Raw genomic sequence first — 128393 nt, 5'->3', positions numbered from 1 at the left:
GCCTAGAATAAGGCACTCATTAGTTGCTCTAGGTGTTAGGATGGGTGTGAACAGGGTGGGATGCAGTTACTTTCCCAACAAAACTAAGCTTCTTTCAGACATTCTATAAAAGTAAATGGGCTGTAGCTTGTGAACAAAACCCAGACTTACCAGCCCTTTTTGCAACTTCTTCCATTTAAAATGCTTCCAAAGAGGAAATTTCTCTTCTTTGCATAGATCCTGTCACATAAGGAGTCACATTCTGCTACCCTTGTCACGTGCAACAATCCTGTCTTGTATATTCAACCTCATTGAGTTCAATGAGTTTTATTCATCTGAGTGAAGATGGCAGATTTTATGAACCTTGTAGCAGAGATGTCTCCAATAACCTTTCCTCAGGCACATGAGCCAACATCACATCCTCTCACAGAAATGAGAACTAGTCTGGCTGTTCAGTTTACATTACACAGAGGGACAGTGGCATTTGCATTCAGTTCTTGGCATGGAAGAGAAGCCGTGGTGCTGTGCTGAGAGGAAAGGGCATCCAGTCTTGCTGGGGAAAGAGGAGAGGAGGGAGGAGGCATGATGTAAGGTCCTAGGAAGAGGCTCAGGTTCGATGTTTAAGACTTAATAAGTACTGTGATTCCCTTATGCTGTACAGATGACCACAGTGATTCCATATTGTTTGCTAATACATGTTTGACAAAGCTATAATGTCATCACAATCCTTCAGGGACCTGGTTATCGTGCCCAGACATTAATGCTCAAGAAGACTACATTCAAGAGGGGAAAGCCATTTTCAGCTGAACACAGACCACAATTGCTATGCCTGAAGAGAATACAAGTGTATTTAAATAATAAGATATTTGCTTTGCAAAAGATTGGCATAAGCTTTTGTACAGACTTGTTAGCTTAAAGGCTTATCTCTTTTAATGCTAAGAAGTATTTTCAGTGTGTTCTCACTGAAGATCTGCTCAGGAGCAGCTGCTTCTGCAGCATTCCATGTATGCATAAGCCCTTATGAGATGGCATTTTCTGTTTGGATGATGAACATGCACATTTTTTATATATCCAGCCTTTGTGCCTGGGAAGATAAGAAGTATCTTCTCCCTGCACTCTTCTTTAAACGCCAAAAGCTTTTCTGTTTAAATACAACATGTCAAACAAATGCTTATGTACCACTCTCTTCCCAATAAAAATCGTAGAATCATAGAATGGTTTGGGTTGGAAGGTACCTTAAAGATCATCTAGTTCCAACCCCCCTGCCATGGGAAGGGACACCTTCTTCCACTAGACCAGGCTGCTCAAAGCCTCATCCAACCTGACCTTGAACACTTCCAGGGAGGGGGCAGCCACAACTTCTCTGGGCAACCTGTTCCAGTGTCTCACCACCCTCACAGCAAAGAATTTCTTCCTTATATCTAATCTAAATCTATCCTCTTTCAGTTTAAAACCTCATCCTAGTACTACACTGCCTGATAAAGAGTCCCTCCCCATCTTTCCTGTAAGCCCCCTTGAAGTACTGGAAGGTCACTATAAGGTCTTCCTGGAGCCTTCTCCAGGCTGAAAACCCCGACTCTTTCAGCCTGTCCTCATAAAGGAGGTGCTCCAGCCCCCTGATCATCTTTGTGGCCTCCTCTGGACCCAGTTGAGCAAGTCCTTGTCCTTCTTATGTTGGGGGCCTCAGAGCTGGACACAGGACTCCAGGTGTGGTCTCACAAGAGCAGACTAGAGGGGGAGAATCACCTCGCTCAACCTGCTGGCCACACCTCTCCTGATGCAACCCAGGATACGGTTGGCTTTCTGGGCTGTGAGCACACATTGCTGGCTCATACTGAGTTTTCCATCCACTAATACCCCCAAGTCCTTCTCCCCAGGGCTGCTCTCAATCCACTCATCTCCCAGCCTATATTTGTACTTGTATTTACTGACCCTTGTGCAGCACCTTGCACTTAGCCTTGTAGAACTTCATGAGGTTTGCATGGACCCACCTCTGAAGCCTGTCAAGGTCCTTCTGGATGGCATCCCTTCCTTCCAGTGTGTCGACCACATCACACAGCTTGGTGTTTATTCTTGCTACCTCTTCAGTTAATGCATATGATACTTTTCCTACCTCTCCTAAGACTGCCCAAGTGTTTTCCTAACAGTTTTTTCACTTTGATGTGCCTGTACCATATTAACTTTCAACTCCTTGACACCATATTAAAACTGATAGTCTGCAAAGAGTAAGGTTTTTCTTCTTTCTACTTCCTGTGTTCGTGGCAGGTTGTTGCTGGTTTTTTTTTAATTTTTTCTTCCCTCCTTTTGTGCTGAGAGTGTTCTTGTGCTTTGCAACAATACATCTCTTTGATGAGCTTCCTCTGTCTCTTTTCTTGAGTTTTTGTGTTTTCTAGGATAGCCTTTTATGACTCTTTCTCTGGGACAGATAAACTGTGTGGGTCTGGTATAAGTGCAGCCTGCCAGAGGCTGGCAGGCTGGGCAGGAGGAAGGATTACCCTGCCTTTGCCTTGCTGCTGCTGCTCTTGCCCCAGTCCACTCTGCCAGACACTGCCAGAGAGGGAGTACTGGGGTGGAGAACTCAGTCCAGCCTTTTTTATGTTCTCCTGTAACTTGAAATTCCTCATGTGTGTTATGATTTGGGAGTATGTGGAAACAGCTACATGATGTCTTGAGGGCCTGATCCTGCCAGGATTTTTAGAGATGCCTGTATGTACAAGTGCCTAGTCCCCATGCTCTGAGTGATATTGTCCCTGAGGCTCTGGGTGCTGCATTGGCAGCACCTGGCAGCTCAGGCCAGCCTTGGAAAGCAGTAGCTCTTCCTAGGGCAGCCTCAGAAGTTATGATCCTTCTTTCTTGCAAATACACTGGCTCCTCCGTAATCCCCCTGGTCCTCACAGCGCAGAGGAAGGGTCTGAGTGGGGCTCAGGGGGTTGCCCCATGGGGTAATGTAGACACGTTGTCAGCAAAAAGAATTCTTCTTTTTCCACCTTATTCCAGCCGCCTGTTCTGCTTAAGTTCAGTGATTACATCTCTTAACATTTTGGAGCTTAACATCAGACAAAAGGAGAGGTAGAAACAGCCTTTCTTTCTAAAATGTTGCTTTTCTCCAGTCCACAAGGCTGGTTTATACTGCCTCTATCTGTCCCACCATACCTGCCACAGTCCTTTCCTGCAAACATACGCACAAACAGTTCATGCACTCTTTCCCACAGTTACAAATGGTTTGCAGAAGGAAGTGGGAGACTTTAAGGATTTTATTCCATTGCATTTTCTGTCCTGGAGAGTTTGGTTATCCATGAATCAATTAAAAACATTTAAAAAATTATGTTTTTTCTAGATAACTGTCTGTGCTTCCCAGCAAGAGCAGCCCTTTCCAGCTGGTGCAGTCTGGCAGGTCTGCAGCCCCTGGGCTCTCCTAGGGATCCTTACCAGACCCTGCCTGGGGCAGTCCTTCACTTCATGCCATGCAAGTTATTCTTAAGATGCCTCATGGCCCATTTTGTCTCATTTGTAGTACAGAAGATTAGATCCAAAAATGAGTTTAGGTTCAGATCTCCGAGCATATTTAAATTCTTAAAGCTTATCGAAAACATCCTATTGGGTGTTAGGAGCCTGAATGCCTCTACGGATATGTGCTGTAAGCACTTCAAACTTAAATAGAACAGAGCCCAGCAAGTGCTCTGATGCCCAGCATCACTGCAAAAATGAAATGGCAGTGAAACAGGTGGTATCAAGCCGCGATTTTTCTTTGAAAATTAAACTGAAATAAATTTCAGACCTTTTTCAGGTGTTAGTTCTTTGCACTATGTATATGAAGGCTCAACATACAATCAGAAAAAGAACGTGCTCCTCCTGGTGCCACCAAGGTTAGGGTGAGGGAAATACTGTAAAAAGAGTGTATCATTTTGAATCTCACCGCCTTCAGTAGTAGGAACTGGAGGTCCATGGCTCACAACGCCCTGCCGAGGAGAGCAGGCAACATGCCCTGCTCTGAAAACATAGCTGACCAGTTTGCTTTTGGGAAGTGTGGGTATTTTTTAATGTTATGCACCAACAGTTAAAGTACTTACGCTAGGTTCATTTTTGTTTTCTGCCTGGGAGGGTCCGAATCTACATCTTCTGTTTCCCAGCAGAACCTCCTAGCTGCCAGGTTAAAGGCTGCCCAGAGCAAGAACATCTTTGTTCTCCCTCCATACCTGTTAGGTGTCAAGGAGAGTCCTTTTTCCCACCAGCAAAAAGCACTTTATTATGCATTAGAGAGCATAGGCTGGAAATGAAGAGAGCCCAAAAAATTCTGCACAGATTAGGGATCACAGAGAAGGGGAAACCCAAGAATCCAATTCCTGCTTGAAAAAGAAATGCATTTTTGCATTTTGGCTAACATCTTTTTGCATGTAGGCCCTGTAAACTCTATGTGTTGATACCTAAGAAAGCTAAAGAAGTGACAGCTGATACCTGTTTATAGCTCTGTGAAGACAGAGGTACTTTTCCTAGAGAAGAGGAAGGATGCCATTCCCCTTATGGAACAAAAAAGGGAGATTGCTGAAGAGGTCAGACTGTACATATGTGACAGTTAGGAGAATATACTGGGTAAAACACAGGCTGTTACAGAGGCTCCCAAATGAGCAACCAACCACCAAAAATAAAAAATTAATTATTAACACAGTTAACTAGCTGTCCGTAAATTACAGGTTCGAATGTCTGCGAGAGGAGAACAGAACAACTTTCTAGGGTTTAACAGCAACCCAAAACGCAGAACAAAGCCCCACTCCCTAGGGTTTAACGGCAACCCAAAACACTCTTATCACTCACCTAACAAGTGAGGGCTCTCAACCTCGAGGACCTGCTCAGGGCAGTGTCCCGACCCAAGGCACCTTGAGGAGTTTCCTTGGGCAGCGTCCTGACCCAAGGGGAGAGTCCTCGACCCCAGTGTGCTGCTCCAGGGGACGAGCTCAAAATGGCTCCCCCAGGGGACTCCATTTATACCCAGGCTGAATCTGACCTGTAGCCAATAGCGGCTCCCATTGGCCAAAGGCCCCAACTACCGCGAAACCCTGAGAACAAACACAGCCAGGAGCTGCTGCACTTCAGCAGCCAAGAAACTCTGCTTTCATTGGGCGGATGCACCTGCCACACAGGCCCATTTTGTAGTGGCTGTGCTTACAGCTGCAAACACGTAGACAAGGACAAGAACCTCACTTCTGACCATTCCTCAGAAATCCTACTCCTGTAGGAAAGGCACAGAAAACTGCACATCTCTCAGAAATAAGGAGCTGACCTGACTAAAATGAGCCTGGATAACCACGGGTGTGAGTAGAGTAGACTCAGGAGAAGAAGGCGGTGGTTCCCCATCAGCCCTGCAGTGCTGTGGAACAGGGTTCAGCAGTATTGCCCAAGCTCTGAAGAAGGTCAGATTCTTTCCTGGTGGATTTTTATTCTCCTGAGTTCTTTTTTTATTATGTATCCATTTCTAACCTTCCCTCCTTCCCTCCTAAATGTTGTTTGTTTCAATCCCCTTAGACTTGCTATTAGCAAGTCTATGCAAACATGTAGAGAAGTTTAACTTCCTGGCTTTCCACAGCTGCAGACAGTTCTGTTTATGCTTTCTTCTAACAGCACCTCTGTCAGCTAGAAACTGGCCCTTCTTAGTACCAAGCAGTGCTCGGCAAAGAGATTACACATGTAAAAGGCATGAGAACAGGGCTGAAAACCCCAGGCTAATGCTGAGTAAGAAAATCCCTTCTGCTTTGTGAGTCCTCCTTTCTGGGCAAAGCCCTGCTTCGGTAGTTGTCAGCTTTTGCTAGCTCTAATCAGCAAGCAGATTCCTCTGGTGCTTGCCCATCCTTCTCCAGAGACATCCCACCATACCTATACTGCCTTCTCTTGATACTTTTCTCTCTGCTTACTTTTTGATACCTGTATATTTTCTTACTAGGATGCATCTTCTCTGTTTCAAGATATCTGGATCTGCCCTACTTCTAAGAATCCTCCATCCCATGTTTTCTCTAAACTTTAATACGTGCATTGATCTCCAAAATGCAATTGCTAACCAGTTTCTAAAGCCTTTGCCTGACTAGTTGGCATAGTGGATTAAGACAAAGTGTCAGAAATGCATAAATGCTTGATGCTCTATTGAAAAAGATGGTTCTTTTTCAAAATACTGAAGCATTTGCTAATGTTATCATAAATAAGGAGAGATTTGCTTTTTAAAAATATGTTACAAATATCCCCTCAAGTGCAGCAGTTTGCTATTTGTAAGTTTGTTTTCCCTATTAGTATTAATGGGTCTTTTTGTTTTCTCAAGTGCACCTTAGGTTAAATCTAAGTTAACCACAGAAAGGTCAAATTTTTTTTCCAAACTTTTCTGGAGCACAATTAACTTAATATTTTAGCAGCTGGCATCTGCGGTAATTACTATTAGATTATATGTAAAGCCTGTTGGAATCTAATTGCTCTAATCTATGAACCAGGTAATGAAGGTAAAAACTCCCACATTTTCCTAGACCTCATTAATGTATTTCCTTTGAAAACTATTAACTAATGATGGTACATTAAGGGTTTATCCATAAAATGACAATGAATAATTAAAACCTTTGTCCAGGGACATTAAAGGACAGACTAGTGTTTAACTGCTCGATGTATTGATAATTGTTTCTTACTTTGCAGTGCAAGGATCATGCAAGTTTGGGGAGAAAGAGCCACTCAAGCAGGGAAAGTGGCATGGGAAGACACAAATGACTTTCTTTTCCTTCATTTACTTGGTATCCAGCTAATAATTGAGGAGGTGTGGAGGCCCCCAAGGAGCTAATGTTTCTCCCGCTGCCTGGAGCATGACTAGCACCACAAAGAGCCACGGAGGCTGTAGCCGCAGGGATACCCATCAGCCACAGCTGCAGCCACAGACTGCCTCCACTCCCTGGCACCATGATCCCGCCTTGGAAAGTGCTGGCTGGAGGGTCCCTGCTGGAAGGGTCCTGGCTCAGTGGCCACCAAGGCTGAGAGAGCTTCTTTCAGCCACTCTGGTGCTGGGGAAAAAGTCCAAAACTCACCCCTAACACCTGTGGAAAACCTTTGACTGTTATACATGTGTCAGAAAAGCTATCACTGCAATAGCTACATACAAAAAGTAGTATGTGAGCTCAACAGAGTGAAGCTGTGCTCCAGCGGAAGAGTGAGTGGCACATGTCTTTCTCCTGAGCAAGGAATATGGGACAGAGTTACCAACTGAGATGCTAGGTCTGTGAGGCAGACCTAAAATGGTGGCAAAGCGAAGCTGCTTGCTCTCATTTTGAATTATGAGTTTAAGGCTTGTGTTATTTTTAACTACGCTGTAGTGAAAGCTATAATCTGATAGGCAGTGGCCATCCCCTGCTCTCCACCACGGAAAGGGAGATCTAGCCATGCTTGTTTTCCAGGGGAAGTTTTCATAAGGATTGAGGATCCAAGTCAGCAGATTTCCTAAGAAACTTCAACCCCTGTCTGCCTGCAGGACACCTGTCCCACTTCTCCACAACCTCTGATCCCGAGACTTGGATCAGCACTTGGGTCTGAACACACCAGGCGTGGGAGTGCGAACAGTGTGAGTTCATCTCTTCCTCAGTAATCAAATCTGACATATGACACACTGCAACAAGAAGCATTAGACATGAGGGAATGGAAAAGCAACCTGTGGCTATGCAGACTATGTAATCACATAAATCGGTAGATAGATCAATGTTTTCTTGAAGTAAGTGAAATGAATCAAATAACAGAAATCTCTGTTGGTCATGTAAGAGCTGCTATGGAATAAACTCATTTGCTTCAGGACTTTTCTCAGGACTGACTCCACGGTACCACATAAGGTCCTTACTCATTGCAAAGCAGCATTCTGAGGGAATCCATCTGTACTCAAGCTTTTAATCTGATAAGCCTGAAAGCTTCAAATTTGATTGCAGCTGGTCTGCAAAATAACAGCTTCGGTGGGAAGGAGTTGGGGTATTGGTTTTGGATCAGAACTTCAAAGAAAAGTTTTGGATGATCATCTGCTAGACCATCAAGGACCCGAGTAATTAAATATCTGGTGGGATCCCTGTACATAGGGAAAAAACAGTCTGAAATAGAATATAATTTGCCTTTATTTAATTTTGTCTCCAGTAATGATACATTATTTATAAAATTAAAAAAAAAAATACTTTCTGTGAGGCATTTTATTTATACGGAAATGAGTTAGACAAATGAAATAATTAGGAATATTAAGGATAAAAATATTGATTCAATATGAGAGAGATGCACACATGGCTACTCAGGAAATCCTGCTGTAAGAAATTACCAAAGCCAGATTACCAGACCCATATCTGCTAAAACATTAAATCAATCAATGTTGGAACTGCTTTTTCTCAAGAAACGGGGCACTGTCAAATCCGCTCCTTTCAAATCATTATATATTTCCACTGGGTCAAACTTCTTGCTGGAAGCCAAGTATTCAATCAGTTTTCGGCCCATTTTTCTTCCTGCTTCAGTAGACATTACCTTTTGCCAGAGTTTCAGCAGCAGTCCTCCTTGGAAAGAAACACAACATGACATAGTCAAATTAACATGGAGTCCATGTAGCTCATGGCACACAAGAGATGAAGCACACATCTGGCAACAAACACCCATCACTCTCCTGTGGACAGTGAAATGTAGACAAAGCTGGAGTGTGCCAATGGGGTAATAATTGCCTACAGCTGTGTAGGGAGATGCAGGCTATTCATTCAGCTCAGAATCCTTCGTACTGATAGACAACTGGGCTTGTTCCCTTGTCACCAGGGTTGCAAGTCAAAATGATTTAAGACACATGTTAAGGTCTTGTTCTGCAATTGCATATAGCTTCATGGCTTATGAAGCAGTGGCCTGGTAGTTATAATTATACACATCTTTGTTTTTACTCTAAAGCAACCAAGAATTTGCACTTCTGCCAGCTGAGGCCTCAAGCTAAAGAAGAAAATGATCCTGATATTTTAATCCAGGCAATAAGCAGTGGCTCTCTAGGAAGTGTGCCTGACCAGTCCAGCATTAGCACCAGTTTGCAGGATAGTCATTGCCTGCTCCCCACTCCTCTCACTGATGATCTTTATGGTGGACAAAGGGTCCACAGAGGAAATTTTAGGGTAAAAAAAATCTACTAGAAAACCAAGAGGAGTTTATTCTCCTGCAAAACATCCGTTTGTATTAAATTGTCAACAGTTTACAATTGACTTTGCACAGTATTGTACAAGGAAGGTGAGGAGTTTAGAGGAGAAGGCAGCAAATGGTCCTCTTGCCTAGGTGGACCACAGGAGGACCACACAAAACGTGAGGACAGCAGGAAAGATCTCGAATAACAAGGCATCTGCTGTTCTGCCTTTGGATATTGGTGAGGGGAGGAGCATAAAAATAAAGCTTCTGACTGTTCATGAGTTGAGAATTTTTAGAGGTAGCACAGCACTCTCTCAATACAGGTCCCTGCTGGACTGGCAGAGGCAGCTAGAGGTAAATAAAGAGTAATCAACCTCTGAATCAAGAAATCAAATCTCATGCTGAGTTGGACAGGATCCTGTCCTAAGAGGTACTGAGACCCTCTATCTGCTATTGAAGTTTGCAGCACCGGAAGAGGAATCTACATCTCACAGGATGTATTTAAAAGTTTGAGGGATTCGACTCTACAAAAACAGTATGTCACATTTTGTTATCTGAGTTTTGCAGCAATAAGATCTAGTGTTTCAGGTCCCCACTGAGGCTGTGGATCCAGACCCAAGTCAAACTTAGTTTAAAGCTCCTTTTCTGATCAACAAGTCAGTCACCAGTTTGAGTTAGCTGGCATTTAACTCTCAGCTGAATGCAAAACCCATCCCTTCAAAGCAGAGTCAGGGAAATCTCCCACATGCAAAGCAAGGGATTTCAGCTATGGACTTCATTATGGCTGCAACTGCATGAAGCTTCTTCATCCCTCTTTCCTTCCCTCTACCATGTTCAGCATCCATACCTCTTTTCCTTTCTCCCTCCAGGGCTGCCCTCATCTGCTCTGTTGCCCTGGTGCTCTACTCCCTCCTTGCTGCCCTGCTGGTTGTGCTTTTCCTTGCTGTGTCCCCTCCCATCCTGGAGGTAGGTCAAGAAACCCTGACCTATGGCATAGACTACCAGGCGTGGGATAGAGCTGTTAAGATTCTTATTCAGACTTCGAGGAATAATGCTATGTCGAAGGTGTGAGGGAAGCACTCTGTGATGTGAGGATGCTCTTCTGTAACACAGAATATCTTCATCACACATCTTTTTCAGCTACAAATACAACTAGTGAGAGAATTTTCACTGAAATCTATGGACAGGAGAAGAGGATCGCAAAACAAATGCCATAGCTCTGGATACTAGTTTTTCAGTGTATTTTTAATACTGTATTTTCATTTAAAAATTCTAAGTAACGTTCCTTCACAAAGGACAAATAAAAACATCCAACACAGCAATATCTACGAATGAACCTCAGAAGAGTGTAATTCTGACTGTCACCGCTGGATGGTGATGCACAACTTATTTTAGTGAACGTGATGAAGCCAGCATTGTCTGAGAATACAGTTTTGCTGGGACAGATGATATTCTCTGTTAAAACAAGGATTGAGACAAAACGAAAAAACAAAACTAGAATACTTGTGGACACACAGACTGTTGTTCATGATCATTTGCCCATTTTTTTGTAATGACCTCAACTGATCTAACAACTTCGCAGAATCATGGAACTTCATTTACAGCTTTAATGGTTCCAGATTTAACTGGTGAAACACAGACTATTGTCTGTGTTTTTAAAGTTCCTGCGAAAACTGGAGGGAAAAAAGTAAGATCATCTGGTCCAACAAACAATGCATTCATCTCATGTGAAATCCTCACTGCATATCATCAGTGTTATCCCATCGCTGCATTTGATCTCTGGTGTGTTGTTTACTTATGGTTGTATTTTTAGCTGTACTGTTTTACCATTAGTCTCTAGGAAGTGTTTATACTATTTTATACCAAAAATCACTGTGCTCATATGGAGAAAGGTATAGAAAAAGAGAATAAGACATTGTAGGTCAGGCTCCTACCTGTTAATTGATTAGCTTTGTGAAGCGCTCTCATTGAAAGCAGGACTCTGTTTTGCTGTGGACTGAAGTCACTAATGGATGGGAGGACATCTCCTTCAACGAGCATCCTCTGGGGCAGGAAAGCTTGGAAGTTATTTGTGGTCAGTAAATCTGTAGAGAAGTGTGTGGCTGCAATGAAATCTACAGCATCAGCCCAGGCTTCACCAAAATTTGCTTCTGGATCAGAGAGATATTTTAAACTGAAAGAGATTAAAATAAAAGTGTAACTGATAATTGAAATCCGCTGTAGAACATGTTAGTCAATCATTTATCCCAAATGTGTTTTGTTCAGTATAAAAACCTGAGTGGTCTCTGCCAGTGACTTAAAACCTCCTTCAGCACTTCACACCTAATTTCTCCTGTCATCACTGCCTCTGCCCAGACTAAACACAGCTCCTGACTCAGGCGCTGGCTCCCAGAAAGGAATCAGCATCTCATTTTAAGCCCACAGCTTGCCCACCCATTGCAGCCTGGGCAGTGATCTCTTTCTGGTCATCCCATGTTCCAAGAGAGCAGAAGGAAGAGCAGAGACTAAAAAGTAGAGGCCTAAAGTAAGAAAGCTCATGCAGGCTTTGTTGGGATACTATCCTTCCAAAAAGGCATGCAGGTGGGAAGATCCTCCTTGGCCACCTCTCTCATCCCCATACCTGTCCTGGAACTTGGGCAGCGCGTAAGCAATGGAGGCGACGTGTGCCCTCCACATGAGGTGAAGGGCATGATCCAGTTTGAAGGAGGAGGTTGCAGGGTTCATAGCTTTGTGTTCTGTAGATAACAGATACTGCAGCAACAGGGAGGAAAAAAAGACAGAGAAACAGGGGGGAGGTTTAAACCCAATGGATTTTTTAGACTTATGCACATACCTCACAAAATAGTAAGCTTGTAAGCTAAGGGAAATAGCTTTTGAGTAATTAGAATGTGCTGCTTTGCAAGTAACTATAATGTCTGATATAGGGACAAAAAGATGATTAATATAGATGTATAAAGTGAATACATATCCCCACTGAAATTAACAGGAGTTGCAGTTCTTTGACTTCAACAGAACGAGAGTTTTATCCACATAATTTAGGTATTCTGCTACAATAATTCAGTGGACTTTAGTATCTGAGTGCCATGGAAACTTCTGTGCTGAAATATTGGATTCCCTGAAAACCTGTTTATACTCTTTCAGCTACAACATTCTGAAGATTTTCAGAAAGTAAGAAAATTATCCTTAATGGTTATTATCATGGCTATCTGAGGAGTAGCTCTTTTATAATAACTTCTGAAACATACTGCTTAGGAAAAATAATCTTAAGAAAACAAATGCAGTCTTGCTCCTAAAACCTCTACCCTCACCCACAGTTGCCAAGAGGGACTTATGGTTTATATTTTCTGATCATTATCAATTATTTGATTGTCTCACTGTAGGAGAAGATCAGGTTCAAGATCATCTAAGGAACTTAAAGGTGCAGAAGTCCATGGGACCTGATGAGATGCAGCCAAGGGTCCTGAAGGAACTGGTGGATGAAGTGGCTCAGCCACTATCCATCATATTTGAGAAACTGTGGCAGTCTGATGAAGTTCCCGCTGACTGGAAAAGGGGAAACATAACCCCCATTTTTAAAAAGGGAAATAGAGAACACCCAGGGAACTACAGGCCAGTCAGTCTCATCTCTGTGCCCAACAAGATCATGGAGCGAACCCTCCTGGAAAGTATGCTAGGGGACATGGAAAATAAGGAGGTGATCGGTGACAGCCAGCATGGCTTCACTAAGGGCAAATAGTGCCTGACAAATTTGGCGGTCTTCTAAGACAGGGTTACAGTACTGGTGGACAAGGGAAGAGCAACTGATGTCATCTCCCTGAACTTGTGCAAAGCATTTGACACTGTCCCACGTGACAACCTTATCTCTAAATTGGAGAGACATGGATTTGATGGATGGACCACTCAGTGCATAAGGAATTGGCTGGATGGTCGCACTCAAAACATTGTGGTCAACGGCCTGATGTCCAAGTGGAGAGCACTGACAAGTGGTATTCCTCAGGGGTCAGTGCTGAGACCGGCGCTGTTTAACATGTTGGAGACATGGACAGTGGGATTGAGTGCACCCTCAGCAACGACACCAAACTGTGTGGTGCAGTCAACATGTTGGAGGGAAGGGAGGGACCTTAACAGGCTTGAGAGGTGGGCCCATTCAAACCTCATGAAGTTCAACAAGGCCAAGTGCAAGGTCCTGCACATGGGTCAGAGCAATCCCAAGCACAAATACAGGCTGGGAGATGAGTGGATTGAGAGCAGCCCTGCGGAGAAGGACTTGGGGGTATTAGTGGATGGAAAACTCAGTATAAGCCTGCAATGTGTGCTCGCAGCCCAGAAATCCAACCATATCCTGGGCTGCATCAAGAGAAGTGTGGCCAGCAGGTCAAGAGAGGTGATTCTCCCCCTCTAGTCTGCTCTCATGGGACACCACCTGGTGTAATGTGTCCAGTTCTGAGGCCCCCAACATAAGAAAAACATGGACCTGCTCGAGCAGATCCAGAGGAAGGCCATGAAAATGATCAGGAGGCTGGAGCACCTCCCTGATGAGGACAGGCTGAGAGAGTTGGGGTTGTTCAGCCTGGAGAAGAGAAGGCACCGGAGAGACCTTAGAGTGGCCTTCCAGTACTTCAAGGGGGCTTACAGGAAAGATGGGGAGGGACTCTTTATCAGGGAATGTAGTACTAGGATGAGGTTTTAAACTGAAAGAGGGTAGATTTAGATTAGATATAAGGAAGAAATTCTTTGCTGTGAGGGTGGTGAGACACTGGAACAGGTTGCCCAGAGAAGCTGTGGCTGCCCCCTCCCTGGAAGTGTTCAAGGTCAGGTTGGATGAGGCTTTGAGCAGCCTGGTCTAGTGGAAGAAGGTGTCCCTTCCCATGGCAGGGAGGTTGGAACTAGATGATCTTTAAGGTACCTTCCAACCCAAACCATTCTATGCTTCTATGATTTGACTGCCAACAAAAATGTTGATTATAGAAGTTTATCTATAAAAATAATCTAAGAAGTAAGTAATATTGTCATCTTTGGGATTAGGGAACAGCTGAATGAGGAGGAAAGAGACTATCTACTTGCATAAAAAAGTGTCCTTCTGAATGAAGTTTCAGCATTTTCAGTTTTTTAGATGTTTAAATGAATAAATGAACCTTATAAAACCAATGCAAGGCCATTTCTCAAGGGTAATGTTCTATTTCACATGTTTATTTTGCATTGCTAACATAAGCCGTATGGGAAGAATACAAATATAACTTAACAAAAGAGTCTCTTGGGACAGGCTAGAAAATAGAGAATTATCTTAAAGGAAGGAAAAAATCCATAACCTGTAAAAATCCTGGCCTTCTTATCTCTGACTCACTATGTTGTGCTTTTCATTTTTCCTGCTTGTTACTTTCACATCAAGCTGTTATTGAAAGCAAGCCAAGATCTCTGAATCTTACAAATAACAGTAATAATAGTTTTTAAAGGTAATATTCTGGTATTATTTCCTACAAACTATGAAAAAAAAAAGTAAAATTATTTACTTCAAAATAGGCCTTCCAGTCATCCATTAGCTTGGGAATGCGAGACCAGCAGTCGGCAACACTATAGCAGAAATCAGCTCTTCTCTCCTCTGGGGGCAATATTTCTATCTCGTACTGCAGCTGCCCAAAGAGGCCAGCCTCCACTGCCCCCAGAAAGGGTATGACAGCCAGGTAGTAATTCATACCTGTAACAGTAATTAAAAAGGAGGACCACAAGCAAGTGAAAAATTCCCACATAGAGAAATGAACACTCTCTCATACTAAATGCAATCATTTCAAATTGTCACTGATACAGCTGTGTTCAGCAGTGGGATACATGTACTGAAATGCACTGATGATGATATCTGCATTGATTTAGGTATGATTTGTAATATTTGTAATATTCATTTTTATATTGTCCTTTAATACCCTTGCATGAGCTGGCATAGTGCTATACTTTGCAGAAAAGTACAAAGAGCTGAAAAAATTTAGATCTTTATAGGTTGTCATGGACAGGACATCAAAAGTCTCTCAAATATTACTTGTGAGCTAAGTACAGAAAGACTAAGGGGTACTCCATGAATATTGTTTTAATTTTAAAAAACCCTGTTCTATGCATCCTAGGCATATAAGAAAGGAAAAGGCAAACACTGCTGATATTTTACTGGAAAATAATAATTTTGCTTTTTAAAAAGATTTCACTTACTGAAGATTTTTTGGAAATTACCTCTGTTTGTTTGTTTTGGTTTATTTTATGTTGACAGCTTCCTTTGGTCTGATTCATAAATTGAAGCAGTCAGACCCAGCATGTAGGAAACCCAGGTTCAGTTCTCACTTGTGCTGAACCTCAGCTCCAGTGAGAGTGAGTGCCCATAGGGCTATTTGATATTCCTCATTTGAAAGGAGGATTTTAAATTCTCCTTTTAATTGTGTTCTCTTTGTAGAAATAAAATTTAATAGCTTCCAGTCAAGAAGAGCCTGGAGACCAGCTGTTCTCCCTCTTGGGTGAGTAGTCCTGACACGTTGTGCTGAGAAGTCATTTGCTCGTGCTTGGTCTCAGGGCCAAGCACTGCCTAGGTATTTTGTACGCAGTCTCAGCAGCAAGGACTAAAATCATCAAAACCTGACCACCTACCACACACACCTGTCCTACTCATGGGAAACCATTGTTCCACCTCCTGTATGTGGGCCTGACTGGGAATTCAGGAGGAAATGTATGGGCAGTCAGAAAAGCAAAGGAAAAGTCTCCCCTGATGAGAAGACAGTGTCGCACTGGGAGTCATTGCTAAGCTGGACCTTGTTCCTTGTTCACTATTTTCATGAGAAGTGTTGAAAATTGGATTTCACATTAGAAAGTACGTACATTCTTTTAAGTGGGCTTGTATATATTACATATTTGTACCTGCTTTGGTAGCTTGTAGGGCAGAAAACAGTACAGGAAAGGACTATACTGAATATTATTCTAGGCAAAAAGGGCTGAAGTTCTTAAGCAGGGAGTGTCTCATACACCTTGGGGTGCATTAAATGTGAGTGTCTGGTTTAAGCTCATTCCTGGCTTCGTATGACTACTCATGCCAGAGAGAGCTGCCCTGAAGGCCACCGAAACCACTTACATCCTCAGAACAGTAAAAGATATTTCTGTGCAGTCTGAAAGACTTTTTTCTTGTTCCTGCTACAATAGGGTAAATCAAAGCTGAGTTTATACATATTTGGAGGCAACAAAATTGTTATCAAGCAAATGTGCAGTGTTTAGAAGTAAGCGAAGAGTAGGAATGCAAACACTGAGAAAGTAAAGGTGGTGGTTTCTATTCCAGGAAGGTCCCCTGCTTGCACAGGGCTATGCGTTGACCCTTGATGCTTGCCACTGCATGGGACACCTTCCCACTGAGCATTTAGTGCTAGCCACCCACAGAGATGGGAAACTGAAGTTGGAGTGAGTATCACAGTGAGCTTTGATTTTACTTTAAATTTACATTTTAAATTTACTCTGTGCTTATGCTTTTGTTCACTTGAAGATATATACATTTAATTGCTTGCTCACAGGCAGAAGCTTCATTCAAAGGGCCTCTAGTACTCATGTGGCAAGGAAGGGACAGAGCTGTGTGCTAAAAACCTGCCAGCAGGTCTGATGGGAAGGGGTACTTGTGACAGGACATCAGGAAAGATGAGGGAGCAAGGGACAGAACTGATGAAGGGAAAAAGTGCTACAGGAAAAAGAACATGAGACTTTCCCATCCCTAAGAAGGGAAAGAATGTTTAAACTGGAGGACTTACAAGGCCTTTTACCTCCTTAAAAAGAAAATATTTCCATCATTTTATTGCCTTCAGATATAAGTAGTGATTGTAATCTATAGGTTGGTCTTGTCTTTCTTCCTTCCACCCTATCTGTCAATTCCATTTCTTTAAAAATAGAATATAAACTTTCTAAAAGAGTCAGAGTTCCAGTTTCAGAAAAAACTATCTAAAAATATTGACTTTGACTCAGAATAGAGATAAAGGGAATCTTTTCTTTTTAAATAACATGTTCATTCAGGTTTTGAAAAATGGAAGCAAAATCACCATTTTGGGGATTCTATTTGGATATATTCAATTTGTGTAGGCAAATTAATTAAATATTTTTTGATTAATCAAATTAGAAAGTTTAATGGTTATTTAATTTTTTTCATGGGCTTAGAAAAAATCAGCCTTGTAAAATGAACACTGCAGAAATCCAGGTATGCATTGTTGTTTGAGGAAACTGTTTCTATATAGACACTGGATGTAAAAATACCAGAGGGGAATAGGCAACACATGTTCTTGAACTTGAGATAGGGAGAATTGTAGTATGGGTGCTTTTTCTATTGATGATACAAATCTTATTCACTGGGCTGTCCTGTGCAACAATAAATGTATACCCTTGAGTTGCATGTGGCATTCCAGATTCCCTCCTTTCCTCTTCTGCAAAGCTCTTAGACAGAAGTGGAAATAATGTTTTATCCTTTCTATGTAAAAACATGGTTATAGGATCTTGTCTCACACACAATTATTTCTTTCAGATCCTGACAGTGGACCTACCCTTATGTCCCACAGGAGGATAAGGTGCTCTGCCACATGTATCAGGAGTGATGCCAACAGCACATATGGCTAAGTTAGCTCACAGCTGATCCTGCAGTAGAGTTTGTCACTTTGCCTTTTCTCTGCACTGCATAGTGCAAAGGAGATTCCAAATCTGATACCACCATCACTGAGAAGACACTGCTTCCTGCAATACATATGTACTTAGGTGTAATGGATAGACCCATTCTCCTGTTACACCTATGATATACATTTTTACAAATTAAATTCTTGTGTCTCTCAGGCTAAGAGAAACCATGTATTAACTTGATCCTTCCTGTTCAACGGGGCAACACATGAATGGCCTGAATTATCAAATGCATCCAAGAATTTTGGATGTTTCCATTTTTGGAAAGACTGAATTATCTGGATGTGTATTTTTAGAGATATTGAGGAAAGCACTGAAAATGTCAGGGGCATTGACAGTGGAAATTCAGATCTTTACACTTCTCTCTTTGTCAGTATCTTCAATTTGTTGCTACTTACTAGAATAATGAAAAAAATTTAATGGAATTTCAACCTGCTATAACTCCAAAGCCAATATTAAAGTGAACAAAAATTGTCTTGTGGCTCATGTACACCAGGTCAAAGTATTAACCAAGTTTTAGCTGAATACTTGAAACCCAGCTGGATAAATGTCAGCGTAGTGAAGATAATGAAGTTATTTGGATATTATGGGCACAAATTCTCCCTTTATTTTATTCTCTGTAGCCTACTGGACACAGTGAAGTTGTGGAGGTGCAACTGAAGGCAGAAACATCCTGTCAGATTTGTATTACCAAGGTGACACAAGGCATTCTCACACTGTTTTAGTTTGAAGTACTAGCATCTAAACTGAACAACTCTGCTCTGGAGTAATTGAAAACTGTAATTTCTACAAATGTCTATAAATACAGATACCCATCAAACATTTTTAAGGCTGAAAATTTGCATTTTTTTTCCCCCCTCAAATAAGTTATCAAAGTCAATTAACTTTCATTTACTCACACTTAGATGTCTTGCTGCAACTTTTTGATGGAAAATTATGTAACACTGAAATTACTTTGTAATATAGAAGTCTAAGGGGAAAAAGGATTCTAAATTGCCTTCTAGGACACTAATCACATTTTGGAGAAGAACAGTGTAATACCATATACTTACAGGACCACCAGCTTCTTACAGATATGCACAGGAGGTCTTCACCTTCATAACCACAGGAAGTCACATGGGAAGGATCTGCTAATCTGCCTGAATCAAATGAAAGAATACACCAAATACTTCTCAATCTTTTTTCCACAAGAAATCCCACTGAGATGAAAAAAAATATAGGAGTAAAGCATGCAGAATTTTGCTCAGAGAAGCAGAACAATTACTGTTGTTTTTCTTCATAAACTACTGTTCCTAGAGTAGTTGAATTTCTCAGCCAATACTTCATGCAGTGCATAGTAATTTGATTGTGTTTTACAATTCAATTTATTCCTCACTGTAAATGTATTCTGAGAATTTATGGAACTGTCTGAAAGTAGGACATTGCAGTGATATTTTTATGAAGATATAAATATACATGCACATACGGACATAAACACATGCATAGCTGTTGCATCATTTCCAATAGATGCAGGGCTGCTAGTTTAGGAGAGCTGCTTAACGAGCAAAATAGCACAAATAAATGTGCTAGTAATTGTCTCACCTAATTGGGTTGTGTGATACAGAATTCCTTCCAGTTTAATGATACATACAAACACGGCCTTACTGTGAAGCTAAGCATGTAAATGTTGTTGTATCTGATTAGCAGGGTTTTCAAGCATCTGTGCTGTAGCAAACATGCAAGACATTTCACAATTATTCATGACAGCATGTAAGGCATATTTTACTTTAACCACGTGACATGGAGAAACAGCCTAATTTCTGAAAGCATAATGCACATGTACATCATGCAGTAATTAGTCATGTAGTGAGCCAGGAAGTCTGCTTTGAGCATGTGACATGAAATTACCATGGTCAGGTCCAATGATATGAGCTATTCCAGAAGCTCCCAAACTCTGACCTGCAGAGGACTTACTTTCTGACAAGTCAGGTGAATAATGACAGTGTAATTTCTGTCAGATTAGAACTAAACCTCATTACATTCTTTAAAAACCAAACCAAGTTTTCTGATACTTTTTACTCGAGAAGAAGAGATGATCATGAACCATGTGCATACAGATTATCCTAATTATTCTCTCTAGCTGACTGGACAGAGCTTATGCTTTGGGGCATGCTAGCTGCTCAAGCCAGTATCTTTCAGTAGCAGAGCATGAGAGCATGAACTTGCAGTGGTGAGGAATGTAGTTCAACGGGATTTTTTTTTGATGAAAAATGATATTTTTTAATATTTACAGAAAGATTTTTTTTTTCCAAGATTCTACACAGGGTGTCAGAAATAGGCAGCAGTAGTTCCCTGGTGTGCAAAGGGGATGAATGGGAAGGATAAAGGAGAAGAAAAATAAGACAAAATGTTGCTGAAGAATTGTATGTGAGATTTACCAAAGATTGCTAGCCTAGGTGTTTGGGGAAAATGAAGAGTCCTGGGCAGTATTGATGATAATTATAAGATACGTACAAATTACTTGGAGCTGGAAGCACTAACCCCACTTCCAGGTCTACACTCCAGTTTTGTTGTCTCTGCTCCCTCCTTTTCCCCGTGCTTCACATGATTGCTGTTTCAGTCTTAGGTCTACTGAAGCTGTCTGTGCCTTTCTCTGTACTGATAGTGCCTCCCAGCTGTATGTCATTAGCAACTATGTGCAACCTCACCAGCAAGATTTCTCTGCTATTTTTCGCGGCAAGGTTGATAATGAAAAAGCTAAATGCAGTTGTTCTCAAGAGTGATAATTGAAGAACTCTAAGCATATCCTCCATTTAGCTGTAGACTTCCCTTAGCAACATTGGTCACTAAATTCTCCTTCAGTTGTTCCTTTACCAGATTAGCAATTTCCTGTTTCATCCTTATTTTGTAAATTGTCATTAAAAACTTTCATTCTATGCTTTGATTTTACAAAGGGAGGAAATGCATTTCTGGACTTTGGTAAAACATCACTTATATCATAAAAGAAGATACCGAGTTAGTCTGACACAATCTACCTTCGATTCACGTAAGCCGTGCTTTATCTCTTTTCCTATTTAGATCCGTGTCTTTAAATATTTTTTCCTCTATACTTATTCTAACATCTCATCTACTGCTAATGTAAGAAAAATAAATATTTTTTTGTCCTTATCCCATTTTTCCTTCTTCTTAAGTGTAGGTACAACCTTTTCCACTCTTTGGATGTACAATACCACATGAATCTTTCTGAATTTGTACTTCTATATGTCAGTTCTTCCAAGTGGGGGTAGAAACTATCTAGTTTCCTCAGTCTGTAGGTAGGATTCTCAGTTTAGCTCCATCTCCCAAGTGACAATTTCTATTTCCACAATCTCATTCCTATCAGCCATGCTGTTTCAACATCATTGTCTCTACTGTAAGTAAATTTAGGCAAATTACTGATTTCATTTTATGCCCATGAGTAGATTATTGCAAATCTTTGTACCACTCTTACTAAGTAGCAACTTCACTTGCTCTTTATGCTTTATGTAGGACCATATCTACACAAACATTTTCTCAGCAACTTAAATTTCATGACCAGACAGAATTGTTAATTCAACAATTTTTCTAGTATTTTCAAGGCTCTGCTGTCTTGCATCATGAATTCAAATCCTGCTTTTATCTGCCCAGGCTTATTGTGTCAATATACAAATGCTTCAGTCATTCCTCACTAATCTAGCCCAGCTGCCTATCTGTATTAGGTTGCTATTAGTTGCTAACCTCACTACTGTATGCACCAAAATTATGTCTTTCTTTACCCCTTATCCATTTATTGCTCAACTTCTCACTTTTTTTACTGTAAAACTCTTTCCAGCCATGTGATATTTCTCCTTCTACTATTTTTTTAACCTGATCATGTAATTTCAAAAAATATATCTCCTTGTCTAAGGACCAGTCCTATGACTCTTTGGAAGGTGACAGTAGGTCTTTACCTGTCTGTGCAACTAGGTGCAAATCTTCCTCTCACTTACCATGTCCCCCATCTCTATTTGGGAACTGTCATTGCAACCAGACACATCTTCACTTTGTGGATGAGGCCACACTACATAACTAGATCTTTTCCAGCAGGTCACCACCCAAGTGTAGCTTCCACATACAGTCATCTTTGCCTCTGCCACACACTGTCAACTCTCCTGCTGCACCAACCATCCTCTTCATCTTCTCTTTCTTTACCTTTATATAAAGAAGGGAAAGAGAAAAATGCTTGCCTAAACTCCAGTCAAATTCTCCTTGCTGCTGTCTGTTTGCCAGCTAGTTGCCTGCTTGTATTTTGCTTCTTCTACCTCCTTTTCTTTATTTTGGCTTAGCAGTTAATTTTCCACTAGGTGTGACTAAATGCTCGCAGCTTTCCTTCGCCACCAGCTGCAGCATCTCTGTCTTCTTCCAAACATACAGCTTCACCACCTCACGAAACTACAGATTACAACCAGTAAAGAAAAGACCAGGCAGACAGGGGCATTTTCTTATGTCTGGTTACCACCAGGCACAAGTTCCTGAAAACATCACTTACTCTTATTCCCTTTTTTCCACTTCTCCTGTTTGCTAGAACAAGACAAGTCAACTCTGGCTTTGAATGGAAAGCCTCACTGCCTGCTTCATGTGAAGCAGCATGTGGGAGAACACATTCTCTGATAAAGCCCTCGATAAGATATTGCAGCCTTAGCCTCAAGGGAGCCTCAAGGGACTTTTCACACGTGTTTCTGTCTGCTTCCCTGACATGGCCAACAAGCAAACAAGAATGACTACCCCAGATAACGACCAGAATTAGAATTTGGACATAATTTAAAAAACCAAACCAAACCAAACAAACCCACCCCCAACAAATAGAAAAAACTTTAATTTTTGTAAAAATACATATTTAGAAAATAATGAGATTACTCCTAAACTCATCAAAAATAGCAAATGAAAACAAATTCTCAGATGGAGAGGGGGACTTTCAACTATCTATTAGAAATTAAACTCAAACCACCAACAGAATATCATAACATTAACAACCAAAGAAAGCTTATTAGTTAACAATCTAAGAACAACACTGCAGAGTGCAGGCCCTGAAATCTACCTCCTATAAACTGAAGTAACTGGGAATATTTTTTTCAAAGGTTTTCAGATAACTGAAATATTGCCCATCTATACCACAGATCTTCTGGATTCTGACCAGTCCTGTTTTGCTATTAGAAAGTTTCATACCTATTGCTCAGCAAGGCAAGGATTTCTTTTTCAAATTGACAGTTTAGCTCAGTATGTCAAAATCTACACTGTCCGTGGCTATACTGGGCTTGCAAGGCAGAAACCTTGGAAAGGATGACCCAAAGTGGGTCTGTAAACACTTTGTTGTTCCAGCAGCTTAAGGACATAACTCATACCTGTACGAAATTGCCACCCATGCTGCAATGGTAATCCCCATAGAATATTGCCAAAATTTTGGGATCCAAAGGCAGTAAAATATTTGGCTGAAGAGTTTAGTAAGTTCTTATACACTCCCAGTCGTTCTTGATAGTTCCAAGCATTGATGATAATTTTGTTGTTCTTTACTAGGAAATCCAGCAGGTTTTCAGGGGCAAGGTCCCACAGAGGGGGATAGACAACTTCTCCAGTGGCATCTTCTTCACTTTGTGCTGTGGCAGTTGCTGGACTCAGGGTAACAGTCATTATAAGAAGAGCATGTATGCCAAAGTAGGGACACATTGTGAAGGTTTGTGACCCAGGTGTTTGTGGCTGCAGGGCTTTTATCATGAAAGGTGAGGGCTGGGCAAAAAAGGGTGACTCAGATACAGACGTCTCCATCTCCCTTCCCTCTTTCCGGTGACCCTGACGTGGAGTTGCCAGATTAGCAAGCTGTGAGTAATGCTCTGTCCTCCCCATGGGGAGCAGCAGCAGATGTTTAAGATGGATCAGTCTGACCAGAAAATGTCCAAATCTGTGCTGCCCATGAGGTATATCCACCCTCCCAAAGGGCTGAGGTGCTACAGTACTGATTGTACAATCATGCTATAAACCTTTTTGTCCCTGTGTTTCTTACTAGCTGTCACCTTCCCTTTGCCTGCCTAGTTCCTTTGGGTAAAGAAGGAACAGCTGTGCAATACAGCTCACCCCCAAACAGACATAGTCAGGGTTAGCTTAGGGTTGAGGTGCTCTGAAGAGGGCTCCAGGTGCCAACCAAGGAGCAGCAGTGACATATGGAGGGTGCTGCCATTGGCACTTTTGTCTTTTGGCCTTTGGACAACTGTCTGCAGCCTTCAGGTTGTAGGAGCATTAGAAGTAGCCAAATCAGCCTGGTTGCAGGCCCTGCAGCACCTGATTAGCTGTATTTTTAATGTTTGTTTGTCTTGTGTGGAAATGGTCATCATAAAGACCTAAAGTCTACTACTAAACCTCCATGGTCTTGTAGACTGCAAAGGGAATACAAAGGCCACCCCTCCACTGATTAAATCAGTTTCTGACTAAGTTACACTCCAACAGAAAGGAAACTGTCCAGCTACCTTCACCTCACCTACTTCTAGGACTTTATAACCTTCAGCTGCTTTTTCTCAGATAAACAATGGTTACAAAAGAGCACTCAGCAAACAACCACATCATTTGTTATCTCTGTAGTCTTTCTTTTGCATGAGAAAAATTGCAAATGCCCATTTTCTTTGAAGTAATTCTGTGAGTTTTGGTTGGGTTTTGTGTGTTTAAAGTACCTTAAACACTGGATAAGAGCAAGTCAAAATTGCCTACAAACTTCAGACAGTAAACTTAAAAGAAATATATCAGTTCAGTTAGAATATTTTCCATCTTCTCTATTAATTAAGGAGACTTTCAGGTAAATAGTGTAATTTTTCACTGGTAACTTTTTATTTTTGGCTCCGCTACTGAGACAGAAACCCAAAGGTTTTTGAAAAACAATCAATGTTCAACAGAGATTAGTACAGATCTGAGAACACTTTTCCTAATCATGCTGCCTCACAGACATTTCGAATAATCAGGTTGTTATTTAATTAAGTTTTTATAGATGGGATTTATGTAACCTAACTGTGGACATTTGAACATTAACTTAGCTATGTAAACTCCCTCGATAGCTAAAATAGAGAATTGGGCATGTCCAGAATGTAAATCATTTAGAATACACCACTGAGAGATGTATTGCTCTTGACTGACTGTAGAGGGAGTTGAAATTACAAGTTTAGCTTTAGACATAGAAAATACTTTTATATTAAATGAAATAAATATTGTTTTTACCTGGTTTTATATAATAATTTCAGAAATGTTTTCAAAGGTAATTGTTTTTTTTCTTAAAAGAAGACATTCTATAAAATAATCCTGAGGATAAATGCCAAGAACTGTGTTGTTTTTTATATATATATATATATATATATATATATATTCAGCTCTAATTGAGGTAATGGGCAGCAAGGCTTACCTGAAAAACAAAGATGGTGAAAGGCGTTAGCTAGGGGACAAGATATATGGAGGAAATCTGTGATTCTATGAAACAAAAGGCACAAAGATCATCATTACACTAGGGCAGAAATTCTAGTTGGGAACATGAAGGAGTAACAGTGGGGGTTATTTTTACCATCACTGAAAGAAATGTCCAATTTGGGAGTCTAAACTCTCTCTGCCTTTCTATAATCAAGGAGGAGAGTTTGAATTCTCCTAGTGAGAGATACCAGTCATTCATATTACATGAGTGATTTCACATTGCGTGCCTAAGGTAAAGAGATGTGAATAAACATCCTCATTTTCCACAGAGATACCATATATTTACATCCTCATGGCAGATTACATGTAGTAAATTGACCAGTTTCATGTTTGTGTGGAACTTTATTGTGCATGAAAATCTGTCCTCCTGCTCTGCCATCTAGAAAGGCAAACCCTATTAACACCAGTCTGGGCAGGCAAGCAAATATGAATTACTAGTCTGGATGCAAAAACATACTTTCTCAAAAGACTTATAATAAAGAATTAAGATAAGTTAATGACATAATGCTTGCCTTATATCAATTTTGAGCAAGCTGATAAAAAAAATAATTTGTGCTCTATACTAAATAGTGAATAACATAAACCAAGAATATGCCTACTAGACAGACTCTGCTGAATTCCTTCACTTTTTGAAGTTTGAGCCTTTTGCCTTATTATGATAACAAAAGGACTCAACAACCCACTTAATCTTTAAAGAGTCAAGAATAATTTTTTAAAATTAATCTTTAAAGAGTCAAGAATAATTTTTAAATCAAAATAATAAAAATATTCTTCCTGCAAAATATTATAATTAATTTTATAGCTCTTACACTATTTTCCCACTTATGTGTGTGGGTAAATAAGTTGCTGAAGCTTTTCTAAGACTTCACCTTTCTTTTGAGAAACCTCTGCACTGACCTTTCCAGCTTGGAATCCAGCCCTGTTGGTTTGCTCCCCTGAGCGGGGACAGGGGAGGATTCATGACATCAGTTGCACTCCAGTAGGTGTTGGGTCTTGAGTCATAGCATTCCTTCAGGGATGTCAGCACTTTAAGCAAGTGGAAGATTAAGGAAGACTATTAGTAATGTCAGCAATTCCAGCTTGGAATCCAGTCCTGTTGGTTTGCTGCCCTGAGCTGTGAGAGGGGAGGATTCACATGACATCAGTTGCACTGGAGTGGTGTAGGTGTCCGGTCTTGAGTCATAACATCCCTTCAGGGATGTCAGCATTTCAAATACATGGAGGGTTAAGAAAGACTATTAGTAATGTCAACATCACTATTCTATTCACCACTCTCTTAATAAGTATTCTACCAGTTACTCAGTATGGCTGTGCTCTTACAGACATTGTAACAGAAGCAAGTCCTGGAAAAGATTGTAGATAGTGATAGATGGTAAATTCAGATCTGATATATAATTGCTGTCAAGTTTAACACAGAGCACTGTAGTTTTCAGCTGGGCTGCAGAGTTTGCTCCAAGAAAAGCTGATAAGCATTCATTAGATTACCTGAAGTGACTTTTTGGCTACAACAACCACCAGCAGCGCTACAGGCTTGGGGAGGAGTGGCTGGAGAGCTGCCAGTCAGAGAGGGACCTGGGGGTGTTGATTGACAGCCGGCTGAACATGAGCCAGCAGTGTGCCCAGGTGGCCAAGAAGGCCAACAGCATCCTGGCTTGTATCAGAAATAGCGTGGCCAGCAGGGACAGGGAAGTGATCTTACCCCTGTACTTGGCACTGGTGAGGCCGCACCTCGATTCCTGTGTTCAGTTTTGGGCCCCTCACTACAAAAAGGACATTGAATTACTCGAGTGTGTCCAGAGAAGGGCAACAAAGCTGGTGAAGGGTCTGGAGCACAGGTCTTATGAGGAGCGGCTGAGGGAACTGGGGTTGTTTAGTCTGGAGAAGAGGAGGCTGAGGGGAGAACTCATCGCCCTCTACAGCTACCTGAAAGGAGGTTGCAGAGAGCTGGGGATGAGCCTCTTTAACCAAGTAATAAGTGATAGGACAAGAGGGAATGGCCTCAAGTTGCGCCAGGGAAGGTTTAGTCTGGATATTAGGAAGCATTTCGTTACAGAAGGGGTTGTTAGGGGTTGGAATGGGCTGCCCAGGGAGGTGGTGGAGTCCCCATCCCTGGAGGTGTTTAAGAGTAGGGTCGACATAACGCTTAGGGATATGGTGTAGTTGGGAACTGTCAGTGTTAGGTTAATGGTTGGACTAGGTGATCTTCAAGGTCTTTTCCAACCTTGATGATTCTGTGATTCTGTGACTGTAACAAGAAATGACAGCCCATGTTTAAGCCCCAAAACTATCAAAACTATAAAGTTCATTAGTACTGATCGGACACACTGAGGAAGGAACTGGCAAGCCAGTGAGGAAGAGGCATCAGTACCCTCACTGGAATGAACTCAGAACTGACGCAGAGCTTTGCAGGTGAGAAAACCTTCAGGTAATGTGGGGATATAGCTATACTTCAGTCATGTAAAACAGCACTGAAAGGAAAGGTTCACCCACTTTCTTTTAGGGCAAATGTCCTAAAGAGGAAGAAGAATGAGTTTTCACCTAGATGGGATATTGGTCTGGATGAGACCCCCTGTCACCTGCCACCCTTTTTTCATGCTCTGACACTTCCACCAGTGATTGTGAGTGCTGCTTGACTACAAACTGTTCCAGGAAAACAAGATTGCACTCTAGCTAAAGGTATTCTTCATGTATTTAGCTGGATAAACTTGTAGCAGTTAATATATATTTAGGTTACTTTCCAATCGCTATTGTTATTGTCTGCAGTTATCATTTTGAACAGACTTTCTATTTCTTTTTGTCACAGGCCTTTCACATTTGGCAGGGAGGATGCCTCTGGCTCCAGTGTCCTCCAGCAAAACCCTGTGACAGGGCTATAAAAGGGATTTTAAATTGCTGCTTCACTTCTCTTAGGTGTGGTTGTGAGTAAAGGTCATCAGCCAAAGCCCATGGCCACATGAGTGGACTCCACCACTAATGCAGCAACACATGTTGTGGTAAGAGCATCATGCATCTGAGGGGAAGTTACACTGTGGTGGGTGATGGACCTAGCAGGAGGTGCTATCTGCTCAAATTCTGGCTCCTGCATACATCCTTGGACCTAAAATTTCTCCTTTGGAAAATATCATTCTCATGTTATCTATTAATCCTGTTCTCCCCCCTGCAAAAGCCTTCCCAGTTATCTGCTGATCTTGCCTCACCAGAAAGAGTAATCTGTGTTGCAGATCCTGACAATCCAGGCTTTAAATTGTGTTGATAGGTCCTGTTGATGAAGGATGGCCATAATAAAATACTTACTTTTTTTTTTTTTTTTTAACAGAAGTAATCTACTGAATTGGGCATATACAGTAGCACCAAAAAAATATGTTTTTAAAATTAAATTGATAATGAATATTAAAGTGATAATGAATAATGTTCCAAATGAAATCCAATAACTCCTATTTTAGGAAATATTCGATTCATAGCTGTGGTGGTATATTTACCATATCCAGTTTTTCTTTCCCAGATGAAACTGTCATTTTATCATGAGGCTGTCTGGGTGAACAACTGGCTAGACAAATAGCTACAAAGACAAGTGTAAATCCAACATTTTCAGAGTTCCAATCCCTAATATTAAAAGAAGATGAACTACCAGAAAGTTAAAAATATTGATTTAGGAGCAAGCCTCCACACAAGATGTGTAATGGTTACCTGATGCTATCCCAGATGTATACTTTCAGATCAGAGTGCTCCAGAGGAGGGGTTGCAGGCTTGCTTGCAGGACCAATGTTAAAGTATATATAGATTAAAAAAGCCCAAACAAACAAACCTCCCCTCCATCAGACCCAAACCAGGAAAATTTTAATTAACCTATATGTTTCATTTTCATAATGTTATTATGGAAGTGTATTTACCTCATAGGTTAGTTCAGATGGTACCATAACCTGACATATTTTTGTTATCTTCAGCTCAGAAGGTGAAAGTTAAACTGATCATGGAGTTAGATATCTGTAGTACTTAGCACCTTCAGATACATAGTCTTCATCATCACATCTTCAACAACACTTATCATAAAAGACATCAGCCTTATTTTCATAACGTGATGGAACTCATTCCTTTGAGGCAGACCATACAAAACCCTCACTCACTGAAACACATATTTAAAATATGGTGAAACCAAAATAGATAGCTATATTCCTGAGATCATCAGGGTTGAAAACAATTGTCTAATGTAGGAAGATGATCGTAAATTTTTAAGACAATATGTCTATTTTGTCTCAGAGATAGTTACCCAAATGCAACCCTAAGCCTGCTTATAAATTCACAGAAATCTTTTGGCTGTTTGTTTGTATATCACTAGGGAAAGAGCAAACTGCAGAAAAAAGTACCAGAATCACAGTGTGAGTTGGCTTTTCTTCAATCTTTCATTAATTATGCATCCATTTGTAAGACAAATTAACTGAATCTTCACTTATATTTTTAGCATGGCATTTTAATTAGATGAAAATGAGAATAAGTGGGAATAACTAATTAGAAAAAATCAGAGTAATGGCAAAGATTCATTAAAAGAAAGGCATAAACATCCAAAGCAGTAAATGTGTAGCTAGATGCTAGCGCCCAGATTAATTTATGTGAAATATGTAAAATGACAGCATCAATTAGAAACTTGGGCCAAAACAGCTTTTTTGCCATTTGGAAGTAGTAAACAATTAATTCAGAAATTTAAATCAGAAGGTATTTTCACCTCTTGAATCTCAGAGACTGCAGAGAAAATTTTCAGAAGACTGTGATCCATCTTCTTCCAGCTGCAGCCATTTTCCTTAGACTGAAAAAATAAAAGGGAGGGGGAGGGGAGAAGCTTCCTTGCAAGAAAAGAAAGGAGAGCTAGCAAAAATGTTTCTCAAAGAAATAAATTAGTCTTTATTGTGTAAGCTAGAAAAATAAATTTTGGTACAAGACAACTGGAAAGAAATGTAGTAAAATAAAAGACAGGAGGTATAAATTATCCTTACATTTATTGCCTAATTTTGCTTCTGTCATGGGAAAGAATAACACTCTTGTTGTTTCTAATTGATATTCCGTGTTGGTATACAACACGGTAATTTGGTTCTGCTGTTTCATTCACAATGACAGAGGAAATAAGGGTGATTTTCAAGAAAAACAGATTTCAGTCTTGTTTAGAGAAGTGTGAATAACTCACTAGAAACAAATTCCAAACCTGTTTGATTAAATTAAGATGTATATTTAACATATACTTCCTACAATAAATCAGTCATTTCTGAAACATAATCATGATACTATAGACCTAGGAAAGGTATGTAAGGAGCAAACATATCCATGGACAGATATTAAAAGGGAGAAATGACTGGGTATTGTCAGATACTTGCACAACAAAGCTAGCATTACTTTGACGTGAGATCTAATGGTACTGTATGGAGAGATGTCACATCACCAAGTTGAGAGATGAAAGAAAACACATTTTTTAAAACAGAATGCTTTTTTGGAAAGCATGCTAATATTTACATTGTCCACTTTTTCATGCTTTTGTTTCACTTCACTTTTATTTCTTTTTAGATTGTACCCCAAACTCCAATACCTGGATGCTCCTAAGGACTCTGCTTCTGAGATTTCTCACATGACATGATTTCATACACACCAATATCAATTCCATAATACAAGTGTCCAATGCATAAAGATTCATGTGAAATATATTTCTTGTAGCTGACAGGTGTCGATATTACACAGCAAACATAAACATGACTAAGTGCCACAGAGGCCCCCAAGCTTGGGACCATAATGAAAACTCTGAAGCGCACAACTGGGCAACTGTTGTGGGACAGGGCTTTCTAGTCCGTTGCCCTGTGTCACCAAAAAATTAGGCCTTGGATTATAAAAGGGATGCAAGAGAAACACATATTTTGTTTTAAATGGGTTTGAAAGGAATTCATCTTAGTCCCCAGGAATTCCTAGGAAACAAGAGCCTCTGAAGACTCACTGCTTTCGCTGGAAAAAAAAAGTGCAGCTTCCCGAATATTCCTGGCCTACTCTGAAGAGCCATTTTCTTAAATGAATGTGGCACATGACCTTATTCAGCTTGAGTCATATTTGTCACATTTTATTCTCATCAGGAAGATAAGAATATTCTTTATTGAAAAGAAGTATGTCTCCCTCAGCCTTCCATCCAGCTCTCTATCCTGATGCCACCTTGTTTTCCAATATAACCTGCCTCCATCTTCTGCCTTCCTGCACCATCACTCAGGTCATGCTCTGTGGTCTTACTCACAGTGGATGGCAGACCATGGGAAACCATCCAGCAGAAGAGGCTGGGGAGCTATGATCTAAATTTTTTCCACTGTTCAGGTGGTGAAGGGAGCTGCTGTGCTCCCTATGAATAAAGGTTGCTTTTCCCAGAGAGTGATGAGACCTGTTAGAGATGACTGGGAGTGTCAGTGAGACAGGTATAAGAAAGCCTTACATTATAGCCTGGATTTAAATGAAAGAACAGGGGTAATTTTTTTTGCCTCAACATAGAACTCGCTACAGGCTAATTTACACATACTAAAATAGTATGCAGTTAAGCACAACCAATCTTCAGATCCTAAAATCTTGAAATCTTAAGATTTTAAGAAGGAGGCAGAAGAAAAAGCCCCTCCAGAACAGTGAATATAAACAGCCAGGCTTTACAGAAGGTAGGTTTCTGAAATCTGTGACTTCCTCCTGGATTTCTGTTGCATTTTCTTCTAATTAATCTAATTAAAAAAACTCAGCCTTGGAGCCAGAAGATCTGGATTCCTCTTCTGATTCTCTGACTTTGAACACGTAATTAAAAAGTAAAGTATTTATAGTTTATTTTTTCAAATCTGCATGAGTACATTGGGCTCTGATCCTGGGCTTTTACTATCCTTATACTAAAATTGCCCACCAAAATATTTGGCTTAACCTCATCTGCAAAAAAACTTGCAGTAAGATACTTGATATTCTTGTTCCTCAATTGTGTATGCTAACAGCGGGGGCATAACACAACTTCTAACCCAATGCTCTATTTTTTATTTTTTTCTTAGATGTCACAGGCTGACAGCTGGAAATAAGTAATTTACCTCACATTTTCCTTTGGAATCAACACTGGTGCCAGGTAATCTGAATGAGTAAGGGTGGTGAAACTGCAGGCTCCTGTAAATTTGTATACGACCACTAGATGATGCTATATAACTTTTCAATCTCTCTATAACTTTCACACATAACTGAAAAAAAAAAATTTAAAAGTCAAAAGACTGGAATAGAACTCGGCTTCAATACACTGTCAAATATGCACATAAGCCAAATCTTAGCACTTAAGTAAAAAAATCTACATTCCTCTCCCAGTCAGCAATTGTTGACAGATGGATGCAACAAGACCGTACATCTGATTTTAGGGCTCCTTGTTCCAGACCAAAAATATTGTGGCAATGTGCTACAGAATTATTTTAAACAAACCTTTAACAGTAAAGGTGCTTTCAAAAACCGGTATAAAAGTAACTTTGCTCATCAGTTTTTATACTGGATCAGGTGTCAGATCTTTTCCTGGAGTCAGGATAATGCCTTAAACGGGCATAAACATCATAAGCTGTACTTGGACTAAGACAACTTGGTTCTGATCCAGATGAAACTTGTCCTACCAGGTAATGCATTAGTGTACAGAAAAAGGCTGTGGTTGAAAAAAGGCTTTGGAGTCATTATGACTTCTCCTAGTTTTCCTATAAGAAATAGCTCCTCTGTTCTCTATGACCCTTGTATGTGTGATGTCTTCTATACATTTCGCATCTCTGTGTCACTGTTCAAACACTAACCAACCAGTGAATCTGAGTCTCATGATGGATAGTTACAGATACAGACAAGTCCTTGCCCACATATTCATGAGTTTTTCGTCATTTTCAGAAATACTGAAGGGCAGAATCTCAAATTTTGCTGTCTGGGAAGCAGGTTGGCAGCTGCTCTTGCCCCAGGGAGGTATTGATCTATGTGGTTTCCAGAACTCCCTGGTCAGGGGACACTGTCTATGCACTAATGCGCTCACCAGGCAGTCATGGATAAAACTCTGCTGTCACAGATGTACTCATTTCACATCATTGGTGCAGGTCACCATTATCTGAATGGCTTGAATCAGACTGATTGAAAGGGTAATTGATCAGGGCACAAGGGCCTGAGTTAGGCTTTAAGCTTGCTTGAAGAATTAGTTTGGTCCTTTGCCAAAGCTTTGGTAGTGATTACAAGATGTAGCTTTAGAAGGTTCTTCAGCAAGGGCTGCAAAACACTTCCAAAAGGTGAGTTGTCTGGCTAAATCTAATTGCTTTTCTTCTTTTTGGTCATTCTTTTTGGGGTGTTGCAGTGGTGAAAAGAAATCTCATACTTTTGTAAAGTCTTATGGACTTTCCAAACCACTACTCAGAGACAAACTCTATCCATTAGATGGATGCACAAAAAATTCCCAATTTTCAGGAATGTGACTGAGCCAAGTTGTATAAACCACTGATTAAGTATTAAAGGTCTTAATGGATAAAATAACCTGTTCCTTCATACATATTTAGTCAATCTGCTCATTTGCTTAAGGTTGAAATGTACAAATACCCTTGGATTATGTTTTTTGCTTGGCACAGTTTACCCATTGCATGCAACACGTCAAGGTTAGGAGCATCCCTACACCTGCCTGTCACATGCTATTCCTAGACTGGCCTACTCCATCCTACTCCTGCTCCCCTTCCTCAAAGGAAAGCCAGGGAGGAATCTGCTTCTGACAACTCGCACTGTTCCTGTTTCATGTTGCCCCTATGTGACAGAGGTGAGAGACAACATCTCCTTAGTATCTCCTGCTTCCCATCCTGTTTCTATCCCAGCCTGGAACAGAGGGAGATTCAGGAAGAATTCAGATCCTAAATTACCCCAAGAACTGAGGGGGCATACATGGAGCAGTGAAGATCTGTGTTGGGCTTTGCCTCCCCCCTGACAGGCTTGCCCTGGGTCTGGCTGGCTCTGGCTCATCATTGCTACTGTGGTCTTGCTTTGTAAGGTTTGCTCACCAAGATACATGGAGAACTGGGTGACTATGCTTAGTTTTCAATTTGGCAAAGAAAAGAGAGATGGTGCTAAATAACAACCATGTGTCCTTTGTTCCTAGATGACTATGTCATCTGACAGATGTCTTGAGTCTTCTGTTGCCGTATCAAAAAAACCACCACCCATGTAGTAATACTATTAATTGCAGCATAAAGTTAATAAAAACATTCATTATCACCACTGATATTTTACAGTCAAATGACAGAAGGTGTTTCCACTACCTAGTCATTAAGACATTGAAATATCTATCTGCATTTTTCTGTTGCTTTATATGTGGGAAAACAGTTGTGCTTGCCTTTTGCATATGATAAAAGTTTTATGGCATTTCACTAATTCAAGACCTAGTAATCATAGTGTTCACTTAATTCTGATCTAAAATCAAGAAAGAGACAAAATGCAGCAAGTATTTGTAGTGTCTTAGAAAATAAATTAGTGAACACATCCTATAATGAATAAGGGGGAGAAAAGGGTACAGCAATTCCACCTGTACGCAACTTACCCATCTCTTCTAAGATGTCCTCTCTGACCATATTTATACCCTGTTCTTCTTGCAGCTCCTTTTCATTTAATGTCTGTGTTGAAGAACAGAAGACATGAAAATGCATATGAAAAACATAAGATGCAGGGTTGGGTTTGGTAATCCTCCACTGTTGGACAGAATCCGATTATGATTCCTGTTGTGGGACGATTTGCATGGCCCTTGCCTGCAGGGCCTCAGAAGTGTCATGGTCCTGCCTGCAAAGGTGTGTGGCTCCTCAGTGTCCCAAGAGGCACAGAGCAGACTGTGGCAAGATTAGTCAGTAGAGCATGGAAAAAAAGGAGCATACCTGGTTAAAATCTCCCAGAAGACTTCTGCAAAAATGGGTGGGTTTCAGGGAAATCATTGAGTAGACTGAGCAAAGCGTCACTGAGAAATCCTGTTCAAGTCAATCACCACCATAGCAAAGATGTATGTTCTCAGATAAGACACAGCAGAGCAGCTGTGCAGGCTGAAGAGAAGGAAGAGAGATCTGTAGTGGTAAGAGTTTAGCATACTTGAATTTTAGCATTATCAGAACTAGAGCACAGGGTTTTATAATGTTCTGCTAGAGCCTGAGCGCAACTTTGGTCCCTGCCAAGTGAGTATGATTGCAAGTATGATGGTAAGAGTGTAACCAGGGAACAGAAGCTGTTACCTCTTTCATACGAACTAGAGAAGTTCTGACTTAACGACACTCATTCTCAGCAAGGCTTTTCTATCTGTTGTGTATTAAGCTCATGCCCTCATCAAGAATATTTTAATATACAACTGAACTTTTGTACTTACTGTGGTAGGAAATGAGGCTTCCCTGCACTCAGGCCCATTGTCTTCTGTTTCATTGGTATTACTTCAACAACAGTATACATCAAACACCTGTCTTACAGTTTCCTCTATATGCTTCCAAGTGCTTTATGGAGAGATCAACATCCTCCTTTATGCATGTGGGGAAACTATTTGATTTTTCCGGTACGCCGAGGATGCTAGCAGGAGCCTTCCTTACTCTGGGAAGCTGTAAAATGAGACCGCTTCACAGCTCCTCAATTTCACATCTTTGCAGGAGCACAACATTTTTTTGGGGTACAAGTCTTTGTTGCACTATACAGACAATACCCAATGTGCAATTCAATCTAACTAACTGCTTTATTATAGTTATGAAATTCTCACATACTGCCTAGAAAATTGGGCTGAAATGCTATAAAAATAAACAAAATCAAATAAGGTTCAAACTTCAGCACTCAGACTCCCAATGGCTCACAAAACATGCTGTAATGAGGGAGAACATCACCACAAGAGTCGCTGAACAAACCACTTATTCTTGCTGAAAGGGATATTCTGGGCTCAAAAAAAGTTTTCACATGTGTCTTTTTGTGGGCTTTAATGGTAGTGAAGCCTTCAGTACTGGACTTTCCAGTATTTTAAGCTATTAAAAGTATGGTAAACAAAAAGAAAGCTGGAATTGTGCTTTGACTCAGACATTTTTAAAATTATTATGGTTTAACGGAAAGTGCATGCAAATGAAAAGTGGGTAGAAATGCCTTTTTTTTTCCCTCAAAAAACTGAACTCAATCCTCTTTGAGAGAAGGGACTTACCTTCCCTGCATTAATCTGTTTTTCATAGCTTGTTCCAGGATTAGATCTGAAGGGGAAGCGGGGAAGAGATGGCAGCGAATATTATCATGACTTTAGGAGACTGTGACACTGAAGGTCACGTGGTACACAGCCAGCATCACACAGGAGATCGGAGTGCACTGCTCTGCTCTGGGCCTGAGCCTCAACAGCCCCAGCTGAGCACATAGATCCTTCGTTTCCAGTAGCTACAGTACTTTCTTTCAAAAGAAAAGCTTCATTATAAAACTGGCAACATCTAATTTATTGCTTTAAGTGACTTTTATTTTGCTTATATTATTTTCTGTCATACAAAAATTTTTACATGCAAAGACATCAAAGACAACTGCTGTTTTAATAAAGTCCATTCCTAAAATCTCTTTGTAGTACAATTCATTATCATGATTCACAGAATTTCTCAGGTTATATGAAGTATTTCAAGTCAACAGTACATTCTCTTTTTCTAATCATAGCAGAAATAATCAATGATTTGAAAAGATGCATTTGTTTTATAGCAGTTTATTTAGTAAAGCTTCTAAATTAAATCTGTCAGTGCTCAAATCACTGTGAACAATCCTGTCAGCTTAGAGGAGGCATTGAGTAAAATGGCCAAGGAATCTTAACGTTTGGGGCCGGCCATTTTAATGACAATGTGAGATTTGCTATTGACCTCAGTGGAGTCAAAATTTAGTCCCAGAAGATTTTAAGATTTTAATCCCTGTAATATGAGGTTTTGTTCCTTCTTATACATGCCTCTTCCACAACTGCAGGACAACTTGAAGCATGGGAAAAGAGGGTGAGTTTGGAAAGAGAGGATCACAGCTCTTTTGAGCAAGTATGGATTTACAGCAGGGTGAGTTTATGTGCCTTCCTTCGACTTTCTCCCTCAGTAATGAATGAAACCTGTGGCATATCCTCTCCTGTATATATATTTCGTTAATAACTGATTAGTTAGGCCAAACACAAACACTTGTGTTTATTGCTGACTTTGCTGGGATAGATACCAGGTTAACCCCACACTCAGAGGAGAGGGAGAGAAAAGATTCACTCAGCAACACCCTTTCCAACCCAAAGGCATTACCTTAAGCTTAAGGGTACCCTTTAATTGTGGTCTCTAGTGCCTCAGATCAATAAAGGATTATCTCAGATCTGTCCTGCAGAATTCTGATTTTCCGTAGGCAGCAGCATCAGCTGTCCAGGACTTACGATTTGCTATATCAATGCGACCCAGAGCCTTGTCGCCAGACTCCAATGTCACCTGCCTTGCCCTTACTCCACAAAGCCTGATTGTTATTTCGCTTGTAATAGAGTTACACCAGAGTAGATGTGCTGTGCTGAATAACATTACTCCACTGGGACTCCAAACAAGATCAGGCTATCAGCACCTTGTCTCTGCTGTGCTTCTGAGAGGTGCAAAGCGTGCAGGAGGGAGTTAGGCTGGAGAAGCCCAGCATCCCCCTGGAGCTTGCCCTGCAGGAACGAGATCTCTCCTATTTCCATTCTCTGATCCTCCAAGACTACCATAAAGGCTACAAACGTAACACATCAACTCTGATTTCCCAGGCTCCTCCTTGGAAATGCTCCTTCCTCTCCTACACCTCCTCTCCCTGCCCCCCACCAGCACCGTGGCATTGAAGAGGGGCTGCTTGATGGGGTGAGGTGCGGGTGAAGTCACCATAGAAACGGGGACTCTGGCCTCATTCGCACACTGAGCTGCTCCCCGGCAGCCCAGAGAGAGCACAGAAGCTGTTGTAGGTATAATCACAGCTGATCGACACTGCCTGTCCTTCAAAACCTTACAAAGCAGTATCATCAGCATAGACAAGGAAGGGTATTTCGGGCAAATCATTTGCTCAATTGTTCTTCTCATATGTAGCCCCTGAACCAAAAGCCATGAAATGAACCTGTTATATGTAGTTCTCAAAACACCTACAGAGCTTTTTCTGTGCACATGTACCAGGTGGAAAACCTGATATCCTGATTTTACTATTTTGATGTGTGCCAGAAGTCCTCTAATTTCTCCAACAGCACTAGGGCATTATGTAAGCAGCTTGGATATGATCCAGGATGAAGACAACAGCATAACAGGCGTGATAGAAAGCCCAACAAATTGGTGAACAAAGGATCAGATTCATTATTGATTTATTAATTTTCAGCTTGCATAAGTACGATGATTTTTCCCTAGCCTCTGCAAGTGTAAATTACAAATAAAATGTCAACTTATCCTATTCAAAATCCATAAAGTCATAGGAATGAAAAAACTTATTTTCAAAATTACTTATGCTGAGCTCTCACAGGCATTTAGGAGAATAAAGAACAGCGATAAATTTGCCAGCATTTTCAAAAGTTCCTAGTCCAAGTGTTATCTCTGAAAATGTCATTAAGCTCACAAGCGACTTAGATATGTACAAGAACCCAGTGATCCTGAAATACGAGTTATAGTGAATAATTACCAAAGAGGCTAAAAACAAAATTAAAAGACAGATTATCAGTGAGAAGATGACAATAAGGTAGAAAGCAATTCAGGAGGCACCACAGGTGGAAAGGCAACCAATTGTCTAACACCAGCTCTTGGAAAATCTGGTTTGAATTTTGCATCTGGAAGCTTATGTGTATGGTAATGTGATGCCACCTGGAAGTCAGAGTAGCAAGATACAATTCCAGCCTAAACAAATATACACCTCCATAAGTTATCAAAACAAGCATTCCAAATTAACAAGGAAGAAAAAAAAATAAATTAACATTAAATGAGTAATAAATAAAAAAATAAAACACTCAAGCTTCTCAACTAACAAGACTCAGACTGTTTCATCACCTGTTTCCTCACTTTAGCCCCTGCCTTTTCAAGGTAAGGGCCTAAGTCTCCTAGCAGCCAAAGAGATTAGGCACTTCAGTGTGCAATTTAAAGTTGTGCAGCTTCATTTTACACTTGCCTGACTGATGCAATGACCAATTGCTGGGCTGTAATGGATTAACAAAGAAAAATCACCTACTGTGGAGACCTCTGGGAAGGACTTTGTCTCATTAGTCACCAGGTGTATGAGACTTGGGATGACCCTGCTCCCCCCAAACGTTCTTTAGGCACAGAGAAAGGAGTCTGTAAGCCCATATGGATGCAGGCTCTGTTGTTGCCATTTTCTTTAAGCTGTGGTGGAGCACAATGGGGTAAGAACCTCTGCAACCTTCTTAAGTAGGTCATGATCAGGACTTTAAAGATCAAGATGAGCAATAAAACCTTCATACTGACCAAGGGCCACCACTCAGTGAGCTGCACAGGTTGTGGCATAGCCTCCCTTGTGGGAGGAAGCAGACAGACCCTGGACTACAGCCTGTTCATGACTAACTTCTTTTAAGATCATCCATTTAATGCTAGAGAAGAGCTCTGAGGTAACGTGTAATCGTTGCCCTTTTTATATTTGAAATCTCTGCCTGGAAATGGCTGTTTGAACATATTGGTACTGTGTTAGTGCCCAAACAGGGATATTGTTTTTCTTCAGCAGCCAGCGAACATGTTATGTAAAATGCAATGAGACAGGGTACAAGACTGATTAATCTCGAGAAATTCTGTATTTTGGCTTTCATTCCTATGATCTTAACTATAACATTTTCTGTACTGTTGCTCTCCTGTTAGCCTCATTAAGTAATCAATGAGCTTTAGATGCTAATGCAATATATAGACTATGCAGATATATGCATGCATGACAGGATTTATGCAAGTTTGGTATAATCCTATCCTCTGAATATGAAAAAGTAGAGTGGCAGCAAACACAGTGATGCAGAGAGACTTTTTTCAGTGTAAATAATGTCTTAAGGTCCAAATTCATAATTTTATTTTTTTAAAAATCATTCTAGTAACATGAGGTATAGCAAGTCCAGGAGAGACAGAGAGAGACTGGTAGAGGTCGTGTTTTCATTAGAGATGGTTGAAGCAACACTGGACTGTTTCAGGGCATGATCAGTTCTGTCATTATTCTGAACAATAGGTAGAACTGATTGCTGTAGAAATAAAAATAGGAGTATAAAACTTCCTGAAGCCTTCAGAAAGGCTGAATGAAATGTTTGGTAGCAAAAATAAAACCAAGCCTTTATTTTATAGCTATAAGAATTGAGTTCTAATAAGCAACAGACCTAATTTCACCTGGTTTTATTCTCCATTGACCAAAGACGTGTCTAATTTTCATTACAATTTGAATTTTTTGTGCCTTCTCACCCCTTGTGAGGCTGAGAAACCATCCAGGCTTTGGAACGCAAAGGTTAAACCAAGACAGGTATGTCACAGTGCAAGACATACAGGCTTCCCTGACTGGGATATAGGAGATCCCTTACAGATATGAAGGCTGAAGCTGTTTCCTTTACATAGTGGTGAAAAGTAGTGTAAACTACTTCCCCCATTGGGATGAATTGTCAAGGATGGTGCATATGGTATCACTGTCCCTTTGGTGGGGCATCCGTCCCCTTGGTGGGTCCTGTGGGTATGAGGACGTGAATGAACAGAAGGTGCAGCCTCAATGTGCCATGCTGTAGCTGTCTCTGGCTGAGGAGTAGACGTTAAAAGAGTATGAGGACGAAAAAGGAGAGAGACATGACAGCCAGGACCACCATGATTTTATATAATGATCTGATCAAATGTGTGTGCCAAAATATGCCTGTTTTAACCATTTGGTGCTGTTAGCATGTTTCTATTTGATGAGTGGTATGAACTTAAAACATTATCTATTTCTTAGCTTTGCTTTTTCACCCAAATGTTATTCCTCTTTAACATAAACTCTTTTCTTTTTGAAATATCATGATTTGGTGCTGTGCATTCAGTACATCTGGAAAGCTCTTCCATTTCTAAGCAAATAAGAAAGGAGAACAGTTATAAAGTTTTCACTGGTTATTCTCGAATTACTGCTTGGTACAATAGACATCAGGGCCATTTAGTCAATATATTAGAAATGGGTGACTTAAAGTCTCAAACTTTCAATTTTCTATGGAGAGAGAAAAAGGGCTCTGGTCTGGCGTATAATTAGTCGTGTCCGGCACATCTCCTTGGGCAGGGAGATAAGCTGTAGCCTGTGCCAGCTGGGGCATTGCCAGTACCATGAACAAGCACAGCACGCTCCAGCAGCTCCTCGTTCTGCCCCAGCATAACCCAGCATATTCCCAAAAGGGCAGAGAAGGTGAGTAAGTGATGTGGCTGAAGTACAGCAAGTGCGTGCCACCCAGGCATACTCCTGGAAAAGCGTCCTCTCCAGCCCGCTTCTGAAATCTGTTATTAAAGAGCTTTCTACTGAAAGCTAGGAGGTCGTGCTTGGGTCATGCTTTGAGGGTGTTATGTAAAGGGATTCTCATCTTGACTTAGGAAAAGAAATCTATATGACTTAAACTGAAACTCTGCTTGGAGGAGAAATTCTTCCTCTCTCTTCCTCTCCTTCTCTTTCAGTCTGGTGTCCTTTCGTCTCTTGCACAAGTACATACAACTAAACGCAATTGTAGGCTGAATAAAAAAATATGTCTGTGTGAGCAAGCAATAATGGGGAATAGAAAACAAGGTATTCACAGCTCTAATTCAAGTTAAAATACTTTTAGCTATTGAAGGCAAAAAAGTATTGAAAATGTCATAAGTATGCTCTACCGGGGTGCAGTGGGTTACCAATGCTCTGCATGACAAGGAATCTAAGGAGCAAGAATGAAAAAGGAATTAAGAAAATAAAGGAAGGTGGGAAAGAGAGGCAAAACTAGAGAATAATACTAACAGGATAAAAATTTTCGTATGGAGCCAGATCAAAGATCTTTTAGCTTATTGATAGTTATCTGACTATGGTCAATAGCGAATGTTAGAAGTGAACACAAAAACGCATACTGATATCTCTCCCAGACAATTTCCCAGCTCAAAAAACTGATCAGTGGAGAGGTTTTTTTGAACTACGTGTTTTGCCTTTGTTGTCCCCAACTGATTTTTCTTCCATGACTTTGTTCAATCACTTTTTACACTCATATAGACCCTTATATTCACAACACCCTGTGGCAGGGAATTGAATGGTTTAACCACAGGACCGTTTTCTTTTATGTTTTTTTTGGAATCTATCCCATGCTTGTTTCTTTCATTCACATTTACTTCTTCAAACTACTTGTATGGGAAGAATCTGTGAGTGAGAGTGAACCTTTTACCCTTGTTTACCTTCCTTACTAAAGGCTGTAGGGATCTGCATCATATTTCTCCTCAGTCACCCCACTTCCAGCCTGAAAACTCCTACCATACCTAGTCACTCCTGGAGCAGGGCCACTTCAAACCCTGGCCGCTCCTCTCTGTACCTCACTCCCTTCCACCATGACTGGTTTGAGATGGGGAACCAGAACTGCTGTAGGTAATCAAAATCTGTCTGTACCATTGAATTATACTGGGGCAATAATGATGTTTTCTGGCTTGTTCTCCACTTCTCCTTAAATAGTTTCTAATATTTGATTTCCATTTTTTTGCCTGCCACTGGCATTTGAGCCAATGTATTTATACAACTGTTCAGCATCATGTCAGTGCTTCATTCCTGAAAGGTAACAGTCAGCTGAGAGCCCCTTGTTTTCTATATGAAGTTAAGACCTTTCTTTCTGTGTATTATTTTCATCCACAGTTTTTTAGAGACTATACAATAAAATCTGATCATAAATGGAACTTTTACTGTATTAACTTTTCTGTATACGTGTCTTCATACTGGACTTATTCTAGGGTAGACATAGTTATTGTACCTATTATATCACGACCTGACCTTCTGGTGATGTAAAATACATACAGAGATCTAGCAGCAAATTTTCTAATGGAAATACAGCTTTTATTAGCAAAAGAGTGCTTTAGCTTGTGTAGATTAAACCCATTCCTCTCAGAGAGTACATGATATGAGTAGAAGCATTTTCATGCCCATGTCAATTTTTATAACTGTGTCAGCACTGAAGTTTTAGCCAGAATAGAAATTTTGAGAATAAAGTCAACAATCCCAAATGACACTGAGAGGTGGGCAGATTTTTCTACTATAAGATTGATCTCTACTATCAGACACATGGCCTGACAATATGAGTGAAGATAATCCGACGGCCTGGTTTTCATTTGGACACTACTGTGAGAAAATAAGGAGCTGTATCTTTCCAAAAGCACAATAAAACTTGTAGGTGGTATGAGATGTCATCACATCCCATTTTTGTTTTACTGTGGAAAGTCCATCCAGGGATCTCATCCACTGAGGGAGCAGAAAGGATGTTAATTGCTGTCCAGTTCTTAAAGGCAGGAACTGCTGTGCTTGTCCTTCTGGAGGATATTGTGTAGATGAGATGTTATGTTATTGTGGTGACCCCATCACTGTTATTCTGTAATCTATCCAACACTTTCATAGGAATATTTCTCAGCTCTAACTCCAGAAATATTTTGTATTTTCATTCCTCATGTTTTCAACAAATTACTATGTTTAGTTGGTATGACTACAGTTAATATTTATGAGTTTCAAAGGCCTAACAAATCATTAGATATTATGGATTTTAAAAGTAGCTTTTCATCATTCCAGTATTTTTCTTCTTCAGCATAAATGTTCCATTTCCTATTTTCTGATTGTCCTCAAGTCATCACATCTATATATATCCAGTTCATGCAGTCCCTGGGCTCAAGGCTGGAGGACATGCATCTGCATGGGGGAGGGGGGGGAGGGGAAGCACCTTTCCACATCCCAGAATATGCTGTTTCAGATGTGTTGAGTCCTGCTTGTCATATCAACAGCAGTAGAGAGGACTGTGGGGCAGGGGCAGCTGGAAAGGGGGCAGCTGGAAAGGGGGCAGCTGGTCTCCCCTGAGCTTGCCCTCCCCCAAGGTCTGCGCAAAGGCTTCACAGATACGTATATATATGTACATACAACATATAAACCCATGCAGATGTATGCATATTTTATATGTCTGTTCACATGTGTGTATGCGCACACATTTATGTATATAGGTATGTACACTGTATTTGTGTATATATACATGTATTTTGTATAGAGATGTATGTATAGATGTATGCATGTATGTATATGCTGGTACACCTCTGGGCACGAAATCCTCTGTTAATTATCCCTCGGGAGGGATTTCCAGCCCCGAAAGGCAGTCTCCCCCCGGCGGGGGCTGAGGCAGAGCCCTGCCAGCTGCTCCGCCGAGCCTGTCCTTGCCGGGTGTTAGAGACGCCGACACGCAGACACAGGTGGGTGCAGGACACTCCCACACGGCCATCAGATGGAAATACTCCCTCCTCGGGGGCAGGGGAAGGGAAAGGAAAGAAAGCCCTTTTCTCTGCTTTTCTTTGTCTGTAATTGGGGAAGAGTTCAAGCGCGAAGTCTTAAGATCCCTCTAAGGTGCTTCAGAGCAAAGGTAAATTCACCTCATGATAAAACCCAGGTGACACAGATGACCGCCTCGGGGGTCTGCCCGCGACAGGACTAAACGGTCAGCGCCCCGCTCGCCCCCGTATTCGCGCGAATAAATCAAAGGAGGGGATGATCTTGAGTGGAGCGCCTTGCCTTTGTTTCTGCCCCCCGGGCTGCTGTCGGACGGCCGCGGCCCGGACACGCCGCGCTCCCGGCGCCGACGAAGGCAGCGAACAAAGGAAAATCCCGGTACCGTCCTGCTGTAACGGGGTGTGCCGGCGCCCGGCGACCCTGCCTGGTCCGAGCAGGCTCCCCCGACGAGGGCACTAAATAATTGATCAGGATCGATTGCCGGGATGCAGTGGGAAGGGAGACCGGGCGCATCCCTTGCGAGCAGCCTGCTCCTTCCCCCATTCGTGCTGTAATCCTCTGCCACCATGTGCAGATGGATAAGGGGACGCAACTCAGCCTTCAGGCCTGGGCGGGGTTCTTGCCGTTTAATCTTTTCTTTTCTCTTCCCTCCGCTGCTCTCCTCCCTCCCCCCCCACCCCCCCCCCCCCCTTGCCGTCTCCCAGGCCCAGTGAGGTCAGCTCATGAATATTGCTTCATTTTCCTGAGAGGCTCTGGCAGCGCCGGGTACCTCGTGTGCGGGTGCCCGTCTCTCTGTGCATGCATTTCGCCAGCCCGGCAGCAGACAAAGTGGTGGTGAGTAATGCGGCTGCTTTAGATCCGAGCCTTTTGGGTTTGGGTGGTTGTTTTTTTTTCACCCGCCAAAAAGGGAATATTACTCGGGGTTCAGATGTAACAAACCCGCCAGGTATAAAGGGGACCGGCGAAAATCCTCCCGCGCCTTTAGAGCCCGGACAAAAGGCAGAAGCGCTCCCAAACCTTAAGCCGAGGTTGCGAATTGGGATCTGGGAGAGGGAGAGGCGGGCGCCCGGCGAGGGGAAGGAGGGCCGGGGCCGGGGGAAGCCCTGCCTGAACCCCCAGGCGGGGGAGATCCTCACGCCGGCGGGTGGAGCCACCGGACCTCTCCCTTTTGTTGCTGCCGTTTATTTATGCTTTTTTTCCGCCTGGACAGCTGTTCCCGACAGGAAAACCTGCGGAGACGCCACGTCCTGGCGCCACGTGGGTTTGCCTCTGGGGAGGAGGTTGTGTGGCGGAGTTTTGGGAGGCCGGAGGTTTCGGACTTGGGCTCAAACGTGGAGAAGAAAAAAAAAAAAAAGATTAAAAAAAATCGGCCAAATCGGCCAACTGAACCGTAGGCGGTAGCCGGCCCTGGAATCGGGGGATGCAGGGTGCGGGTTGGGTTCCCCGCAGATCGCGGCTGAGCCCGATGACTTTGCTGCAGTGCAACTTCCCAAAAAGATCCAGGTATAGTGTAGGGTTCCCGATTATTATTTTAAATATTCTTCAAAATTAATTGAAGAGTAGGCAAAAGGCAGAGTAATGAGTAGGATACGGCATCTAAGCTGAGTCCTGGCTTTCTGCAGTTCCTTTAGGTTTGGGTATCAGAAGTGACATTTTGTACCTGTATAGCTCTGAAGAACAGTAACGTGGGAATTCTGTTTGTGATGGTTAATAGAGATGAGAAGCAACTCTTTCCTAAAGTGTCGTGATACAAGTGTAAGCTTTCATAGGTTTACACTCCTATCCTCCCTTTTTACTAATTAATGCCTGGGAAGTTTCTGCCAAATTGTGCTCTTTTGAGCATTAATTTCCAGCATATTGGTTAAAATCAGGGTGATAATGACAGTGCATTTGAGAGGAAACCCTGTGCTCCTGCCAGCGAGAGCAGAGCAAACACAGTCTCATTGTCTAGTATGTTGCAGGGAGTAAACCAATTGTCAGGGTACGGTGTAATGCCTACACTGACTTTGCTCGGTCGTGTTCCTTTCTTTATTCCCTGTTCTAGTAGGGAATGGTTAAGCCGCGTTCTAGGAGGGAATTGTTAGGCCATGTTAGGGGTGCCGTCGTTTCTACTTTTGCCCACGTTTTCCCTTTAAGGACAGTTGAATAAAGGCTATGTGAAAACAGTTTGTGGATCGTAGCCATTGTTTTCAGAATATATTAGGGAACATTAGCAGGATGATAGGGCTTTTAACAGTCCTTTTTAATAACCTGTTGTGGCCATGAAAACTCTAGTTTTGTCACTGTGGGGGAAAATTGCCGTGTGAGCGCCCTTCGGCAAATACCACATAACATCTCGCACTGGGTGCGGGATCATTCCCTGCTTCCTCTGCTTTGAAAATCTGCTGGAGCGATGATGGCTCAGCTCTATGACAGCGTCACCAGTAACAAACCTGAATCAGTCTTCAGTCCTGACAATGTCTCTGGAAAACAGACTGGGACAAATCCGGGTTTAGAAGCTGATTGACGGGCCCCTTCCCTTTATGGCCCTCGATTCCCGAGTTTTGGAGGCCTAACCCTGGGAGAGTCCCTATCGAAGCCGAAGGGGAATCTGCTGCTGCTCCGCCGTGTGCCGCCCTTTGTACAGCAGCCGTTCCCCACCCGGCTGTGACAGACACCTGCAGAGGCCTTTGAGGAGGCAGACGGGTGCAGAGCAACCCGGCCTGGTGCCCGGCGGGGCAGCGAGGATGAGGGAAGGTTGTGCGTGGATGGAAATCCAGCCGTGCTGTGGCACCCCGCAGGGGGAGGGCTCCGGCATCGCGGGGGGGAAACCGCCCCTAGGTGCAAGCGGAGCGGGAACGGATCTCGGCCTCCGCCGTGCCGTGTGGACTCGCTCCGGCCCGACGCTGGGCTTCAGCCTCGGCCGGCTCGTCGCCAGCCGCCGCCCTGTCCGCGAGGCCGGGCCCGGGGCCGGACCGGGTGCGGCAGCGGCAGGGAGCGGGCAGGCTGGTCGGAGAGCCCGTCTCCCCGCCGCCCGCGGGCTGTCCTCCCCGACCCCACCCCGACCGTCTTCTCCGCTTCTCCTCCCCCAGCTCTCGGGGCGGCGGCGGCGGCGGAGGCGGAGGACGCCGCCGGTGATGGACGCCTCCCCGAGATAGCCGCCGCCATGAGCCAGCCGCCTGGAGGGGGCGCCGCCGCCGAGCCTCGCCTCCATCCCGAGGGCAGCAGCGGCAGGAAGCAGCCGCGAGCCTCCTCCCCGGCCAGGGCCCGCGACAACCCCCCGCGCCCGCCGCCCGCCGCCGCCGCCGCCGCTGCCTCCCGCGCCCCGGCCGCCGCTGCCAAGGCCTCCTCGGCGCGGCCGTCGCCGGGCCAGGCCCCCAGAGCCGCCCGCGGCCGCGCCGCCGACAGGCCGCCGCGCGGCGCGGGGCCGCCGGGAGCTGTCCAGCCCGGCGCCGGTGCTGAACCGCCGCCCCTCGCCGCCGCCGGGAAAGCCGCCGCCGAGGAGCCGCCGCCGCGCGCCGCCGAGCCCGCCGCGCCGCGCGCCGCCGAGGAGGCGCCCCCTGCCGGAGGCGGCGGCGGCGGCGGAGGGGAGCGGGAGCGGGAGCGGGAGCGGGAGGGGGCGGGGGCGCCGCAGCCGCCGCCGCCGCCCAAGCAGTGGCGGGGGAAAGCGGGGCGGTCTCCGCTGAAGGGCGCGGGGGAGGCGGCCTCGGCGCCTCCATCTTCCTCGGGCGCGGGGAAGGGCCGCGGGGCGGCGGGCGGCGGCGGCGTGTACTGGAAGGAGGGATGCCTGCAAAGTGAGCTCATCCAGTTCCACCTCAGGAAGGGGCTGGCGGCGGCCGCCCAGATGCAAACCAAGGGCAGCAACCACAGCGGCAGCGGCAGCGCTTCCTCCGCCTCCTCCTCCGCCTCCGCGGCCGCCGCCCCGGCCGAGCCTCCCCCGGCCGCCTCCGCCTCCTCGCCCTCTGCCATGGCGGCGGCCGGGGCGGAGGGGCTGCGGCAGGGCGAGGCGGGCGGCGGCGGTAGGAGCGGCGCCCCCGAGGGCGCCCTGAGCCCGCAGCTGCAGGAGGAGATGCAGGAAGAGATGGAGAAGCTGCGGGAGGAGAACGAGAGCCTCAAGGTGAGGGGCCGGGGCGGCGGTGGCGGGGGTGGGGGTGGGGCGGGGGTTGGGGGGGGCACGGGGGCCGGGCGGCCTCCCCACCCCCGCGGCGGGAGGGGGCTTCCCCGCCGCCCTCTCCCCCGGCACTGGCGCTGGGGGCAGAGCGAAGATGGCCCTGTCGTGGGGCGTGCGGGCAGCGGCACTTCCCCGCTTCCTTGCGGTGCTTTTGATGAGCCGGGCTGCCTTTGGCTGGTGTCCCTGAGGGCAGGAGCTCCATTTTGGCTGCCTTCCTCTGTACGTGCTGACATTTGTGCTTTTGACCCACCTGTTGCGTCCCCGTCCCCTTCTCGCCCCGGTGCCAGAACGAGATAGATGAGCTGAGGACAGAGATGGACGAGATGAGGGACAGTTTCTTCGAGGAGGACGCATGTCAGCTTCAAGAAATGCGCCACGAACTGGAGCGAGCCAACAAGAACTGCCGGATCCTTCAGTACCGGCTGCGCAAGGCCGAGCGCAAGAGGCTCCGCTACGCCCAGACCGGCGAGATCGATGGTGAGCTCTTGCGCAGCATGGAGCAAGACCTCAAGGTATGGACCTTAGCAGGTGTCAAGGGCTGGGAGCGCCTCAGATGGAGACGCGACCGTGCTCTTGGTTCTCATGACTCGGGCATTTCCATCCGTTCTGCAGTGCACTGTGCACCCAGTGCAGCTCGTAGGATAGCAATGGCCAACCTTACCTTGGTAATAGATGCCCTTCAGTACACAGGTAGGATATTTTCAGTCCAATCATTTTTTGTAAAGTTGATGCGCAACAAGTGACTCAAATACAAATTAGGATCTGGAGGTTTTGGGTCTTTTATGATGAACGCAAAAACATACCCTACAACTGCAAAATTAAACCAACCTGACTGAACAGTCCCATTGACTTTGAGGTGATTACGATACTCTTCAGTAAAGATTTCAGAGGACTGGCAGATTAAATACTTGCAGACTCACAACACGAAATCCTGACTCCGTTGGTGTCAGTGGAAGAACTGCTGTTATCTTCAGTGAAGCCAGGATTTTCCACATCCACCTGAAACCATACACACAACCCACCACATTTCAGTGTGTAATCAACTGTATTTCATCCATAACATCTGGATGAATCACAGCCCATTGTCGAGGAAAGGTTTCAGCCCTTGTTTAAAGATTGCCGTTGGTAAAATATCCATTATCTCCATTGGTCTAATTGGCCCAAAATACCCATCTAGATTGGTCCAATTACAGAAAAAAAAAAACCCTTCCTTGTGCTAGTTGGAAGTTGTTTAATTTCTGCTTCCATCCACTAGACTTTGTTAAGGCTCCTACTGAATCATGGCTCCTAAACTTTTTTCAGTTGACTGGTCTCCTGTCATTTCTCATGGAAGTACAGAACTCTGTATATCAGCTGTGAGCTTATTGACCACACCACTGCTAGGACTCTAGTTACCTATGGCTCGTTGGATTCTTCGGACTGCAGTTGAAAATGCTAATTTAATACATGATCAGGAACAAGGTCATTTTTAAACTTCCTTCTGATAAGTATAATGGATTGAAGGTCTGCTATTCCCAGGCTTGGTTTACAGACTTGGATCATCTTTTCTGAAAATTTTCCAGTTTGTCATCATTCTTATTAAAATGTAGAAACCAGTCCAAGGCACGTTCCAGTAATTTTCTCACTAATGCTGTCTAAAATGCTAGTATCCTTCTCTCTATTTCTATTTGATATTCCTTTTCTGTACCTATTCAAATCCCAGATTTGCTGTTGTGTCTGTGAAAGTTCTACAAGTACAGGTGTCCATGTGGCTCTTGACAAAAGAGTCTTCCTGGTCAGAAGCAAAACAATCCCTTTGCCAGGGGAATTTCTGATGGAAACAAGGATTATTTTGCACACTCAGGATGATGCTTAGGTGAACAGTTGAGACACGCACCTTTGCAGGCAGAGTTTGAACGTAAGCCTTCGTGTCCCAAGTGAATACTGTGATTCCAGCTTATAGAGTTGATTTCTTTGCTGGCTCAATGTTATTTTGTATTAGCAAGTCATCCATGTGCAGGGCCTGGGAGGGAAATGGTGAGGGCACCTCTGGTGAGGTGCTCGCCTGCAATATAGGAGATAGCTCCTAAGGCCTTAGGTTAAGCTGGACAAAGGGCTCACTTTAATTAGGATTTCTCCCATGTCTTTCCCAATAACCACACAACTGACTCTTTGGAAAGGAACAGTGTTTCTGCAGAGTATTCCCACAGATCAGTTCTGCTTTGGAGTAGGGGTGAACGTCTAATGCCAAATTTCTGCCTAATTGAATTCTGGGTGCTGGCTAACTGTAATTGTAACTCACATGCAGTTCTCTGTAGTGTTCCCAAGTCCTCTTTGAAGAATTTCTATCCAAAATAACATTGTTCATTTTTTACGGGTAATATATTAGGGGACTTAATCCTTCAGTTTGCATATAGCTGTATTAAAATGCATCTTGCATAAGTGAGTCCCATTTCCCGTGTAATCTAGAATGCTCTGTAGAATTTCCCTGCATTAATTGCTACTCCACCAAATTTTGTGTCGAAAAATCACTACCAGTAATGATTTTGTTATTTGGTTGCATTTCCTGATCCAGACTATATCTATGGTCTGAAGACAGGTTCTGGTAAGATGCTGTTAAAAATGTCCCCCATGATTTTCCATTTACTTTGGTTGGACAACCAGATGAGCAGTTTAATACTGAGTGTAGGAAAAGACATCAAGCTATAGCCCTGTGGTGTGATTCTCAGCTCATCCTGCAGTCTCTTTGGAGTATGGTTATAATTGAAATTCGCCTCCACTCGCTCTTTCTGTTGGGCATTATGTGTCTTGAGTGCGTGTGCAGTGGGGGAGGTTACTGAATGATCTTGTGCTACACTGCAGTGTTGTATCTGTAATTCACACACACTGGGTTTCTTGTCAGGGGAAGCTGAGTCACTAGCTGCTGCTGTTTTCTGATAGATCAGATCCTTCTAGACTGTTTGCTTAAAATTATTATTTTTTTCTTTAGAGTTTTAGTATGTTAAAGAGAGTTCTTTGACATACGAACATAAAGATCGTTATAGTGAAAGCCATAAAGGATAGCTCTCTGAGCTCCCCTAGCTAATGCTAAGAAGGATTAATTATACTTTCCAATGTTCTAAAAAAAGCAGGAAATTAGGCTTTTCAAACTCCATGTCTAAATCACCATCATAACAGTGATTAGTTTATATTTCAATATTTTTGGTGCATGATTATAGTTTCCGGTGTTTTCACAAAATACAATGCAAGTGACTTGAATGGCAAAATTCTCATTACTTTACAAGAAGAGGAATTAGGTCTTGACATGTGCCTTTTAACTCTCTTTCTGTGAAAATGCATTAACCCCCCCCTACAAAAATCTTAGTGTTTATTTTTATTTAAAATACTGGACGTCATTTGGGTGAACACAAGGTCAGTAAAAATGTCATTTGTTCATATTTTACTCTTTAAATGAACCAATAGTAGTAAATGCCAGATATTTAGATTAACTGCCCAAGAAGGAGATTGAAACTAGCAGTGTCAAAATAAAGATGTGTCTGTTTGTGGTCCTATACAAGGCACAGTTAGGGAAGGCCTGGAGAAGGTAGGCTGCTTTTAGATGCTTCTGCATGTTAAATATTTGGAGGGCATATGCCGTAGTGCATTGAAAAACATAAGCTAGCAGTGGTTGAGAGAAAATAGATGCTGCACTGTCTCCAGGAATAATGAAGGTCCTGTTTCACCATTGACCTTACAGAACCTTAGAAGGAGTTGGGGTTTAGTGTCTAATGTGGTTTCCAGTGAAGTCCATAGGAATAGTGTACCATTTTTTGGAAGGAACTGGCTTGAATTTGGAATCATTTAGAATTCTATCTGTGGATGTCCTTGTCTGCATGTTTCCTTACATACCACTTCCATCAAAACATCCAGAATTAACCTCTAAATGGTTGCTTAGTCAGTAAGCACTGCATCAGGAATTCTTTTTTTTTGATGTCTTTTGAAATACCGTTTCATTTAGGTTGCAAAAGATGTATCGGTGAGACTTCATCATGAATTAGAAAATGTGGAAGAAAAACGTACTGTAACAGAAGATGAAAATGAAAAATTAAGACAGCAGCTTATAGAAGTTGAAATTGCCAAACAAGCACTACAGAATGAACTGGAAAAAATGAAAGAGGTTAGTGTTGCTATTTACTTCTACACAAAGTATTTGAAGTTCTCAAATTCTTATTGCTGGCTCTCTTCCTATAACTTGTTTTGGGGGCACAAAATGTGGCAGGCAAAAGTTGAAAGTTGGAGTCCTGAAGTACAGCTTGGTGATTGGGAAGCTGAGAACAAACTAAAATATTCAGTGTTTCCTAGGCAAAACAGAAACCAAACTGTGGCTTTGGTTTTCCTATGCAAGGAGGGAAGTGTGGAACTTACGGTAACAGAGTCCAGAGGCTTTGAGACATTGTACTTACGTTAAGATTCATGCAGGAAGAGTGCTGAATGGAGTCAGGCATCTAACTCTGCAGATGACGTTCCCCGCATGTTTTTACAAAGACCAGTATTTTTCCCTGGCTAACTACCACTAGGGACTACCAGGCACACTGAGACCAGGGATCTAGCTAGCCACCTCCCCATCTTGTTCAGTCATGCTCTTTGGGGTATTGGGAAGTGAGGGACTCTACTTGGCCTTTCAGTCTAAGCATAACTTTACATTAGATCTAATTCATCTTCAAAATGACTCCATTCGCCATTATACAGATGCAAGACACCGTGCCATTAAGTAAGCAGAAAATTGTATTACAGCAGTAATAGCCTGGCAGTCAGAGATAACAAAGCATGTAATAAAAAGAGAAACTGTTGACTAAGAATGACTTCTCAGAACAGATTTTAGAAATAGGTCTCCATTTCAGTGTTTAAAATTCAATGAATGCCACTGATTTTCACTTTTAGTAATATTCCCCAGCAGGAATGCCAATGTCTGCTTTGATCTTGTATGAAGCAGAAAACATGTATTTCAGTTGTTAAGAAAGGCAGGAAATTTTCAGTTGTATGATAAGTTACAGAACTGTTAGGAACTGCAAGTGCTTACTTTAAGTGGTTTTAGTATTAAAAATATTCATATGTTTTCTTTACAGGAACTGAATTTCAAACATGTTAGTAGAGGATAAACAGGTGGTTTTTTCCACCTTCTACTGCTTTTCCAGATAATTGCAGATTTGAAAAGGGCATGAAATCTGAGCCTTATTCAGCTTCCCTCTCCTCTGCCTGAGACTTTCTTCTCTGTTTTCACTCTGTTTTTTGCCATCAAATCCAAGTCAGTTTCCAGGACCATCTTCTTTATTGGAGCATGATCCTTCTGTCTGTAATTATCCTTACAACTTGTTGCTAAGCTTGGCTTTACTCCAAATTGTTCATTATTCTTGTCCATTCAGATTCAACTTTCTTGTAGATTTCCATGTCTGGATCCTTTCCTCCTGCCCTCCGATATAGTTTGTACCACTGCAAACTTCTTTTGCCTTGCTGCTTCTTATGTGTCTTCAGATTACAATGAAGTGTAGTGGCCATTTAATAGCTTATGTTCTTTGGGAGCTGTGTACCTGCAGGAAATTAACCCAATAAATAGGCTCTGTCTCTGTCTCTGTCATCAGTAGTCACTTTCTCCTTATCCTGATTCTTCCCTCTGGCCCACTGTGCTGAGCTATGGTTCCATTGCTCTCATACTGCTCTCCACTTCTTTCTTTGGCTTAGGTGTTTTCTTGTTCATATTTGTTGTTTGAACAATATGAACAAAGACAGCCTCTTTCTGTCTTTGCTCTTGGTATCAATGGAAGGATACTGGAGACTCCAGAAGATAGTGTCATGTTTAAGCTAGGGGCTCTGAAGCTGAAACAGTTGGATGATTCCCACTGGCACAGAATGGGGACACTGAGTCAGAATGGAAAAATGCAGTAAGATGCAGAGTAGAGGTGGAGTGGACAGAGTCAGAAATACATCCTTATACTGAACTGGAGAGGAGAACTGCTATGCCCAGTCATTATATGCGTCATCATAATTAGGCAGGAGTTTTCATTTATGTATTTCAAATGGGTTGCTGAGTCCCTTTCAGTAGGAGAAGGCTGCTTTTCAAGCTGGGGCTTTCAGCACAGCATGGGGGAAGTTGGAGGATGGTTGAGGAGGTGCAAGTGAGAGAAAAGCATGTTTGAAGTGAAGCCAAATTATTATGCACTTTGCAGGCATGCCATGACTTGGGGGACCAGAATACTAATTCTTACAGATTTGAAATTTAGAATCTGTGAAGAAGCTATGAAAATGTTAACATGAAACAACCATGGAAACAACTCAAAGCAGTCTGAAGTGCATTAGAATTTTTTTCTGTGACAAATACCTTTTCTTCTCTGGCAATCAAAGTTTTCATGCATCTTAAATGTCATTGTCAGATAGTCATAATGTTAATTTTCTGTTTCCTTGTGAGTTATTTCCTCTAGTTTCATGGGTTTACAACCCTTTCTCATTTCAGTACAGCCATTGTAACCAATGGAACCTCTTGCTTAAGGAAGTTCTACTTAGCATAAATAGAAATGCAGAGTCAAGACCTTTTGTCTGGATTGTGATCTTCACTTTATTGAGTTTAGAATTAATGGGAGAGTTAATGTCCAAAGACAATGAAGCTTTTTTTTTTTTTTTCACAGCATAACAGTGCTCAGGGTATGTAATGACTGATTTCTGTACTTTTATGTCATCAAATGTACTGCAAAAACACACACCTTTCCATTCTTCTTAAAATCTATTTATGTGTAACTGCCATGGGAAATTTGTTCTTTTATAATGAACAGTGTGAGATAGCAGAGAATGGTTAAAAGACTTAATAGAAAATATTGGAGGCAGAAGAATAATTTTTTGTTAGGTAGTCTCTAGAGCAGGACCAAAGCCAAAGTTCTCTCTGTGTAGATTCTATATTGTTCTAAAAAAAAGGTAGATTTGACTGGAAACATGTATAAAAGATAAATGTTAGCAGATGTGTTTTTGTAGAGACAAATGTAGAGCTCTCCAGTGAACATTTGGGTGAATATAGACTGGTGAATGTATTTGTCCATTAAAGTAGAAAGTTGCTGTTTGCTTTCTTGGTTTGGAAATTCATTTTGAAATGAATAATTATGATATATTCCATGACAAATAGAAGTTGTTGTTGATAGCAGCAGAAGTTTGCAAGCGTCCATGATTTGGAAGGTGTTTCAGCAAAGCATACGTTTTCTATCAGCTACTTTTACTTTCAGCCCCCCAATGTGCAGCTATTTCATTTAGTGTTATTCCTGCATACATCCACACAGAAACACAAGATTTTTAATCTGCATTGTCAGCTCTTGGAATTTATTTGTAGTAACTGCTGCTGATTTCTTCTTTATTATTTGTTATTATTCATTGTAATGCTTTTTGGGAAGCTGAAAACAAAGTAGAGAAATAGTTTCCTAAAAGAAAGAGAAACCAACTGTAGCTAGATGTAATTTTTTCAGTTATAAAAAAAATTTTAATGAGTTGTTCATTAATTAATTAATGTTCATTAATTTCTTGGTAAGTTTATTAAAGCCTAGCTAACTCTTGTAGAGCTTTTAACAATCGTGGTATGAACTAAGAATTCATTCATTTGCTATAGCTATGGAGGAAGTGTCCAGTTAGCCATGCTTTAGGTGGTTTGTTGTGAGAGAAATGAAGCAGCAGGCAAATCTTAGATATAGTGGACACTGGGCTTTAAAAATCCTCATTGAAATGCAGATACGGATTTGCAAGAGGCATAGTGTTTTTCAGAGACATATGTCTTTCTGGATAGAAATAGAAGCTCTGCTAGTGCTCCAAGCTGGGCAGGTGCAAGACAGCACAGTTCTTACAGCCACATTAGGGTGATGTTGTCAAGCTACCATTTTCTTCTTCTAAGCATAGGTTTTTAGCTCAGATACAGAGCTTGCGATAACCATAGCTACATGGCATGTGAACCAGAGATGTCTTTTGTCCCTTCAGTTCAGACTTCAGGCAGAGGAATTTATGCCTCCCTACATGGGTCTGTGTTTTGCTGGAGTGGTGCCTGTCTTGTCAGTCAGCCTGTTTTGTACGCTGTGTGGAAATGGAAGAAGGCAGCAGGGTCTGGAGAACTGGGCACTGAAGCTGGGAGGAGGAATCTGAATTCTGTTCCTGATTTTGATACTAACCTGCTGTGGGGTCACAGGAAAGTAATTACACTTTTCTGCTTGCTCTTGCAACCTTTGCCTGCCCTGTTTATGCACAGATTAGCTCCCTATACATTCTGACTGCTCAGGCTGCACAGAAATCAGGAGGGTAGCTGGAAATTTCACAACAAAAGCTGCTGTAAAAAAACCAAAGAACCAAACAATCCCTGCCCTCCCCCCCCCCCCCAAATAAACAAAAAACTGGAGAGCTGTGAGAAGAACTGGTAAAGCATGATCTTGTCCCAGTCCCCTTGATCACCAATATCAGCTTGCCCACTATGGCTGTTTGATAAAAATCCAGTGTCTCTCCTTTCTCACAGCCCTTTCTGTCTCTAAGCCCCTTCTGCCATTTAACCACAACCACTTATTTCCAGTCTTTCTCCTATGACTCACATAGTCTCAGATTGTCCGGGTTCTCTCTCTAAGTCCTGATCCTGTGTATGTTTTTTCCTTTTTTTTTTTTTTTTGGTGTGTCTTGTAGTAGTGGTTGTTTTGCTGTCTTCTGGTTCTTAAGTCCCAGTCTTGTCCTTCCCCCTCCCATTCCCTCCTTCCCTGCATCCTTCAACTCTTCATGAGTGTCTAATCTCTTCTCTGGATTTCAAGTCTTTTCCAGTCCATTTTCCTCTTATTCTACTCTGGGTATATTATCCCCATTTCTTAGTTACAGCTTCTCTCTTCTGTGAAATTTGTCCTTTTCCCTGGTTCTTCCACCTCCTCATACAAATCTGTCAGCTTCCTTGGTTTGTTCTGTTCCTTTCCTTGTTTCCAAGCCTTAGCTCTTCACTTTTACATCTGGACTGAGAGCAGTGGAGGATCACTCACTGTGCTAGGAAACAGCAAGTATATCACTGTGAGCACTGTAGAAAAGGTTTCTGGTTCTAACACCTTGCCTCAGCTTTATCTAGACCCACATGGAACAACTATTGCAGGTCTAGTTAGGCTTTGCATTCTGTAGTTTGTAAATATAGAACTTTCAGCAGTTTAAACTCCCAAGAAATAATTACCTAGTAATGTATAGGAATGGAAGATTTCTGCAAGGTTTGGCCACTCATGATTTGGATGAATTAGGAAGGTATGAGGTATATATCATATACAGACACAAAAATGTTCCAGAGCACAGGCATACTGGAACTTCTCAAAAGGACAGTTGCTAGAATAATTTGAGCAAACCAGGATATTCTCTTCCTGGAAAGAGCTGAATAATTTTGCTGAAATTTTCCAAAATACTAACAATGTTGATAACTTATCCTGAGACAGATGTTTGGCCTGGAACTCTGCAGCATCTAAAATGTGGTGAGGTTGAAAGAAACTGGAAACAAGTCTCATAATAGCTGGTGGTTTGCAGCATTTCCAGTAGGCAAGTCAACCACATCCAACAGCAGCATTACATTTTTGAATGCCTTCAGAATCGAAACTCTCATCCACTGTTTGTCTTGGTCCCTTCTCTCAGGACCTTAAACTTCACCATCTTACAGTCAGGGCTGCCAGTGCTACCATTGGCCATCAAACCCCTGAGCAAAGCTTCATTATTTGCAAGAGGTCCATCAAAGTGATTCCCACAGCCAACTTTTTTATCACCTGTTGCAGAAATTGTCTTCAGTCCATTACAGAAATCATGTGACTTCTAGTTTTCTGAAAAATGCTTCATCTATTTCCTCTTACTCATCAGATGGTCTGTAGAAGATACCCCAAGTGATGCCACCCATGCTTCTCTGTCCTCTGATTCTTACCCATAGCTCACAGCTGGCCCACCACCCATTACAAGGCAATGCTACATGCAACTGAACTGCTCTTTTGTTTAGAGCACAACCCTTCTTCCTCACCTTTAGAGTTTTTATCAATCCATGGCTACACTGCAGGAATGTGAGCTATCCCGTCATGTCTCTGTGATCCCAGTGAAGTCAGCTCCGTAAATGTTCACGGATTTTTAGCTTCGGTTTGTTGCCCATGCTGCATGCACACAAGTCACTGGAGATGGATACTTGATTGTGCTGCTTTAAAAGGGAAAGTTTGAGTCTCATCCATCATACTGTGTCCCCCAAGCACTTCCTAATTGCATCTCATATTTTCATTTCTCTTCAGAGTTTGAGCCTCATTTCAAACAGCTGGTAATGGAGGGAGTAGGGACAAGGCAGAGAGAGAGATGAGATGCTAGTATGTCTGCTGAGGTAGCTGATCAGCTTCACAGTATCCATGTAGTAAGTGGTACTCTTCGAAGATTTACAGTAATTTACTTGCTTCTGGCACCAGATGGCAGCAGGGGAGGATTTAATAGGTCTCTCACAAGCCCAGTTCCTTCCTGGGTCTTTTAGAGGACTCAAATACCAAGTCTATCAGCAACACCTCTACTAAAAGTACCTTTAAGCAGAGGGTTTCTGTGATCTGGAATCTCACTTTGTTGCCTCATGAAAATTCAATTTGCTTTGGTGAAAAGAACAACAGGGTAATGAGGAGGTTTTTTAAAAAAGAGTTGAGAAATAAGTCTCTGCCTGAATTTATACAGGAAAAAGAAAAAAGTTCTCTGTCTCCAAGTGCAGCTCAGTGATTCTCTAAGTGCAGAACCCCCCAGTTACTTCTGTCAGACTTGCTTGTGTGAAATTCTGTTACCTTTGGTATCCTGCCCAAATATTTTGTTCCTTTAAAAACAGTACTCAGCAGGGATGCTATTCATAATCTGTGAGGGTGTGATTCTGACATCTTTGCTCAGCGCACACTGCGATTTCACAGTGAGCAGGATAAGCAGAGTTTGCTTCAGTTTAGGTCTTTGAATATGACAAAAGAATCATAATGAAGAAATAAATTAATCTATCTTACAAAATCTGTTGTCGTAATTCTCTGAAAATGTCATGCCATAAACAGGAAAAAAAAAGTGCATTTGAGAAGCAGTTTACACATAAACCTCATAAAATTACATTTTCATTATGTATCAGCCATAAGCAATTCACATGAGCCATTTGCTTCAAGAGAGTTTATCAAAACTGAACATAAATAGCCTGATGGTCAATAATAATATAGCGCCAAAGCATATATAATAAATAGTGAATGATTTGAAAAGAATGAAGCTCCACAGATATCTCATTGTGAAGAGGTTTTGTGAGTAAAGATGCCTAGAGGGGATTTTTTTCAGGCAGTCATTGAAGCTGGTGTGCTGCTTTGTGGATTCCTATTGAATTGTCTTAAAATTTGCAAGAATGTGTAAAAGGATGGCAGGATTGCTTGCTAATGGGGAAGTAATAATAAAAGAGTGGCAACTGTAGTAAAAAACAGTGTCTGGAATATGTTTGAAACAGAAAATAATTTAACCATCACAAAATAAAGTTTGACCAGTTCTTTTGAATCTGTAAACATAATGCTGCTTCTCTGGTTTGATGGGGGCATGGGAGACCCTTCCTTGTGGCAGTGTTACCTTGTTTTCCTTCCTTCCTGTGATGGATATGAATGGTCTTAGATTTGCAAGTTCTTGTGTCAAAGCTGTTATTATTGATCTACATACAGTCTGTTATTATTGACTACATACAGTCTCCAGGTAAAATCAGAGTCTCTTTGTAGAAAGCTCTATAAAAAAAAAAAATAATTACCATATTAAAAAAATCTAACCAGAATGGAGGCACAGATTAAAAGCCAAACACATAGAAACTCTGTGTTAGAGAAGGGACATGAGTCCCTACATCCTGGTCTCAAGTCAGCACCTGAGACAATTTTTTTTGCTTGTATCAAGCTTTTCAAAGTTGTTCTTTGCTACAGATTTTCTTCCATTAGTCAGCAACTAGGTTTGTAAAGTAAATCAGGCTAAGGAAGGGCCCACACACTGACAAGCGATGCTAGCACATCCCTCAGATGGTTTTGGTCTGGGTGGACTACTACTGCTTCAGTGCTTGGGCATAATTCAGGGAATAGCCTGGGGCAGAGCTCATTCCTGATTGATGGTTTGAATGCAGTCATGCTTGTTTGGGAAGTTTAGCTGTATTGTCAGTTTAGTTCAAAGGAGATTGAGTTGTGGAGTGCTGGTTGGCATCAGGTCCTGAGAACAGACCCTGACTGTTTCATTTACTAGTGTAAAAACTAGGCAAAGGTCTTTGGCTGGGTATGGAGCCAGATGAGATGGCAAATGAGACACAGAACAGCAAGTCCAGTCCATTGCTGCCATGTGAATTCCTACTGCTGAGAATTACTGGCAAGGGGCAATCAGAAGTAGTGTCAAAGCCAACACAACTGACATGTCCAGTTGTCTGTGGGAGTAATGGACAGCGCGGTAACAGTGGATCAGGTGGTGGATGGTAACTGGTTACCAGAGAAAATGGTTGGTGAGCATGAACTCACAGTGGGGCAAGCTGGAAAAGATGTATCTCTGTTGTTACAGACTTTAGGGTATGACTTCCTTGAGATCTAAAGGAGAAAGAAGGCCTTTTATATCTCATTACCTAAGTAGGTGATGTTGGTAACAACTTCAATAAGGTCCTCAAAGTACCATACCACATTAACAAATGGAGGAAAGTTTGGGAAATCCAGAATTGCTTCCTTTATATTTAGCCATCTCCTAATCTTTTTTTAGCACTGTGCTGTTTGTAAGCCTGAGAAGTTTACAGATTTTCTAGGAAAAGATGTAAAGTTTTATAGGAGCCTGTAATGGTCCTCAATCACAGAATACAAGTTTTTATCTTTGCATTTCCCAGTTTCAGTATTTATTTACTCAAATGAACATTCAAGTGTCCAAATATGTAATTTAAACATAGAGGTACCAACTCGATTGCTCAAATGAAAGAAAAAGTTGCTAGGTAACTTAAAAGTCCAAGTGAAAAATGAGCTCCCTGGATGTCATGCTTCCTTTCACAGTTGTATCTATAGTTGTATCCATAGACAGTGTGTAATCCGCATTGGTTCTTTTGTTGTTGTTTTGCTTATCTTTTTAAAAATAATATATTATGCTTTTTAAATTCCAACTATAAATTTATTTATGACCATTTTGTCATTTTTGGCAGGTCTCTGGAATTTTTTGTAAGACACTATGCATGATTTGCTTAGTTTCTTAAAGAAAGAGACTGCATGATAGAGAGGCCAAATTCAACCCTTTTGTACTGCTAGAAGAGCATGAAGGGGAATATAGAGGTAGGCCAGATTTCTCTAAATTTAGAGGAAATCCAGATGACATGTCAAAATTGCTTCTATTGGCTGGAAGGCTTTATGAAGGCAGAACAGAGACATTTTCTAAGTGCGGAACCAGAGGTTAGATACATGTTTTCGTACAGAATCAGTATACACCAAATGTCATATTCTTACTGGAAGTCTCACCAAGGTTTTGATGAATAATAGTAATAGATGATTTCTGACCCTCAGAATACTGTGTTTAGTCCACTGCTTAACTGCACCAATCCCTTCAAGAAACACCTGGAAAAACAGAACTTGAAATGTGCTGATACAGGTCAAAGCTGAACTTATTTCAGATTGAAAGGAAAATTACCACAGCTTTATTTTTGTGTAGTGCATGTGCTTACTGCTGGCTTCAGGGCTGTCTTTCTCATAGTCTTAGATTGAACTCTTCAGCCATCCCACATGAAACAAATTTTTTGTGTTTACATTCTCTGGTCCTGCTAGCAAGTCTACAGTTACAAAACCTGGACACCATGTAGCTTAGTAGATTTATTAGTTATTCTGCACATAAAATTTCCCAGTGCATCTTTCAGGTGCCTGCATTCCTGATGGCTCACAGCCCTGGGTAGTTTGTCCTGGCTTTAGGAGAGTAAGCAGAGAGTAGCACCATGGAGGTAAGCGCTATCCTGTGTTTCGGCTGAACTCATCTGCCAGTGTGAGGAAGGAGAACCTTCTGCTGTTATAGTACAGATGGCTATTCTGGAGCATGTCATGGACCCTCAGGGAGTAACCTCAGTGCAGTTTTCAGTGTAAAAACAGGTGAAAGAGTCTGGCAAGATCTCAAATGGGAACACAGATAACAGACCCATATGCAACAAAACTGCCACAGAGATTGCTGTATTTACTATTCAATACATTACTCATTACTGCTTCAGAATGATGGTTCTGAGAACTTCAGTGGTTAGCATAATTCTTACAGAATCAGAAGAGCCAACTGAAGCAATTATAGCTTCTTTATGTGCTGATATATATGATTAATAAGTAGTTCCTGAAAGAGAGAAAATACCGTTTGATAACTAGTATACTAATGACACGTAGTAGAATGCAAAAGATGTAGTGTGATACCCTGGGCTTTTGACTGGACTGTAAGTCTTGGTCCTTTTCTTTCAAACTTGTTGCCTAAGCCATCGTTTTTCCCCCCTGAAAAAGAGGCAATCCAACTTAAATGTTTTGTTGCAAATGCTTGATAATGTCTCTTGTGTTTGTCTCCAGTGCACTTAGAAAAAAACCCCATGCAGTATGGTGAAGCTATTGGTTGCAGCATTGTGAATTTTTGAGTGGTCCATATCAATGTGTAGGAAATAAAGGTGATCTTAGAGAAAAGTAGAGACACTGTCCAAACATACAGGGATGGTGTTAGAAAAGCCAAAACCCACCTGGAGCTGAATTCTGGTGAGGGACATCGAAGGTCAACAAGAAGGGTTTCTACAGGTATATCAACAGCAAAATGAAGATGAGGGAAAATATGTGCACACTGGTGAATGGTGCAGGGAATCTTCTTTGCATTGGTCCTTACTAGTAAAGACCAGCCTTCAGGAATCTGAGGCCTCTGACATTAATAGGGAAGTCTGGAGCAAGAAAGGCTTACACTTGATGGATGATGACCAAGTTAGGAAACATTTAAACAAACTGGGTGTGCACAGGTCCATGGGGCCTGATGGGATGCACCCATGAGTGCTGAGGGAGCTGGCTGGTGTCATTGCAAGGCCACTCTTGATTATCTTTGAAAGATCATGGTGATCGGGAGAAATTCTTGAGGACTGGAAGAAAGCAAATGTCACTTCTGTCTTCTGGAAGGGCAAGAAGGAGGGTGTAGGGAGCTACAGGCTGGTCAGCCTCATCTCGATCCCTGGGAATGTGATGGAGAAATAGTTCTGGAAACTATTTCCAAACATACCAAAGAAAAGGTAATTTGGAACAGTCAGCATGGATTTATAAAGAGGAAATCATGCTTGACCAAACTGACAACTTTCTGTGAAGAGATGACCAGCTTGGTGGATGAGGGGAGAGCACTGGATGTTGTTTATCTTGACTTTAGTAAGGCTTTTGACACGATCTTTCATAACATTCTCCTAGACAAGCTGATGAAGTATGGGCTAGATAACTAGACAGTGAGGTTGATTTGAAAACTGACTGCTGAGGCTCAAACAGTTGTGGTCAGCAGCATGAAGTCCATAGGGAGGCTGATGACAAGTAGTGTGCCTGACAGGGAACAGCAAGGGCCAGCTGGTCTGAGGAACTGGGAGCCAGGAGCCATGCACAGTAACAAAGCCTGTAGGGCTGGGGCCCCACCAGTCAGGGCTTAGTACCTGAGTGAAGGGACCAGAACAGGCCTGGGGAAGGCAGCTGGGATCAACCAAGAGTTCAGACCATCCGATAGGTTTGTGGTGACAAGGCAGGTCTGAGATTAAGCTGGGAAGTCAATCCACAGGTCCAGTGATCATGAAGTAAGTGATGAAGCAAGTGCAAGGCTAAGGCAGGAAATCAGGTCCCAGGTCAGGGTTAAGATCAAGAGGATCCATGGCCATGTACAGCTATGACAGCTGGATACAGCTACAACGTAATTCAGGCAGGGATTCAAGGCTCTGGTGTGAGCTCCTGGGTCCATGGGCAGGGGTGTGGGTGTAAGCCCTTGGTGAAGCTCATCAGGGTAGTGAAGGTCTATTAACACACTCAGGTCTCTGGCAGGATCCCAGGGGTCAACGCTTGGCCAGTCATGTTTAACGTCTTCATTACTGACCTGGGTGATAAGGTTGAGACCACCCTCAGCAAGTTTGCATATGCTACAAAACCATGGAGTGGTTGATACATGCAATAGTGTTACTGACATTCAGAGGATCATCAGTAAGCTGAAGAAATGGGTTGACAAGAGTGTCATGAAGTTCAGCAAAGGGAAGCACAAAGGCCTGCACCCGGGGAGGAACAACCCCAGGCACCAGTACAGGCTGAGGGCGAATTGGCTGAAAAGCAGCTTTGCAGAGAAGTACTGGAGCGTCCTGGTGGGCACCAAGTTGACCATGAGCCAGCAACATGCCCTTGCAGCAAAGAAGGTTAATGGTATCCTGGGCTGCATTAGGAGTCATGTCACCAGCAGATCGAGGGAGGTCATCTTTCCCCTCTACTCAGCACTGGTGAGGCCACAGCTGGAGTGCTGGGTCCCATTCTTGGACCCTCAATACAAGAGAGACATGGACACACTGGAGAGAGTTCAAGAAAGGGCTGTGAAGACGATTAAGGGATTGGAGCATGTGTTGTATGAGGGGAGGCTGAGAGAGCTGGGACTGTTCAGCCTGGAGATGCTGGGGAGTAGCAGGGTCTGTCTGCTCCCTGTGGGATGGGGAGCTGGGGGGATAACACAGCTCGCAGGACAGAGATGTTGCCAACCAAGCCCCTTTTCCACAGTACCTCAGTGAGGTGAGCAAGGCAGACCCAGAGATCATGGCCAGGTTCGAACAAGAGTCCAGGTTACAGGCAGGTACAAGGTGATGAGGCAGGTCTGAGGTAAAGCCAAGAAGGAAATCTGCAGGTCAGGGCCAGATCAGCAGGGTCCGTGGCTGGGCACAGGCACAGCCGTGGTGAGCTGGAGACCAGTAGTCTTCTCACATTGCTGAAGCAGGACCTGAAGCCTCCTGGGCTGAGCTGAAATGGGGCTCCTGGGCCCATGGGCAGGGTGTGTGGGGAGGTGCCAGGTAAGTAAGGCCTGTGTGTGCCCTCAGGGCCCTGACAGAAGAAGAGGAAGGGACTGTGTGTGTGGGGTGAATCTTATCGGTGTGTATAAATACCTGATAGGAGGGTGTAAAGAAGGAGTCAAACTCTTTTCAGTGGTGTCCAGTGACAGGACAAGAACAAACTTTTTATGAAGGTGGTAAAACACTGAACACATTGCCTATAGAGGACGGAGTCTCCATCCTTGGAGATATTCAAGAAACTTCAGGACACGGCCCTGAGAAACCTGCTGTAGTTGACTCTTCTCTGAGCAGGGGGACTGGACTAGATCTCCAGAGGTCCCTTTCAGCTTCAAATAGTCTGTGATTTTTCTCAACTCTGTGGTCTGTACTTGTTAATAACAAGCAGAATCTAATTTCTCATTTTGCAGCAGCGCATACAGGGGTTAGAAAGGTCACTTCTGGAAGGGGAGAAAGGAAATTGTTTCCAGGTTGTCTTAAACAAGGGAGAGTTCAGGGTCTGTCCAAGCTGTCTTTCTTCTCAGGCAAAACATAGCGAGTGAACAGGAGGTCAGAGGCATGTACGTGCTATCAAACAGGGCATTTTTCCTGCTGCATTGATATGCACGGTGTTTTGTTCAACTAGTTATGTTCTGTGCAATACAGCTGTATGTGTGTGTGTGTCTGTGTGCAAAGTGCTAAGCCTTCCATCAGGCAGATACCTCACATGCAGTAAGGGGAGTGATAAAGAACAAAGTACAATAAAGAAGGTATTATACAGTACAGTGGTGGGCACTACTGCCCAATAAATGGCTTCTGTGGCCAGGCTGGACAGGAGTAGAGACTGTATGTGATTGTGTGAGGCCACCAGCTGATTCTTCATTAACTATCAGTGTGCTGGTTGTGCTCTACCTCTGAACTGTCCTGTAAGTACTATACTCCCTACAGAGAGCAGAATGGCATGTTTTGAGTCACCTTCTTTTAGACCCTCTCATTTGCACACATTTATAGCCATATTCTATGGTGTATGTCACTGCATATTAAATAGAGATGAGTCACCTGACAGGGAGAACACCCAGCTGTAGGGTGTGCTGGGCTCTGGGATCAGCCCAGCTGATCTGCTGAATTGCATGGAATCAGTACTAGCCAGGAACAAGAACACCAGGCTTTTGATGTTTGTTCACTACAGCCTGCAGGTTTATTTTTCACTTACTACAGTCTACAGTGTTCATAATATCAAGAAATCCAACCCCCTGGCATTTAGCAGATTCAGGTTTTGATAATGGTGCATAGTTAGGCATTCCAAGCACTGCTTTTCTTATTTTGAAGTAAAGGCAGTGGATTAACCTTTTAGATGTGCAGTTGTGCTTTTCTGAAGCATCTGTCTCTTCTGAGATGTTTTGACATGTTATGTGATTTTTTTTCCCATTGCTAGTATTAACAACAGCATATATCGAGATGTGTAGAATGAGACCTGTGGGTATCAATTCCGTTTTGCTTTCTCTGATCCTAGTTGTATCATTGTGTCAATTGACTTTGGCTATCTCAGTAATGAATCCAGGTTAGGATAATAACCAAGCTCTTTGCTTAGGTCACAGATGAGTACTTGTGCTTTAGAAGGTATTTGCCATGCATCTGTTTCCATCAGTGTTGTGTATAATGAGAGGCTTCTGCATCCCTGTAAAGCATGACTGATGATGACATCCAACTGGCCTAATTACCATGAGTGTTTTATATTATAGGCTTGGCTGAATTATTTTAATTTTTACAGATGCTAGCAGTTTAGGTCTTTGATTAAATGATTAATTAGAAGCACCAGTAACACTGCCCCAGAAAGAGTTTTGAACTGGAACATTGCCTTGATGGTACACATAGATACACTCAAAGGTCCATTTTTCTTTTGTTGTGCTTCTAGGAGCATTGTTGCTGCATTCACAAACTTTGGTCAGGTTTCATGCATTAAGAAATTATGAGGTCAGAATTGTATAATATGATCAACCAGTCTGGCCTCCTGAACAACATGGGTCATAAAATACCCCCAGCTATTTTGTTTAAATAGCTGCCTACTTTTCAGAAAAGGGTGCTGGTCTGTGTTAAAAATTGACAGCTGAGAACTGTCTACCACAACTCTTCTTGAACTGTCCCAGGAACAGTGAAAAATTTGCACCTCCCTTCTCATCTGAATTTGCTGAATGCTAGTTACCAGCCAGGAAACATATGTTCTTACTACCATGCTAAATTCAAGAGTCCAGCATGAATGCTTTGGTGTGTTGTTTTTATTTTTAAAATCTGCATGCTTAGGGTTGATCTCAGTTAGCTATCTAAAAATTAAGCATTTAACCTAAGTTAGGAATTTGACCTCCCTCAAAGGAGAAAGATGGGCACTACTTGGAAGTGATTCATTCCACTTGTCTGAGGGTGGTTTGACCCTGTGGAGAGGCACATGCCTTTCTAGTTATTGCACAGTGAATCTCAGTTCTGACATCTACATCCTAGGTCTAAATTGAGCCTTTTTCATCACAAAATTACACTTGGCCATTATTTCAGCTGATTATCCTCTATGACCCTGTAGTGTTTTTCGGAGATGTGGCTTTTCAAGAGATCTTCTCTATTCTGTAGGCTGTTTTCCTATTGTCTTAGCATAGCTTTCACTGCTTGTTCTTACATGTGTATCTTCACATTTAGCAATATTAAACCAGATATTATTTGATTTCACCAGGTTTTGTATCAGTGACCATCCTTTTCAATATTTAACATTTCTCGAACTCTTACTCTATCTGCAGTCTTTATTCAATATTATTTTATGTTTTTTCCAGGCAGCGGCAAAAAAATGTTAATTAGTGTGGAACCAAGAATTGATTCTTGTGTAACCCCATTAGGACCACTGTGGCATTAATTTGCAGGTGATTTTCTGGTTCAGTGACATTTATGATAAATGCTGAAGAGTCGGATGTTTATTCATGGTAGCTAGTTAAAAATGCATCCCAGTGATCAAATATATATAACGAGCTGAAGACTGTCAAACTTCATTTCAGAATGAGATTTTCACATTTCTAGCAAAGGGAACCTTTAAATAGCAGTCTTAAGTCAACCTCCACATGAAGGTTTTAAGTCAGCCTAAGAGCCAGAGCCGCTTCCCTTGCTGGGAGTAAGCATTTCCCTAAGAACCTGAGCAAGCTTCATTTATGGGGAAGAGTCATCATTTAGGAGGATGAGGCATGGGGATCAGTCACAGATCTTCTGAGCCTTTCATAGTCAGTGAAGCTGCTGGACACTCTGCTCCAGCCAGCGCTGCAATATTCTCCTTCCCCTCTTCTCCATCTTTGCATGGTTGAAATACCAGGAAAAGCACTGGATGCAGGCTTATGGGAGAGCAGTCTGGTATCAGAGTGCGAAAGGTAGGTGTGGGGATGTCTTCCTTCCATTTCAACTTCTAGCCTCTGTGGTTTATTTTTGCCAGAGCACCTTCTTTACATGAGCTGCTCAACAAAACTTAGATTAAAACTTAGATTTAATTTGTGGCAGGATCACACTGGCATAACTTCAGAGCACTGCAGAGTCTGATCCTCTGTTTTCAATAAACCAAGTTCCCAAAAACACCTTTGAAACTTCCCTATACATTGTATTACAGAAAATATTTTTCATCCCATTTACAAACAGTTAGCTTTACAATAGAAGTTTCCCAAGTAAACACAGGCAAAAGAAATGACAAAGAGCAACAGAAGACCCCTCCTTATAGTCAGAGGACTATGCTGACATGTGAGAGAAGGATTTCTTTGCCCTGTTAACAGAAAATCTTCTGCTCAGACTTCTAGACCAAGTGCAGGTTTCAGATTTTTTCCTACCTGAATTCATCTTAAATTTTTGCATCCTCTTGAACTCTAAAATCTGATTTTTGGTGAGATGTCCCTGTAACTGGAGGTGGTGTCCAAGGTGCACAGTTTTGTAGGGTGAGCTGCAAAGCTCCTTTCTCTGCTGTGTGCCTACAAACCTACACAGATGTGTGTGTTCTAGATGCCATCCTACCCTGTGAATCCCGGTGAGGGACTGTAAGAGCTGTCTGTGTATTTAATACAACTTTTCAGAATGAAATGAACTTGAACACAAATGCACAGATGTGATCAGCCCACAACTTTGCCGAACTGGCTTCTGTATACATTTCCAGCAAGCAGTGTAGAGGTGCACTTTGTGTGCAGAATCATTATATTCCTTCTCGTTACTTCTCATTTTCAGACTAACCTTTTTTTGTAGGGATATGGTAACTATGCTTTGGTTTATATATATGCATTTTTGTAACCAAGGCAATGAACCTAATCTGGTTGCTTGCACTTTCCTGTTCTCATGAAAATTTCTGTGGAATATCTTCTGAGATATTCTTCTAAGAAGACTGAAAAACTGTACATGTGATAATAGTGTGAGAAAGAAGACTTTTTGGATTTGGTAAAATCTTGTCTGTATCTAATTCATAATCGCCATATCCATGTCTCTGACTGTGATTATTGCTATTGTTATGTGGTGGTGGTTTGAGCTGTGTTGACATACTGTCTGTCATACTGGCAGTCCCAGATAAAGGCTGTAACAGGGCATTGTACTAGGCATTGTGCAAACCCTGACAAAAAGACTGACTCTCTTCCCCCAAAAAAGACAAATAGCTGAGCTAACAAATAAACAGCAACTTAGGAAGCCCTAGGAAATAGGTTTAACTAGCATCACTATGCAGCAAAATACCTTATTCCTGCACTTTCACTCCAGAACATGCATGGTGTTCTGAGATTTGCTTTTGCATTTCAGGCTTAGGGAGCTAAGTGTAAGCTGACTGTGATCTCTATATCCATAATGAGGCCTAGTTGGATAGGGCTGGGGAACTATGCATGTCTAGTTCTTCCATCTTTAAAAAGGTTCAAATGGCAGGAGACCTCTTCCTCTTCAGAGAACCTGCTTCCACTATCTTATGATATCCTGGTGGATGAAGGAGTGTGTAATGACAGAAAGCAAAGTATCAGAGTTGTCCAGCTATTTGACCAGGTCATATGGAGAGCTTTGAAAAGGCAGCTTTCATCTTCTACTGCTCAGGATTTTTTTCAAATAAGAAAAAGAAGGAAGCAAATGTAATGGAAACATAAATGTCCTGCTACATTTTATGCATTGCAAAGAATGCTTTTACCTAGTTATACCACAGAGTTATCATTATTTGCTCTAGTAATATGGTTTTGGTTCAAAATGCAAAATTTCTCTAGGTAAAGTGCAAATGTTGTGTATCTTTTTATCTCCTTTTATTTTTTTTCTCATTTAATTGGCAAATGAATAATGGTAAAGAATCTGAAAATGATAACTGAAATAACTCCTAAATAAACACAACTGAAATAATACAAATATTGGAGGGTGGCTCCTCTTTTCTCCAGTATGAAGACATTCAAAAGACCACATAAGAACTGTTTTTCTCTCCATGGTGAAGTAGCAAAGATTGCTTTCATTTTGTATCATTCCTCAGCAGTGTTTTCAAATATGCCAGTTTTAATATGAAGAGAGCATTGCTAGAACTAGTAGGGTTATGCTTCTTGGACAGGGGTGCTGTGCTTTTTTGTGTTTCACTTATCCCTTGCTTTTTCTTTCCTGCCTTAATTTTGCAAGCAAGTAGAATACTGAAATACTCAGGACCCTTCCTGCCCTTGAAGCAGGGTGGAAGGAGTAAAGGGTTGTATTATTCTATGTACTTGTGCCAGTGACAGACAAAGCCAGCATCTTGAGTTGGTTGCTGGCAAATTGCACTGATAGAGTTGCAGAATAAGGGAGACATTTTAAAAACAAATATTTTTTTGGAGGAGAATATGCATTTTCAATTTGCCAACATGGATGGTGTCCATTTAATTTTTAATACATATTCTAATACATTGAATTAGAGTCAGTCGCAGTCAACTAAAAAAATCTGTCTTGCATCTGTTTTGATCCAGCTCCATGAGCTACCTGACCGTATTGACTGAAGAGAAAATGCAGAGGGTCTTAGGGCAAATTTCCATTTCCCTGGCCATAGTCACTCTGTGCCAGACAGAGGCAAGGTTGTGCAGCTTAAAAGTTGTTCAATATTAAGCAACTTTTCAAGACTGTAAAGATGGTGTTAGGTTTGCTCTGATTTTTGAAAGGTCTACAGACCTGTCACAGCAATTGGGAGGCAGCTAACCGACACTGTGTACAACACAGTTGTGTGCAGGTGAGAAGGTTTGGTTGCAGCTGTGGACGTTCAAGAAGCTGCATGCCCTTTGCCTTAGCCTGCTCTATGAGGAGGGATAAGGGCTGTTATGGGGACTCTGTGCACCCATAAATGCCTTTATGTGTCAGGAATTCCTCCTGTGGTTGCCTACATAGATTTTTAGATCATACACCCCCAGATCAGGCTTGAAATAATCAAACCTAAGTGTCTAGAAAAATCTTGGTATGTTGCTTAGGGTTTCTTTATTAATTGCTGAGAGATTTACTGTAGCTTAGGATCAGGTAGCGAGAATTTGAGTTCATTTTACAGCTTTCCTACTCAGTGGAGTGTGATGCTATTACTTCTGCATTGTGTTACTCTCAGAGTAGATTTCAGGTCTTTTTACACCTGAGAAACACTGAGCATCACAGGTGTTGTTAGGACTGCACATTTGGCTTGCAGTTTAGGGCTGGCAAGAGAAGGATTATACCATCTGGTCTTGAGAAGTGCTGAGCATCTCCAGCAAGACATTGGATAAACTCCAGCAAAGCTCACTGGAGAATTGATGCTGCTGAGCATCACAACAGAATTGCCCATTGCATGTGATCTGGTATGCATATAATATGAACATTATCTGTGGTCTTATCTAAACTGTGGAAACTCAGCATTGCCAGAACACACACGCAGATCCACGTGTGCTGGCTACTGTGAATGCTAGAATAGTCAGGTTAAACCTCCTTTTACCTCCTAGTCTTTCAGAGGTAAGCAGAGAGTATACAATACAATGATACTTGCCGCAGTTGCTGGTCTTATTATCCCCAGTGCTGTTGAAATATTTCATTAGTACTTGAGCAGTTTAGCAAACTCCCCATTGTAGAAACAGTACTATATGCATTTTTTGCTTGTTCTTTTCTCCTGCAGATGAGTAACTTGGTTCAAGGTTATTAAAACTGTAACGCTGTCTGGTAAGCATTACTGATCAGATAGTGCAAAAGCAGTCTTATGTTTCTTACTTTACCTTTGTATTTTTTTAATTCATAATCATTAGAGTGAATTGAATATGATTTTTAAAATTATATGGAAGAAAAATGATCTGAGCCCCCAAATTATCCTTCACAACATACTCTCAAAACCAATTCTAGAATACAAGGGGCAAATTTTTTTGCTACAGTTGAGAAAACAGCAGGGGTGTCTTTTAGTGGCACTACAGTATGCTTTGTGGTACACTGTGATGTGGGAAAAGGATCAAGTGGTGCATTATATTAAAAGGTGATCTAACACAAAAATTTTTGAACAGGTTTTGTACATGAAGGTGACTGAATCACTCACCCTGTTTAACATTTGTTAGTATGTCAAAACAAGCAACATACAGTTTTAATAGTGTCCAGTCACAGGGATAGTATGAAGATTCATTTGCAGAATCCTGTCTGGGTTGCTTTTGGGGTTTTGTCATATGTTTATTTGAACTTTTTTTTCCTTTTGCCGTTTTGCTTTGATGAATTTCCTTTCATTAGCAGCAATACATTGTTTAATGTTAAAAATTGAATTAGAAGAATGGACTAGTACGAGGCTTGAGAGAAATAATAGAGTAGCCACTGTAAATTGTGAAATGTACCTCTGATAAAACTCTCAAAGATTATTATTTATAGCAGGTTATACTGCTTGATATGTGGCATTCTTTGTTCAGTATGAGTGTTGCCTCAGTGACCTAACATGATGTTATGGGGCACTGTGATTTTGCAGATGTCATCTGTCAGCTGAGATGTTCAAGTGAGATCTTAACCTCTAGTGATCAGAAGTTGTCTCATGGTGTTTTTCATAAGAAAAGAGATCACACCAATTCCAGCTGGGCCTAATCCACTTAGCCAAATCGTCCTGCTAATTGACTTGCACGTGTTCTTCATTGTTTTCTGCTATAAAATTTTGTTGCTAAACACCATCATTTCATTGGTGAATAAAGCAAGCTCCATGGATGGTTTGTTGTAATTCAAGTAAAGCAGAATAGAAAGTAGTGCCTAGTCATTACATAGCCACAACTACTGTTGTAATTAAAATGTTGCTATCCTGACTACCAAAAGGAACACAAAAGATAGAGAAAGGAGAAAAGCGGATTTTTTGTTTTATGTCAAACCTAGAAAAACACTTTTTGCTCTCTGTAGTTTCTCTTTTTTCTTTTTTTGTCATGGAAAACTTTTTCATATATTTCTTATCTTCTGACAAGTTGTAGGGTATACGAGAAGTTGCAGCTCAGCATTTCAGAATCTCATTATATCTGGAGAGGTGCTGAGCTCAGCAGGGTGAATAGAAGGCATTTAGGTAATCAAACAGAAGTATAGTTTAACTATCTGTTAGTTATTTTATCAGTGGGTGGTATTGGAAAGAATCTGGAGCAAGGAGAAGTTTGTGATGCTATCTGATTTGGAAAGGGTTTTTTCATAGTGATAATACATAGTGGTATAATTAATGATAATACAGAGGAGGAAGCTGTTCCTCTAAAAGTTTAATGCTTTATAAATTTGCCAGTTCAAAAAGAAAAACAACAAAAAAACCTCCACATGCATATACCATTTCTGCAATAGGATAACTGATGTGTGACCTTGGAGAAGAATAATTTTGTTTGTAGACAGGATCCCAAAGTTGTTGGCTTTATATTTAAAAGGAAAAAGTGAGTTAATTTAACTATTTTTTGTGTCTTTTCTGTATTCCTTTAGAAGTCTGTGGTTCACAGCTATCTAGCTATCACAGCTAATGATCTTTGACTGTTTTATTGTCTACTGAGAACATTCAAGGTTTCTGCAAGAGACACAAAAATTTTAATTCTGGTTCTTGGTCGACCCATCTGTGAATTTTAGTTCTGATTCTGAATCTGAAGTAATTTTTCTTAATTCTTGCATAACTCTATAGTAAATTTGAGCTAAAGGCCTCATGAGAAATCATCTCTTGTGGTTGCTCAGATTTATATATGAGTCATTTCTATGGCATTGACTGTTCCTTTGGAGTGAGCAGTCCATGAGCTTAGTATTTGTTATGGGGGTGATCTGCAGAAGAAAGAGAACCATTGGTACCAGCTGGCGAATTGTGCACCAGATTGTTATATACAGCATGCTCACCCACTGTACTCTGTTCCTTGAGTATGAACATATTTTAATTCCCACTGTGTGGAACTGCATGGCTTTTAGGTACAGCTGGATTCTCTCCTGGCTGGTGCAGGGAAATGCACGTTTCTCAGTGGCACAAAGGGTCCTTCTACCAGAGAATAATCTCAGAGAGAGATGGTGTTGGTTGTATCGCTGCCCTGCCTCAGGGCCTATATTTTACCTGGGGACCATAAAAACTAGGAACAGCTGCAAGTGAGATGTTATGTATTAACATGTTCTCTCACTTGATTTCCTCTCTCCTGCTGATTTCTTGATGTGTATATTGAGTGTTGACACCATCCGGTTGCAGTTGTTTTCCACTGCTACCACTTGCCCACTAACAAACTTTCCATTATCAGCAGTTACAAGATTTTTGCTGGATATGCTAGTATGATTTGATCCCAGTGCATCCTGCTCTAAAAGCAGGAGTTTTTTTTCTACTCACTTCAGCTACATAGCGGATCAGAAGACACCAAAGAAGCTTGCACACATGGTGGTGCATACCTGTGTTTGTGTGGTGCTGCTCTTAGACTGATATGCTTTCTTTCTCACTAGGACTTTGTAGTCCAAGCAGTTTTAAATTGTATTTACTCGAATATGCTCTGAAAACAGAACAAGCCTAGCGACCAGATCTATGTGTGAGTTTGTCTGCACAGAGTTTGTCTGCAGCGTACACCTACAGAGTTGTGACCAAATACACTTCGAGCTTGAAGCCTGTGCGTGAGACAGAGAGAAAGGTGTGCTTGTAGATGTACACTCAAGTCAGCTGATGGGATCTCAGTGACACTGTTTTATATAGCTTGCCTACCACAAAAGCTAAGGCTACACGCCTGGTTAGATGCATCTTTAAGTGCCTTGGTCCCATTAGGGCTAATATCACATGAGCAAGCTGGGTTTCACTGCTTGCCTCAGTTTTCCCATCTGTAAGTTACCATTTGGGATACCTGCTTTCTTACCTCTCTTGTTATGTGTTGAACAGTCATTATGCATTAGTCTTAAAATGTGTTGAATAAAAAAGGTAGCAGACTGATTAAACTAATACTGATTAAACCAATACTCTACTTGTATAACATTGCTGTGTCATTTTTGGGCAACTGTGTCTCCCCTCTGTATTTGGTACCTCAAGGATTACAAGAAATTAATTCCTTTATAATTGCATTTGACTTGCTATGTTTTAAAATGAATGAAATATGAATTATATACTTCTTTAGTGAAATATTCAGTGCATCTCATTTTGTTGTTGCAGCAATCACTGAAAAGAAGAGGGAGCAAAGACATACCAAAATCAGAAAAAAAGTCACAGCAGACACCAACAGAGGTATGTTGTAATAGCTGTAGCCTGGATTCTCATGTTGAGGCTTCAGGGACACTATGGAAATGATATACATGATTTGTAGATTTGCACTTTGCTTGCTTGTTTGCTTTGCTCTTTGTTTTCCTGTGTGTTGTGAAACGAAGAGCTCTTACCCTAGATCTGCAGTCAGACAACACTATGTCAAGGACCAACTAAACAAACTGCTGGTGCTGCAACAGAACGCACCAGCTTTCATGTACTCTATATTTTAGGCAAAATAATTAAATGGGAGCACCAGTGAAACAAGATTATATGTCCTTTGTGTGCTGACTTTAGGACTTTTGAACACTGTGAAGTCTATTACAGTGTTGTAAGCCTAGAAAATGCAAGTGATTTTTTACAAGCCCACCTGCCCGCAACATACTTTCTGGGGACTGTGCAAACTTTAGTTGCAAGTAAAATAGTATTTTCCCCTCTTTTAAGTATTTATTTCCCTCTCTTTGATTTATTATCAGTGAAAAAATGATTTCAGGAAAATCTCTTAGTATCTAAAGCAATGTACCTGTGATTGTTAATCTTGTAATTTAAGACCATCCACTGGAGGCCTCCTGTTTTGCATCAAGTTTCTTCAAATACCACTTTTTCTTTTTTCTAAGGAGGACAATGAAGACCTGAAATGCCAGCTACAGTTTGTCAAAGAAGAAGCAGCCTTGATGAGGAAGAAAATGGCTAAGATTGATAAAGAGAAAGACAGATTTGAACATGAGCTGCAAAAATATCGATCATTTTATGGGGATTTGGACAGTCCTTTGCCAAAAGGTGAAGCAGGTGGGCCACCTACCACAAGAGAAGCTGAACTCAAGCTTCGATTGAGACTTGTGGAGGAGGAAGCTAACATTCTTGGGAGGAAAATAGTGGAACTAGAAGTAGAAAATAGAGGTCTGAAAGCAGAGCTTGATGATTTAAGAGGAGATGATTTCTCAGGGACCGCTAATCCGCTCCTGGGAGAGCAGAGTGAATCCCTTTCAGAATTACGACAGCATTTGCAGCTAGTAGAAGATGAAACAGAATTGCTGAGGAGAAATTTAGCTGATTTGGAAGAACAAAACAAGCGCATAACAGCTGAGCTGAACAAATACAAGTACAAGTCTGGGGCCCATGAGAGCTCTAGGCATCATGATAATGCCAAGACAGAAGCGTTACAGGAGGAACTAAAAGCTGCACGAATGCAGATCAATGAGTTGAGTGGCAAAGTCATGCAACTCCAGTACGAGAACAGAGTCTTAATGTCCAACATGCAGCGCTATGACTTGGCCTCTCATCTTGGGATCCGTGGCAGCCCCAGAGACAGTGATGCAGAAAGTGATGCAGGAAAAAAAGAGAGCGATGATGATTCCCGCCCCCCTCACCGCAAAAGGGAAGGCCCTATCGGTGGGGAAAGTGACTCGGAAGAGGTGCGTAACATTCGGTGCCTGACACCCACGAGGTCTTTTTATCCGACACCATCTGGGTGGCAAAAAAGCTTCACTGACAGGCAGCAGATGAAAGACATTCGCTCTGAAGCTGAGCGGCTGGGCAAGACAATAGATCGCTTAATTTCTGACACGAGCACCATCATAACAGAGGCGAGAATTTATGTAGCTAATGGGGACCTCTTTGGACTGATGGATGAGGAAGACGATGGCAGCAGAATACGCGAGCATGAGCTTCTTTACCGGATCAACGCACAGATGAAGGCCTTCAGGAAAGAGCTCCAGGCTTTCATTGACAGACTCGAAGTTCCAAAGTCTTCTGATGATCGAAGTGCAGATGAACCTTTGTCAGTGAGTCAGGTAGACTTTTACTTATTACGGCCTACAGGTAAAAAGGCTCTGCCAAGTGAATTAAGCCTCAAATTGGATGTATGGCACATGAAAATTCTTTATTCTAGACAGTGGACAAAAATTGCTATTTCTTAAATTATTTTAAATCCTCATTTGGCCAGATGAAACCTTGTTCTACCAATGGGGTTGTTTGCAAACAGTGAGTAAGTCTAGTCTCCTGAAAATGTAAATGAATTATGATCTAGGAGGTGGAAGATTTTACTCCTTTCTGGCTTTGCAACTGCATTTGCCAGAGTTGTGCCTTCATTGCCAGTAAAGGCAGTGCAGACAGTATTTTTGGCACGTAAATTAACTTGATTGTTTTCTTAGTGGTTGGGTTCCTGCTAAATGAATAAAAAGAAAATCTGATTAATTTTAAACAGGAGGAAACATTAAATTTCCAAAATTATAGGGAATATGACAAACCACAGAGAAAAATAAACCATGCAGATCTACTTTACAGAGTCACAGAGCCACATGGTAGTGTGAATATTGGAATTGCTGTAACTGATTGTATCTTGTTGAAGGCCTATAGGTCACTGCTTAAATGCAGCAGTGATGAGTATCTTTTCTGTAGTTCATTTCTATGCAGAATTGTTCCAGAGAGGTTTTGGGGAGTTAATTCCTTGCTAACTCAAGATCTTTTGCCATGAAAAATGAAAATTACCTACCCTTACCTTATCATGCAATTGCTATAGTTGGCAAATCTTGTTATTGCTCATGGTATTATCCAATGTTTTAGTAAGTCTCTTGCTGTGTTAATTTACTTTGTGCTGTCCTGCTAGTTTACAGTCGAAGCAGTTGCAAGGTGAAGCTGAAAGCTATTATTTCTTATTCCTATGCTGACTAATTAGTCTTTTGTTTCCTTGTATCAGAAAGTCACAGACGCAGTGAGTTTAAAGCTAATCAATTACTCTACATGTATTGCATGAAATCAAACAGAAACGGCATTTAGCATGCTCACTTTCTGATCTGGCAATAGCTCTGAGCTTGTAGAGCTCCCATTAGCTTAAAGGCAGAGCGCTGCATGGGCTTATACAAATTTAAAGCAAACTATTTAGTATTTTCTCTAAAGAAGTAACAGCAATAATTAAATTGGACATTTCAGGGCTTGACCATGCAGAACTCCTACTGAAGTCAATGGGAGATGGACACTTGGTCCCTCCACAAGCATAGTCTGATTCACTATTTATTTTGTTGAAACTCTGGACTTGCTATCCATTAATTGACTGTTCTCTTTGTCTTTGTATTTACTTTCCCAGATGTTCCAGCCTATCATTTTACTTATTCTCATCCTTGTATTATTTTCATCCCTTTCATACACAACTATATTTAAACTTGTCTTCCTTTTTACACTGTTTTTTGTACTGTAAGCCATTCATCATTTACTGTTCATTGTAGTATTATTTTCAGTTTGTTTATTTTGTCCACCCTCCAAGATAAGAAGTGCAAGAGACATAGTTTCTGTAATAGCCACTGCTGTAAAAACACTGAAGACTACTTGTTTGCCAAAACCAAACCAAACCAAAAAAACTGCAAAAAAACATACCAAAAAGTCACCCAGTTGAATAGGAAACCTGCTCACCATGGTGTTCCAGGTAAGCAAACAGAAAATAGTATTTTTTACTTAGTCTGGTTTTATCATTTTTGAATAAAAATTTCCTGAGTGACTGGAACCAATTTAATATTCATTAATTTGCACCAAATCAGATGCAAAACAGAAATATGCAGAGTGGGTGTGAAGAGTCTGTTCCTTTCCTCTTCCCACTCCCAGAAAAAGAATTTGTATTCTAGCCACATATGAATAGTAAAACCACATTCAATGTGTATTCTGTGTATGTCACAGCTTGTATAAATTTTGCATGATTGTGATGATAATTTTTTTCAGCACTGTATTATGTGGATTAGACACCACAGAGGGGACAAAATCAGAATGGTTGGTATATAGAGCACTGTATCTGGAAATGTGGCAAGGAGCTGGAGCCCCTGAGAGTGAGATAAATGAGGAGGAGGTATCAGAGTATGCGAGGAGTCTTTTGAGAGATGTAGGCTGGCTGCATTCTCTCTGTGCTCTAGATAAATGGCCACGCTATGGTCTGACTTGAACTGAAGAAAGTGATGCTAGTCACCTTGTCTGATGTCAAATATCTTTTTCTAACAACCTAGTTTATCAGATAACATTTTCCAGTCTGTAGCCGCCAGGGCTCTGAATTCTCTCTCCAGGTTTCAGACCAAGTTTTGAATGAACATGGTAACTCTTGGCTTGCTGAGTGACCCCGTCGAACCATGCTGTTGGTAGTGAGCGGCCACAGGTGAGGGAAGCTTATGTACATAGGTGTGCATCGATAGTCACTGAATATTCCTGTCTTGCCTATGAGGGGCTGCACTGAGAGCGCAGGCGACTCATGATCTTCCTATCACACTGAACTTAGGCAGTTCCTACAAACAGTAGATCTCCCACTATGAAAACCTCATCTGAAATGCCCAATGGAGCTTAGTTTTCTATTCAGCCTATGTTGAAACCACTGGGTCGCACAAATGTGAATTCTCCAAAGGTGATCATTTACAAGTAAGTGTATCAATGAAATTTTTTTGTGCAGATGCCAGGATAAAAAATCTAGTCATAAATAACGGTAATAAATAAAGCAGCTGTTTTTCTAGCTGGCAGTAATGATTCCCTTTGGTTTATCATGCTAGCACTCTGTTCACTTAACCCATTCCCCAGTGAGAACAGTTCATCTCCACACCTGGGTTATGCTCTGCTACCTGAAGTAGCAGAGAGACACTGTTTTGAGGGAAACCTCTCAGAAGGAAGCAGAGGTTGGGCAATAAAACTTATTTTATGAGAACAAAAAAAATAGTAAACTCACAATATTCAGTATTAAGCAAAGTTTGTGTTTTTCTCCTTGTTTGTCTAGCTTTTCCTCAGCATACTCTGCAGGTGTAGTAGCCTTGATCAGTTAAATCACTTCACCTTAGTTTAGTCCAAATACTTATTCCTACCAGGAGATGTTGTCATTATTTATTTTGTAGTTAGCAAGATATGTCTAAAGAAAATTATAATCAATATATGTCAGATTAATAGATAGCCTTGCCTGGTGTCCTAATTAAAGAGAAAGTCAGGCCCAAAGTAATATGAGGAGTTTCTAAGCTGCTGTAATTTATGCTCAGTTGCCTAAAAGTTAAGTTCCACATATTAGAAGCTATTATGGCAAGATATGGTCAAGCATATCATCCCTTCACAGTGAATTTCTGTAACTGTAAAGATAGTTCTCAAATACTGGGAAAAGGCCTTTTTGCTGCTTTTCTCTCAGCAACTGCTGTAAGAAATTTTTCAGCAACTGCTTGAGAATATTTTTTTCCCCATGGATTTGCAATTCGGACATTAAAAGTATAATAATTTGAGGCTTAAACTTGCCATATCAAATCTTAGCATGAGGCTGAATTTTTGAGTTTCTTTCTGTTTTGCTGTCTCCCTTGGGGGAAGAAAAGATTATTTGGGTTTTGTTAAATGTTATGGGCTCAATCCCATAAAAGAGAAAAAATCATACTTAACTCTGAAGTTCTGGATTTTCAGATTTTACCCCACACTTGTCTACACCTTTCTCAGCCCTGTATGTAATAAAGATGAGTAGAGAGGGTTTGATTTACACCAAGTGTATCAGTAATGGTACTACTGTAAAGTAGTAGAAAGTTTAATACACTGAGTTCATACATTGAATACATCTTAGAAGTAATTGGGAAAGATTTGCTTCTTTCTGATTTCCAAGAAAAGGTGAGGATGAACCTCTTGAGAAAAGGTGGAGATAACCTCTGTACAGGACGGCATTTATAACCCCATTGATTTCTCACAGTGTTTTTTCTTGCATATAGCTGGAGCTTTCCTCATCCTCATTCTGTCAGGCATCAACAAATCAATTCAAAGGTGAGACCTTTTAAGACATTTAGAGAGCTATTGTACATGCTACAGTCTGAAATTAAAGCATACTAAAGCACACACAATCATTCTGGAAGCTCCCCACAGTCTTTGAATCTGTGATGAGCAAGGGGAACGGTGAGGACCCCTGCAAACCTCAGTACAGAGAAATTTTAGTGAGAAATGAGATGCAGTTTTCATGTCCTGCATTCAGCTTGAAGGGAATGATGGGAGCCACTTATTCGCACCAGATATTGCAGAGAAGTTCACAGCCCTCCATTTTTCATTATTTTACAAGCTGCTGAGAAAGCTAATAAAATCAGTATGGACATCTGTCCATAGCCAGAAGATAACATCTAGCCAAATAAGTAAGTGTTCTGTCTTGCTGAATTGAGATAAGTTGGGCTCACTAAGAAATGCAATAATTATACCTGCCAAGAAAACAAGCACATTCTCCCCACTCAGCTACTGGCCTGGTGGGCAAAGTCCACCTCACAGGTGAGTGAGTAAATGCAGCCAAACAGGTCCACACCCTCTGGCAGGAGTGTGTGGGCCTCAGGCAGAGCAGAGCCAGGCAAAACACTGCTGATTCACTAGATTGTCTGCCGCATAGCATCTAATTCTGAAGAGCAATAATGAGAATATAAGATTTTGCTTTTATGTGGCAGCAAGCTGGATATGCCAGGTTGCCTATCAGTTCAAATCTCACTTAAACCAATAGCAGATTCACAGTTCCCATTTTGGAATATTCTGGTGAAATACTAATGTTCTGGCAAAAATGTCATTGAATTTAAACCCTGAAATTGCCTTAATTTTACATTTTTCTGAAAGATTAAATTTCTCTTTCCCATGTTCCCAGGGAATTTATTCCATGTTCTTTCAGAAGGAAGAGATACTGCATCTATAGGTCTAATTCTGACATTTTTACACTTGTGTAAATCAGCAGTAAAGCCAATGAATTTTTATGTCATTTAGAAAATAGGTGCATTTTTTCCTTTAATGCAACCCGATAAATTAAATCAAATTTGTTTCCTATATAGAGTCGTCTCTGAATTCCCTGACAAAATACCTCTACAAATATTTTCTTTACTGTTACTGAAAAATTCCCATGATACTAGAATGATCATCTTCTCCAGGATCAGAGATATTTCTTTCAGCCAAAAATATCCATGCCTGAAGCTCCAGTTAGAGATAGAATAAGTGTCTGCTGACACATGTCACCAGTGCTTCAGGATCAAAACTAGAAGAGAGCAGGTGCTATAGTGCAGAAATATGCCTGGCAGTTGGAAAATAGAAAATTGCCAAAAACATGGCTGTCTAAATATGTGTTATAAAAAGAGATGAACTGCACATGAACTTTGGGAGTTGTTTACAAAAACAAGCAGAGCTTTAGGGTATTAGATGCCCTTCTCCTTAATCACCCCAGAATTTGATAGGTGAGTAGGAGACTTCTAAAGGCATCAGTATCAGGGACGTAATTCTCATTGGCTTACATTTCTGTCTCTGATTTAATGCCAGGGGAAGTGATATTCAAACCCAACTTTTGCCATTACACATGCAGTTGCCTATGGGGAAAATTACAGTGGCTCTATTTAAAGTAAACATCTAAAGTATCTGCCACCGATTTCCAATGTAACCTTGGAGAAGTGACATGACATAACACTTTGTTGGCTCTGCTTCTCCACGAAGTTATATACTATTGCAGAAGTGCACAATTGTAAGAGAAGATAGAGTTTGTAGTCCCTTCTGCCCATTTCCCGACTTATGTATCCACTCCTGAGATGTATTTGCCAAGATTATCAAGGTGTACATCATTCAGGAATCTGATGTTGTGGTTGCGTTGATTACAGTGGCAGCAGTGCTGTTATTCCTTCTTGTTACCAAATTTATGTGGACATAGCAAAATGGGTGTGCCATAACCAAGCTAGTACAGCAGAACTGAAGATGCTCGAAAATTATCTTGAGCGCAGGCTATTAACCAGAATACATGCTACCCTGAGTACATAATCAGATTATAGCCTATGCTGAAACTCATGCTCCTTTGTCTTGCACGATGAAGAGAAGTTTAGCAGAGGGCTTGTTGAAAATGCCCTCGCACTTTTTTTGTTGAGGTGCTGACTTTTAACACAAGCAGAACTGATACCAGGTATAGACAAAGTACACTTTGCCTGTGGAAGCAGTGTGTCAGATGTAGTAAACCTACAATAGCTTTCCTGCTTCTTTTTCCTGTGCCAGCGGCCAGAAAGCCACATTTTCTGCTTTGTCTGCTGCTGCTGGGGGAGGGACAGTATCTGTTGGATGACTTTTTTTTCCTCAAAAGCAAAAGTCACTACTGTTACACTTAGGGATGTCTGGAGCAATGAGCCCAAGTTTTCAGACGTCGCTTCATGTTTTCTTTGTCTCAACTTTTTCTCTGCCTTTCCCATTTTAGGATGAGTTTAACATGGCCCTTTGACCTATGGTCTCACACATTAATAATTCCTCATGCTGACAGAAATGTAGGATTTTGCCTGAGTGAAAACTCAATCCTGGGATTTAGTCCCTTGTTTTCTTTAATTTTACTGTGTTTTATTTCAAAGAGTTCACGTAACAAGGTGAGGGGCGTTGAGTTAGCAATTTTAAAGGCACAAGAATAATAGCCTGTGGTGATGGGTAAGAGTAAAAAAACATGTCTTCAGCGTCTGTCTTCATTTTCAGTGGTGCAGCTGTGCTGGCTTCAGGGAGGAGGCAGCACTGTGGCACCCGGCCTCCAGCTGTGGGCTCAGTTCTGCTCCCAGGCACTCGGGCTTCGCTCACAGCCATGTCAGCTAGTGTGTTGGGATGTAGCCTCCCAAAGAAGTCACACGGTTGCTTTATGAACAGGGAATTTTTAAATCCTCAGAGTTTAGAGGCTGGAGTTTTTCTTCAGGGACATTCAGTCGTGTACTTGGGCATCTTTGTTCAATTTTTAGACCATCTTTGAAATTTTCACAAATAGCTCAAGTCCCATTATTCATGTTACATAGGAGCAGAATAAGATCCCCAGTAGTGTATTCACTGAGACTTACAGCTTGACCATATAAGGAGAAGATATGTGTTTTCTCTGAAACCTGCTTTGGTGTTTACTATAAAATGCACCCAGAGCTAAAATCTTTATGTTGTGCATGGATTTTATCACAGATAAAACCTTATTGTTCTAAAGAGGAGAGTGCTGACTAAGCAAAGGACGCATGAATCCTCATATTGTGTCCTTCATCTCGCCAATCCTCTTGTCATCAGTTGCTCTGCCCACAAAAATATACGTCACTCTTGCTTAGTGCATTCAAAGACACCCATCTGATGACAGAATTTGTCCAGAGTTTTATGCTGCGTGAGTCAAGTACTTTGTGGCCCTTCTCCAGGTACACATGGGGGCAAATATTCCCTGAAATGTGAATTTTCTGACTATGGGTGGTCTCACTGTCCACAGGCACATCCAAGCACAAGTACCCAGCAGGGCAGTGGAATGTGCGTGAAGATTCTGCCCTCTCTCAGTGTGCCAAATGAAAGCAACTTAACACATAGTGCAACAGAAGAGTTACTGTGGTGGGTAGACACAAGGAGAGAGTGGAGCTCCTTGTGCCCACAGCTCAGCAGGGGGAGCAGCTAAATTTCACTATGCTGGCTTCAGGGTCTCCCGTGGACTTTCACTTACTGGATCATTTTTATCACATCACTCCCTTCCCTCACCCCATGCTGACACTTGCTATTGGCACTCCCAGTGCTTTAAATCCAGGCCAAGGTGTTTTTGGACCTTCCTTGCTAGCCTTGTGCCAGGGATGAGTTTCCCTGCGCAAGGGAGATTCTCCATCCAATTTCAAGTGCTGTGCATTGCTGAGACACAAAGTATCTTAACAGACTGGAGAATCTGATCCAGGAACCTTATAAAGTAGCAGGAATATTTGGGTATATCCCAAGGAAACCATTAGCACCATTCCCAGAATGCAAGACAGTAGGATTACACAGTGCCCAATAATTCTGCACTTCATAAGTGATAGCATATTTAGAACACAGAAAAAGATTTTAGGGAGGAGTGGTTTGCTTTTAGCTCTTTAAGATAGATGTTAACTAACAAAACTGCTGCTTTAGACAAACTCCCTTTACAAAGCAGTTTATGAGGATCAAGCTGCAAAGTTCAAAATGATCATACTAAAAAATATAACCCTGAAAACTGGGTCTGGAAGGCAGCAAAAATCTTCCTTTACAACATGGACGCTAATAAAAGAAACCTAAAATTGCCTATTGTCATAGCTTTAATATTAACACTAGCTGCTTTGGCAAGCTTTAAAAACTGGACTGCACTATAAAACCTAAAAATGTCCTGGACTTGGAGTTGTTTACACAAAATATGAGGAGATATAAAGTTACAGAGCTGGGGGTTGGAAGAGATGGCTTTAAAACCATCCTCCATGCACTGACGTCACGTGGAAGCCAGCTGCTGGGATGATGCTGAACGGAACTGTTTTTCAGTTTGCAAAAGTTGCGGAGTTATTCAAAGGGAGTTGCAAATGCTGCCTTAGTTGAAAGGTTGTGTCTTGCTTAGCTTTCTTATTTCTTTTAAAGATCAAGATTCGCAGAACTGGATCCCAGCTAGCTATTTCATTGCTTTCACTGCTGTTTAGAAATGGACTGAAAAACTTCTAAAGGATTTCTTATTCCATGAAAGGTATGGTTACAGTTTATTTTAAATCTGTGTTTTTGAACAGTTAAGATTATAAAAGAAATCAAATTACTAATGTGGTAAACAGTTATTTAAATATCTCTCTAATGTTATTTACAAGTAATGTGGTGTTCATGTATGTTATATATGGTCTTTATTCTTAGAGAAAGACTTCATTAGTTCAGTTAGATTCTTCAGAGCAGGCACAGATATATCAGCTGTACAAGGATGACAGGTAGCATTGTGAGCACTTGTGTCTTTCTCTTTCTTTTTTCTTTCTTTCCTCCTTCTTTCTTGTTCTTTCACTCTTTCTGATTTCTCTCTTTCTCTTTTCTTTCACTCAGTTGTAGTTTCTTTTTATGTATAAAGTGCGCAGTATTGTGACACATGGCACACTTTTGTAACTGAACAGATACATAAATTCACAATTTCTTCAGTCATCCAAAATACAGCACTCTGTTGGAAATATAATTTAACTGCTTTTTTCCTGTAAAATCAAGGGAATATTTGTGTATATGAGTGGTTGTGCACATGCAATCTAATTAATCTCTGTTGAAAAATAACATCGCAACTGATGTCACTGCAGATTATTTTCAGAAGTTGATAGCAGTTGGTTGCAAACTATGTTGCATTTTTAATATGTGGATAGAAAGGGCATGGGTAAGACGTGGGGGAATAATAACATTAACATCAAATAGTTGCTTAAAACATTTTTGCTCGAGAGGAGGGAGGGCTAACGGAAGAGTTAAGGGAAAATGCAGCTGATGTAGACAAAATTGATTATTTGCTTGAATTTGATTGCTCTAATGAGCTTCTGACCTTGTCTAGGACATGCAGAAAGTGCCAATACTGCAAGAGTACACATACTGGTTTGATCCACACAGCAAATTATAATGTGACATTTTACATCCCTTTGGGTTGCTTAAGCCATGTGAAATACCCATGGGGACATCTCAGTGCACTATATAGACAGAGGGTATACTACCAGGACCACAAATTGGATTTTATTGCTAATAGGGAAAAAATAAGCAACATCCTCCCTGAGAAAATAAACCCAAACACCAAGGAAAAAAAGGGCAAAGAGTCATAGAAATAGGAGTTAAAATTCTGATTAATTTATCCACTGTACAATAGCAGCAAAGCTGTATAGTCATCCAGCTGCTAACATCAATAAACATGAGTGTTCTTCTCAGAATTTATGTCAAAAGGAAATCAGAGAAGCATAAGAAGCAATACAAGCTTTCTGTGGATCTTAGAGCTAAAAGTGACTACCTGTAACTTCTGTAACTAACCTATTCCAAGACTTGATTTCATTGTGATGGTCTCCAATCTCCTTTTATAATCAGAGTTCCATATGAAACAACTTGAAAATTGTTAAGATGAATTCAAACATGGCAACAGTATTTCCCAGCACTAAGAAACTACCAGGACCTTTTCAATGCTATATGCATGCTTGAAAGGAGTACATATTATATATCTATTCTTATATGTGTAAAAAAAATAGGCTGTGTAGTACTGACTTTCTTTCTAGTAACATGCTGCTGATTGAAGCATGGTCATTATTACTAATAGTGCACTGGCAAAATCACCATTTGTGCAAGTTGTAGACAGATTATACCTGCCTGTCTTGTTCATGACTTTACAGTGATTGTATTCTTTTCTATTTCTTTCTGGCATGTATTTGAAGGATTCTAGTGGAGCAGAGAGTTGACTTGTTTATTTCTCAGAGATGTCTTGAAAGGTTATAAAGATATAAATGTAGCAAAAAAAAAAAAAAAAAAAAAAGGCAAATGACTGTACTAAGAATTGCAACCTTTGAATTACCAAAGTGTGAAAGTATTGAAATGGTTTTAAAGTTCATTAACAATAGATGTTTTGATTGCAATTTTTGTAAGTTGTTTTTGGTCAACACTTACTGAAGTCTGGCACAAAGCTGAAACATTGGTCTGGAGAGGTGCAGTCTCTATAGCCTGGCTTTCCCTAAGAAGCCACAAACAAACCAGTGCTTGACTACTTTTGTGATGAGAATGCTGTGCTGTCTTTCAGCAGTGCTTAGTTTCAAGGAGTTTTATGTTTTTATAAAGCTGCCTTGTATGGTTTTAGGCAGGTGGAAGAAGAAGGGTCTGAAATCTGTCTGTAGGCAGCTGAGGGACAGTTTGCCATTTCAGAGCTCCAAGGCAGGTTTGAAAGGGTAAGCTCCAATACCATGTTGCATGGTGACATGGTTACACCATTGTGAAATGGACTGACAGAGATAGTTGAAGAATAGTCAGCTTGTTCTCTAAGTCCTCCAAAATTGCTTGGGGTTTACAACCCCTGATGTTTTGCAACCCCTGAGTTAGGATTGGACCCATGGTGGCTGTCAGTTGAGAGATCCTGTAGCAGGACTTCCTATGACCCAAAGATCTGAGTAATCTTTTGGGCTTCAGTTGAGCTCTTCTGCTTACTTGTTCATGAAAGAAGCTGACTCCAAGTTTGGCATCAGCTTCCCAGTCAGCTGAAATAATGCAGACACTGGTAAGCAGTGATTACGCGGTAGCCACAGCTGAATCAACAAGACTTGTCCAATAAAATACAGGATGGGGAAGAACTTTGTGTGAAGCTCAAAAATGAATTTTCACTATATCAAAGAAAATGTAGGTGATAAAATGAGCAGTTCCTGTGAGTTGACAATCACTGACCATCAGTCAGGGAAATGAACCAATTCCAAGAAGGTAAACTGGGCTTATCCCTAGTTAACTCTCTGATAATTCATTTGCCTGCCCACACACTTGGTTTCTGGCAAGAGATGAAAGGAATGCAGAGACCTTTCGTGAGTAGAACTAGATTCCATGTCCACCTAAGTAACACAACAGCTGGCTTTGAGAGCGAAAGTTAACAAACTCAAATGTCAATGTGTGTGTACCAGCCATTATTCCACAGGAGCCATTGTAACTGAATGAACGAGTGTTATTTTGGCCTTGCTGGCATAGTAAATGTGCTGATAGTGGATTTTCTATTATAAAGCCTAAGAAAGCAAGAGGAAGACCAGGCCCATAAAATCTGTAAATGTTTTGCTCCAATGTCAGATGAGCAGATCTAAAATATTTCCCTTAAAATATACCTTTTTAGTGGGTCAATTAATAATTTTTCATTTGCAGATACTAAGATACTAAAAACTTCTGAAGGGAAAGGAGAAACTGAAGAACAAATTAGTTAAATATTCTGAGCAAGGTTTTGAACTAGATTTGAGTTAATGCTATTGGAGAATAGTTTCTAGTTTTCCCTATGCTGGTCCTGGAACTAACATTTATAGATTCAGATTTGTAAATCCAAAATACATATATATATATATATAAGTCTTTCTAGTGACTTATAGTCCTTTATATAGTAGAATGATGCTTTCTACTGTATATGTATGTTTGTTAGCTGTTATTAACTTTCCTGTCCTGTTTTTCTTCATGTATTCTAAAGCATTCATATAGCCATATGAATTTTCTGCATGTATTGAGTTTACAATCTTCAATTGCCAGAAGAATGTCACAGTCTTTGTTGTGCTACATGCACGTGTGAAAGAAGTGCATGAGCAAACATGATACCTTTACACTTGCAGTTGTCTTTTGAACAAATGTAAAAATAGCTTTCACCCTCAAGAGCAGATGTTGCAGGATCCCAAGGTCCTGAAGTGCCATTCAATGTCATGCAGACTTGAATTTCATTGAGAACAGGTTTATAGTGAAGAGTAATGGCAAAGGTGCGAAGTGGCCATGGTATAGAGCCTGCTGTGGCAGACGTTCCTGAATTCTATGATGCTGGATGCGTGTCCTTCCTCCCCTTTCCAGATTGTGCCTCTCTGTCCTAGGGTTTGTGTCCTATAATGCTTAGTTTGTCCATATTCCAGTCACACTCCAGATATATATCATGCAATTGTGTGGTGCTGTCTCCTGGAAGCACATTTAAGTTACTTATTTGGGGGTTTTGCTTGGTTGTATTTTTTCCTGAAAGCTAGAATCAAACACAAGTAAGACTTATTCTGATAAACTTCCAGGAAACATTTAGGGAAGACAGAAAAAAAGCAGAGCTATCTTCTTGCTGTTACACAGACTGTAACCATGGACCTTCGTAAACAACTGGAGAATACTGAGAGGAACTGGAATAAAGAGAAGATGGAATTGCTGGAGAGATTTGACAACGAAAGGAAAGAATGGGAATGTCAATGGAAGGTCATGCAGAAGAAAATAGAAGAGGTACTGTTAGACAAAACTCTGAACACTAATATTTTCACTTGAGGTGAAGTGACTAGGGATCACGTCAATTCACTTTTTTTTCTGAATTATATCCTATTTCTTATCTGTCACTGGAAGTTTCTAATAGCTAATAGTAGTTTGAAAAACCTGGGGTTCAGCAGTATTTGCAATTGCTCATTTAATAGTCATGATTATGAAGCAGGAGATTAAATATCACTTTGTGTGAAGTTTGCTATGATACTGTTGGCTGTATACACTGCTGCCATTTCTGCTGGGCTTGAGCCATGATACCTCTATTATACATGCTTTTTTCAAGTACATGCTGAACAACTGCATATATGGGGTTTAGGAGAATGCATATTCAGTAATAAAAAAATCTAGGTATCAGAATTCTCCGGCAAAAAGGAATTAGATGGCACAGGTCTGCTGGGGTAAAAGGTAATATTAAGAAGAATGTCATACATTAAATGCTGCATGATGCAGCATCGTTCTGGCTAGAACCTGCTCCAATTATGGATGACTTTTAGCAGAGAAAACCGATATAGTAAATGCATGAAAGCTCTGACACCACTTGTGTTTACACATACTAACAGACACTCACTCCCTACCATTCCTAATACATCTTCCAGAAATAGTTAAGGTAATTATTTATTACTCTTTTATCCCCAGATTGTCCCTGCAGCAGAACCCTCTGGCACTGTAATGCATAAATTGAATCTGCCTTGGCAACATACAGAAGCAAGATTTTTCACCACTGAGCTTTCCACATTTTTCATTCTAATATACACATGGAGTAGTTTTGCTTGCTTACTGCCAACACCGTCCTGTGGCTGAGCAACACAGGAATGTATGGCAGAGATTGCTCACATGAAAGTATGAGAAGAAAAATTATCAGAGCCAAATGAATTGCAGCCATACACTGCCCGTTAAACCAGCCTGCAGCATAACTCCATAACGTCAGCTCCCTTATATTTTACCCGCAGTTCTTGCAGACTGATATGATAGCTTTTGCCACATTTTGTCTTTAGCATTAGGACATTTCTGTGCAATGTTACCTAATTTCACTGCCAAGGTGAAAGTGCTTCAAAAGTTAGTAATGTGATCTCTGTGTGTAGTTGAACTTCAGCCTGTTAGGTGTATATATATAAGCTGTTTTGGAATGATGGTAATGTGTTGTGAAAAGGTATTCTGGCTATTAGTAGTCCTGACAATGGCAGCGAAGACCATGTTTTTTCCATGTTCTTTATCAGCATATGGATTAGGAAAGTGTGACAGAGACAGAAAAAGAGATAAAGAATGGAATTGGGCTGAGGGGAAGAGAATGAAGCAAATGGCTGGGTGCTGCAGGACCAGACAAAACTACAAATGATACCCCAAGGTTACTGGTATCCTAAAATCCCCTCTTAAGCTGTGTCTATAGTTGCCCTTGATTTCAGTTGCCTGACATTTCTTTGCCAAAAGTCACATGGCTGGAGAAAAGGGGAGTTACCTTTTAAATGCCATCATCTCTAGAGGGATTTCCTCAATAAAACTTGCGCTACCTTATCAGCTTATAATTTTATTTGGTAGTTTTCTCTAGCCCACCAAAACCTAACTTAATTCCTGGATTCCTCCAGGAAGACTTACGTGGTTTAGGAGATGATATTGTTGAGTTATTGTGGTTTAACCTCAGCTGTCAACTAAGCACCACACAGCTGCTCGCTCACTCCCCCCCCACCCAGTGGAATGGGGGAGAGAATCGAAAAGAAAAAAGTAAAACTCATGAGTTGAGATAAGGACAGCTTAATAGGACAGAAAAGGAAGAAAACAATAATAATGATAATAATAATAAAATTTCAATAATAAAAGAATTTGAATATACAAAACAACTGATGCACAATGCAGTTGCTCACCGCTCACCAACTGATGCGCAGTCAGCTCCCAAGCAGTGATCCGCCCTTCCCGGCCAACACCCCCCCAGTTTATATACTGAGCATGACATCCTATCGTATGAAATACACCTTTGGCTAGTTCGGGTCAGCTGTCCTGGCCGTGCTCCCTTGCAGTTTCTTGTTTTCACCTCTTTGCTGGCAGAGCATGGGAAACCAAAAAGTCCTTGACTTAGTTTAAGCACTACTTAGCAACAGCTAAAACATTGGTGTGATATCAACATTATTCTCATACTAAATCCAAAACACAGCACTGTACCAGCTACTAGGGAGAAGATTAACTCTATCCCAGCTGAAACCAGGACAGTTATGAGGTGGTATCCTCCCTTCTTACTGCTATGGTGAGTCCATATGAGGCCCTCATTTCTTGGAAATGACAAATTTCAGCCCTCAGGTTCCGTGAGCAGCTGGGCTTTGGGAGTGAAAGCTAAAAGCCCAGGATGAGGTCAAGTGTCAAGTCTCTGAATGTGAGAATACTTCTAATCTACAGCACTACCCATGAAATGGCCACATGTTCTTCATGTTGTTGTTCTTTTTCACTGTCCTTCCAAAAGCTGTTGTGATGGCCTTGTGCACTGCGAGAGAGCAGGCAGATGGCTGTTCAGAGATGCCTGCCCTGTGCTTTCTTCATAAGAACAAGTTAAGAATGAATGTTTATAAAGAGCCATGGGATTCTTGGCACTGGAAATGATACTGTAAACAGAAGAGGTTTTTATGATGTTGCTGTTTTTTGTAATCTATAATTTATCACAGTTCTCTACTTTGAATGTGCTGGATGACTGGAATTAACACCTTTTCATTTACTAATGAAGCCACTGGATCTCAGCGGATAGCGTGAAAGAAGATAAGAGAGTGACCACACATTGCCAAATAATACCATTCTGCAGTACTGATTTATCACTGCAGTCATAGGGAAGAATTCCACTTGCCTGGAAACAAGAATAGACTGCTGTAGTGCAGATGGTGCTATATGTGATGAGAATCCGCTTCCCTTCCTTAAACTAATATACTTTACCAGGCTGTAACATAGCTAGAGCCCTCTCCTTCCTTCACATTCCCTCACATTCCCCATCCATCAGATCAGGGCTGTGTCCACCACACAGTGTGCTGATATTACTTGAAAGACAACCATACAGCTTCTGGCTCAAGGCAGGGCCATTGACCTCATGAGATCTCTTCTGATCCCATCCTATGGATGGAAGCCATACATTAAAACTATGGCAAAGAGTTTGTGAATGAGCCCTTTCCTCATCCTGTGACAATAACTGTCTGTGAACTATCACACCGTGTGACTCAACACTTTTCTACTAACACATGTATAAATTCTTTCTACTTGGTGCTACTGAGTGAAGCATCATTCAAAACAGAAGACGAATATGTTCTTTTACCATGATGTTCATCACATTACCATGATTTAATAGATGGGTTTATTGTTTTTTCAGCTTTACCAGGAGGTAAAACTTAGAAGGGAGGGCAATATGAATGCTCATGATAATAAGGCCATTCAGAGCAAGATGCTGCAGCTGTCCATGCATTCCCCTACTTCGGAAGAGAGCGACACAGTGGAGCTGAACTATCAACACAATGTGGCAAATGTCAGGATGGAAAAAGGGAGTTTGCTCAGTAAAACAGGACACGAATGTAAAGAAACCAGAGCCAAGAGCAGAAACAATACTCTGTTAATGGACAATCTGGCCTTTGAGAACCGTGAGGAACCTGAAGACAGCCTCAGCATCAGAACTTCCAAGAAAAATGCCAAGAATTATATTGGTGATCTCAATGTAGTAAGTAAAGTATGAGCATGTTTCAGTTACAAGGGTAAGGAAAATACCGAGGGCTTTGGCCTGCCAGGTTAACCTAAAGAACTGATCTCCCTGATTTTAGCTTTCCGGCAAGGCACTGTCTCTACTTCCTCCTCAGCTTGCTATTGATGCATGTTTTCTCACTGTTTAAGTGTGTTAACAGTATGCTCTTTACCTCCCTTCACAACCTGGGGAATTTTTGTGTCTTTCCTTGTGCTGCTGTCCTCTGCCTTGCGTCTTAAATGCAAATCACCACACGTTTCAAAATGATTCTGGAAATAACATTTAAAAGGCTTATATTTAAGGACTCTTTTTATATTTATAAAGGCTCTTAAAGAACTTGCCAGAGTCAGTGAAGAATTATGCAGTTATCAAGAGGAAATTCGAAAGAAGTCCAACCACAGAAGGTAAAAACATATTTGGACTCTTTATATTAGAGGAAGAAAATGAATAATGAGATTGTGCTCCTGTTCACTTTGAAAGGGGATTTGTTGTTGAATTTATTAGTAGTTGGGCAGTTCCTATCCTCCTAGTGTTTTGGTGTTCAGCACAAAACATTCAAATGAAATATACTAAAATATGATACAAGGGCACATTTTACTAGCAAAATGGAGTTTATCTATAGAACTTATAAAATTAAATTAGTGTTTATACAAGATGAAATTGTACTTGTTTCCAATGGCTGTAGAGAGGATTTGGAAAGTGAACAGATATTTCTGCCTGCCCTGGTCCCATTTCCATGCAGTTCTGTACAACACTGTATGGATTTGTTAGGCTGTGAGGTTTCTTATATCAAGCCCAGATCTAGCCTTAAGTGTGGGGGATGTGTCAGGGACTGACAATCCAAGAGTACAAAGAAGGCAAGAGAAGGAAGAACAACCATACATTGGTACTAATGGAAAGATGGTAAGCCAGACCCTGTAAAGTATGTCAAATGAACATTCCACCATCTGTTAAAAATTCTATGTTCATTGTCTCTCCTTTAGCAAGCTAAACACTAGTCTTCCTCTTGAGTTGTGCAGAAATTCTCGGAAGGCAAGACTGAACCAGTGGTGTGTCTGTGCACACCATGAAAGAGCTTGAGAAAGACTATGTCTCAGCTGTGATGAGAACCCGTGGAAGTCTGCATCATGGCAAGCTCTTCTCAGATGCTCCCAAAGAGCAGAGGGACTTCAGTCAGTTGGCTATCTGTCACTAATTGATTATTATCAAATTTATCAGCTGGGTTAGTGTTTGTATCTTTAAAGCAAATAGATTCATAGCTGCACCACAATTTCTGAATCCTGGCTAAGAAAAGTGATTTTTGAACAGATCTCAAAAGACACATTTGTACTGTCATGTGTAATGTAAGCCTACACAAGGGATGCACTATGTCCTAAAGCTTTCTTCATTCAGTTCATAGTCAGGTAGTCTCTCACTGAAGTCATTAGAACTCACAAGATCCCACTCTCCTTACTGTAGGACAGGTAAGAAAACAAACAATCATCTACAAAAACTCAGAAAAAGCATTTTAGTGGCAAGGGAAAGGAATACAAGATTCCTTTTGTTGAGCTTTCTTCAAATTCTTCATGTATGTTTCAAATATGTTGGGTGTACCAGCTGCAGCAAAACTGCTCCCAAATCTTTTTAAGCAGCCAGTGTTAAAACACCTGCTCAGGGGGAGAATGAATCCATGCTGAGGTCCCCTGGGGGAATACCCTTATTGCTCATCCCTAAAACACTTCTCCTTTTATTTCCAGAATGAAGTCACTTCCTTTCCTGGGGGAATTTGAGGAAACCCAAAGCACAGTTATTCTGCCTGAGATGAACCATGTGTCCAGCAATGAATCACAGACTTCAGTTGCTTTTGAAACAGAGGAACATAATAATAGGAAGAATCTGATGAGCTCCACCAAGGCTTTGAAGGACATATCTTATAGTGGTCTTACTGGTGACAACGAAACAGACTTCAGACCTTGGCAAAAGAAAGAAGCTCCACCAGTTCCTCCACGGAGCACTTCTCGCCACCTAACAAACTCACTTTCTGCAGTTGTACAGCTTTCTGAAGCACCAATAAGAGATCCAGGCATCAAAAGTAATTGCAAGGCTCAGGACTGTAGGAGTGGAAGAAAACTGATGAATCCTTCACCTATAAACCAGAATGAAACTGCAGCAGCCTGTGCAAATGAAGGGCAGGCTGTGAAAGGTCCTGTGACGGTAGCTGCTGCAACACCTGTAACCAAAAATGAGTGCAATGTACCAACAAGTTTCTGCCACAACACGTGGGCATATGATGTGGGCAAACTTGGAAAAGACAGTAGATGTGAACCTTCCCCACTGTCATCCCAAAAGAGTTGTTCAGATGGAAATATGGCCCAAAGCAACAAGATGCACCAGAAACAAAATCCCAAGTCTCACAGCAGCCCTTATTACACTAATGACTTTTATGCCCCTGCTACCCTGCACAATGATCTTTTGGAAGACTCTAGGTATACTTTAGGAAAGACCCAAAGAAATGAAATTTTAGCAGCAAAGATCGATGAGTTTAACCGGACTGTATTTCACACAGATAAACGTAACAATGCTTTACAAGAAAACCAGGTGCTTCGAACAGCGTCAGAAGATCACAAACCCTGCGATCCACTGTGTGACTCAGCTATTAGCAGGACAGAAACTGTAAATACATCTTGTGTTTCAAATCCCAAATTCCCTGCAGCAAAGGAGCAAGAAACTAGCAACTCCAGCAAAGCTATCAGAACAGCAGGACAACAAAAGCAAATAAATGGACTTCCAAATACTAGTGGTTATAGGCACATGCTTCACGAGCATGACTGGAGACCGAGTAATTTATCCGGTCGCCCGCGTTCAGCTGACTCAAGGTCGAACTATGGTGTTGTTGAAAAGCTTTTGAAAAACTATGAAAAATCAACAGTGACTTCTCCGTGTAATGCAAAATGCTGCAAAGAGAAGTGGACACAGGCAAATCCTGAATTCACTGATGGGGGTTGTGAGACATTGAGTCAGTATTTAGAAATGCTCCAGATTGAGCAAGGAAAGCAAGAATGTCCAAGGAATTCAGCCAGGCATATTGGGCAGCAACTCAAGCAAGGAAAAGAGAGACAGAAGTTACCAGAGGTAAGGTTCATAAGAATGTCAAGAACAAAATAATTCAGTTTCATACCAAGCTTCAGATTCTAAAATGAGGCAGGCTAACGCAATATTGTAAATAATTATGTAAAAATAGACACTTTAGGCCAGGATCTGGAAGCATTTCCTCCAAAGATAATAGAGTTGTGGGAGGGCAGAAGCATGTAAGTAAGAATGACCAGTGAAGATGTGTGCCAGATTCTGATCTCTGTTGCTGTTGTGGAAAGCTAGATTTTACCTGCAGTGCAGTTATTCAAGGATTAAACTAGTGAAAACAGCAATCAGGTTTTAACTCCCTCCCTCCTTCCTTTGGCTAGCAAGTTATTTCATAAGCCTTCCCAAAAGGCTTAAGCACACTTGGTCATGTCAAAATTCTAGAGAGCTTAGATAGCATTCTTCAGCATCCAAGGTGCTGCTTGGTTCAGGATTTCCTTGGAACTGCCTATGAAAAGGGGTATTGTAGCTCCATAAAGTTTCCAGTAATAAAGTGACCCCCTCTTACTCATGTCTCGGTTCCACGCTTCTCCTATATATTCAAGCATAGGCTCACAGAAACAGAAGAGTATGGCATGACTAATTAATGTATATTTGGCTGAATTTTATTTGCAGAAGTTTAGAAATATTGCTGTTGCCAACATTCTTTCTTAATGAAAAGAGAAACAGATGGTTTTGAAAATACACTGTAAGTTGCAGGTTCTGTAGAAGGCCACAAAGAAGGAAAAATCTTTTTTCCTGAAGAGCTCCTTGACCAATGAACACAAAGAGATATGCCCCTTAGCATCTCAGAAAACGAAAGGCAAATGTGTTTGGAGCTGAGAAACTTAAATGGGTTCAGACTGTCAGCTGGTGTGCTTTAAACTGTCACAAATTCGCAGACTTCGGTGGAGCTATGTGGATTTAAACAGCTGAGAATCCGACCATGCAGATTTTCTTCTGCACATCTTTCTGACAGCCTTGCAGTGATGCAACATCATGCTTAGCAGACACATATTAACCACAGCACAGAAAGAAAAAGACATGAAGCTTCTGATTTCTTTTTCATCCAATGAACTTTTGATAGGAAAACAAATTTTCATAGTGAATATGTAGGGAAGAAATAGTGACTAGATAATGACTAAGTTTACATGGATGTAAGCCCAGAATAACTTTACTAAGCCAACTAGATTTTTTTTCTCCATAGGCTCACACTTTGTCATTTCTATCTGTACAAACTAAATGTAGAATATTGCCTGGTTAGAGGGTACCATTTTAGGTCCAGCAGCATTCACATCACAAAGATGTAAAGCACTACACATAACATGAGCCATTTGGTTTATTTTCATTCTTTCCAATTTATATCACTGTACCTACGACCAAAATCTGTTGGTTTTCCTGTGTGTATAAGGCTCTGCATGTAGACATGACACTGCATTAATACATAACCATTCTGAATTATGTTACCAAGTGTAAACAGCTTCACATTGCCCTAAAGGAAACAGAGTTCTTAGCAAGATGTGACTACTGAAATAGGATCTATCAAAAAATACCTGAAAAGTATGTAGACCATACTCCAGACTGAGTTCTACATTTAGAACAGTATACCGTGTTCATTGACAAAAAAACTTCCAAAAAAGAAAAGAAATGAGAAGTGAATATCAGTTTGGGCTTGCATTAACATTTTATACCTTTCCTTGTGTCTGACGCTTGCCTCCATATATTTTAAACCACAGCCGATGTGAGAATCCCTATACATAGAAATAGCTGTTCTTTTGCATTCTGCGCATTACTGTGCTCCTTTTAATAGCGTCAGACCACCTGTTCTGAGGTCACCCCAAATGTCTTCCTACATTCCTGCTGCGTTCCACAAAAGCCATAACTTGTTAAAGCAAGGAATTGCCTTTGTGTTCTAGATATCTGTGCCAGCTAAATGTTCAAGTGGGAAGGGTTTCTCCCGGCCTGCTCGGCCAGCAAATCGACGCTTACCTTCCAGATGGGCATCCAGATCACCTTCAGCACCGCCTGCTGTGAGAAGAACGGCGTACAACTGCTCTGTCTCCTTTCGGTCAGAGACCTCCATAGTCTGAACCCAGAGCTGGGTTGGACGGTTTTGTGAAAGCTCTACGCCTCATTATAACTGTGTTTGGTATGTGTTATAGCAGCCAGTTCTACACTGTTGTATCTTGTCCAAGAGTGACCCCCACCACAGGCTGGACAAAGCGTTTTGAATCTTAGGTCATCATCACCATGGTCTTCAGTGTTTTTATTGAGATGAAATAACTATACCCCTGGTTTTCTCTGTTTTTTTGGTAATAGCTCACAAGGAATTTCTTTTGAATGGCATCTTCCCCAATTTGCCAATCAATTTTGAGTTGAAACAATGTATAGTGCTGTATATTCTGACTCTTCTGCAAACAGCAGAACGTAAAGCTGTATGCATGATCATGTGTTTGTAGGTGCATGTGTTGGACTAGGAAGTATACAGGTCTGTGTCTAGAAGAGAAAAACTGTGCTAGTGTTGACATTGAAATTACAACCTATATGCCTACATATATATATAATTTGTGTTTATTTTAAAAAGTTTGAAATATACAGTCCTGATGACATTTATATTTTGTATATCTTTTACATAGGTTCACAGGTGTAGTATTTAATGTACAAAAACTAAATATGCATTTTTGTGACTGATTGCAGCGATAATGCCTTGCACAATATGTATCTGAAGCAGACTAGCTCAACTGATTCATCAGTCATGCTTCATGGCATCCTCGTTTGGTTTCCTAACCCTTATGATGCTAGGTCAAAATACCCAAACATATTTCTTCTGAATTAAAATACTATATGATTTGTAATACATTAGCCTTTTTCAGCACCAGAGACATTCCTGAAATGTTCTAATTCCTTTAAAAAGCTTAAATGTGCCATTATATATATAGCATACTGTAAACACTTCGGTAATTTCAACTAGTGTAACACACAATTTATGAAGGGAAGAAAAGGGTTGTATACGCTCAATTCTGTAAAACTTATTTTTTCCTCTAGCATTATACTTTGAGGTTTGGCAAAGTCAGATAACAATGGACTTGTTTACTTTCACTCAAGGCGGGAGAACAAAGACCGTTGTTCCCAGTGCTGCAGCCACACTCCTTTTTTACTCTTCTAGACTAGAGTGCCTGAGCCACTTGCTAATTTACTGCTCCCGGACTGACTCGTGGCAGTCAGTTATGAAGTTTACTTGCACTCTGGCAACCAGCTGCATCTAGTACGGAAATATTGCATCGAGGTATGATCACAATGGTGCCCAAAATCCTAGACACATGGTGTTGGAAGTGTGTTTTTGGCATCACTTGACTCGGTATTATGGACCATCTGAATGACCTGCACAGAGCCTGGCTTGTTCCTTCCCACAGCATGAAAGAAATATGGATGCTGCCCAGACTCTTGCTGAACTTTCAGAAAGACAATGTCCCTCATCCTGGAGTTTTTCCACGCTTCTCTAGGCCGTTGCTGGATGCATAGTGGGGTAATGATGATAAATGTTACCTTTAAACAGCATGTCTAGGTTAAAAGGAGTAAAGAGGCACTTCTTCAACATCATCCTGATATTGTCTTACAACATTTCTTCTTCTCCTGGAAAACATAGTGTGTTCAAAGGAATTTCAAAAATCATCCCAGGATCCATTAATGTGCACATCTTCTTATGTAAATGTAAAAGGATTTCAGAGAGAGTGTAGGCTTTTGTCCTGGTGAATTGTATATGTGGCAATATAGGGAAAATTAATTGTGCTTAATTTGATAGTGATCTATTGTCCTACTCCAGTCATGTTGAGAATCCACACCTTTTTCCTTCCTTTCAGGGCCTTATTCTTCTTTCCTCCGCCATATGTTCTGAGCAATATAGCCTGTATGGTAGTATCAGTAACTGTTCAGGCATGCCAGTGTTGGAGCAAGCAGGCATTAAAGCCATAAATCTCACCTTAGCATGCCATTGTGGCTGCCTGCATGGCAAAAACATGCTCAGAGTTATTTGCCCAATCTAGACTTCTGGTCCTTTCTAGGTGTGAGTGGTGGGAAAATCCCACAACAATACATGAAGGCTTAAAACGGATCAACAAGTCATTAAAATTTACTCAGACATTATCTCAAAGTTATTACTGGAAAATATACAAGGACAGAAAATCTTGAAGAAAAATCTGTGTGCTCAAGTAAAAAATCAAGAGTACTATCAATTTGCCTGTTTGCCATAATTTAGGGATTGCACTCCATTAACTTCCTTAGAACTAGAAAAATTAGAGATGATTCATAGTGAATTTGGACCATGGATTAAGATTCTAGCTAACTGTGGAAATTAGCAAACCAAAATGCCTTGCAGATTGACCTCTTAAATGCCTACGTAGCTGAGCAACTTTAAATGCCTAAGGCTGAGGAAAGGGTAATATGAGAGAATTGTAAAAAAATATGGTTCTTAATTTCAGTCAGTGTTGACTGTAACAAAACTTTACTTTAAATTACCTTCATGGTAAAGTTAAGCAGTTTTGTTCTGAAAAATGGTGGTGCACTTTTGTTTGAAGTATGTAACTACAAAAGCATTTCTTTTGATCAGTCAGTGAAGGTGTTTCTTTAGTTCCCTTCAGTTTCTTTGATCGCCTTTGACATATATCACATCGTTGAATACCAGAGAAAGGATCAAATATCTACAACATTCCCTGATGTATGTAAGTTTAATGAACAGAAGGTTTTTGAAATAAACTAATAGGTCAAGGACAAGTCCATTTTGTCAAGAATTTTCTGTGTCCGTCTAATTACAGACATCGGTTCTGATGCCCAAAATTATCAAAACTGATGATTTTGGTCTGCAGGTGGCTAGTTGGGCATACCCATTTTAGAAAATTGCCACTGACACTTTAAATATTCTCTTCAACTGAACCCGTAACAGGGCCAGTGCACTGTGGTGAATTTTTTAGTTCCCAGAACTGTGATTACTGAAAGTAATGGCTTTATTGCACTTATTTGCTATAGGGGAAAGAGCTCCTTTGGACTTTCAGGTTCCCCCATGTTACCTCTGACAAAGAAATATAGTTATCTTGGGAGCTCTGAAGCAAGGGACTCTCTATACACACACACACAAACTCGTGCAAGAACCACAGATGATCTGAGTATAACTTGACCTTTCTATTAACCCTAGTGTCACCTATGGAAGTGGTGAGTTTTGTAAGCCTGTTTTTAAAATAGGTTTTTAATATTATTCCTTCATATGCTGTCTAAAGTTTTAATGCAGATATAGGTTTGTCTTACCTGTGGTCTGAACAATCCTAAGACTCTCTTTATTGCATGTTTGTGGGCTTTAGTACTGAAATAAATGCAAAACTCCCTGCACAGAGTCAGCTGCCCATTGAAATGGGGATGTCACTAGGAATCATCTGGCTTGTACTTAGTTGACAGAAAGCATCATTCTCCCTCTCTCCAAGCTGGGAGATGGAGCCATAATCTTTCCCTGCGATTCTTTTAGAGGAGCGTGGCAGGGTAGAAACACACAGAGGAGTCAGTCAGACCTTATCTACATATGCAACATAACAGGCCACCTGAAGGCTAGAAAAGTGACCTGACTCCAAGACTCTGCTAGAGGTAGAAAGAGTAGAGGAAAAAAATTTCCTTTGAAACCTCTGGATATCATTCCTCAAACTCAGAGTACATTTCCACTAAATGTTTTGTCTTTCCAGTGTTAGGGATAGACTTCTTATGTATCTTTAAAATGTTGCTGAAGGGATGAACTTTGCTTGTTCTCCAGCAAAATGCGGTTATCTTTCACTGTTACACATACTGTAAGGGAGTTAGCTGTTATATATAGCAAAGAATTGGCAATCAGTGTAATGTAATTTTCCAGAGCATTAATTTATTTCTCCAGTCATCTATTTAAACAATTGTTTCTGTAAACTGAGATTTTGTACCCAAATGGCTTCAACATCATTTTAACAAAGATCTACAGCAACCCAGCAGGCAGGCCATTTGCCTTAGAGTTTTGTTATTTCTGGACCAAGCCTAAATTTCCTAGCATGCAAGAACTTATGCAATTCTGACAGTGCTGCTATGCAAAGAATTTCTTTGGCTTTGAGATCTGTAATATACAACTCTAGCCATTATACTGCTGATATTCTCTGTTGGACTAATTTGTAATGGTGTCTTTGGTTGTGTACATGCTCTTTAAACTGGAAGGCAGAATGTGTTTTCTCTAAATGCACTAAATCAAAGCCCCTTGTTGCCTCTGGCCTTTTCACCCCTCCTCGATTTCCAGTGGATGTATATTTTTATGTGGTTTATTGCCATTGGTCTATATGTATATGCCATACCATAGGACTTTCTATCTGTACTGCAGTCAAAATATTTTTTGGACAGCCTAGTCTAAAAAGTGCTGATATTACTATTGCCATTCACAAATATATTAGATCTTGATCTATTGTTTTGCATCACTGAAAATGCACTTTCTTCATCAACCATTAGTGGCATACATTATACAAAACTTGTGCTCTTGTTTTTTTGAAATGACGATTAATCTGCTTTTGAGGTTTGCTTCTACCCCTCGCCCTCATAGCTCTTCTGTTTTGCAAAGTACTTGCACCAGCAGAGACATGTTTCTGATGTGTGCAGTTGATCCAGTTGCTGTGTGGTTATGGGAGCTCATACCTAAGGGTGCCTTGCTAACTATGCTACTCTAATTAATAAGAATTGTATCAGAATTTCAATGGGGTGAGAGATCGAACCCTCAACATGATCAAAGCGAAAGTGTGCAAATAAAAATCAGAAAGAATACAGAAGAATCAAAGAGGAGGGTGCAACACTTGTAGTAAATGTTGTGGCTAGTTCTTTGCTTCTAATGGAAGATCCCTCTGTGCTGCCTGCTTCATACCACCTGAAACCCAGTGATGTACTCTCTTTTTTCAATCATCATCTTTGTACGTATGCTTTTCCTGCTCTGTGAGCCCATAACAGCAAGAGATACTGAAAGGCTGATGTTAGTAATGTCAGATTAACACTAGTCCTTCCTCTTCCCATATTTGATGGTATGGTGGTTACTGAAGAATGCTTAAGTTTCGGTTGTTAATTCTTTCTATAGCAGCAGTCACTTTTGCCAGGCGATGCATAATGGTGTTCACAGCATGAACATTATGGAATGCACAACATCTTTTGTCTTCTACCCATGCTGGATTCCCAGCACTGCATGAGGGCACACTGTCATGCTGCTGAAATGGGGAGATTCCTGGAAGATAAATGTGAACCAGCCTTGTGCTTGAGTACAAGAGCCAGACCATACCTCAACTCCACTGGTCATGCCCAGCAGTGTGACCAGAGTACAAGCAATTTCAGTCCTCAGTACAGAATGTTTTTTACCATACTGTGACAAAATTACAGTCTTATGGTCCTTTGCAGAGGGATGCACTTCTCTAGGGACAGCTGGGGAACAAAGGAGAAGTAGAAACTGTGCTAGGATGGGGCATCTGAATTTGGATCAGATCAATTTCAGGTAGTGTTAAATCCCTTACTACTTTTGAAGCGAAAGAAAAATGAAGGAAAAAAAAAAGTGAGTGCAATATACCAATTAGTGTTAATTCTTATAGTTTTCCTAGTACTATACAGGGGCTGCTTGTTTATGCCTTTTCTCTGGTAACCACAGTCTGTAATGTTTCTGTTTAAGGGTCCAGAGTTTGATTTCTTCTAGTGGTGCATGTTTGTGTCAGTATGGCCAGGATTCACTGAAAAATGACACTGTAGGGGAAAGTCCATACACCTTACACTTTTAAATCAGATTATGTAATGTGTGAGCCCAAAATATACTGCTCTTATTGCATGAGATAATGTTTCCCTTTACTACAGAGTAGATGTGATCCCAAAATGAATAGCGGGAAGAGAGCAGGCACTGCACAGATATGTCTAAGGCGTGTAATACAGGTAAGCAAGCTGTACTGGATGATATTAATGGGTGAGCTAAAATCCCTTTACTAGTCACTCCAGTAAAGCCAGAGGTTCTTTAATATTCGGTCTCAGTGGATGTATAGACTTCTACTAACTTGCTAATGTGTCACAGGGATCTTAATGCTAAAGAGTCTGGTTTTGATTGCCCCTCCAACTGGAGGTATGCAGATGTGCATGCATAGTCTTCTGCCAGTGCCCCTCAAATTTCCCTGAAGTAGTTTACTGCAGCTAAAAGAATTTCTAAATCATATTCACAGCAGAAAAGGACTTTAATGAAAGAAAATTGCACTCATGTGTGAACTCTGCAAACATGACACTGCCAGTTGGCATGGTGACACAGAAAATCATACTGAGTTTTACTTTTACATCACAAATTATCTGCAGCAGGTCAGCTATTCTGGTACCATATATGATGTAGAGCTGCTAAAGGTGTTATTGATGGAATTGCACTGCAGACAGATATATGTGTATATATGGTCTGCTTGTTTCTTTGCAGAACCTTTCTAGTTTCCACAAAGATATTCTGATTGTTTTGGGAGTTTGGGATTTTTTTTCTAAATTCACCAGAAAACAGTTGAGCTACCCAAGCTACTGCTGGTAAAAAGTTGCACAGGGAGTTCTTCTGAAACCAAAATGTCTACTCAGAGAAGTACCTGGCTACCAAAGGAGGTAAGATGTTCACAAGCTGACTTGTACACTGTCACATCTCCTCTGTGTATATGTATATATATATATATGACACATCTTAGGAATTTTTTCTCCAGAAAGTCCCACAGTGTCCAATGCAGCTGTTTTTGCTGTAAGACACCATTTACTGTGTATATGAGTACCACAGTCAGATACATAGTACACACAGAAAAATGATATCTAATATTGTATGTAAACAGACTCCTCCCAAAGAATGGTAATGAAATGCTTTACATTAAAAACAGCATGTGATTTAATGGGATCCAGCAGTTTCTGAAAGCCCATTTTCATATAAGTAAATGCAACCAATTCTTTTAATGGAAAAAATGTGCTTATGCATGTCACCTTTTCCTTCCAAATATTGTAAGCCTACCTTACAGTTCTGACCCTGATTTTGCCTCTTGTACTGCAGGAGGAAGAAAAAAAAAAAAAGAAAGTGGAAATAGAAATAGCCAGAAAAATCCTCTAGCTTAGGCACTGCAAAATGACTCGTACTGGTCTCCCTGTACATGTATATGAGACTTTGACAGCTGAAGATTAAAGAGTATTGTCCATGTGGAGAAACTGACCTTCCATTTCTCCTCTGTGTAGTTTTACTCCTTCCTTCCTTCCTTCCTTCCTTCCTTCCTTCCTTCCTTCCTTCCTTCCTCCTTCCTTCCTTCCTTCCTTCCTTCCTTCCTTCCTTCCTTCCTTCCTTCCTTCCTTCCTTCCTTCCTTCCTTCCTTCCTTCCTTCCTTCCTTCCTTCCTTCCTTCCTTCCTTCCTTCCTTCCTTCCTTCCTTCCTTCCTTCCTTCCTTCCTTCCTTCCTTCCTTCCTTCCTTCCCTCCCTCTCCTTCAATCAGGGATGAAGATTCAACCACCCAAGGAGAAGAGAAATAAGCCTGATAAAAATAGGTGCCTGGAAGCCTCTTCACTTTCCAGCTTCTCTTCCGCAGGCCTCCAGACCTGCAAAACACATGCCGTTTCCACAGACCAGCTCTGAAAAGCCAGAGAAAAATGCCTTTTCTGGTCCTTCGGTAACAAGCACTAATGCAGCCAGTTTGGGGCTGAATGGGGGGTTTTTTTGCTATTGTAGTGTGGAGAATGCTTTTGCCTCTTCTGTGCAGGAGTCTGTCCCCCTCTCAACCACCTCTTGGATGGGTTTCTGCAATTTTAATTCATTTTACAGCAAAATTTCATAGCAGTTTGGACAGAAAGTGAAGAATTCCTCATTCTCTACTGGAAGTTAGCCAAAAGCTGAACTCGATGTACAAAGGGCCAAGAAGAATTTAAAACTGTTTAAAAATCTCCAGCCAAAGTGATCTGCAGTCAGCCCACCAAGGTTTTTAGGACTAAACTGTCTCTTTAAGCTTGGCTCTGGGAAATAAACCAACTTCTTTCTGTTGTAGTGAGTGGAAAGTGGATGATGAAAGTAATTTGCAACATTCAGAAATGAAGATAACAGCAGTCTGGTGATTTAAGTAGCACTATGCTACTTGTGCAGCCTCCTGTAAGTAGTTATGTGTTAGATATTCTGTTTTTCCTAGGATGCCATCCAGTGCCAGCCCATATGTCTTTTGGTCTAGACTGCTGTGTTTCACAGGAGGTATACATTTAAATATGTCTGGCAGAACCAGGCTGATGTAACGCTGGAGATACCATCTCTGTGACCTGCAACATTTGAGAAAATCAAAGTTCATTAAATTCAGAGTGCCTGCTTTCCTTTTATGTCTATACACACGCAAAGACGTACACATCACATGTATATATACACTGATCAATTTCTTTACTGCTTCCTTCTTGATTTTGCGCTGTCACTCCACTGTATGGAAACAGCAACAGTGGGGCCTGTACACAGTTACAATCAATCTTAACTAAACTGGAACAAACAGGGGCATTACACTGGACTTGGGATCCCAACCAAAATCCCAGTGAAAGGAAATGTTGAGACATTTTAGGGTAGGAAGTTGAACCAAGTCATTTAACATTCATTTCAGCTAAAGCAGTCCTTATCCTTTCTCATGCTATTCTGTTCAAACATTATACATTTGCAGCTGTCTTTACAAGGCCACTTTGAGTATATTCATATTTTTGTCTACCTATATTTTCCTCTGATTTGGAGAAAGACAGGCTGTAGTAAAAGGACTTTGAATAAGATTGAAGATTTCCCAAATTCAGGATGATTGGATTCAGTTCATTCACTTGGCACACAGGGATCAAATGTAAACTGTGTCTGACCAGAATTTACTGAAAGTTGGAGAGAAACTGAGTCTTCAAATTCAGACCTTTGGTTTAGTCTAATTGCTGCTTGAACCTCCCTAAAACCCAAAAGCAAATCTCAAATTAATCTGCCAGTCTTGGTACCTCCCACAGAGTTTAAATTTTGAATAACTGCAGAGAGAAACTTCAAGTTTTACACACATGTATAAGTATTTTTCCTGCTAATATTTCACACTGGTGATCTCCACTCTAGCCTGTAAGACCAACTGTGTAAAAGTCGTGAACCCCAACACCCACAGGAGAAAGAACAACAACAAAACCACTACAAAAACCCACAGAAGAAAGTCCAAGCTCCAGCTACACCTGGGACATCTCTAGTAAAACAGGGAAGCAGATACCAGCTTTGCTGCATAGGCTTACTACTGAACAAGAAAGGCAGAAGGAAAGAAGGGTCACCCATAGGAAGTTTAGATTGTTGAAGGGTGAATCTTACAGCATTTATTTTCCTAAATACGGTAAAATACCCAACAGCTTCACTTCTACTCTTTCTGAAATGCTATGCATAGACAGCTAGTCACTGTTGACTAAAACTGTTTTTCATGACAAAGATATTACCCACCGTTGACTAATTGAGTATTACAGGAAAGGTCAGCTGCAGCAGGTCAGGAATAAGGAAATACCATTCTTGAATTTCTTATTTCTTTGGCAGAGACACAGAGAATTTGGTTTTCATTACACACATAGCTTTTAGGTTTCAGTTGGATCAAGAGGAGAGGGCATTCAACCAACTTCATCACTTCAGATAGGTCTTGATCTGCAAAATTCTTTAATGCTATCACACAAGAGGAACTTCTGATAACTACACTTTGTTTGGAGAGAGAATAAATGACTATGATCCAGCTAAGTCATAAATTTAGGGGTTGGGAAGACCACTCTTCTCCCCACAGGCAGCTTACATGTGAGAGCATGCTAGATATGAGATATTAAATCTTAAAGCACCGCACTGGTACAAGTTTATCTTCTATCTGTGTTTTCTGCAACCCAGTGGAGCAAGCATTAACATTCATACTTTTGAAGTGAAGAAAAATGAAGCAGAAAAAGAAATAGCAGGAAACTCTTTACTTTCTGTGAGGAAGTGAGAGGAAGGAAGTGAAGCAGAAGATCAGGGCAGAAATGGCTGTAGCAAATGTAAGATGCGCCATCCTCTTTCTTTACTGCTCAGGGAAAGAGTGGAACCTCTACCACCTTACAAGCCAAATGCTCAGATTGATGTCAGCTCACCTAATGTTGGGGAAGGGAAAACCTAGCTGATTTTGCATTGAAGTGGGTGAGGAACTTGTATGATTCATTCCAGCAGCTCTTCCTGGGAAAGTGGGTGCCTCCCACAGAGGGAGGCGATGCAGCTGGTGAGAGGGGGCACCTGCTACTGAGCCAGCACTGATGTGCTTGCTGTGATGGTTCACTGCAGCCTGAGCAAGCTTTCCCTAGTGCTCCAGTCCAAAAATGTTACTGTGCCATTACATGCCCTTGTGACAGAAGACTTTCTGTCACCACTGCCCTACTAGAGTTGGTTGAATCGGATAATGCATTAACCTGGCCTGAAACAACATATAAGATGTCCCCATACACACCTTGCAATACATCTGGCAACATGTTGATTTGTTATAGTCAAAGGCAGAACAAGTAGGAGGTAGAAATCAGTCCCTAGTGATCTGTACCAGGCTACCCAAGGGTAAGGGGCAGGTCTCTGGCTAGAGTGCAGAAAAGTCAAGAAGGCAGACCTGTTCTCTGAGCTTAGTGTCCTGCTTCTTTCTCCATGTGGGACCGCAAACTCTTAGACCTCTCTCTTCCCCACCCCCAACATGAAATATCACCCTGTTAAGTATCTCAGAGCTACATTATATTAACCCAAGGTCTTACTGAAGACTGAGGAGGTACCATTTGTTCTGTTTAGACTCAGTTCACAGTGAGTAACTTACTGGTTGGGTACAGTCCTTAGTTACTTTCATCAATTAGCAAGGAAAGAATTTTTTAGAGAATTGGTCACTATCTCAAGTAATTTGATAACTCTGTCAGGCTTATTCTAGCCAGTGAACTGTGTAGCAATTGGTTAAGTAATTCTGTAGTAATTCTCTTAAGAGTCTTTTTTCAAAATGGTTCTACAGAGGTTTATCCTTGTACGTACATTTCTGGTCTAACAACCATGTTTACTATTAGTTTTCTGTTCTTGCTCATCTGTAGAGGCTTAATCCAAAGAACAGAAACAGCAGCAAGATGGATCATGGGACTGGGACTTTGGAGATCTGTGCTCAGTTTTTTTGATCTACCAGGACATGCCTTAGCTGATCATGCTCAAACCAGTGGGTGAGATTCTCAAATAGGGATGTAGTGCTTGCTTATTTCTACAGGAGTGAGTGAGGCACTTGCATAGTTCTGTGGGCCTTGGCTTTCATTCCCCTTGTGCAAAATAACGGTTATAATAATACTTTCTTTGGCTGACTGGTCTGTTTAGATTATGTTAGTCACTCTGCAGACATAGCAGAGAGACAACAGGAACTCCCTTTCGGTGCAGAAGGAATAGTAACAAATCCAAAATCCACTGAAATCATTAGAAGCCTTTTCTATCTTGGATCATGCCCTGTGTGTTTAAGATCAATTTTCAGATAACATTTCCTATCAGTGAAAGGAGCCATGAAAGAAGGACCTGAGCAGATGTGAAGGGAATTCTTTTCTTCAATTAACAAATATCTCCCAATTACACTTCAGCAAAATTTGCTGAGTGTTAGTCCTGGTTCTGGACTGAAATGTGGGCATCCTGAAGGCCAGATGACAGTCTTGCAGACCGTTGTCAAAAGAACTTCTTATTATCAAGGCAGTGGATAAATTTATTAAAATATTGCTGAACTTACCATATAAGGCATATTGGATTCAAAACTGGACTAGTCTGTGACTGTCAGTATGATTTAACAGATTCCATGCAGCAGGTTCCAAATCTGCAATACTTTATTCTCCTGCCACTGATTATGGTCTTGGATCCATACAGCTCTCACATTTAATTGCACTCTTTTTAGTTAAAAACACGTCTTTAATCAAGTGCTGGACAGCCACAGTTAGCACAATCAGATGTTCTAATGAAAGAGAAGTTGTGGGTATTGCCAGCAGAGCTCACACAAAGCACGCCAAAAAGGCAGGCAAACTGATGGCTGGAAAAGTTTCTGTCTCTTCCCTTCTCTTTAATCACCCTTCCCCTCTCCTGCTGACATTTTCTAACTCAGTAGAAGCTGCCAAATCACAGATGGTTGTGGGGCCTGCATGAATCAGAATAAAACAAGGAAGCTAGTATTTGTAGGAGAGATTGGAACAGCAACAAATAAGACTGACCTGATTATTCAAGCATGGTCAGACATAATGCCAAATTGCATCTTCTGATATTTGCTGTGTGATTTATATACCAGTATGTACTGCAGAATGCCGTCAAAAAGTGCTGCATCCCCTTTTTTTCTCCTCTGGTGTGAATCTAGTAGCTTCTCGGTGTTCTGAACCTGCTGACTTCTGAATTTTGCTCTAACAAATGCCTCAAAACACAGTTTTCAGGGGGCAGCAATACCAAATCAGATAATGTTTGCTCATGTAGTTGTAAGTATAGACATTTTGTTACCAAGATTTTTAATTGCTAGGCAACCAATATTCCATTTTGATGAAGATATGGTATTGCATGCTGGGACTTGTAGTTTCAGCACTGTATCAGTGTATGAAAGTAAAGGATCAACTCATTGTTGACAACAGTTGGTTCCTAGACTCACTATGAGGTCACTTTTGCTACCCTTTCTGATGCTTTGTTACTGAAGGTCCATGCTGGAGAAGAAGTATGGATATAGGTTCAGCCACTGAAGTTTAAAGACAGGCAGAGGAGAGGAATGCTGAGTCTCAGGCAAGAGTCACCAAGCACTGCTTCTGCCCTCCTGACCCTCTGGCATTAGAATAACCTCCCCCAGGAGTAGGACTGATGCTGCAGTACAAGCCTAGCTAGACCTTGTAGCAGCTAGCAGTATCGTGTACTTTAGGGGAAGGAGAAAACAAAACCACCCACAACCAAACAACAGAAAAAACCAGAAGTAGGAACACGAGCTAATTTGTTCTGAAGATAATGTTTCTTCTATTCTTGGTCACAGGAATATGTATCTTGCACACAGATGGATTGGCCCTTTCATGGTTTTTGGATGGAGTGCAATGCCTTTGTTCCCACTTTGTAGCTGGAGAGCAGAGGCACAGAGAGACCCATGTTTTAAAGGCATTGAACTGTGTCATTCCAGAGACTTCTCATGGGAGTCAGGTTTCCAAACCAAGTTTCAACATCTTTCCTCCCTCCCTGGCCAAACTGAGATTACAGGGTAGAGAAAGAAATTGAACCCACACCTCTCACATCCACCATTATAGCTACATCCCCACCAACTAAGACTGGGATTTGAGCCCTGCTTACTTGTACTGTTACAACTCTGGAAACTGCTTTAAACTGTAAGCATACATAACTTGCGTTTCTGCCTTAAGAGATGCCTGCTTTAATGGCAACATAGGTTAGCTGTGCATATGGTGAAAATGTACAATTTTTTACCTGCTTTTCTTTCATTCCTCCCCTTGCTCTTATGAGAGAGAGAATGAATGCAACTTCCTGATTCACTTTCTCTGTCTGGGTCATTTTATATGCTTTTAGTCCTGTTTCTTTTTATTCAAACTTTTTGATTTAGTCTAAGAAAATGGTCCCAGACTTTTAAAGCATCCTTTAAGGGGAATTTTGCCTTGCCTCTAACTATGCTTTGGAATTGTCTCCAATACCATTCTGGCCTCTCAAAATAGGCAGGAGTAAACAGTGTGTTTTGGATAAGAAACTCTCCCTGGGTTATCAAATGACACAGAGCATATTTCATGCTGTTCTCCATCCACTTCTTTTTGTATTCTGACATACATCAGCTCTTTTCACCACTGATGCAAACTGGGCAGAGGTTTTTTTGTGGTTCTCTATGCTGACGCTAATTGCTAACATGGACTACAGATGCCTTGGGGCACATCCACACAACGAAGTGGAGCTGGGGCACGCACTAGCCTGAGAGATGCTAAACCACTGAATGTCACTTTGTGGTTGTCTCTGAGTCACTTCAACACAACTTAGTCATGGAATTAGCACCTGGATCCCAGGTAATGAGCCCTGCAGGTTCACATGGTGCCTCTGAAAGATAATTTTCAAGCAGTCCCAGCCTTTCAGTTGCAGACAGTGAAATTATCATATCTATTTGTTACTCATGTGGTTAGAAAACACACATACAAAAGAAAAATCTTTCCTTTTAGAAACTTGTCATTTTGTTTTGTATAGCAGTGGGCAGTAAATGCTAATGAGAGACCAAAAACCATCACACAGACTAAATGACAAGTCTCTTTCTGCAGCCAAATTTAGCTTGCATTGAAGTCCATGGGAGTTTTGCCAATGACTAGTAGAAATACTAGAAGTTCCTCAGGGTCAGACAAACAGTAAAACTATATAGGGAAAAATCTAGCTGAAAGCTGTGCTTGAAATATATATGTAAAAGTTAGTCCTGCTCGTAAGAAGTTCACTGGCTTCAGTGAAGTAAGAAGTTCACTGGCTCCTGCTCAGGAGCAGCCCCCAGAATAACCATGGGGCTGAGTTGACCCTGCTGACACCACTTGCCAGTGGGAGCTCCTCGGGACAGCCAGGGACAGCCAGATGATGCTCCCCAAGGTGAGCCCTACACCACGGCAGCCTCCCTGGCACACCTGCCTGCTGTGCAAAGCATCCCATGGCCCCATTGCCTCTGGTAGTAGCAAAACACAGGTAGAAAGGAGTGGATCCTGGATCCTGCCTAGGAATTAGCTCTTCCTAGAAGAGTCACCTGACATGAGGCAAGTGATGGTTGAAAGGAGCCTAAATTCAAGCCAAAAGCAGGGATACAAGTTCAGCCTGCACAGGTACAAAGTAGGTTAGCCTCTGCTCTGAAACATACTGTTATGAAATTTTTGTGGTACAGTCTCATTAAAGTCACTAGTTTTCTTGTTTGGTAAAATATAACCCTTTCTTTAAAGAAGATGGCAATTAAAGCATGCAAATGAAGTATATGGAAGCCTGTTGCTTAGACCTTGATCTTGCTTAGTGCTTCTGATCCCTGGCTTCATTGAAGAAGTGTTTAAGTGGATAACTTTGTTTCAGTAAGTGAACCGTTCTCTTAGATTACCAGAGAGTATTTAGAGTTCTGACAAGCTAGGGTTCATAAAAAGATGCCCTCTAAAATAGGGTAGACAAAATAAAGTAGGAGGGTAATCATACACTGGGTAATTGCTTAAAAACATCAGAATACTAAGAGACATGCATTTTAATGTGAGAAACACAAATCTAGTTGAATACCTTTTGGAAGCACCAGGGGAGATTTGGACTGTATCGTGCCAGACGTACAAACACACATTGATCAGAACTTGTGGACATGAACAGCATACAGCATTAAATGGATGAGATGGAGAGACAAAAATAATTGTTTATCCTTGTGATGAAACTTCCTACTGTAGGCAGAATCAGACAGAAACTGTTGCTGGAAGTGTTATAACCAAAATGAGTGTAACTACTGCATCTCCAAATACTCTAGTGTAATTTATCATGACAAGAGGCATCCTACAGCCTTCATTTCTTATAACTGTGCAGACAAATCTTAAAAGACATTTTACCTCAAAATGCGGTAAATCTTCTTCCACGTGAACTCATAGGCTCACCAAGTTCAAGAAATCAGCAATGACTCATTTCTGAATGACTAGGTTATAGCAGAGGTACCAACTTTTGTCTGGTATTGAAAGTATCAGGTGTGACCACCTCCTGGTCACAGGACCATGTGTGTTTACACATTTATGGGTGTTAAAAAAATGTGTGTTTACACATTTACCCTGGTGATGCTATTTACATAGCTGTGGTCATTCTGTCCCTATGGGCCTCAGTACTGCCTGTGAAACTGGACAGCATTGCCAGCAGTGGAGGAGAAGGAGGAGGGTGTCACCAATCAGCCATGATAGTTTAGCATATCTGATGTTTACGTGGCATGTTAGATCCCCAAAGCACAGGGCAAGTAGTGATCTGGTAATGTGAATTCACATTTTATGCCAGAATAACCATTGGACATCCCTAGTAAAAGTGTAACTTGGTGCCTGTGCTTGCTTTGAGTACCTGAGTGCTACCAAGACTTTACAAACAAGGGGAGGAAAAATAACTTTTGGCAAAATGTACATCCCAATAATGCACAGTTTCTCTGGAAATCAGGCTCCAGACATTAGCAGCTGCCCAGGACACAGTCCACAATATCAACAGTCAAGAGGTACAGACTGAGAGCAAGCCAACCTCTTCTTTCTCAAAGGCAAAGCTATTTGGGGATCCAGCCTGCCAATAATGTACTAATGGATATTTTCAGATCCTGGCTTCTGACATCTGTAACTCACTGACAGCAGTGAGTTTCCTCTCACCAAAGGGTAAGTGGGTCCAAGAGACAAATAATCTGTTTGGTTTATCTCTGAGTCTAGCTTATATTTTGGTCTTGACTGCTACCTATTTCTCTTGCTGCCTCTCAATTTGTCTCTCCATATTTCTCTCCTTGTCTGGCAGTTGAAAAGGCAAAAAAGCACAAGCAGTGTTGCCACTTTAGGGAAATAAAAAGAACTTTATACTGTTAGTTGCTGTAGGCAACCTCCATGTAGATGTGAATGGTATCCTGGAACACCAAATGTGTTCTGCCTCCCTGCTTTCCACCTCGCAACAAGTCATCCTCATCAGTTGTCAGAAAGAATTAAGTGCTCTGGAGAAACCAGGGATGTAAATGCTGCTATGGAACATAATGTATGAAGTTATAATAATTATATAATAATATATTATAGCAAATTATAAATAAAACATACATAAAAATATAGTAATTCTATTATAATAATTACATTGTACTTACCATCCTGCAGTATATAATTGAAGGGGTCTTTTTTAAAACATTAGCCAAGCTTTTAAATCTGTTAGGAAAGAAAGTTAAAACATGCACTTTTCTTAATGTTTCTCATAATTTCTAAAGAGGGAAAATGCTGAAAGTTGAAACTATGTGCTTCTCCCAGGTCCAGTTATCATTAAGTGTTAGTACATGGTATTTAGATTTTATTTACTAGTGTTCTGAGTATTTGAAGTCTGCAGGTTGATCATGTTCTGTGAAGGTTTTCCTCAAGCTCATATAGACATATGAGGTCTCTGCCACATGACTGGTTGGTTAATTGCCATGTACCGCTTAAGACCTGGGTATCACTAGTAATCCTCTGTGTACCAGCTGCTAGTCTACCATAGATACAAGGTAATGTAACATCACTCAGACCGTTGTGAAAATAAAACATAGTACCCAAGGACTGCAGTCAGACCTAACAATGCAGTCAGACCTAACAATGCACTCATCTGCTGTGCAACTCTGGGCAAATCACTTTGACCTGTCATCTTCCTCTCTCTCTTATTTACTTAGGTTAAAAGAACTTGAAGGATCATATGCACTTGGGGTCTCTAGACTTTCCCATACAAAGAATTCTTATGTTTGTTGAGGTTAACATCCACCTAGGATATGAATCTTTTCATTCATATGACCTTAGAGAGTACTCTTGTGAAGACAGCCATATATGTAACTAGTGTGAGTTCAATGAGGGAATTACATATTAACTGCAGCAAGACCAGTGAATGGTACAGTGCCTGAGTGCAGAAAACAATAGCCGTTAGACTGAAATATTGCTAATTGAATCTGACTCCTAACTAAACCACTGCTGTGACTCACAGCAGTTCTGCAATGTGAATACTTTTCTGAGAGACAATAAAATATAATTGGAGTCAGCTTGTTGTTATTGATTAGAACATAATCCATTAGAGAGCAGCCTTTTCCATACACTATTTATAGTGTCTGCATCATGGAACAGTCGCTACAGCTTTTCCATCCTCATTGCACAATCATGAACAAAGCATTAAACACGCATTCCTGTTAGCACACCAACTCAGGCCTGTCAAAAATGACAGGGACTAAAGGCAGTTGGAGAATCTAGCACTTGGCATTTCTGTAAGAATCTATCCAAGTAGAGTGAAATCCAGGGGAAAAGGGATGTGATTTAGCAAGGGATGTTAACTTTCTCTATATGGGGCGTGCTACATGTTGAAGACATGGTATGTATGTTTACACTGCCAAAAAACATTTACAGGGCAGATGGCACTACATGAGTATTTTCTCCCTGCAAAAGTGGCTCTGTTCCCAGCTCTGCAGCTTTCCCTCCACTCCCACCATGAACCTGCAGTCCCAGGAGAACTTTTCTTAGAGGATTGCAGTAGAAAGCAAGGCTTGTGTTCTGCCAGACCTAATTCACTTTCAACTGTAGTCAGCTGAATGAGGTATGTATTAAAAGGCAGGAAAGCACCTTTAGGTTGATGCAGTGCAACTGCATGGACAACTAGAGAGAAACTAATGTGCTGACAAAATATTCTTCCTACCCCTTGCTTTGAATGCCATGGAGGGTACGACTTTGAGACTGCTCTCTTCAGAGCTGCTGCTGCAGGGTGGTATCACAAGAAGACTCTGATTCAGAGTCCGCTTTCTGCAGAGGACACAGAAAATTGCCGTCTCAAGAATGAGGTGTACATAGGCTGAGACTGATGCTATGACAGCATGATGCGTTCCCAGGGGAAATAGCAACTGTAATGCTCTTGAACAAGTCCAGTTGGTCTAATGTTTGGAGTAAGCTCACAGAGCCTAAAGGTGAGGTTAGCAAATGCTTACTATCATGCACCACCCTCCTTCGTGATATGAAGCAGGTAGTTAATAATCAGGCTCCCAACTGACTAAAGCACATAAGCACATGATTAACTGCTTGAAGTTAAACGTTTGCCCAAGTATTTTACAGATGGAAAAGGTGATAACAAAGGGAACATTCAACTGAAAAAGAAGAAAAGAAGCATGTTACTGGAAACACTCATGATAATTCTTTCAAGTTCCTAATCTTCAATATAGTCTTTATTTTGTCCCTCCTTGCACCCTAGCATAGATATGCAGGGCCAAGCTGGAATGATTCACCCTGGAGGGGTCTCTATTTCAGTGGAAATTACTTTAGGAATGTAATTTATTCTGATTGTTAGTAGTAATTGTGTACTTTTCTGGCAGTGAAAGTAAGTAATATTTAAAAGTGAGTAGCAAACAGCAGTGGAAGAAAACCTACAATAAACTCTATTGTTTACTAGCCATGAGCAAATACAGCTTGCTCCAGATTGTGCATCCTTCTGCTACAGCAGACCCCGGACCTCAGAGCACCCCAGAGCCATGTGCACCTGCTATAAATAACCACCAAGGGCTGTTTGAGAGTCTTCTGAAGGTACTAAATATTTTTGCAGAACTAGATCTTTCATTTGTCCTTCACGGTATGACACAACATGAAATTCTATTGCTATGATATATTAACTTGTATATTTTGGGCCTGGCTGTCATTTAGAGCAAAATAGGCAGTAAAAGCACCAATTGAGTTGATATAGAATTTATGTCTACTTCAAGATCTTGCACTCTTTCTGCATCATGTAAAATGTGCCATACCCAGCCATGTTCCTCAGTGCCATGCTTGTCGTGCTCTGAGTTCCCCACGGACTCAGTGGCACCTGTGAGCAGGACCATGGAGCAGCACTTCTGCCTCCTCCCTGCAGGAGCTTTCATCCCAAGCCTTCAGTGAACATGGTTCATCATGAGCTTCTACCTGTTAAGGTGTCTCCAGGGTGAAAACAAAATATGTATCCAGAGGAAAGAATGAACGTTGTTCCCAATGCACAAGGCAAAGTGCAGGAGGAGATGCAGGAGTGGGTAAAGCCTGCTGGATCATCTCATGTCAGATTCCTGTGGGTCCCAGGAGAACATGTGGGTCTCACTCCTCACTACATGTGGTCCATGAAGTTATGTTGAGCGGTCTGCAGACCCACGTGAAAGATTAGCATCTTTCGCATCTTCAGGGAATGGTTTGATGCTAGCAGTGTCTTGTGTTTGTGAAAAGGTAGGCACTATCTTTTGGTCCATGTGGTGTAGAATATGAGTTTGATATTAAGCACTATATTGTGTCAAGAGGTGGCCCATAGCAGCGTAAGAGTGTACTAGAGAGCACACGCAAATTGATGTACAGCAAGGGTGGGATCTCTACAAACACACAAACTTTCACAGGACCACTAGCCAGATGACATATATCATCTCCAAGGGATGACAAGAGCTCTCATTGTTTTTTATGGGCCAGAGCTGGGTTGACTGCATGGCTGTTAACTCAGACAAGCCAAAGCTGTCAAACCTAGAAGCTCCTGCTGGCCCACTGCTTGACACAGAGGACATCATCCAACAAGAGCTGAATTGTTCGTAAGCTGCTCCTCATGAACCTCCTTGTAGTGTCTGAACTCATGTGGAAAGGGCAAATACATCCTTGGAGGATTTCTGTCCTGCTGCTGCTTCCCTGGCACCTGACAAACTGACGGGCATCAGAGCATGCAGCAGTTGAATGAAAGAGAAGGTCACCACGAAAGGAAGCCAAAAGATCAGGCACTGTTCCAGGCACGGCTGCTGATATATAAAATATAATCCAATTGGCGTACAAACTCTTGTAGCTGCCAAACATATCCCACGAAGAGCTCAGGGTGGTCTCCAGGGCTGGACCACTGCAAGGAAAAAATGCACTAATGGCAGCAAGATGGGGAAGCCTTGCCAAGTCAGGACAAAAATCATGTGTATACCAGTTTCTATGCCTGTGAAGACAGCTCTGTTATGTCTATGAGAAAGGACCTACACATGGATGTGGTCACGCACATGGTCATATGCACATGCCCAGCTCAGGCACAGACAGCCCAAGATGGCTCACAGCAGCATCACCCTGCGATGGCAACGGCATCAGAGGCTGCTGCTTACTCAGACTGCAGTGTGCCCCACTGCTGAAGGGGACTTCACTCCCAGCCACATGTTGCCAGTGCTAATGCTTGTGCCTCCACCTGTCAGACAGGATCTGAGGAGAGGTCCAGATGAAAACCAACTCAGAGGGAAAATAAAGTCTCATTCAGTCTGAGGCGCTCCCTGACTCAGTTTGCCATGGATCCCCACTTCTGCTGGTGACAGTGCAAGGGAGGTTTTGGACATGTGCAGCAGGGCCAGTCTTGTCCCTTCTGATGACAGTGTGAAATCAGATCTGTGTAGTTGCACATGAAACCCCAGGCTGGTTCATGCAGGTCAGACTTGGAGGAGCATTTGAGGGTTTGTTTCAAGGAGACTGTTTGTTTATCTGGACCATCCTTTTAGACTGAAATAGAAATAAGCATTAACCATGAAGAATTTAATTCCTCTAGGCACTTAGATGAATTTAGGTCACTTAAGAGCTCAGTTGTTGGCTGACCTGGCTTCTCTCCCTTTTTCTCTTCACCCACCCCTTCCCAGATGTGTCCTGTCCCCTTGCTGTAATGGCTCTGAGATTTGCAGAACCCCATGGTGAACGGTTTGGCATGTTAAATCCTCAGCACATTAAGCCATCAAAAGAAAATTCATTCTTCCCTAGCAGGCCAGAGCACTGACACACCTGTTGCACAGCCTCTGACAACCACCAGAAAGGGGTGGAAACATGGGGGTAAGAGCAGCAACAGTGGCAGTCTGCAGGTAAACCAATGTAGGCTCCGCTTTGGGACAACAGCCCCAGAACAATCATGTTTTGATCTGAAACAGTGCATTTCCTGACTGTTTTGTGAATGGCAAAAGCAGTGAAAGGTGAGTTAGAGTGTAGCCTTTGTTCTTGCTAGTGCTTTGCAGTTAGTTTTGAGTGAAACAATCACAATTCAAAAATGCAGTGGATTTGCTTTCTTGGCTTTCTTTCTCTTGGTGGCCAGCAGACAGGAGGTGTTGAAATAAGAGATGTCTTGTCCAGCTGAAGCAGTTGATTGATATTCGGGCTCATTTCCATTGGAAGGAATAATCAATTACATGAATCATGTGTCCTTTGGTGTGAACATATTTAACCTACAAAGCACAAAGCCTTGATCTCCTGATCACAGTTGGGAGGAGTGGGCACTTTCCATGCTCAGCACATTCTAGCCTGCCACATCAGCAAGCGTGTCCAGTTTCTGTTGCCTCCCAGGAACACCCAGGATGCTTTCTCTTTTTTGCTGTCAACACACATTTGTCTCTGGCTCATATGCTCATCCCAGGCTTGGGAACAAACTTCCGCACTGCAACATGCTGTGCAGCCTTCACTGGTCACTCCTCTTGTTTTCATGAGGTTTTGCTAATGGCTACTGGTGGCTGCTCCCATTGAGTCAGGAGAAGTGAACACCACTGGTGTGCTGTCATGTCTCTCATGTAGTCTTCTTTTAGGACAGGAAAAACTGTCAGGACTTGTGCACTCTTGAAGATAGGTCTTCAAGAGGTTGATTTCTTGATCTCTTTTCTCTACGTAAGAACCCTGTAGTGGGAGGGGGAACAGCCCTGTACAGCCCTCTCCCCCTCTCAGTTGTAGGCCAGTGATTCACTCTAATGCAACAAACCCATTCATCGTCTACATGAGGCTTAGTCCTGCAAGTGTCTCATGTCTGCACTAGGCAACATTGAGGTTAGTACTTGTATTTGTATTTTTTTTTCTGCTCTTCAGCTTTTATGTTCTGGTTCTCTCTTTCATTTGTTCATGCCTGGTCCACTTATTTTCTCTTTACACTACACTTAGTTTCTTTCTGTTATGTTTTTGTCTACCAGGAAAGTGTTGTTTCCAGTTGCTCCTTTCCCTAATTCCACATGCAGCTCCGCATACCCCTCTCCCCGTACACCCATTCTTTTGCTACTGGCTTGACCCAGACTGGTCAGCCAGTTTCTGGGAGCTGTTTTGAACTGCAGTGAAGCACTCTGTACAGACTTGAAATGTCAGTACGTGCACAGACTTGAGATTGCTAGTAATGGGCATTCAGAGACCAGAGAACTTCCCTGAAACTCAAGCCAACTTTGAGCCAATAGTTGTTGATTATAAATTACATCAAGAAATAAAATAATATTGGAAATTTAGAAGCATGTACATTTACTTTTCCAATATTTTCTATTTACTTTCATTTTTTTCTGCTCTCTTCTACAGAGACATAAATCTGTGAATTAATGATCAGTTCTGGCCCTGCAAAGACTGGGAATTAACATTATGGGGTATGCTGAGTGCATTATCTAGGGGGAGTACTCTGACCGTGTGTGCATATGTGTCTACACATGTGACAGCTATGTGACAGTGTGGTTTCACCAAAGGTGGCAGGTGTAAGCTTTGCATTGTAAGAGAGCAGATTTTCCTTATAAAGGTTCAGTTTTTGAACACAGAAATATCCTAAATACAGACACCTGCATTTTCAGGTTTTGTCAGTGTTCATGCTTTCAAAAAAAAAGAAAAGAAATATCCAAATCTCTAAAGGAAAACTACTGTTATAAAAAATGCATTTTAATTTTTCTGAGTGCTCAGTGACTTCCCAGTGTCACACTCTCAAGCCTCACACCAACCTGCTAGACTATCGTTCTTGTACCAAAAGGATGTGAGAATGAAGGTGGTGAGTGGCACTGCAAATACATATTATGCCTGATCTGAATCCTTGTGTGTGAGAAAATAATGAAAACATTTATCTGCCCTCAGTGTTCTGATAATTCATTAATTATCATTTGTACTGCACTCTGAAATTCTCTGGTGGGAGGCAGAACTCTGCGGTTACCCTTAGCAGTAGTAGCAGGAGTGGTTTCAGCCATGTAAGCAGGACTGGTTTGGTGGCTGAGTGCAACGCCGTGCCCTCTGCTGCCATGCCAAAAACTCAAAAGTTCAAAGGTATTTTGTGGGTCGTGTTACTTTGGCCACTTCTCCCCATCTAATATTGAAATCTGATGTGTTTTTTGGAAGAAGCAACTTCCCCTAATCCAGCAGGGCTGTTTTCATTATAAACAAACCTCTCACAGTAGGCTGGAGCCTGCACTGCCTTGTGCCTGTTGGCTCCGACAGCAGTTTCCTGGGGTGGCACGGAGGTGGAAAGCAAGTGCCAATGCCTCCAGCCAGCAGCGCTTGCTCCGGCATGGCAGCAGCCCCCCCACAAGCCGTCCAGACCCCATGGCCCCATGCAAATCCCGTGCTGCATCAGTGCCAGCCCCACTGGAGCATGAGCTAATGCGGGAGGAGAGTGATGGAGTGCTGCTGGATGGGGACCCCAGCTCTGGTGGCAACCAAAGGAGGCACAAGAGAGGGGTGGGGGTGGTGGATGGAGGCAATGGGGAGTGGGAGGGGGAGCCCTGCAAGAAAAGCCCCCCAGGAGGTTGAATGGGGATAGAGAGGGATGCTGGAGGGTGACTGAGCAGAGGGATGGAAATCTGAGGGATGGGGTAAGGACAGGGGATTAGGAAGGGGAAAAGATGGTGACATGGGAAACCATGGAAAGGAGGACAGAAGAGGGAAGATAAGGAGAGAGGATGATTTCAGACTCTCATGAGGGAAATCAGATGCTGGGAAATGGAAGGAACTGTCTAGGGGTGTGGAGGGACATGGGGAGCAGACCAGCATCAGGGACAGCATGACAACTGATGGGAAAGCTGTGGACAAAAAAGACATGAAGCAGAGAAAAGATGATGGGGACAAGGCAAAGGGAAGCTAGACTTGGAGTAAGAAGAATCAAGAGAATAAAAAAGGAAAGAAAACATACAAGAGGTTAATGTAATGGAGAGAAATAAAGAACGAAAGTGAACAAACAAGGAAATACCCAGGACTTTTAGAAACTTCAGTTCATTCAGACTTGTTCCAGCCCAGTTTTTGGGGGTGACTGTCGGGATGGGCTCAGGAGCCTGTGTTAAACAAACTCTGCTTTTTGGAAATGTCCTTCCAATAGTAATGAAGCAGGATGCTTGAAAACTGGCATGTTTCCTATAACACAGAGGAGATGTAAGGAAAGAAAATAATAGACTTGTCCATAAAGACAGTAATTACAACCACATGCTCTTATAGCAGAACTATTTTTAAAGGATCATTCCAGTATTTTTGTTTATTAACTGTCACTGGGGAGGAAAAGGACCATAGTGTAGTAAGGAATTAACCAACCTGTGTTTGCATCACTGCCTGCTGCTGATGGACTAGTGCTTGGAGGCTGTAGGATAACTTCTGTGTCGTACACCATGTGGTAGCAGGTGGGGAGCCGAGGTGCAGTTTCACCAGTGGTTTTAGCCAGCGTGGTACTGCAGTGCTGACGGATGGGCTGCGCTCCTGAAGCAGAAGCCAGGTGGAGGAGGAGACCCTCTCCTGGCAGGGAGTGATGCCTCCCGTCTCTGTCTGGGGGACCCTGGATCCCTGTTGGGCACCGGCTGTCTGGGAAGGGGCTGGTTTCCAGCCAGTTCCCCCTGGCTTGGCTCCTTCTGCCTCAAAGGCTGAACAAAAGCAAGGGAATTCAGCCCTGAAAGCAGCCAACTCTCCGCATCATCCGGTACTGCCAAATTCTCAGAGCAGAGACTTTAATTGCATGCAAGCAGTGCTGTGAGAGCAAGGTGGAGACTGGAGGGCAGTCTTTCCATCAGATATCTTGCTGTCATGAGCTTCACAAGGTACCTACCTGATAGCACGATGCTGCTTTTAATCTTTAGTATGCTCCTCAACCCTGAGCATCTGAATTCCAGCTGTTCAGTTCACAGCTCACCCCGTTCCTGGAACTGGGAAGGAAAGACCACACACGAAAAAGAGCTGCACGTGGCATTGCCTGTGGATTTTTGGCTCATTTCTGCAGCCGCTGTCCCTGGAGGCTGTCGGCTGAAGGCCAGAGGGCAGAGGCTGGCAGCAGAGGGGGGCAGCCATGCCAGGCAGTGCAGAGGCGGGTGAGCCAGGCGGGATGCAGGAGCTCTGCCACTGTCACTGGCTGGTGCCACACGTCCTCCCACCCCACACCCTGCAACCTGTCCTCTCTGTGCCCCCACCACATCACTGGGAGGATGACTAACCTGATACATGTACCAAGGACAGATGGCGAGTATGGCTGATCACAGGGTAGAAAAACCCTTCCCTGTCTGGTACCACTGACTGTATGGAAAGCCACCCCCCAAGCTGTGCCAGTGCCTTTCTCCTAGTGCCCATGGAGATGCACACCCCTAACAAAAGCCACTGTGTTTTAGCACCCCAGAGCAGAGGCTGTTGATGAACAAGTTCAGCAGATGGCACAGGCTGACACCACTCACTGGAGCTCTCCTCCTAAGGAATTTCTCTGCTCTAGAATGTGCTGAAAGCTTTAAAAAGCATTAGCAAATATAGTGGTTAAGTACTCTCCTGCATTTTAAATATCTTGTTTACTGCAGGTGACATTAGAGAGCCCCATTTTAATTTCATGTTCAAAGAGGTATATGTGCCAGTGTGCACCAAGGGAACTGCTGTGCGGTAGCCCTGCAAACGTACTAGAGGGGTGGTGAGAAGCCTGCCTGCGATGCTGCATGGGGAGGCATTTGCCAATGGCAGCAACTTCATTAAAGACAGCAGTAAAGTAAAATTCTGTAAAAATCAGATGTGCCTGAGCAGCAAGCTCTTTTGGAAATCGAGCTGGAAGAAATGGCATTTGTTCCATAAAGACGTAATGAGAATCACTTAATATCATAAAAACAAAGCATGCATTTGATGAACTCTACTGAACAAGAAAAAAATAGTGTGAATACCTGGCACTAAGAGTAAAAATTCTCAGCATATTTGACTCCTCAAAATATCTGCTTACAGATGGGAAAACAGCTTTATTTACTTCATAACTGTCAAGGTTATAATGTCTTAAAACAAGCCTCCTGAGATCTTCATCTGGTTTTATAGGTCTTTCCTTTCTGATGTAAGTGTTCTTGGGAAATGGTCTGTGCTCTGGCATCTCATTAGAAATAGAATTGTATTGCCTGAAATGGACTGTAAATAAACCTGCATACAAGCAGGCTGTTTCTTGCCATGGTCCATATCCTGATATTGCATTCATGTACACACTTGTTAGGGCCTTCTTTTTTTCAGAGATACTGACACCTGCAATTCCTGCTCATGTCAGGAACATTTCTGGAGGCACCAACCTTTTAAAAATCAGGTCAAATGTAGTTTTATGTTTTGCTGGTTCCACTTCAGCATCTCAACACCATGTTGGTATGGTGTGGACAATGTGAATCTGGTCCCTGCTTCCCTGCTCTGTGCTCTGTGGTAACAAATTGCTACTTCCTACTATCATTATATTGATTATTTTTAATAGGGTAGTGAATTGCCATGGAAACTGCCAGTCCGTTTCTTCTCCTTCTGCATCCTGGCATATCCAATTAGCTCAGAAATGTAGTCTGAACTAGCTGTCTCTGACAGCAATATCTGTGGTTAACTGTGTTCATGAACTGATTCTTGAGGGGTTCATAGAAGGAAAAGCAAGCTAATGAAAGTGAGAAAAAAGGTCTCCTTCTCCTCTGGGAAATGCCTGATGCCCCAAAAAACAAAGTTGGAAAGGGCTGGGATAGCTTAACTTCTCTTCAGCAAGGGCTACCTGTGAGTTTACATGTTTGTGGCTTTGCCAGAGTGTGCTATAGAGCTGCCATTGTTTCTCCACCTTTTTTTTTTAATGTTATGTGCATATATAGGTGCATGGACATTAGCTATGCTTTCTGTGAACTTTTGCTTATTGGCTGATGCAGGACTACCTGCTAAGGCAGGAATTCCCAGGGAATTACAGGCATTTCTACACATAAACAAATTACACTAAAACTATTAGCAGCCTGGGTTTAATAAAAGAAAAATTGTATTTGTATGATGCAAGGCCTGAAACAGAGGACAACTTCACTGGTCAGGCTAGTTTAATACCAGGAAAATGTATCTGCTTTCTGGAATAGCTCATAAAATGATAGGAAATAGGGATGGAATGAGCTTCGAGAAGAGTCTTAAATATCAAGGCAAGATCAGCCAGGCTTGAACTGCCTCAGAGCGATCCCCTTTGCATGCCTTGTTATGGCTAATGTTGGGAGAGCTTTCTCCAAAGGCTAAACAGGACATCTGACATTGCACTTCATTTAAAACCCCTCTTTCTTGTCTTACCTGCTATTGCCATGGAGAATTGGTTTTCCCTTTCTCCTTGCAGCATTTGCTTTTATGTCCACGAGGCCTTTGCATCAAAGATCCTACTCCAGGGAAGTCCTGTCCGTGTTGGTTTGCCTTCTGCAGAAGACGGTTACCAGAAGGGTCCCTGCTGTAGAAAGTCTGAACATGGTCCTGCACAAGCTTTAGAGAAGACCTTTGTTCAGACTTGTTTACTGCATTTAAGCCATCAGTGCTGTCAGAGCACAATCAGAGCCAGAGGGACATAAAAAACTGCCTGCTAAGGATAGTCTGTGTGCAAGCACACCCCCGCCCCCGCCCCTACACTGCCATTCCTCTACCAAGGCAACCCACATTTTTGCTGTCTTTTGGCTTCTTTGCATAAAAATTGTAAAGAGACTTTCACAGATCAGGGAAATGGGGAGAGAGCGCATAGAACCAGGTAAAGTGGTGGCTTATTCTCTCAGGTTATCATAAAATGGTGCTC

At 41.6% G+C, this 128393-nt stretch overlaps 3 protein-coding genes across 7 annotated transcripts; 2 read left to right on the top strand and 1 right to left on the bottom strand.

Annotated features, from left to right (window-relative positions):
* Window positions 1-8077: 8077 nt before the first annotated feature.
* C3H6orf58 (chromosome 3 C6orf58 homolog) lies at window positions 8078-30070 on the bottom strand. 3 transcript variants are annotated; one of them, XM_074864765.1, is made up of 9 exons: window positions 29981-30070; window positions 26960-27020; window positions 26158-26286; window positions 25199-25228; window positions 18837-18923; window positions 14625-14809; window positions 11735-11865; window positions 11049-11287; window positions 8078-8516 (listed from the first exon to the last, which is right to left on the bottom strand). In XM_074864765.1, the coding sequence occupies exons 3-9, from the start codon at window positions 26219-26221 to the stop codon at window positions 8329-8331; spliced, it is 924 nt and encodes a 307-aa protein (XP_074720866.1). In that variant the 5' UTR covers window positions 26222-26286; window positions 26960-27020; window positions 29981-30070; the 3' UTR covers window positions 8078-8328. The 3 variants fall into 3 exon arrangements, with proteins under 3 accessions (XP_074720866.1, XP_074720867.1, XP_074720865.1); XM_074864766.1 differs by lacking the exon at window positions 26960-27020 and having other exon boundaries at window positions 29981-30041; XM_074864764.1 differs by lacking the exons at window positions 25199-25228; window positions 26158-26286; window positions 26960-27020; window positions 29981-30070 and adding an exon at window positions 23163-23484.
* A 14914-nt stretch (window positions 30071-44984) lies between these two features.
* On the top strand, window positions 44985-90931 carry MTCL3 (MTCL family member 3). Of its 3 annotated transcripts, none has more exons than XM_074862461.1 (12): window positions 44985-45060; window positions 45387-45516; window positions 47754-48778; window positions 49120-49344; window positions 52809-52967; window positions 76384-76455; window positions 77088-78263; window positions 79169-79183; window positions 79556-79891; window positions 80517-80605; window positions 86791-86893; window positions 90915-90931. In XM_074862461.1, the coding sequence occupies exons 3-9, from the start codon at window positions 47828-47830 to the stop codon at window positions 79664-79666; spliced, it is 2709 nt and encodes a 902-aa protein (XP_074718562.1). In that variant the 5' UTR covers window positions 44985-45060; window positions 45387-45516; window positions 47754-47827; the 3' UTR covers window positions 79667-79891; window positions 80517-80605; window positions 86791-86893; window positions 90915-90931. The 3 variants fall into 3 exon arrangements, with proteins under 3 accessions (XP_074718562.1, XP_074718561.1, XP_074718560.1); XM_074862460.1 differs by lacking the exon at window positions 90915-90931 and adding an exon at window positions 82167-82218 and having other exon boundaries at window positions 86791-86856; XM_074862459.1 differs by lacking the exons at window positions 80517-80605; window positions 90915-90931 and having other exon boundaries at window positions 86791-86894.
* A 47-nt stretch (window positions 90932-90978) lies between these two features.
* Window positions 90979-124162, top strand: KIAA0408 (KIAA0408 ortholog). The gene is made up of 5 exons (XM_074864591.1): window positions 90979-91113; window positions 94484-94825; window positions 95171-95250; window positions 96583-97957; window positions 123851-124162. Exons 1-5 carry the CDS (start codon window positions 90979-90981, stop codon window positions 124160-124162), a joined length of 2244 nt encoding a protein of 747 aa, XP_074720692.1.
* The last annotated feature ends 4231 nt before the right edge of the window (window positions 124163-128393 follow it).

This window comes from Strix uralensis, chromosome 3 (genome assembly GCF_047716275.1).
Source record: "Strix uralensis isolate ZFMK-TIS-50842 chromosome 3, bStrUra1, whole genome shotgun sequence".
Taxonomy (NCBI): domain Eukaryota; kingdom Metazoa; phylum Chordata; class Aves; order Strigiformes; family Strigidae; genus Strix; species Strix uralensis.
Note: the sequence above shows the minus strand (reverse complement) of the source record. Positions and strands in the feature narration are given on the sequence as shown.

Excerpts from the sequence above, each read along its gene's own strand:
- C3H6orf58 (XM_074864764.1), bottom strand. The coding sequence starts at position 23,484 with ATGTGTCCCTACTTTGGCATACATGCTCTTCTTATAATGACTGTTACC. Across the intron at positions 14,810-18,836 it reads TGTAAGAAGCTGGTGGTCCT|GTATGAATTACTACCTGGCT; the intron begins GTAAGTATATGG and ends TTACTGTTACAG. Across the intron at positions 11,866-14,624 it reads ACTGGAAGGCCTATTTTGAA|TATCTGTTATCTACAGAACA; the intron begins GTAAATAATTTT and ends CTGTTGCTGCAG.
- MTCL3 (XM_074862461.1), top strand. The coding sequence starts at position 47,828 with ATGAGCCAGCCGCCTGGAGGGGGCGCCGCCGCCGAGCCTCGCCTCCAT. Across the intron at positions 52,968-76,383 it reads AACTGGAAAAAATGAAAGAG|CAATCACTGAAAAGAAGAGG; the intron begins GTTAGTGTTGCT and ends TTGTTGTTGCAG. Across the intron at positions 76,456-77,087 it reads CACAGCAGACACCAACAGAG|GAGGACAATGAAGACCTGAA; the intron begins GTATGTTGTAAT and ends CTTTTTTCTAAG.
- KIAA0408 (XM_074864591.1), top strand. The coding sequence starts at position 90,979 with ATGGACCTTCGTAAACAACTGGAGAATACTGAGAGGAACTGGAATAAA. Across the intron at positions 95,251-96,582 it reads AAGAAGTCCAACCACAGAAG|AATGAAGTCACTTCCTTTCC; the intron begins GTAAAAACATAT and ends TTTTATTTCCAG. Across the intron at positions 97,958-123,850 it reads AGAGACAGAAGTTACCAGAG|CAGTTTCCTGGGGTGGCACG; the intron begins GTAAGGTTCATA and ends TGGCTCCGACAG.